This window comes from Onychomys torridus, chromosome 8 (assembly GCF_903995425.1).
Source record: "Onychomys torridus chromosome 8, mOncTor1.1, whole genome shotgun sequence".
In the NCBI taxonomy this organism is placed as follows: Eukaryota; Metazoa; Chordata; class Mammalia; order Rodentia; family Cricetidae; genus Onychomys; species Onychomys torridus.
In genome coordinates this window covers 6,350,788-6,472,683 of record NC_050450.1, presented here as the reverse complement: position 1 = coordinate 6,472,683, position 121,896 = coordinate 6,350,788, and the positions used below count along the sequence as shown (strand labels likewise).

Here is a 121,896-nt window from a genome sequence, read left to right as displayed (position 1 = left end):
ATGTATCTCCTATCACAATGAAGAAAAAAGTTTGGACTTTTGACAGGTTATTCTCTAGAAAGTAAATTCACACTTCCTTACACTAGCAGAGATCATTTTTACTCTTATTTATTTATTTAGAGATGGCTGGTGTCAAATACACTCCAAAGTTAAGGGATAGCCTTAACTTCTGACCTTCTTGCCTACTCCCTGCCTAGTTGCTGGGATTACAGGTGTTTTACCATGCCCAGTTAGGTTATATGCTGCACAAGTACGTCAGGCAAGCACTATACCTTGGCTTCATCCCCAGCCCCATGTCCAACAATTTAAAGATGTTGTTAAACCTGAGAATCTTCTAGGAGAAAAGACCAAATCCACGATTGTCCAATTAAAGCAGTCTATATTTTGGGGTGCACCAGGGACTGGCCATCCTCCTGTCTCACCCTAAATTGAGATTTGAGAGAGCAGCCCTTTTATGGGAAAGATAAGGTGTTCACCAGGGTGAGAAAATTAATTGTTACACGTTTTGTTTTGTTTTGTTTTCCGAGACAGGGTTTCTCTGTGTTGTTTTGGTGCAGAGATCCGCCTGCCTCTGCCTCCTGAGTGCTGGGATTAAAGGCATGTGCCACCAACGCCAGGCTGCTGTTACACATTATTAGAAAGCAACAAAGAAAAGGAGGAGGGAACAAGGGTAATGAGGTTCACACGTGAATAGAGTTTCAATGGGAGTGAAGGGGGTTGCAGACAGTTTACATAAGAAACAGGAATTTATTCTACAAATAGAAACTTTAACTTTCAAGGACTTAACACATGACAAACAGGAATTTATGCTCCCTCTGCCCCCTTGGTTTTTCAAGACAAGGTTTCTCTGTGTAGCCCTGGCTGTCCTGGAACAGCCTGTAGACCAGGCTGGTCTTGAACTCAGCCTGCTTCTGCCTCCCAGAGCAGTGATGGTGCACACCTTTAATCTTGTCACTCAGGAGGCAGAGGCAGGCAGATCTCTGTGCATTTGAGGCCAGCCAGCCTAGTTCCAGGACAGCTAAAGCTGTTACAGAGAAACTGTCTCAAAAAATTATTAGGGGAGAGAGAGAGAGAAACCTGAACTTGCAAGGACTTAACATAAGACAAAGAGGAACTGATAACTGTCTAACTACAAACAGAACCCTTAACCTGCAAGGTATATTTCTGTTTTGGTCTCCCATTAACTTGTAAGGTATATTGTTCCTGGTTTGGTCTCACGATGTCTAATCGACGGAATACACAGCACCGTGCGGAATACACAGCACCGTGAGACCAGAGGTGGGTAGCTGCGGGGTAAACGTGATAAAGTCCTGGTATTCCAAATCCCGACTCTATAAATGAAACTTTAAGCACTACCTCTGTGGTTTTCTGCATGAACGTGAAAGTAAGATTTATTGTGGTGCATACGGGGCAGTGTGAGAGAATTATTTTAATGTCTGACTAAATCTAGCTCATCTAAACGCAGGAACAAGTTCCAGGAGGCACACTTAATGGAAAAACACCTCACCATCCTCGGGCTGTGACTGCGATGCTCCCAACCAGACGAAAGTGTGCGGGCCGCGCTAGTGCGCATGCGGTGCACCATTCCCTGGAGCGGCCGCTCTAGGCATTGGGGAGGTCGCCTGGGGCTGAGTCTGCGGCCTCTCCTCTATGGTCTAGGGACGGCGCATGGTCCGCCGGCCGACCGGGGTTATTTCCGGAAGCGAAGCCGGCTTCTTTCCCTCTGTTTCCGCCGGGCTCGGAGTGGGTCCCGGGACTAGTGGCGAGGTGAGCACGGTGGGGATGGTAACGGGGCAGCAAGTCGCTTGGCTTCAGATGGAACGAACCCGCTCCTCGGGCTGCACCGGTAGGGTGAGCCCAGGCTCGCGGGCCTTCCCTCACCCGGGCCTGGGCGCTACAAGCGTCCTTGCCAGCCTGCGGACCACCGCAGGTCTCTAGGCCTTGCCCGCGTCGGGGTCTGGGCCCGGGTCCGAGCCATTCGCTTCCGGGGGTGGCAGTCAGGGGGTCTTGCTTCCACACACCTGCGGCTCGCCACGTCCGCTAAATCCCCGAAGCCTTCCTGCCCCAAGGCAGACGGTTCATAATGAGAATGCAGAAAAGGGAACATCGAACTCCGAAGTCACACTGGGTTGACCTAGAGCTTCGCTCTTCTCATTGCTGTGCTCACGGCTCCGAAATGTTGTAGAAAGGGTGCGTGTGTGTGTGTGTGTGTGTGTGTGTGTGTGTGTGTGTGTGTTTGAAAGAGATGATTTTTGTTTGCTTGTTTGTTTGTTTTTCGAGACAAGGTCTCCCTGTGTGAAATCCTGGCTGTCCTGAAACTTCGCTCTGTAGACCAGGCAGGCCTTGAACTCACAAAGATCCGCCTGCCTCTGCTTCCCGAGTGCTGGGATTAAAGGCAAGTGCCACCACCGCCCGGCCGAGACAATGTATCTAACTGGAGATCTCTAGTTGGGTAAGGGACAAACCCTTAACTTTAGTAGAAAAGAGAAAGTAAGTGAATACTTTATTATGCCGGCAACTGTCGCAGATGGGTCGTCCCAGCGGAAGCCCATTGTTTCGTCCTTGGGGTGGCCCCAACCTCACACCAGAGAGGGCAATACAGAGTTTTCCTGTCTTTAGACACACCCCAGAGCACATATGGACTGCACTTGCCTTAGGCAGTTTTGTTTGTTCTTGTTACTGCTATTTTGTAAACAGCCTGGATGTCCCTGACCCAAGTGCTCGGTATGTGCCTGGGTTTATCTTCCACAAACCTGTGGGGAAATCGTACTCCTGGGCTGTTTAGACCCCTCCCCCTCTTTTTTTCCCCCTCTAGCGTTCAGATGTATGCTAACAATACTAGCCACCATTCAGTAAAATTCGTTTTATTAATATCAATCAATCATCCAGCAAACTTTTTACTTAGCTGTGGACACAGTTTAGCATCTATTTCCAACAATCCTTTAGCGTTGATACTAGTGTAGACTGATGAATGGGAAATGATGAGGCTCAAGGAGAGCAAAGGTGACCAGGTTGGGAGCCTAGGTTAGCCTCACTCTGTAGACTTACTTTGTTTTTGGGGGTTTTTGTTTGTTTGTTTGTTTTAGGGGGTGGGGTGGCTGTTTTGGGGGTTTGGTTTTTGTTTTTTTGTTTTTTTTTTGAGACAGGATTTCTGTTTGTAGTACTGGTTACCCAGGAACTCAAACCAGGCTGGCCTCGAACTCAGGGAAATCAATCAGAAGCAGGGATTTAAATCCCTTCGGATTGCAGGGATTAAAAGCACATGGCATCATGCCTGGCTTGTTTCTGACATAGGGTCTTTGTAGCCCAGGCTGGCCAAAAATAACTTTTGGACTTTGATTTTCCTGGCTTTCTGAATCCGGTAACAGGAAATACTGAAGGGAAAATGAAACTCTAAATTGACACTGGTGTTAGAATTTCCCTCTTTTGATTCCCAATCTCATGATTTAGAAATCTGGACTTATGCAAAAGGCAGTTTTCCCTGAGTGCTGAGATTATGAGTGTGTACCACCATGCCCAGTTTATACACAGCTAATGTTAGAACCTAGTAAATAAGCAGTCTGCCAAGTAGTCCAGGAGATTAGGTGATGCAGAGAAGCCTTACACAGCTGCATAGAGACAGGGCCTGTTAACTTGGAGTGGATTAATCATCAGAGACATTTGGATCTTGTTAGTGGATACTTAACAGATGGGAGTGTGTAATGATCCATGTAAGATAGTTATAGCCATGTTGATTAAGTCAATTAAAAGTTTTAAGTCCTTTTTAAATGATGGGCTTGTGCCTCTGAAAAATGTCTTGGTGCCAAAAAACCACAAAGACTGTAATTTGCATCAAAGGCCAGAGTAACCTTAAATGTTCATTCCTGGCAGAGCATAGTAGTTATTTTAGACATAACCTCAAATGTGTTACCAAGGCACTAGGGAAAGGGAATAGAGGGCTGAGAACAAACAAAACACAGTCAAGACAGGATAGTGTACCTTAGTCATTTCAGGAGTATATGAAAAATAAAGCACTCAAGGAGCAGAAGTTTGTAAGTGGGACTATATTGTGCTCTGTGAACAGAAGCTTAATAATAGAAATAACATTGTCATGTGTGCTAGGAACTATTCTGAGTTGTCTTGTAATATAGCCCCTTGAGGCTGTATTGTTATTAGCTCCATTTTACAGGTAAAGTAAAGAAAGGTAAATGATTTGCCTGAGATCATGAAGCTAATAGTTGAGCTAAGATTTAACTTACTCATCCTGTATCTAGCATTCATGCTGTAAGTGAAAATGTTAGTTTGATAGCCCGACTTGGTGGTTTAACAAGCCAAGGCCTGGTGGCACAGACTTTAATTCCAGCTACTTGGTAGACTGAGGCAGTAAGATTGCAAGTTCAAAGCCTTAGGTTATTTTTTTTAAGATTTATTTATTTACTATGTATACAGTGAGTGTTCAGCCTGCAGACCAGAAGAGGGCACCAGATCTCTCATTGTAGATGGTTGTGAGCCAGCATGTGGTTGCTGGGAATTGAACTCAGGACCTCTGGAAGAATAGCCAGTGCTCTTAACCTCTGAGCCATCTCTGCAGCCCCCTCCAAGCCTTAGTTATGTGGATTAGGGCTGAAGGCCACTGCCTCTGTAGTTGAGTGTCTGTTTAGAGTCTACAAAATTCTAGTTCCAGGTTCTAGCACCAGAAAAGTTAGTTTACTGTCTGGCCATGCAGATTCTTAAGTGAATATCTCCCATCTGTTGTTTTAATTTAAAAAAAAAAAAAAAATTTATTTATTTATTTATTATGTATACAGAAGAGGGCGCCAGATCTCATTACAGATGGTTGTGAGCCACCATGTGGTTGCTGGGAATTGAACTCAGGACCTTTGGAAGAACAGTTGGTGCTGTTAACCACTGAGCCATCTCTCCAGCCCCTTAATTTTTTTTGTAGCAGGGAATGTTTTGTTTTGAGACAGTTTCATGTATCACGGGCTTGGCTTGAACTAAGGATGATCTTGAATACCTGGTTCTCCTGCCTCCAACACTCATCTGCTGGCATTATAGGCTTGTGTCATCAGATCCAGGTTACTGGGGAAGGGATTTGAGCAAAGGAGGAGTTTGATGGAAATTTTGCTCTAAGAAGATAATTCAATCATTGAAAAAGAGAGCTTCACAGAAAGAATAGGAAGTGGTATTTAAGTTTCACTTCAGCCATATGTAGTCTAAGACATATTTTTTAAGTTAACTCTTGTGGTGGAAAATATAGTGTATATTACTCAGATACATAGGTCCAGATAGGAAAATATAGTGTATATTACTCAGATACATAGGTCCAGATCCATGGATTGCATATCTACAAATTCAACAGCAGGAAAGGTAAAGAATTTTTAAGTTAACTCTTGTGGTGGAAAATATAGTGTATATAGCATGTACAATGATCCTGAGTTCAGTCCCTGGCCCTGCCAGAAAAATCCAGAAAGTTCCAAATAACAAAATTTGAACTTGCCACATGCTAAGCACAACACTGAATCCAGAGGAATGAAGGTCTATGAAGGCATGTACGCCCTGAGATAGCTTCCTGCCATTTCACGGATCCTCAGTCTCTGCAGCACTATGGCATTGTTTCCCTGGCATTTTGCTCTTGTGTACTCAGGCCTACTGTGGTTGCTTGTGTAAGAGATGACTAAGAGAAACAGGCATTGGTGCTGCATGCCTTTAATTCCAGTGCTCAGGAAGCAGAGGCAGGTGAATCTACAGAGCAAGTTCCAGTACAGCAAAGGCCACAGAAAAACACCATCTTGAAAAGAACAACAAAAAAAGAAAAAAGAACTAAGGGGGCTGGAGAGATGGCTCAGCGGTTAAGGGCAATGGCTGCTCTTCCAGAGGTCCTGAATTCAATTCCCAGCAACCACATGGTGGCTCACAACCATCTGTAGTGAGATCTGGTCCCCTCTTCTGACCTTTAGGTAAACATGCAGACAGAACACTATATACATAATAAATAAATATTAAAAAAAAAAAGAACTAAGGGATATAGAATACATAGGCCACATATAAACACTGTCCTTGCCCAAAAGGATTTGCAACTCAGATTCTGGTACCTCTGGGAAGTCCTGGAGCAGATAACAAAGAAGGACTATGTACTGCTTTTTTCTCAGACATCTAGTTCAAGTTCATCAAGTTTCCCATGGGATTCTGATGAAGGTATTAAGAACTACATTGATAAAGAGTTAGATACCTGTTGCTTCAATTTTCATCTGCAAATATCTAGAGCCCCATTTTATAGCTGTTCTATGATATAATAGGCTTGACTGTGGCTGCATTCTGGAATTCAGGGAGCCCAGGATTTGGAGAGAAAAAAAAAAAAAAAAAAACTGGCTGGAATATTATGTGCAAAGTATAGGAATGAAGTCAGCAAGTGCATTTTACTCTTTTTTTGGTTTTTTGAGACAGGGTTTCCCTGTGTAGCTTTGTGCCTTTCCTGGAACTCACTTGGTAGCCCAGGCTGGCCTTGCACTCACAGAGATCCGCCTGGCTCTGCCTCCCAAGTGCTGGGATTACAGGCGTGCACCACCACCACCACCCAGCTGCATTTTACTCTTTAAGAGGTAGATGAGACTTATAAGAAGGCTGTTGTATGGGGGAGCAGATTGCAGAACCAGGACTCCTGCAATTCTGCCCTTGCCAGGGTTAAGAGTGAAGATGGAATGGGTTTGGCATAAAAGAAAGAGCAAAGTCTTGAGTCATAGGTTTGTTGTGGGTTTTTTTGGTTTGGGGTTTGTTTGTGTTTTTTTCAAGACAGAATTTCTCTGTATAACACCTCTGGCAGTCCTAGAACTTAGTTTGTAGACCAGGCTGGCCTTGAACTCACAGAGATCCTCTGGCCTCCATCTCCTGAGTGCTGGAATTAAAGATGTGTACCACTACGCCCAGCTAAATGTTGTTGCTATAACCAGCATATTATTAGGCACTTTGGGAGACTGCTGGTGGAAAACAGGCCTATTTCTGATAGAGATCTCAGTAACCTGGGGAGAGTTGGGTTTACAGATTGATTTGACTTTATTTAAGTATTATTATAGACAGGTGCCTTTTGGCACCTTTTTAAAATTTTTATACATCTATATGGTGTGCACTGACATTTCAGAGGTTGTAAGAAGCCTATTGTTCCCACAAGAAATAATGCAAGGCAGTTTATACTTGACTTTTACTCACCAGCACATACCAACCAGACCTCTAACTACTCCTGTGGCAGCCTGCATGTCAGCATCCTGGAACCTCGAGCCATCAATTCACACTGAAGCCCATATCTTCTAGAGTCCAGCCTATCTAGGGTGCAGGTAAATTTTGAGGCCTGTGTCTCAGTGCCCATCAAAGGACAGTTAGGACTGCTTTGGTGAACTTGTGACCAGCCCAACCATCCATGCTTCACATCCCTGTTATACTTGGTCACCGTCCAAGATCACTGTACAGAAGAGATGAGATATGGTCTAACAGACCATATAACAAACTACTTCCTCAGAATGCTCACAGTGATGAATCTGGCCTTAGGAGAACGGGAGATGGTCTTTCTGCAAGCCAACAGTGTGAGTGCAGGGACATGAAAGATGATTTTAAAAGAAAATGTTCCTCCTCTTCCCATTATTCAAGACAGTGGTCTCCCCATAAAGGGGCTTCCTCTTGTTTTTTCAGAAAATCAAGTGTAGGTCAAAAAGGCTCCCCACACAGCAGATCTAGATCCAGTGAAGGGCACTCTCGAAAAGGAAGCGAACAGTATTCTTCCCATTGGTCACAGCTTAGGACTTCCATGCATGCAAATGCCTCCTACAGATGGCACCGAGAAGAAAAGCCGGAAGGAGGTCAAAAGAGACCTGGCCAGTCTTTGAAAATATCAAGAGACACACACCCGTTAAGTTCTTCAGCAGTTACTTCATCAGAAATTTTAGACAAACTCAACCACTCCAATGAAAATGGACTTCCTGAAGCTACCAGCAGGCAGGCTGTAGAAAATCCAAAGATGGCAGATGAAAGTGACTTACCTGAAATTTCTGAGTTTGAAGTTGGATTCATAGAACTTATGGATCAGCCACAGGAACCTGAGTCAAACAGAACAGAAGGCACAGAACTAGTCAGTGACCAACTAACTGACCGCCTTAAAGCAATAGCATCAAAAACCAAGGAAATTGAGCAAGCATACCACCAAGACTGTGAAACCTTTGGGATGGTGGTGGAAATGCTGGTTGAAAAAGATCCTTCCTTAGAGAAGTCCATTCAATTTGCATTTAGGCAGAATTTACATGAGATAAGTGAGCGGTGTGTGGAAGAGCTCAGGCAGTTCGTTGCAGAGTACGATGCCTCCTAAGAATTGGAGTTCTAGCAGAAAAGTGTCCTTGATTGTTATTCCAGAATTGCATAAATATTTCAAATATGGAATTTTTGTGATGAGAAATACTTCAGTGTCAAGTAAAATCTAAAATGGTCAGCTTAAAATAATCTATTTAGAACTCTATTCCACTTACAGAGTCTCCTAATGCATGTACATGCCATTGTTCGTGGGTGTTTTAGCCTCCTGAGAGCAGCTTTCTGCTCTTACTCACGTTCTGTAGTCTTCCGAAGACAAGCATGTGTGGCCCAAGTATACTTTATAGTTAGAGATTGAACTTCATAGTAAATGATAGCATGTAAAAATGTTAGCATTTTGTGATTTTTATTGGCCTTTTCTTAGGCTATGTTACTTGTATTAAAATTATCCTACATTAAAGTATATTATTTTAATAAACTGGTACTTTGGTATCATGAGAAAATAAAAAGTATAGGAATGGGCTGAATCATCCAAGGACATGTAAGCTTGTAATATGAGTTGAATTGATGTATGTATCTGTGTCGTACTAGGAATTAAACTCAGAATTTTGGCCTTCTAGGCACTGAGCTATAATTCCAGGATCAAAGTGGATATTTTAAACCAACTATTAGGGCATGTGTTACTTGGTAACCCCTGTAAGCTTTTTGGTTTGGGTTTTTGTTGTTGTTGGTTTGGTTTTTTGTTTTTTGGTTTTTTTCAAGATAGGGTTTCATTGTGTACTTGCCTTGACTGTTTCGGCACTCATTCTGTAGACCAGGCTAACCTCAATCTCAGAGATTCCCCCTGCCTCTGCCTTTCAAATGCTGGGATTAAAGGTGTGGCATCACCACCATGCTAGGCTTTTTGTTTTGTTTTGTTTGTTTTCTCAATAGCTTTCTGAATTGTTGAACAACTGCTAGGTGTAGTGCAGAATAGGTCCTCAGATGTCTGCCACACAGACAGCAGAGGGCAGGCTCCACCTGACTGACGCCTTTCTTAGACTGCCCTTGTTTTACCCAACACAACTTGAGGCAATCCAAATTCAGGCAACGAGTTAACATCTAAAAGAACTTGCTATCTTTAGCCTACTGACCTTCGACCTTCTCCAGAAAGTCTTTTTGGAATTGGAAAAATAGAAGGTTTTAGACAGAGACTAGAAATGCTTCTGCCTTTTATTGGAAGAGCCAATTTTTCTGTCTACAGGAATTCCACTAACATTCTCTTCACTAACATTCTGTTCTTACTGCCATTCTTGACCTTTGTCTCACTTAACAGGCACATTAATTTTTATTTGGTAGTCTTGAGAGATGGGTGGACACTGAAGTATTGTGCCACTATTTATGGTGGTATCCTCGACCAGGCCTGCCTCCTGCTTAGACATCATATGCTCACCTAAACGTCTAACAGAGTTCGTTCCAGATACTGTCAAATCCTGGTTTGTTTTTCTCATCCATACAATTGTAGCACTGTGGTGTGGACTAGATGATAAAGGAGTGAATCAGTCCTTTGAGCTGATACTTTAATTAAATACTTCATTGAGATGGTATGATGGCAGTCTTTAAATTGACCCATGATTTTTCCCCCCTTAGGTTAAAATTCAAACTAATAGCAGACCGTGATTTATAACTGAGTTCTGCCCATTACAAATTGGCTTCCATTTTCTCAGCTGTAAAAGTGGAAATGATATGTTCCTTTTCCTATTTGACTAAATGGTGTACTTTTTAGATTATAAGGACTCAACGAGCACCAGCCATTCTCTTTATTTTCTGTTACTAGATGAGAAGAAACAGTCTAATCAGAGGCTCACAAAAGCCAAAATGGCTGCTGCTTTTTTTTTTTTTTTTTTTTTGGTTTTTCAAGACAGGGTTTCTCTGTAGACCAGGCTGGCCTCAAACCAGGCTGGCCTCAAACACAAAGATACAGCTACCTCTGCCTCCTGAGTTCTGGCATTAAAGGCACTAAAGGTGTGTGCTACCACCATCTAGCCTTTTTTTTTTTTTTTTTTTTTTTTTTTAAGATTTTTATTATATGTGTCTGAGTGGATGGCTGTGTACCACATGTATGCAGAGGCTAGAGGAGGACACTAGATCCCCTGGAGCTGGAGTTAGAGATGCTTGTGAGCTGCCATGTGAGTGCTGGGATCTGGAATAACAGCCATTGCTGTAACCACTGAGTCATCTCTAGTTACCTCTTCAGCCCCAGAGGTGGGTTTGTTTTTTTGTTTTTTGTTTTTTTTTTCTCACATAACTTGCAAAGAGGTGGTTGAGATATTTTCTAGGCAGAATCTGAAATAGACCCTAAAAATATTATTCCTCAAATTAGGAAATCTCAAATTAGGTACAGTCATAATAACTGATATTTGGTTGTTGGTGGTGGTGGTGGCGGTGGTGGTGGCGGTGGTGGTGTGTGCGCACGCACGCACGCACGCGCTGGTGTATGGAGATCAGAGGTCAGCCTCAGGTGCCATTCTTTAAGGGGTTTTTTTTGGTTTTGGTTTTTCGAGACAGTTTCTTTGTAGCTTTGGAGCCTGTCCTGGATCTCACTTTGTAGACCAGGCTGGCCTTAAACTCACAGAGATCTGCCTGCCTCTGCCTCCTGAGTGCTGGAGTAAAGGCGTGTGGCACTTGCCTGGCTGCCATTCATTCTTTAAGTTTTATCAATCTTCACTTGGCCTGGAACTAATTGATTAGTTTGTGGAATCTAACCAGCAAGTTTTAGGATTCCCTTGTCTCTGCCTCCCCAGCTTTGGAATTTTAAATAGGCTCCACTTTTTTATTTTATTTTAAATGAATTCTAGATATCAAACTTAGGTTCTCAGGCTTATGCAGCAAGCATTTAGCAACTGAACTATTTCCTTGGCCCCTTCTTTCTTTGTTTTGTTGCTGCTGCTGTATTGTTATTTGTTTCTTACTCTTTTTTTGGTGGGCATGCCACCCAGCTCAAATAAATCATACACAGAGGCTTATTACTTAGGAATGCCCAGCCTTTGCTTGGCTTAGTTTCTTGCCAGCTTTTCTTCACTTGTTTCATCTACCTTTTGCCCCTGGGCTTTTCCCTTTTTTTTTTTTTTTTTTTTTTTCTTACTTTTGTGTCTTACTCTTACTCTATGGCTTGCTATGTAGCCGGTGTCCTCCTCTGGTTCCTAGATCTTAGCCCTCTCCTCCCGGTTTTCTCCTATATATCCTCTCTGCCTGCCAGCCCCGCCTATCCTTTCTCCTGCCTTGCTATTGGCCAGTTCTTTATTAGACCCTCAAGTGTTTTACACAGCCACAGTAACACAGCTCCACAGAGTTAAACAAATGCAACATAAACAAAAGTAACATACCTTAAAATAATATTCTACCACAGTTATTGGAGGTATTTGGGGCATGGAGATTGAAATAGTCTTACTATGTAATTCTGTCTGAGTTAGAACTCATTATGCTGGCCTCAAATTTGGATATACTTCCCTTGGCCTCCTTAGTGCTAGGATTAAAGGCATAAACCACCAGGCTTGGCATAAGCATTCCTAAACCTAGATTAAATGGTTTCTTACTTGATGAACTCATTAAAATTTATTGCACTAGGGGTTGGGGATTTAGCTCAGTGGTAGAGCGCTTGCCTAGCAAGCACAAGGTCCTGGGTTCGGTCCTCAGCTCTAAATTGGTCATGGTGGCAGGGCCTGTAATCCACGCTTGGAAGGCTGAGATAAGAGGGTTGCTGTCACTCCAAGGTCAGCTCGGGCTATAGAGTGAGACCCTGTCTCAAAGAGCTTGTTCTCTGTGCCTCCTGTATGATATGAAGCAAAGTACTTTAATCTTCAATATAATCCTTACATGATGTTCTCCCTCACTGTTCATGGACCCTGAAGCAATGGAATCAAATGACCATAAATTGAATTTGTGCCACCTCCTCTGCCAGTTTTACCACCATCTCCTTGCCTTCATACCCATACCCTGAAGGCACAGCCACAAGATGAAGTAACCACCAACCGTGATGGTCTCAGAACTGGCAACAAGATGGCAGGTGGAAGGCCTCTGAAACAGCAAATAGTGGACAAAGCCTCAGATGCTTGAGGAAAGGGAGCTTCGGTCAGTGAGCATACACATGCAAACACCCACTGAAGTACTGAGGATAGCTCCAGTTTGTTTTGGGAAGGTGGGGGCAGGCTTAAATGATCTCAGTCTGTAGAGAAGGCTGGCCTGGAAAGAGCACCAGTCCTCTTGCCTCAGCCTCCCAGGACTAGTGTTGCAGATGTGAGCCACCAAAGTCCAGTTTTCAGGGGCCTGCAAGATAGCTCAGCTGGTAAAATTGCTTGGCCAGCAGGCCTGGCAACCTGTGCCAGAAACCATGTAAATTGGAAAGAAAGAACCAGCTCCACAAAGTTGTTTTCTGTCTAGCTTTTTAAAGAATTAAAAGGGTATTGGGGTGAGGCCAGAGGAGGAGATGAGCCCCTGATCTAGAGATAAAATGAGAGCTCTGCTAATGACCACAAATCAAGAAGGGGAGATGGGTGGGTGGTTGGAGAGGTATTAATTCCACTGGGTGAGGATAAGATTGCTACCATAATTTTGAGCCAGATTTGAAGGAAGTTTTAATTAAATACTGGCTAGGATGATGAACTCTGGCCAGCACCATTCTGGTGTTCCCAAAAAATGGTAATGAATCTCAGTTTGTAAAGGCTTACACATAATCAAGCACACCCAATGTAATTGAGTTAAACAAACTTGTTTAGAGGAGTGAAAATGTCTTCCTCTTTATCTTAAATAGCCTCTAGCATATCAGAAAGTATCTCTCCTCTGGCAAGTGGGTTCACTGGTTAGAGGCTTTTTGTTTTATGGGTCTCTTAGGCACAGTAATTAAACCTAAAACAAAACTTTGGCTCTCATAATACTGCTAACTGACTAAGAGGTAATGACTTTCCCACATGGGCAGCTGACAAAGCAAACAGATACTAGCAGTGCCACAGCCCTGAGGTGGTAAGTGGCCCTCCAAATAAGTAGGTGAGGACCAGACCAAACAATTTTAAGAGGAATAACAGATTCATTCATCTCAAGTTCTTGGTCATTGGGGGATTGTGTGTATCCTAGCATCCCTTTCTTTCACAGATTTTCAGATAACTATACTTCACCAGTTAACTATGGCTTGAAAATGTAGGAAAAAATTATGCTGAGATAGGCGTTGTGGTGTATACCTCTTATAATAGCAGCAGCCAGATTTGGTGAGTTCAGGCTTAGCCTGGGTTACAGAAAGAGACCTGTCACAATACAAAAAATGTTGACAGATCCTTTGGAAGGGCCCAACTCATCAGCAGCTACTCTTAAACCCTTTTGTGGTTCCTGTCCTCAGGTTATCCCAAGTGTTTCACACAGGATATACAAAACACACTTCTGTAGCTGTCCACTCCAAAGCGAAATGGAAGCTGGAACCAGAAAGATGTGTGAAAGACTTAGCTTGATTGCAAACCAAGGTGGAAAAACTTAATAACAGAGCCCCCAAAGTTGACTATTTCAAGGCCAGTTAGCTTAGAAGCAACTTAGAAAGCACACAGCTTTCAACTCTCAAGGCATCACATTAAGGGCAGAAGCTGAGAACTCCAGGGACCGAATAGAAGGAATTCACTCACCTGCCCTAGGCAACTGATGGGAGTAGACTGTTGTCCAGCTTCACATCTAGTTGTTTTTGTTTTTGTTTTTGTTTTTTGTTTTTCAAGACTGGGCTTCTTTATGAAGCCTTGGCTGTCCTAGAACTAGCTCTATAAACCAGGGTGGTCTCGAACTCACAGAGTTCCACCTGCCTCTACTTCTCGAGGACTAAATGCATGCCATACTACCACTGCCCAGCACTTTTTTTTTAAAAAAAAAAAAAAGTAAGCCAAAAATATAGATTTGTGTGTGTGTGTAAGTAACCAGGTTCATTTTAGTCTTGTCAAATTGACTCTGTATGAGACAGGGAATTATGTAGCTCAGGATGGTCGTGAACTTAATGTGTCTTAAGAATGACCTTGAGCTGGCAGTGGTAGCACACGCCTGTCATCAGAGGCAGGTAGATCTCTGAGTTCAAGGCCAGCCTTGTCTACAGAGCTAGTCCAGGACAGGCTCCAAAGCTACAGAGAAACCCTGTTTTGTAAAACAAACAAACGAAAAAGAATGACCTTGAGCCGGGCCTTTAACCAGAGGCAGGTGGATCTATGAGTTCTAGGCTAGCCTGGTCTACATAGTGAACTCCAAGACAACCATGTCTCAAGCAAATAGAAACAGTTGCAGCTGCATACTGTCTTACAAAAAGTAAGATCCTGTCTTACAAAAAGTAAGAGCCAGAGAAAAAGGACAGCCTAAGAAAGCCTGCCTGCTGCAGACAAGATGTTGCTTCAGCAGGTTGATGGCTATTGACAAAGACTGGTGTAGGACAGGGAATGGATACCACTTGACAACAATGCTTTGTCATTGTGAGGACCTCCTGGTCCATTCTAACCAACCCCCAAAGTAGGAGAGTGTAACGTGTGAGGAGCAGCTGCCACGCACACATTCACAGTGTGGAATTCAGACCTGGCTTCCAGTTGAGGACCTTGCTGTTCATTTGGAAACGCCAGCTTTTTGGAACGGTTTAATAATTGTGTGGGCTCCCAGAGTTTTGCTGTACCCTGCACTCCTAGGGACCAGCCTGTCATGAACTGTTTCAGTTGCTGGTCAGTATTTTCTGACACTCAGGTGTACATTCTCATTAGTTTAGAACTGGGTGATTAAAATACAGGTTAAACTAGGTGTCGTTTAATCTGTATCCTGTGAACAGGAGGATACTGAAGGTGTAAGTGGAGAGATTTCCCCGTGTCCTACCCCCGCCTCGTGTCCCTCAAGTCTTCATGGCCTTTGAGATGAAAAGACAGGTGGAGGAGGAGGTAGCCAAGCTGCCATTTGTCTGTGTGTGGGGGGGGGGGGGGGGGAGAAGGGAGTTCCGAGGCAGGGTTTCTCTGTGAAACAGACCTTGATGAACTCAGAGATCTGCCTGCCTCTGCCTCCCAAGTGCTGTGTGCACCACCACCGCCCCGCCCAAGCTGCCGTCTAAGGAGGCTTAATTGAGAAGCAGCTCACAGCCAGTGATGCCTGCTCTCTAGCTGGCCACATTTGCAGAACACAGCTGTAAACAGTCTCAGGTGTACAGGGTGTGTTCACCAAAGCCATAACATCTAAACTTGTAACTTGAATGTCACTAGATTTTATCAATTTTCCTCTACAAGCACTGCTTCCTTGCCCATGGAAGTAACCCCAGTTTATACAGATAGGAGAGCCGAGAAGAGCCTGAACTGAGGGACACATTATATGTACTCTTTCTGGTAGTTGTCTGGCAAGGTCTTACTATGTGGCCTAGGTTGTCTTTGAACTTATGATTCTCTTGCCTTTTCTTCTGGGTGCTGAATTGCAGATATGCGCACTGTACCCAGCTACTTTAAAGATTTTGAATTTAAATTAAAATGAACCTAACAGAACTTCAAAATAGCCAGGCATGGTGGTGCATAACTGTAACCCTGGCACTGAGGAGGCTGAGGCAATTGGATATCTGCCAGTTTGGGGCCAGCCTGAGCTACATAACAAACCCTAGACTCAAAAGACAAAATAAAAATAATCAGTTCCGGGGTTGGGGATTTAGCTCAATGGTAGAGCGCTTAAGGCCCTGGGTTCGGTCCTCAGCTCTGGCAAAAAAAAAACAAAAAACAAAAAAAAAAAACCCTACACTGTTTTCAGACAGGGCATTTCTGGCTAACCTGGAACTCAGTTACCTGGCTGTTTCCACCTCTTGAGCATAGCCTCCCGGCATGTGCTGCCACACCTGGCCCCTGAAGCTTGTTTTCTAGAATGAATTTTACAAGACAGTTACTGAGCCTAGCTTTATGTAATATGATTTATCAAATATAACTTTTTATCTTGTGGTTTCTGTGCTCTCATGAGAAAAACCTTAAGAGTTTTAGTGGGCAAGCCAGTTTTGTTTGCTTATTTTTGGTTTTTCAAAACAGGGCTTCTCTGTGTAGCCCTGGTCAGCCTGGAACTCACTCTGTAGAGCAGGCTGGCCTGAAACTCACAGAGACCCGCCTGCCTCTGCCTCCTGAATGCTGGGATTAAAGGCGTGAGCCACCATCATCCAGCCAGTTTTTAATTTAAGTTTTTAAGTTATTTTATTTTATTTCATGTGCATTGATGTTTTGCATACATGAATGTCTGTGTGAGGGTATCAAGTCCCCTGGAACTGGAGTTACAGATAGCTGTGAGCTGTCAGGTGGATGCTGGAAATTGAACCCAGGTTCTCTGGAAGAGAAGTCAGTGCACCCAACCACTGGGCCATCTCTCCAGGCCCTTTAATTTAATTTTTATTATGTTTATTATATGAGGAAAAAGGAATGCCCTGTGCCACAGATTGTGAGTAGAGGTCAGAGGACAACTTAGGGGAATTGGTTCTTTCTCACAGATCAAACTCAAGTTGTCAGGCTTGGCAGCAATCACCTTTAGCCACTGAGCCATTTTGCTGGCCCAGCAAACTAGTAGGCTATTTTTTAGAAATTAATTTCAGTATGCATTAATTTCTTTGCAAATGGCTCTGAAGTCTGTGCTCAGCCTCCTTCTCATTGCCAGTTACAATCTGTCTCCAGTTGCTGCTACATACAGATTATCTTGGGAGTCTTGTCATTACCATAAAGCTAACTTTTCTAAATTTCAATCATTTTTTCCTAAGACTGCCTTAGTCTTTGCTAACACCGTCTTAGTCAGTGTTCTATTGCTCTGGAGAGACACCATGACCATGGCAACTTTTATGAAAGAAAGCATTTAATTTGGGGCTTGCTTACAGTTTCAGAGGTTTAGTCCATTATCACCAAGATGGGGAACATGGTAGCATGCAGGCAGGTACTGTTGCAGTAGTTGAGAACTACATCCTGATGAGTGGGCGGAGAGAGCCTGTTACTGTCATGGGTTTTTGAAACCTTGAAACTGACCTTGAGTGACACACTTCTTCCAACAAGGCCACACCTCCTTCTATTCCTATCAAATAGTGCCACTCCCTGGTGACTAAGCATTCAAATTATGGGCCTATAGGGGCCTGCCTTTATCTATCTATCTATCTATCTATCTGTCTGTCTGTCTGTCTATCTGTCTATCTATCTATCTATCTGTCTGTCTATCTGTCTATCTATCTATCTATCTGTCTATTTTCTGAGAGTTTCTTAGGCAGCCCTGGCTCTCCTGGACCACGCTGGCCTCAAACTCAGAGATTTACCTGTCCCTGCCCCTGCCCCTGCCCCAGAGTGCTAGGATTAAAGATGTGTGCCACCACTGCCCAACATGGGCCACTCTTATTCAGCCCACCACAGGCACCTCTTTGGAATGTGCATGTTGGGGCAGCACCCCTCCCTGCCATGTGCATATAATGAAGTAAGTGTTGAGTGGTCTGTCCTAATGCTCTCTACCCCCACCCCCCAAGACTATATAGCTTTACACTGTATAGCCCTAGCTGGCCAAGAACTCACAGATAATCTGCCTGCCTCTGCCTGCCATGTGCTGGAATTCAAGGTGACCACCTAATTTTTTTGACACAGGTACTTACCTGGAAATCAGTTCAGCTAGACTGTGAGCCCCAGGATCTCCTTGTCTTTGGTTCCCTGATGGTGGGATTACAAACTTACATACCACTGTACCCAAATTTCCATGCATGTTAAGGCTTCAAACTCAGGTGTTCATGCTTACATGGCAAACACTTTAATGATCAAGCCATCTCCCTTTCCCCTTAATTTTTAATTTCTTTTTTTAAAGATGTATTTATGTATTTTATGTATGAGTGCTCTACCTGCATGTGCCCTCCAGAAGAGGGCATTGGATCCCACTATAGATGGTTGTGAGCCACCATGTTGGTGCTAGGAATTGAACTCAGGACATCTGGAAGAGCAGCTAGTGCTCTTAACCACTGAGCCATCTCTCCAGCCCTTAATTTATTTTCTTAACATTATATATTTTCTTCATTGCCCCACAGGGCTAATCCCTAGTCCCTGCATTTTGTTTTCTGCCTCCTTAGACCCAGGCATTAATACCTTGTGTGGTGGTTTGAATGGTAAATGTCCCCCAGAGTCTTGGACATTTGAATTGGTCCCCAGTTAGTAGAGACAGCTGTTTGAGTAGGCTTAAGAGGTGTGACTTTGCTATAGAAAGTGTATCACATAGGGGTAGACTTGGAGTCTTTGAGCATCATTTCTAGTTAGCTCTGTGCTTTGTGCTTGTGGTTTAAGATGTGAGCTCTCAGCATCCTGGTCCCGCCATGCCTGCTGCTTATTGTCATGCTTCCCTGCCATGATGGACTCTTATCCCTTTGGAAGTGTAAGCCAAAAAAAAACCCCTTCTGTAAGCTACCTTGGTTATGGTGTTTTAACAGAGCAACAGTATCAAGACATCTTTATAACTTGTCCATAATTATTCTCTCAGTCTCGCCCATCCCTCATTCACAGAGAGATTTGTCATCTAGAACTCAGTTTCACTGACCTCATTGTACCTGAAACCTTTTTGTGCTCTCTCACAGGAGACACCATATCAGATCACAGCCCTGTCACTTGCTGATTTGACAAAAACACAAAACAGTGCCTGAGGTAGGCCTAGCTCTCACTTAGAAGGCCTTTATTCTCCTGGCTCTAACTCTGATGTGATGGTCATTATCTAAGGACCTGGCTTTAGGAGATGCTCAGTGAGTAGTGGTGTGCTGGGCTGAGAATGTAGCTCAATGCCTAGTATGGACAAGGCCCAGGATCCTCAGGAGTGCAAAACCAAAACAAAAATGCTTATGTTGTACTTACATGCTAGGCTTTGTACTTGACACCGCACTTGCATTAACATTTGATTCTGCCAATGTCACAATGAAGTAAACATTATCTCTGAGCCTGTCACCCTGAGGAGGCTGAGCTGCACACTGGGTCCTGTGTTTTGTTTGTTTGTTTGTTTTTGTTTTTCAAGACGGTTTCTCTGTGTAGCTTTGTGCCTTTCCTGGAACTCACTCTGTAGCCCAGGCTGGCCTCGAACTCACAGAGATCTGCCTGGCTCTGCTGGGATTAAAGGCGTGTACCACCACCGCCTGGCTGCACTTGTGTCTTTAAAGGAATTGTGCCGAATGGAGTCAAAGACTGGCAGCAGAAACAGTGAGCACCAGCAAGGCCATGGGAGGCTGGCAGCACTACAGAAGCCGCATGCACTGATTGTGTGACTGCACTGTGCATTTGCACCATCATGTAAGTCTTACAAGATGTAAGACTTCTTGCTTAGCTACTGAACTGAGCATGTGCTGTCATATAGCTGGAGTGGCAGAATCCTAACAGCAACCAACCCTGTTTACAGAAGTGAAAATACTGAGCTTGTTATCTTACATGAACAACAGCCCTCAGCATTCCAGGAAGTTATCTGTCCTTGGGCAAGTGGAGCTTACAGGTTAGGGGCATTTTTGTTTTGTAGATCTCTTAAGCATAGTAGAGTAATTCAATTTTAGCCCTTACAGCTGGTCTCATACTGGAGTCAGTTCTCCTGCGTCTGCCTCCTTGGTGCTGGAATTACAGGTATGAGCTACCATGGTCAGTTTTCATTTGTTGTATCATGGTCTCCATATGCTTTCAGGCTAATTCAGATTAACTCCCATGACCCTCCTCAACTCCTGAACAGGCACATACTGCTTGTTAACGTGGTGTCTCCAAATGTAATGCATAAGCCCTTGTCTTTGTGACCAGTGTGGGCAGCAACAGCAAGACTGAGAAACTTACCAAAACACCAGAGATAGTGTGTGTCCTTTGCCTCCCTCCTCCTTTGGGGAGTGGAGTGCTGTTGCTTTTGTTTGAGACGGTCATACTCCATAGGCTAGGCTGACCTGGGATTCACTCTGTAGCTGGGACTTTACTTGGCTCACAGTACTACCTCTGCCTCCTGAGCACTGAGATCACAGCCATGAGCTCTACACTGGGCTCTGAATGAACATTTCTTCAGCCTTGCTTCCCACCATACCTCCTGGAGCCTTTCCTTCCCCCTGGTCCTTTGGTTTCTGCTCTTTCTACCTTTCATAGTTGAGGCAGAGCTGGAAGAGCCTCCATAATGTACCCACAGTCTATGCTAAGGAGCGAGGCATTTTCAAGTCTTAACTCCAAGGCTTTGCCACTGTACTGTTGTCCGTTGTTGAAAGGACCCTGAAGGTAGAGATGGCATCGTGTGTTCACTGACTAGCCTGCACCAAGCACTGGTTTTGGAAGCCCCTGGGGTTTCTCGGAATAAACCCAGCATAAGGTGGGAAGTTCAGGAATTCAAGGTCATTCTTAGCTACATAGCAAGTTTGAGGCCAGTTTGGGCTACCAGAGACCTCTGCCATTAAGAAAAAAAAAAATCCCATGTCCCAGATAGAATGAGTCTTTGAACTGGGAGTGGTAACACAAACCTTAATCTTAGCACTTGGGAATCAGGATGGGCTCTGAGTTACACAGATTTACTCTGAGTTCCAGGACAGCCAGTGTACCCAGCAGGACCCTGTCTCAAAAGAAAAAGAATCTTTAGTATGTTCCCGTGGTACCAGGCTGACCCAGTCCAGAAAGCACAGCCTGCATGTTGAGGTTGTTTTGGGAAAGGAAAGGGTGATGGGGGAGCTGGCCTGGCACAGGGTACAGGAGAGCAAGAACATGCTAACTTTCTTGGAGTACTCCAGGAAAGCCCTTAAGAAGTAACACTTAATCAGGAAAAGGCAAATGTCCATAGACAATGGAATTGTTCTCTTTTTTGAAACAGGGTATCTTGAATTCTGTATTTAGCTGAGGAAGATCCTGAACTGTTGATCCTTCTGCCTCCACTTCTCAAGTGCTAAGATTATAGGTATGAACCACTATGTTCAGTCTTCAAAATGTGGTGTATAGGGTGCATATCTGTTGCTGGTGGTTTTTTGTTTTGTTTTGGGGGTTTTTGTTTGTTTTGTTTTGTTTTGTTTTGTTTTGTTTTGTTTTGTTTTTCAAGACAGGGTTTCTCTGTAGCTTTGGAGTCTATCCTGGATCTCACTCTGTAGACCAGGCTGTCCTCAACGTCACAGAGAGATCCACCTGCCTCTGCCTCCCGAGTGCTGGGATTAAAGGTGTGCGCCACCACTGTCTGGCTACCGATGGTTTATAGAATATAAAATCATATTAATTAAATTTGTCACATTAAAAATCAGAACTCTAGGGTTGTGGATATAGCTCAGTGGTTAAAAAAAACAAAAAAACACCTCACTAGAATGCCTTAGGCCCTGAGCTTTAACCCCAGCACCACACAAAACAGATTTCATTGAATAAAGCTTAGAACTCTAGGGCTGGAGATGCAGCTCAGTTGGTAGAGTTTCTGTCTAGCACGTATGAAGCCCTGGGTTTAGTCCCTAGTATCACAGAAACCAGGTGTGGGGTGCATGCCTCTCTCTTAGCATCTTAGCTTGAAGCAGGAGGAGTTTTGAAGCCAGCCTGGACTGTATGACTCGCTTCCCATCCACACACCCCCACCCCCACCCCCACCCCCACTCCCACCCCCACCCCCGGGCGGGGGCTTTAATAGAATGGCAGCATCTTACACGGCTAATATTCATCCTGTTTTATTGCTTTCTTCTTTAGATTTTATGATGCATTATAGCAGTGTCCTGATTCTGAAAGTTTCTATGTGTATGGATCCCATAATTTACTGAGAGATGGAGGAGCCTCAGAAAAATGACCTGAACATGACAGGGCTGGAGGAAGATAGTCCCATCAAAAGCACCGGCCCTCAGATTTCTGTTAGTGAATTTTCCTGCCATTGCTGTTACGACACCCTGGTTAACCCCACCACCTTGAACTGTGGCCATAGCTTCTGCCGACACTGCCTAGCTTTATGGTGGATGTCTTCAAAGAAGACAGAGTGTCCAGAATGCAGAGAAAAATGGGAAGGTTTCCCCAAAGTCAACATTCTCCTCAGGTAATATTGGGTGATTGGCAGCATGAATGTGCTATATGGTTTCTCTGTGGGAACTGCAGTTTGAAAAGGAGCAGGCTCAGGGCAGATCATTCTAGGAGCTTGGAACCAAAAAACAAGACTGCTTTTCTCAGAAATGGCTGTCATCTGCCCTTCTGTTTTATTTATTTATTTTTTAGGCAAGGTCCCCCTATGTCATGCTGGCTAGCATGGAAGCTGCTGTTCGATCAGGCTGGCCTAAACTGAGAGACCTCTGCCTCCTGAGTTCCACTCCCATCACCCTTCCCTGTTATCCCCCTGAACCGTCTTGCTTTTCACTTTTTTGTGAGTCTCCCTCAGCTCTAGCTGCTTCAAACTCACACTGGTCCTCTTGCCTCAGCCTACTGAGTGCGGGGATTACAGGCACAGGGTAACATGCCCAGCTGATTGTTTTATTCTACAGGAAGGAACAAATCAATTTCTGGTTATGACCATTGATTGTAATCCCCTGTTCTGGAACACATATTACTGATTTATAATATAACTATACAATCAGAAGTAACTGCTAATTGTCATAATCTGTAAATAAAATTTATGATAGTCATCACTTGATGGAGTTTCTCTCACAGCCAGCAACAAGGCCTTTCAGATGGCCAGTCCTTCCCTGAGTTCCAGTCATTGTTTGGGTTGGGTTGGGTTTCTTTTCTTTTTCTTTTTTTAAGATTTATCTATTTATGTATATGACTGCTGTATTGACTTTATGCCAGAAGAGGGCATCAGGTCCCACTATAGATGGCTGTGAGCCACCATGTGGGTGCTGGGAATTGAACTCAGGAACCTCTAGAAGAGCTATCTCTCCAGCCTCTTCTTTTTGTTTTTAGGCTTATTTATGTGTATGATGTTTTACCTGGATGTTTTTATGTATATCTTATGTGTGTTTGCTGCCCGAGAAAGGCAAAGGAAGGTGTCGAATCCCCTGGAATTGGAGTTATGATCATGTAGGTTTTAGGAATCAAACCCAGATTTCTGTAAGAACAACAGCACTTAACACAGAACCTTCTCTTCAGTTCCTCCTAGTTCTTATTTGTTGGTTGGGGGGGGATGAGGGAACAGGCTGTTGTTTTTTTATGGTGTGTGTGTGTGTGTGTGTGTGTGTGTGTGTGTGGAGCTTTTTGTTTGTTCATTCGATTATTCTTTGAGACAGATTTCACTATTGTCTGGGACTCGCAGAGACCTGCCTGCTTCTGCGGGGATTAAAGGCGTGTGCCCCATGCCCATCGACTGTTCCCGCTGTCGCTTTAGCCTAGCCTTTCTCAGATCGGTAGAGACCATTAACCCAGCATTGGTCATAACTGTTGGCTTGGCTTTGCCTAAAGATTAATCTTACCTGGAAAGAGGGCTCCCTGATTTTATGTAATTGAAAATGAAAAGAGCCCTCTGGGGGCCAGTAAGATGACTCCATGGGTAAAAGACACTTAACTGCCAGTCCTGACAACTCAAGTTTAATCTCTTGGATCCACATGGTGGAAATTGTCTTCCAACCTCCAGCATGTGCCATGGAGAGAAAAATGGGAAGGTTTCCCTAAAGTCAACACATTTATAAACATACACAAAAGAAATAAATGTAATAAAAATATTTTTAGAAAGAGTCCTAAATTCCCTCATACCTAGTTTGGCTCTCAGAGCTCCTACAGCAGACCAGCCTGGTAAGTCAGCACTTTCCTCATCAGAGAAGCTTCTTATAGCACACAGATGCTGCTACTGAAGTCCAAAACTGCTGGACTTAGCAGAGAATCAATGACTGTGGCACTCAGCTCCAACTGGTTGTAACCCAACCCTACACCTAAGGCTCAGGGAAAATCATGGAAAGATTGGAGGGCCAGGATACTTGGTGTGAGTTAGTGTCTTTGAGACATGACAAAGGAGCTACAGCCGTGAAATCCGAAAATTTTCTGCCTAAGCCAGATCTGAATAAACATACCACCACTTGACAGTTGACATGCCAGTGTGGTTGGGAAAATTTCTCAAGTCTTACCCCCTAGATCAAGAGCTAATGACAATCAGTGGCTGCTGAGAGGAAGGAATCAGTGTTCTCCAGGGGCAAACTCACTGATAAGCCATCCTATTCCCAATGGTCAGCCTTCAACACATGTATACTTGAGCAACACTAAATGGACTCAGTGGATTTTATATATAAAACATTAATAAAGAAGTCATTAATTTTTTATCTTTTTGTTGTTGTTGTTGTTTTTGTTTTAAGACAGGGTTCCTCTGTGTAACAACCTTGGCTGTTTTGGAACTCGTTTTGTAGTCCAGGCTAGCTTTGAACTCACAGAGATCTGCCTGCCTCTGACTCATGAGCGCTGGGATTAAAGGCATGTGCCACCACCTCCCTGGCAGAAGTCATTAATTTTTAAGGGGAGGAATTGGAGAAGAGGGAAAGGTGCAAATGGTGTAAATTCAGCATTCATATATGAAATTCTCAAAAAATTTTTAATTAAAAAGAAACTAGATTTTCTTCTGTCAAAAAATAACTATATAGAATACTGTTTCCAACTGACTTCATTTTCCATTTCTGTAAACGTTTTGTTTTTGTTTTTGTTGTTTTGTTTTGTTTCAAGATGGGGTTTCTCGGTGGATCCTGTCCTGGAACTCACTCTGTAGCCCAGGCTAGCCTCAAAACCATGGTAACCAGCCCTACTTGGCCTCTTGAGTGCTGGGGCTGCAAGTGTTAACAGCCCTGGCTAGATTATTGTTTATATTATTTTACTAAGATTCAAAATTAGTAATCAAGCTAAAGATCTCCCTCACCTCAGAATCCTTTCCTTTTTCTGCAGAGTAATTTCAGTTATGACTTAGTTGTAATTTCATTCAGACTTATAAAACTTTTTTTTCAAAACAGAGTTTCTCTGTCTAACAGTCCTAGCTGTCCTGGAACTCACTTTGTACACTAGGCTGGCCTCAAACTCACAGAGATCCACCTATTTGTGACTCCTGAGTATGGGGATTAAAGGCATGTGCCACCACCACCCATGCCAGATTTTTAACACTTTTGAAGAGGCTAAGAGAAAGAACTCAGGAGCTGAGATCACTGACTGCTTCTGCAGAGGACTTGGGTTCAGTTCCCAGCTCTAGGGATGGTGCCCATATATCTACTCAGGCACACACCTGCACATGAAATAAGTAAATTTGTAAAACAAAACAATCCTTTGTAGAGCATGCTGGTACAGGAAGGGGGATTCAGGAGTTTAGTCATCCTCCGCTATATGGAGAATTCAAGGCCAGCCTGGGCTACATGAGACCCTATTTCAAAAAATAAAAAAATAAAGACAAATACTTTTTAATATATGTGCTGACAGAAAAATGCTAGTATTTCCCACATTAGTGGTATATTATCGGCATGGCACTGCAATATACTGTTGTCATCCAGCATTATGTGTGTCCTAGATTATCTAACTTGACATGGAGTAGCCCAGTAGGTAGGTACATTTATAAAAATATATAGTATTCCACTATAAGAATTCAGTATTGTTGGCCAGGCGGTGGTGGCACACACCTTTAATCTCAGTACTTGGGAGGCAGAGCCAGGCCGATCTCTGTGAGTTCAAGGTCAGCCTGGTCCATAGAGCTAGTTCCAGGACAGGCTCCAAAGCTACACAGAGAGAAACCCTGTCTCAGTGGGGGGAAAAAAAAAAAAGCAGTACTTGCCACTCACGAATGATGATCAGAGTTTGATGATGGAACTCCTGAAAGCTGTTATCTAACTACCACAAATGCATGGCCACACTCAAACACACATGGAACACATGTGTGCACATAATCATTATAAGTAATTTTTTTGAGTCAGTCTCACTGTGTCACCAAGCTATCCTGTAACTGTCTATGTAGACTAGGCTAGCCTAGAACTCAGTTCTGCCCCTGGAGTGATGGGATTAAAGGTATGTACACCACACCTGGCAATACGAGTGTGGCAAATTTCAGGGGCAGGGCTGTAGCTCAATGTTAGAGCATGTTGCTACCATATATGAGGCCTTAGGTTCAAACCCTAGTACTTCCAGAAAAAACAAATCTGATGTAAATATTTCATTTCACTGTTTTCTTAATGGTGGACACATAAGTTGTTCTTATGTTTTTGCTTTTATCATGAAGCAGAACTCTTTGCTGCTCTCCTAGGCACCTATGTGGATTATGAAATGTTTGTATTAATGGATGTGGTCTCTGAATGCTATGTTTTGTCAAATATCTGTCCTATGATTTCTCTCTTCTCCACAGGGATGCTATTGAAAAGTTATTTCCTGATGCCATTAGAATGCGAATTGAAGACATTCAACAGAATAATGACATAGTCCAAAGTCTTGCAGCCTTTCAAAAATATGGGAATGATCAAAGCCCCTTAACTCCCAGCACAGGGCGAGTGAATCAGCAGAGAGGAGGGGGATTCTTCTCCGGCGTGCTCACAACTTTAACTGGTGTAGCAGTAAGTTTGGCTGTTGAATCTGCACCCTGTGCCACCCACAGATCGCCCAGAAGGCAGTTCTTCTAACATCACTTGAAACAGTTGATGGTGTGACCATGTGTAACTCATTAAAATTATATTGTATGTTGGTAACAGAGACCATGACAGTAGTTGTTTCCTTGGTCAATGTTAGCTCTGTCCTGTTCAATCCTCCTGACCTGTGCAGTGAGTGGCATCATGATGAACCCCATTTTAGAATGGAGGAAAGGGGCAGAACAAGACTGAGAAACACTTTTTTTTTTCTTTTAAAGATTTATTCATTTATTATGTATACAGTGTTCTGCTGCACATATCCCTGCAGGCCAGAAGAGGGCACCAGATCTCATTACAGATGGTTGTGAGCCACCATGTGGTTGCTGGGAATTGAACTCAGGATCTTTGGAAGAGCAGGCGGTGCTCTTAACCTCTGAGCCATCTCTCCAGCCCGATGCTAGACTCTTAAGAGCACTCACAGCATGGCCAATGCAAAGACTTCTTCAACTCTTAAAGTTTTCCCCATAGAAAAGGCATGTGAGTTGGAGGGGTCAGGGATGCAGCTGTTCCTCAGCTGTCTGCTGTGTACCCTTTCCAGCTCTCTCTGCCAGCCATGAGCAGACAGAAATGAGTCTAAAGACATTGTGTCCTCACTTCGCTATGGCAGAGGTTCCCTGCTTTCCTGTATTCTCAGATTCAGCCCTTTCCATGCCCTGCCCAACACTTACATCCTCAGAAACTGACCTTTCCACTTCTGACAGCTGGTCTCCTTTCAGGTCATCCTGCTTGTGTATCACTGGCGCAGCAGAGATTCTGAGCATGGCCTCCTGGTGCACAAGGCTGTGGTCAAATGGACAGCAGAAGAAGTTGTCCTCTGGTTAGAACAGCTGGGCCCTTGGGCTTCTCTGTACAGAGAAAGGTTCTTATCTGAAAGAGTAAATGGAAGGTGAGGAAAAAAAATCTTCCACACCAGGCCAGGCATAGTGTTGCATACCTAAAATCCCAGAGGTAGTTGGGATCTCTGTGAGTTTGAGGCCAGCCTGGTCTACCTAATAAGTTCTAGTCTAGCCAGGGCTACATAAAGAAACCCCGTCAAAAACAAAACCAAACCCTCTGGCATAAAGCCATGTTTGTAAATGACTTTATTGAGATACAGTCTACCTGCCACAAATCCTTGTAGAAGTGTAGAAACGTGTTGTTGGATTTTTTTTTTTTTTTAACTCTTTGGGGTCCTGCCACCCAGCTCCCAAATCACATGGCGTCTTATTCTTTCTTATGAATGCTGGGCCTAAGTTTGGCTTGTTTCTAGCCTGCTTTTCTTAAATTATCCCATCTGCTTTTTGTCTCTAGGCTTTTATCTTTCTCTATACCTTTCTTTACTCTTACTCTGTGGCTGGCTGTGTAGCTGGGTGGCTGTGTAGCTGGGTGGCTGGCCCCTGGGGTCCTCCTCCTCCTCCTTTTGCTCCTAGATCTCTCTTCCTATTTATCCTCTCTTCCTGCCAGCCCCACCTATCCTTTCTCCTGCTTTCCTATTGGCTGTTCAACTCTTTATTAGATCAATCAGGTATTTTAGACAGGCAAAGTAACACAGCTTCACAGAGTTAAATGCAATATGAAAGACTGCAGCACACCTTTGCATCATTAAACAAATGTTCCACAGCATAAACAAATGTAACACATCTTAATATTCCACGATAAACATGGGTTTGTAATGTCTTCACAGATATGTACAGTCTATCTTTAGAACAATTTCCTGACTCCCAAAAGAAAACTCTTCCCTTTCCTGGTCTATCCTCAGTCCCTTCTCCCTCAGCAGATACCATTTATCTTTATCCAGAAATGTATTTGTCTATGGTTTTTGCATATTAATGTAATCATACAATATGTAACCCTTTTGTGTTCAGCTTTTCACTTGGCATAATTTCAGGGTTCACACATGAGAAAAAGCATGCATCTGTGCTTTATTCTGTGTCTGGCAAACTCCCTTGTATGGATAGGCCAGATTGTGAGTTCTTCACTTGATGAGCATTTGAGTTGATTCCATTTGTTGCTGTTCTAAAGAGTCTGCTGCTAAGATCATTCATGCACAAAGTTTTGTGTATTCTGGGAACTCTCTTGGAGAAGAATGGCTGCATCACAGGGTCAATCTGTTTACTTTTCAGACATGTTGTTGAACTGTTTTCCATAGGGGCTGACATTTTTAATTTTTGTGTTACTCCTCATTATGAAAGTAACATTACTTTAAAAACATAATGTAAGACATTATGACCTCAAAAGTGCAATGTGTTTATGTTGCTGCTCTTCACAGAATATTGCTGTTAATATCATAATAGACATAACTGAGCATGGTGGTACATAGTTGTCATCCCAGCACTTGGAAGATGGAGGTAGGAGGGTCAGAGATCAAGGTCAACCAGATCTATACATCATACCCTATATCAAAAAAAAAAAAATCTTACTAGATATCTTTCCAATTCTGAATGTGTTTCCTTGGTGGGGTGTCCTGCTGGGGATCACATAGGGCTTTGAACATGCCAGCTCCTCTCTCTGCCATTGAAACCCTCCCCAGCTGTAGCTGTTTTATGTTTATACAGGAAGGAACTGCCTTTTAAATTCTTTACTATTGAACTTTATCCAATCATCGAGAATGGTTTAACACTGAGTCATTTTAGAAATAGATATTTGGGGTTTTGTTTGTTTTCTTTTTACATTTTGTTTTGTTTTCTCATTTTGTTTACTTTTTTAGATAGTGACTTTTAAATTTATTTATTTTTATGTGTATGTGGTTTTTACCTCCATTTTTGTCTATGCACCATGGTTATGCCTGGCACCTTTAGAGGCCAGAAGATGGTCTTCAGATCCCCTTACATATAGTCATTAGCCACCATATCAGTGCTGGGAATTGAACCTAGGTACTCTGGAAGAGCAGCCAGGGCTCTTAACTGCTCAGCCATCTCGCTAGCCCCTAGATAATTGTTTATTGATAAGGAAAATAAGTAAGGGGTTTGTTTATAACTTTCATTAAGTTGAATTAGTATCCCAATACACTGTTTTGTTTATTTTTGAGATTGAGATCTCAGTATGTTGCCCAGGTTGGCATCAGACTTAACCATTCTGTTGTGTCAGCCTTCCAAGTCACTAGTATTACAGATATGCATTATTGAACCCAGCTAGAACAACCACTCTTAATGTAATAAGTTGGATTTCCTTCTGGTTTTCTCCTACACATACTCTTTTAAAAATAAAATAATATATGACAACAGGAATCTGTAATTGACAGATTGGAGGCTTAAGAACAAACACTCTGATGTGCCTAGGCAAGTCACTTTATATCTGAAGCCAGCTTCTGATTCACAAAATGGGCATGATGCTACTCTCTGCAGAGTTAAATAAATAATGACAATAGTGTGTGAAAATATTTTCTACTGGTAATTGGCTGGTAGTAAGCAAACTGTTCTTGGCAGTCATCAGCACTGCTGCCTGCATTTAACATTCTGCCTTTCCAAGCAAGCCTGCATATTTGCACAGTAAGGCAGAACTCAGTGTTTAAGGTCTGCATCTCGTGTATAATCTCAGAAGTCGTCTTTACCCCTCCCCCTCCAGGTTGCTTTTAACTTTGACAGAGGAAGAATTTTCCAGGGCACCATACACCATAGAAAACAGTAGCCACCGAAGAGTCATCCTCATGGAGCTGGAGAGGGTGAGAACTCTGGGTGTGAAGCCACCCCAGAATCTCTGGGAGTACAAGGTAAACTCTCATTCGTTTTTTTTTTTAATTGGAAAAAAAAAAAAGTAGAAAACCACTAGCAATTATCTTCTTGCTCATTATATAACTTAAGAAAGAAAGCATTGTGGACCACAAGTCCCACCCCTCCAGAGGCACCATGTTCCTGCGGTGGGGGCTACACAATCATCTCAGGCCTTTGCCCACAGGATGCAGTGTTTCACAGGCAAGATGCAAGAAGCATGCATAGTCTTCTGTAAATAGCTGCTTCTCCCTGGGACTCCAGTTCATTCTCTTTCTCTTTAATCTTTCACTGGACATGTATGTGACAATTTATGGATTTTCCTGTTGGTGGACAATAGCAACTTTTCTGTTTTCACTATCACTAACAGTGCTGCTTTGGACATTCTCATCATTTTTCAGCTCATATACACAGGTGATTATTACAGTATATGTAGAGGAGTGGAATTATTAAGTCACAAGTAATACACAGCTTCATCTTACTATATTTGATAACTTGATTTCAAATGACTGTCATTTGATTCTCCTTCATAGACAGAATGTAATGTATACTGTACTGGAATATTCAAACATGCATATTGAAAAAGACATTGTGAAGAAAGATAAAACCATATAATGCTTAAACATACAGTGGGAAATGCTTGTAGTTCAAGAGATAAAAATGGATCAAGTGGCTTTTATCCATTCTTAATATAACATGAAAGAGCCCACTCCAGTTTGTAGCTCCTGAATTGAGCCTTTTTAGTAGACAGTTTGTTACATCCCAATGTAAACTGCACTGGCTTTGAGAGTGGGGTGTTGTTTTGTTTCTTAGACACAGTCTGTCTTTGTAGTCCAAATTGACCTAGAATTCCTGCCTCAGACTCCTCAGCGCTAGGATTACAGACATGCACTACCAAGTCTGATGGGAAAAAAATACATTTAATGTAATTGGTCATAGCAGCACATTAAAAAAACCTAAGGGAGCCGGGTGGTGGTACATGCCTTCAATCCCAGAGAGGGAGACAGACACTGGTGGATCTCTGAATTGAGACCATCCTAATCTGCAGAGGGAGCTCCAGGATAGCCAGAGAAAACCTGTATCAAAAAACCAAAACCAGGCCGGGCGGTGGTGGTGCACGCCTTTAATCCCAGCACTCAGGAGGCAGAGGCAGGTGGATCTTTGTGAGTTTGAGGCCAGCCTGGTCTACCAAGCGAGATCCAGGGAAGGTGCAAAGCTACACAGAGAAACCCTGTCTCGAAAAAACCAAAACCAGCCAAACAAACAAAAAACAATCTAAGGGTCTGGGGAGATGGCTCAATGGATAACATGCTTTCTGTACATGAGCTGAGTTTTGATTCCCAGCATCCATGGAGAAGCAAGGCATGGTGGCCTATGTGTATAACCCTAGTTCTAATGGTCACCACTGTTGACCTATGACCTCTGCACACAGGGGAGAACACCTTCACAAATGTGAGCACATAAACCACACATACACACACACACACACACACACACACACACACACACACAGACAGAGAGAGAGAGAGAGGGAAATTTGTGCCCGTCATTAGCAAAATTAAATAACAGACAGACATACAAACATCCACTGAAAAGGAGAAGGTGACTGTGTGTTAAATAAGGAGATCACAGGGATAGCTTAGTGGTAGATCTTAGCATGCCTGCACAAAGAGCCTTTGTTCAATACCCAGCACATGGATGGATGATTGGTTGGCTGGTTGGTTGCTCTATCAAGAGATAGGCAAACAGATAGAAATCTTTTTTTAAGGCAGAATCTCACTATTGTCTAGACATGTCTAGACATGCCTGGAACTTGCCATCCTCCTGCCTCAGGCTCCCAGTTGCTAGGATTACATGCCTTCATCCCCATGCTTGACTCTGGTTTGTGAGATAGGGTCTCACCGTTGTAGCCCTGGCTGTTCTAGAACTCACTCTGTAGACCAGGCTGGCTTCAAACTCACAGAGATCTGCCCGTCTCTGCCTCCCAAGTGCTGGGATTGAAGGTGTACGCCACTATGCCCAGCATTGTGCTTGACTCCTAAAATTAACCTTTTTTAAAATTTATCCCGGTGGTGGTGGTGCACGCCTTTAATCTCAGCACTCAGAAGGCAGAGCCAAGCAGATCTCTGACTTTGAGGCCAGCCTGGGCTACATAGTGAGTTCCAGGAAAGCCGCAAATCTACACAGAGAAACCCTGTCTTCAAAAACAAAACAACAACAACAACAAAATAATACTAAATTTTTTAAATTTATCCTGATTTTTAAAGAATGGATATGGAGTTCCTCACTTGGAAACTTGTAGTTTGTTGTTGTTTTGGGTTTGGGTTTTTGTTTGTGATGATCCCAGGGTGGAGTCAGCATCAATGAAGGTGATGGTGGTCTTGAACAGTCCTCCTCCCTCCACTCTACAAGTGCTGGGATGATAGGGTTCAACACCCTGCCAAACTCGTGATGTGTCTTACAATATTGTTACATTTTTTATTATGCTTTTTAATTTCTGGGTATGTGTGCATACGTGTAGCTACCATGGCACATGTGTGGAAGTCAGGAAAATGTACAAATATTGGAAGTCTTTCCTTCTACCATGTGGGTCTTTGGGATCAAACTCATGCTGTCAGGTTTGGCAGCAGGTTCCTTTATGCACTAAGCTGTCTTGCCTAGCATAATATGTTTTTCCTGGAATGTGCTTGGGTATATGGCCTGCTTACATCTCTGAATACCACATGTGTGCCAAGTGCCCTCAGAGGTCAGAAGAAGGCATTGAATCTCCTGAAACTGGGATTAAAGGCAAGTACTATCACACCTAGCTAACCTCTTGGGTTTTGAAATGCTCTTTTTCTATGTGGCTTATCCTTGAACTTGTTCTGATACCAAGGCTGGCCTCAGATTCTTAGGCTTCCTGCTAAGATTAGAGATATTTGTAACCATGCCCAGCAAGAGTAGAGCTTTTTACAGTATATCTCAACAAATGGGCTCTATATTACACAAAAGATTGGCAGCAAAAATCATGGGACATTGAAGGAGTGCAGGTGGTCCTCTGTCTTGTCCTCTGCAGGCTGTCAACCCAGGCAGGTCCTTGTTCTTGTTGTACGCCCTCAAGAGCTCCCCACGGCTTGGCTTGCTGTACCTGTACCTGTTTGACTACACAGATTCCTTCCTACCCTTCATCCATACCATCTGCCCTCTGCAGGAAGACAGCTCTGGGGAGGACATCCTTACCAAGCTTCTGGTAGGTCTACAGAGTTCCTGGAAAAGGTAATTCTGCCATACCTCAGTGTCGTACCACCAGCCTTTGTGTGAATTTTGCAGGGAGAGTTACCTGAAGAAGAAAAGAAAGACTGGCCCTCTCCTGGAAGCCAGCTTTGTTTTCTGCACTACCCAACCAGAGTGGTGGCCCTTTTAGTCTTGAATTTTTTTTTTTTTTGTAAAAAGCATTGCTTCTGTTGCAAAAGAAGTTATTGTAGGTTCAGAACATCCTAAGAGATTAAATGTATGGGCTTTCAAATTTGGCAGGACCCCTAAAAGGTAGTAATTAGCCTACTACAAAGTAGGGTTTGGATCCTCCCTGAAGGCCTCACAATAATAAGCCATGGTCCAGCGTTGGCCAATTGTTTCTTCCATGTCATGTGTCATCCTCCAACTCCTGTGGGACCCATTTTACTGGGATGGCTTCTCTGGTTCTACCTGGTCATTTAGAGTAATGTCCTTTGCTCTGCTACTGTTGGATTAATTATTATAGTCTGTCTTTCTCAAAAAGTGTCATGCATATAGAAATTATGATCTGTAACCCACACCCATAAACGCTAAAGCAGAATTTTCACATCTCCAAAGACCCCTTTAGACACTGCAGTCAAGTGCCTGCCTACTGATTTTTGTCTCACATGCCTGTAAGAGTGTGTGCACAAACCCCTGACTGTTTGTCAAGCTCACTTTTTGTCAGCTAATACCGAATTTAAAGTGTAAGTACACACTATCAAGAAATCATTTTCATGCTGGTGGGGGGGGACGACATGGGACACAGAGGCAGGTAGATCTCTGTGAGTTCGAGGCCAGCCCGGGCTACAGAGTGAGTTCCAGGAAAGGCTTCAAAGCTTCACAGAGAAACCCTGTCTCATAAAACAAACAAACAAAAATAATTTTCTTTCTTTTTTTGTTTTTTTGAGGCAGGGTTTCTGTGTAGCCCTGGCTGTCTTGGAACTCACTCTGTAGACCAGGCTGGCCTCAAACTCACAGAGATCCACCTGCTTCTGTCTCTGGAGTGCTGGGATGAAGGGCCTTTGCCACCCATGTTCGGTTCCATACTTGGCTTTTATGTAGTACAGAAGATCCAAACACCGGCCCTCGTGCTTAACCATTAAGACATTTTCTAGCCCCATCCTTATCTATTTTAAGATGAATTATTACAAGGGAGATTGATAGATTAATATTCTATTTTAAGCCGTCCACGTGCTTTTAATCCTAGAACTCTGGACTGAGGCAGGAAAAAATGTGAATTCAAGGCCATTTAGAGCTATATAAAAAGATGCTGTCTGGAAAAAAATATATAGATTGTTAAAGGGGTATGTATGTATGTGCATACAATGTCAACATCACTTGTGTAAGTCAGTCCTGTGATTGAGACTGTGTGTGTGATTCTTTAAGGACCTGAGGGAGCCCACATGGAAGCAGTGGAGAGAATTCCTTGTCAAGTACTCCTTTCTCCCGTACCAGCTAATTGCAGAGTTTGCCTGGGACTGGCTAGAGGTCCACTACTGGACATCACGCTTCCTTATCGTCAATGCCATGCTGCTCTCTGTTCTGGAGTTGTTCTCTTTTTGGAAGATCTGGTCGAGAAGTGAGCTGAAGTAAGTGCCTTTCTGTGGTTGATGGTTGGAGCAGCAAGGGGCAGTAAAGAAATACCAGTGAGGAAGTTCCCCTTTAAAATATTTTTCAGACTTGGAGTGGGGGGTGATTCGGTGCTGGAGAGATGGAGAATTGCTCAGCAATTCAGAGCAAATGCTGCTCTTGTGGAGGACTGAAATTCAATCCCCATCACCCGCATCAGGTGACCTACAATAGCTTATAACTCCAGCCCCAGGGATCTGACATCCTCTTCTGGCCTCTGAGGGCACTGCATTCATGTGCAGAAACCCATGCATGGACACATACATATACACATAATTAAAATAAATAAATAAAATTAAGTCTTAGAAAAAAATTCTGCCGGAGGGTTGGGGATTTAGCTCAGTGGTAGAGCACTTGCCTAGCAAGTACAAGGCCCTGGGTTCAACAACAACAACAAAAAAAACTCTGCCGGGCTGGAGAGATGGCCCAGCAGTTAAGAGCACTGGCTGCTCTTCCAGAGGTCCTGAGTTCAGTTCCCAGCAACCACATGGTGGCTCACAACCATCTGTAATGAGATCTGGTGCCCTCTTCTGCCCTGCAAGCAAACACGCAGCCAGAACACTGTATACATGATTGATAGATAGATAGATAGATAGATAGATAGATAGATAGATAGATAGGTAGGTAGATAAACATTTAAAAAAATTCTGCCTGGACTCCTCAAGCTCTGGTTGACAAATACTCCTTAAGCAGCAAATAAGAAAGTTACTGTGGGGCCTAGAGAGATGGCTCTGCATTTAAGAGCACTAGCTGTACTTCCAGAGGTTCTAAGTTCAATTCCCAGCAACCACATGGTGGCTCACAACCATCCATAATGAGATCTGGCACACATGTATACAGAACACTGTATACATAATAGATGGATGGATGGGTGGGTGGATGGATGCATGGATGAGAGAGAGAAAGGAAGGAAGGAGAGAAAGGAAAGAAAGATGGATGCTGTGTCCAGGAGGCAGACTGCATGGTGTGTGGTGGTTTGGTTTTGTTAGAGTTGAGGTCTAAGTTAGGTTTCTATTGCCGTGATAGAACACCATGACTAAATCAACCTGGAGAAATCCAGCATGGTGGCACATGCCTTTAATCCCAGCCCTTGGGAAATAGAGGCACAGATCTTTGAGACCTTGGTCTACATAGTGAGTTCCAGGCTAGACAGAGCTACAAAGCAGGATCCTGTCTTAGAATAAAGAAATAAATACATAAAAAAAAAACCTAAAAACTAAACCAAACAAAACCAATGAACACAAAGAGCCAGGCACAATAGTGCATCCTTATAGTCCCAGCTACTCAGGACCCTGAGGCAGGAGATAACCGGGTTGAGGCAATAGTAAGATCCTGTGCTGACTAGTTTTTTGTCAACTTAGTATAAGCTAGAGATGAACTTCAATTGAGAAAATGTCTTTAAGATTGTAGGGGGCTGGAGAGATGGCTCAGGGGTTAAGAGCACTGACTGTTCTTCCCAAGGCAGCTCACAACTATGTGTAACTCTAAGATCTGACACCCTCACACATATATTCAGGCAAAACACCAACGCACATAAAATTAATATTGATGAGCCAGGTGGCGGCAGTGGTGGCGGTGGTGGCCAGCACTCGGGAGGCAGAGGCAGGCGGATCTCTGTGAGTTCGAGGCCACCCTGGGCTACAGAGTGAGTTCCAGAAAAGGCACAAAGCTACACGACAAAACCCTGTCTCAAAAAACCAAAAAAAAATTAGTACTGGTGAGGTAGAGGTGTTTCTCCAGATGTGGGAACAGATGAGATGACAGGGCAGACACCCTCAATGCCCCAACATGTCCACGCCTGCCCCCCACCACTGTTCTTTTTTTTTTTTTTTTTTTTCAGGACAGTGCCCCAGAGGATGTGGAGCCATTTTTGGAAAGTGTCTACACAGGGACTATTTGTGGCCATGTTTTGGCCACTTATTCCCCAGTTTGTCTGCAACTGTTTGTTTTACTGGGCTCTCTACTTCAACCCAATTATTAACATTGATCTGGTGGTCAAGGAGGTCCGGCGTCTGGAAACCCAAGTGTTATAACCAGCAGCAAAGCCCAGGAGAGCCCATGAGTCTCCCTGACATCAAAGCTGTGAATTCAGAGGGGCAAGGAGCTCATTTCTACCCCTGGTAAAGCAAGGTGCTGCTTCTGTGTCAAGGCTTCAACCAGGTCCCCTCCTCTTCTGTTTCTTGGACCTTGGCATCTGACTGCTACCCAGCTCAGGTGGGACTCTTTGACTAATACTCAGCCACTCTTCTTAATGTAGACTTCGGAGGCTCAGGATATTGTGAACAACTGGATGGAAGGTCGTGGACACAATTCAGAAGACCTCCATAGGCTCCAGCCTGTGGTAGTACACGCCTTTAATCCTAGCACTGGGAGACAACGGCAGAAGGATCTCTGAGTTGAAGGCCAGCCTAGTCTACAGAGTGATTTCCAAGACAGCCAGGGCTACAGAGAAACCCTTTCTCAAAACAAAAATAAATAAATAAAATAATAAAAAAAGGCCATCATGGTCTACTAGCCTTAACCTCATGGACTGACAGGCCCCCTAAACCAGGCTTGTTGGGGCCAGTCCTGTCCTGTGGGTCAAGTTTAGGAAAACAAGGATATAGAGTTTGGTCATAGGCATAGATAGTTACATATACAAAAGACAGAGGAAAACCCAGAATTCAAACACAGTTTCTTATTGAGTAGTGAGTAGGTTTCAGAGTAAACCCAGCGAAAGCTTCTGGCTGAGAGAGAATGATAGCTAGCTGTCTTTTTCCTGTTTTGATCATCAGAAATTCAACTCTCCTTTCTGTGAGCAGGGAGCTGAGTTGGATCCCCATCCGGCTGAGCCTAGTCTGGTGACTGAGAGCACTGTGTGGGGTTTTGTTTTGAAAATTTAGTCTGCAGGATGAATCCAGTATAGTCTATTCAAGAAAACATTTTGTAAGCTGCTGTCACACCATATAATACATACTCTTTATTGTCCTGTTCTGAAGTATAGTATCGGGCATAATTATACCAAGTGCTGCAATCATAAATATGGAATGAGCTGAAGGGTGACCTTTATTTCTGGCCAGTGTGGACATAGCAGGTGTAGAGTGTGAACTTGTCAGCTTTGGCCTTGTGGAAAGAAGCTTAAATCCAAAGAGAGAGAGAGAAAGAGAGAGAGAGTGTGTATGTGTGTGTGTGTAAAAGATTTCACTTAAACTTTGCATTTGAAAGTTTGGGAAATTACTTGAAATATAAATTAAAGATTTTTATACAAATAAAACCTCTATAGAGAAATCTGATTGCTGAGGAAATACAAGGAAAATCATGCATTGCTTGATGTGCTATGACCTAGTCACGTTGAGTGGGGTGTTGAGCCAAGATGCTGCTTAGCGATCTCTCCAGTGAAGAAAAAATGTCCTTTCTCAGTTTTCTCATGGAGCCCCAGTGCCACCTGATTTTGTCTACATGAGACAGTGACTCTGTGGTTCAGGCACACTGTAGTATTTGTGCATTCCTGGAGACAATCCTGGAGAGCCCTTCCTGCTTTTCTTCCCCGTGAGGAAGTAGGGGTGACTGACAACAGTTATTGCACTGGTAGTGTCTGTGCTAGGTTCAGTAGTGCCCAGGTTAGACCATAAGTAGCCAGCCTCCCAATATCCCATTCCCACCTGTGGCCTTCCACACTGACCCCATGTTACACCAATACCATATCTCAAAGATGAGTAATGCCCAGATCTACTCTGGGGAAATAACAGTAAGTCCATGAAGTTCAGAGTTTTTAAGGATGTTGTCTTTTTAATTTTTTTGTTTTAAAGTATACAGGCTGATTTATTTCAACAGTCCCTCTTTTCTTTTCTTTTCTTTTTTTTTTTTGGTTTTTCGAGACAGGGTTTTTCTGTGTAGCCTTGCGCCTTTCCTGGATATCGCTCTGTAGACCAGGCTGGCTTCGAACTCACAGAGATCCACCTGCCTCTGCCTCCCGAGTGCTGGGATTAAAGGCATGCACCACCACTGCCCGGCCAACAGTCCCTCTTTCAATTCCAGGTCTCTTTGCAGCTGTGTTAGTATTTAAGCGTTGCTAGGAACACGTCCCGAAACATAAGACCACAGAGGAGTTTTATTAAAGAGGATAGAGGTGACAGGCCTGTGTGAAACACACGTGGTGGAGGGGGGGGGGGGGACGGGACCACGGACTCATGCAAGATGACACCAGCTTTTTAAAGGTTGGGCAGCGCATGCGTACAGGAACTCCTGTGGGTACTCCACGCATGTGCATAGATTACATGGCTGCGCGCACATGTGCACGTGCTTTACGCAACCACGTAAAGCCACAGAGTCCCGGTCCCACGAGATGTCTGACCCGGAGATGGCTATTCTGAACCGGAAGTAGGCGGTCCGCCAGGCAAGCCCAACCGTGTGGACATGTAATTATCTATCAAGCTGTCCTTTTCTTTTCTTTTCTTCCCTCCCCTCTCCTCCCCTCCCCTCCTCTCCTCTTCCCTTCCCTTCCCTTCCCTTCCCTTCCCTTCCCTTCTTCCTTTCCCTTCACTTCCCTGGTCATTCGCCTCAGCAGAATGCCAAATGCCATTTATTGAAGGAGGGAGGAGGTCTTAAATACAGGTTTACAGCACAATGGGAGAACCCCCGGAGGGTAGAAATTCACTACCAATGTTTTACAATCTTGCATCTAAACTGTTAACGCCCAATATGCAGGATACAAAGACAAGGAGCTTCCTTTAAGCATTCAGGAGGGTGGAACCCTGCAGGAAATTAGCATAGGGAAGACATCAAGGTCAAGGTCAGCAAGCAAGATAACAGCTACCCAAAATGGTGACCAGGGCCCTACAGGTCCCATCTTTTACTAAAAAATGAGCTTCTGACTTAGGTTGCATGGGACATCAGCAGGTCAGCTTACTCATCATGGAGACACCTGTCCAGGCCACACAGGTGTTCTGTCTTAAGTTGGTGAGCGCCCCCCCCAGGCATTACCTGTCTCTGAATACTCATCATACAGGCTCAATCATGTGTGATGCAGAGTTAACTGTTGCCAAAGATCTCAAAGTGGCGCTGGGCTTGCAATCTGTGTGTTTGACACAGAAAAGACCAACAGAAGTCTTAACCCACCCATAGCCAGTAGGCTAAAGGGAACTGAGTCATTCCTTTCCTTAATGAGTTTTATTGCAAACTGGAGTACTGATAAGATGGTATCCCTAGAGCCAATGGAACATGAGTTTGTAAATTTATAACTTTCAAAGCCTATCGAAATGTATATAACTATAGATTTAAATTTGTCATGCCCAATAGAATAAAAGATTAATTAACTGTGGTAGCTACTTTTGCTGCTGGGTCTCCACTGTGCTAACTGTAGTAACCAGTTATGAAATGGCAATCCCAGGAACAGTAGTAGCGGTGGTCGTCACTGTTATAACAGCAACAACGGCAGCAGTGATGTCAAATTCTCTTCTGGAGCATGTGGGCATCCACTGGCATGGACACAACTCCAGGAACACGAACCACCGAAGCCCATTTTTCTTTTTCTTTTTTTTTTTTTTTTTTTCCTCTAGCTAACGATCGAACCCAGGGCCTTGCGCTTGCTACGCTGAGCACTCTACCACTGAGCTAAATCCCCAACTGACCCATTTTTCTTGATCCTAGCACGACTTAAGCTGGCAGCTCTGCAAAAGAACAACTAAGAACCATAAAGAAAAAACAGGGAGCTCACAAGGAGCAGAACTAATGGTCTCACAATGGCTGCATTCAGGCTCACAAATTTTAAGGTATCTTCAAAGGGGGCTAAATGAATTTCAGGAGGCCAAAAAATGTTGCACAGAGCCACTCCTGAGAAGTAGTTACTACTCCAGCTTGAATAGGATTGTGAAAATGAAAATGCTTAGCTGGCATGCTACTGTTAACAAATGGAGGTCAGTGATCTTAAGTGTTATCTTTAATCTCCAAGGTGTCTGGGTGACACATTCTCAAACATACTTGAAAAAGCAGTTACCATACATTACCTTCTGGAGAATCCAACCATATGACTGCAGTTCCTAGGCTTACGTTAATGCTTGCCAAAGCTGGCCATATTGGGCTCTCAATCCCCATTGGCATTAGAAGGGGAGAGTTTTTCCACAAGGGCCCATAGATCTCTGCTGTGTTGGGCTTCAGCTGCAGCCACAGGGCACACACAGCGCTCAGAAACCCAATGAGGAATTAATTTCATTTTCCTGAGGAAAGACATGAACAGAACTCTGGGCCCACACCAACACCAGATCAGGTCCCCTCCAAGTGTCAGTAGAAAGATCCTTCCATCGCTCCAGAGGGTGATTTGCAACAGGAGTCCTCTGGTGCTTATCCAGCAGAATCCACTGATAAAAAATTTTAAATATATAAAACAAGGGAAAGAATAGAATGTGGAGAGGAATGATGAGCCCCTAGTTTCCCCTTTTTGCTTTAGCAAAATATGTTTGTTTGTTTTTTAATAGTTCAAATTTTTCTTTTTAAAATTTTTTTAGGTTATTTATTTAATTTTCTATTATCAGCTTGATACAGTATAAATTCTTAATAGTGTAGTGTTTCATTGAGGGTTGCTCAGTAATTGAGTAAAACCAAATCTTATAAGCTACAATCATCCAAGGGTCCCCCATTGCCATATATATATAGCCTCCATGGTTGCAGTCTGATTATTCTTTGCTGTATATCTAGAATCCACTTATGAGTGAGTACATACCATGTTTGTCCTTCTGGGTTTGGGTTACCTCACTCAGGATGACTTTTTCTAGTTCCATCCATTTGCCTGCAAATTTCTTGCTGTCATTGTTTTTCTGTGCTGAGTAGTACTCCATTGTGTATATGTACCACACTTTCTTAATCCATTCTTCAGTTGACGGGCATCTAGGTTGTTTCCAGATTCTGGCTATTACAAATAGTGCTGCTATGAACATAGTTGAGCTTGTATCTTTGTGGTATGATTGAGCATTCCTTGGGTATATGCCCAAGAGTGGTATGGCTGGGTCTTGTAGTTCGATTCCCAGTTTTTTGAGAAACCACCATACTGACTTCCACAGTGGTTGTACAAGTTTGCATTCCCACCAACAGTAGAGGAGTGTTCCCTTTACTCCACATCCTCTCCAACATTGGCTTGTCATTAGTGTTTTTGATCATAGCCATTCTGACAGGTGTAAGGTGGTATCTCAGAGTCGTTTTGATTTGCATTTCTCTGATGATTAAGGATGTTGAGCATTTCTTTAAATGTCTTTCAGCCATTTGTGATTCTTCTTTTGAGAATTCTCTGTTTAGCTCTTTAACCCATTTTTTAATTGGATTGTTCGGTATTTTGACGTCTAGTTTCTTGAGTTCTTTATATACTTTGGAGATCAGTCCTCTGTCAGATGTGGGGTTGGTGAAGATCTTTTCCCATTCTGTAGGCTGTCTTTTTGGCTTAATGTCTTTTGCCTTACAAAAGCTTCTCAGTTGAAGAGGTCCCATTTATTAATTGTGCTCAGTGTCTGTGCTGTTGGTGTTATATTTAGGAAGTGACCTCCTGTGTCAATGAGTTCAAGACTACTTCCTACTTTCTCTTCTATTAAGTTTAGTGTAACTGAGGTCTTTGATCCACTTGGACTTGAGTTTTGTGCATGGTGACAGATATGGATCTATTTGTAGTCTTTTACATGTTGACATCCAGTTATGCCAGCACCATTTGTTGAAGATACTTTCTTTTTTCCATTGTATTGTTTTGGCTTCTTTGTCAAAAATCAGGTGTTCATAAGTGTGTGGATTAATGTCAGGGTCTTCAATTCGTTTCCATTGGACCGTATGTTGGTTTTTATACCAGTATCAGGCTGTTTTTATTACTATAGCTCTATAGTAGAGCTTGAGGTCAGGGATGGTGATGCTTCCAGAGGTTGCTTTATCATACAGGATTCTTTTAGCTATCTGGGTCTTTTGTTTTTCCATATGAAGTTGAGTATTGTTCTTTCCAAGTCTGTGAAGAATTATGTTGGGATTTTGATGGGGATTGCATTGAATCTGTAGATTGCTTTTAGTAAGATTGCCATTTTTACTATGTTAATTCTACCTATCCACGAGCATGGGAAAATCCTTCCATTTTCTGATATCTCCTTCAATTTCTTTCTTTAGAGATTTAAAGCTCTTATCAAAAAGGTCCTTCACTTGTTTAATTAGTGTTATCCCAAGGTATTTTATATTATTTGTGGCTGTTGTAAAGGGTGATGTTTTTCTGACTTCTTTCTCAGCCCTTTTATCATTTCTGTATAGGAGGGCTACTGACTTTTTTGAGTTAATCTTGTATCCTACCACTTTACTGAAGGAGTTTATCAGCTGTAGGAGTTCCCTGGTAGAATTTTTGGGGTCACTTATGTATACTATCATATTGTCTGCAAATAGTGTAAGTTTGACTTCTTCCTTTCCAGTTTGTATCCCTGTGATCTCCTTTTATTGTCTCATTACTCTAGCTAGAACTTCAAGTACTATATTGAATAAGTATGGGGAGAGTGGACAGCCTTGTCTTGTTCCTGATTTTAGTGGAATTGCTTTGCATTTCTCTCCATTTAATTTGATGGTGGCTGTTGGCTTGCTGTAATTGCCTTTATTATGTTTAGGTATGTTCCTTGTATTCCTGATCTCTCCAAGACCTTTATCATGAAGGGGTGTTGAATTTTGTCAAAGGCTTTTTCAGCATCTAATGAGATGATCATGTGTTTTTTTTCTTTCAATTTGATTATATGGTGTATTACATTGACAGACTTTCATATGTTGAACCATCCTTGCATCCCTGGGATGATACCTATTTGGTCATGATGGGTATTTTTTTGATGTGTTCTTGGATTTGGTTTGCTAACATTTTGTTGAGTATTTTTGCATCAGTGTTCATGAGGGAGATTGGTCTGTAATTCTCTTTTGTTGCATCTTTGTTTGGCTTAGGAATCAGGGTAATTGTAGCCTCATAAAAAGAGTTTGGTAATGTTCCTTCTGTTTCAAATTGTGTGGAACAATTTGAAGAGTATTGGAATTAGTTCTTTTTTGAAAGTCTGGTAGAATTCTGCACTGAAACCATCTGGTCCTGGGCTTATTTTGGTTGGGAGACTTTTGATGACTGTTTCTATTTCTTTAGGGGTTATTGGTCTATTTAAATGCTTTATCTGTTCCTGATTTAACTTTGGTATGTGGTATCTATCCAGAAAATCGTCCATTTCTTCCAGATTTTCCAATTTGTGGAGTACAGATTTTTGAAGTATGACCTGATGATTCTCTGGATTTCCTCATTGTCTGTTGTTATGTCTCCCTTTTCATTTCTGATTTTGTTAATTTGGGTGCTCTCTCTTTGCCTTTTGGTTAATTTGGCTTCCATTAGAGTGGGCATACTCACAGCCAGGACCACAAGCTTGCTCAAATCCCCGAGTCTTCCTACCCTTCCAGGGAGGCTTTGGGACATCAAAAGGGAGGTGTCCATGTGAAACATTCAGACCTCTCCAAATCTGAGCTTTATATAACCCAGGCTGGCTTCAAACTAGTTTCATAGCCCAAGATGATTTTAAGCTTCTGATCTTTGGATCTCTAGAATTACAGGTGCATGAAACCACACCCAGTTTTATGTGGTGTTAGTGATGGAATGAACTCTACGCTTTGTGCATGAAAGGCAAGCCCTCTGCTAACTTAGTGACATCCTCTAGCCCAAAGGAAGATTTCTTCATACAGATCTGAAGAAACAGTTGACAAATAGGAGATACCTCTGGGATTCAAAAGAGATGGAACCCTGGGCTTTATTCGTGGTAAGGCAAGTGCCCTGCCACTGAGTCACATCCTCAGCCTAATACTGCTTTTTAAGAGGCATTAAGTTTATGACAGAAAAGACTGGAAATAATAGGGCATAGTGTCAACTACATCTTCTAAAACTAGAAAAGCACAGTTCACATACACACACAACACACATATATGAAGGAGACTTATTAGAATGATTTACAGATTGTTGGATTACAGCTGATCCAACAATGGCTGGCTGTGAATGAAAAGTCCAAGAATCCAGTGGTGGTTCAGTCCAGTTTGGTGAGCTGGGTTTCTCAGCTGCTCTTCAGTATACACTGGAATCACGAAGAAATAGGCTCTATTGCTACTGAAGGACTAGATTGCTAGCAAGGCACGGGCAGGCAGGCAAAGAAAGGAGTTCTTTCTTCCTCATCTTCATATAGGCTTCTTGCAGAAGGTGTGGCCCAGATTAAAGGTGTGTCTTCCCACCTCAGGATCCTCAAAGGATTCCACCTTTGAGGTGTCTTTCTACTTCCAAGATCTGCATTAGAAGTGAATCTACCTACTTCAAATTATAGGTGTGTCCAGCATTTTTGGATTTTAGTTAAGTCCAGGAGACAACCAAGAATAGCCATCACAAATCTACTCCTTGTTAACTTGACACATAATCATATGTCCTTAGGTCATGATTAATTAACAAATAAAAACAGCCAGGTCGTAACACCTAAACATAATATAACTATTCCACATACAGTTAACAAATGCATTATATATTTAGCCAGTCATAATTATGCCTATCATAATATAACTATCACTTTTACCACTGCACACACATTAAATGTAGAGTAGTATCCCTTGAGGGACATTCTTTTAGTATCTGGAACTTAAATATGATAACCATTGATATTCCCTTAATTGATGTTATATCACATGATAAAGAAATTGAGGGGAAAAAACAAGTATCTATACAAATGCACTTGGTTTTGTTTTGTTTTATTTTTGTTTTTCAAGACAGGGTTTCTCTGTTTAGCTTTGTGCCTTTTCTGAATCTCACTCTGTAGACCAGGCTGGCCTCAAACTCAGAGAGATCCGCCTGGCTTTGCTTCCCAAGTGCTGGGATTAAAGGAATGTGCCACCACTGCCCAGCATGCAGTTTATTTATTTATTTTTATTATTTTATTTTACTTGGTTTTTCGAGACAGGATTTCTCTGTGTAGTTTTGGTGCCTGTCCTGGAACTCACTCTGTAGACCAGGCTGGCCTCGAACTCAGAGAGATCCGCCTGGCTCTGCCTCCCAAGTGCTGGGATTAAAGGTGTGCGCCACCACTGCCTGACTCAAAAGTTTTATATACAGAATCACCACCAATTTCATTGCTGCTCACAGCTGAAAATCAGGAAAATAAGATGCATTTTTCTTCTTAAGTTTGTAATACAGTGCACAGCATGGGCTTTTAGTACTCTCCATGCTCCCAGGAAAGGCTTCGGTAACTGGAGAGGCTCTGGGAGCTGTAGGTGTTGGCCACTTGAAAGGTCTATTTCAGATACTTGGAAGATTCTTTCTTATACTTCTGTTGTTCTAGAACCACATCTGGTACCAAAATCTGTATTAGTCAGAGTTCTCTAGAGTAAAAGAACTCTGTTTATAGAAAGGAGATTTATTACAGGCTGTGGTCCAGATAATCTGACAATGACTGCCTATGTATGGAAGATCCAAGAATCCAGTAGTTGCTCAGTCTATAAGGCTGGATGTCTCAGCTGATCTTCAGTATACACTGGAATTCCAAAGAAGTAGGCTCTAAAGCCAGTGACAGAATGGACTTGTGATCTAGAGTGAGGATAAGCAGGCAGAGAGAGCAAAGGCTTTCTTCTTGTATTGCAAAACTTGGGAATGCTTTGTCTTTAAAAAGATTTTATTGGAGGTGGGGGGGGCAACACGCTTGTGCGTGCATGTGCATGTGAGGGCAGGTACCTACAGAGGCCAGATGTGTCAAGATTCTTTGGAGCCAGAGTTAAAACAGTTGAGCTAGACAATATGCATGCTGGGAACCAAACTCAGGTTCTCTAGAAGATCAGAAAATACTGTTAACCACTGCCACTGAGCCATTCTTCTGGCCTGTGATTTCACTTTTTAATGCTTTATATATTGCTCTACATTTTCTTTTCTTTTGATTTTTTTTCTTGAGATGTTGGAAATCAAACTCAGAACCTCAGGCATACTACACAAATGCTTTAACACACAGTTGTACCACTAGCCCAGGACATAGTTGTCTTTTTCTTTTAGAAACAGAGTCTTCTGTCCTACCCAAGCTAGTGTCAACTCCTGGGCTCAGGCGACCTTTCAACCTCAACCTCCCAGCAGAATACTGCAGGCATGTGCTACCACACCCAACTTTCAGGAAGTAAATTTTACCCAAGACGGAGAAAGGTAGAGAATGTTTTTATTATAGTAACAGTTCTTAGGTGTATCATGCGGCAATCTTATTACCACAGCCAAGCCTACAAACAGGAGTTCATCCCCAGTTGACCCCCAGCCATCAACAGCAGGTTAGAAGATAGCACACTGTTTCATAAAGGCTGAGCTTCAAAACTGATAGCAGCACAGCACAGCAGTGGCTGTTTAAGACAGACCCAGGATTCAGCTTTCAACAAACTAGCCACTCCACAGGCCAACAGCCCAAGTTCCTGAATGGAGGGAGAAAGCAAACACAAGGCTTTATCACCTGGCTCCCACTACCTCCTGCAGAAATTGAATGGGGTTGTTCATTACTGAAAGCAAACTCATTTCCGTGGGCAAATGAACATTTCAAGACCAGCCTATCAGTGGCACTTGGGTGAGTCCTTTTCACATAAAACTGAGGGGTAGAAGAGGTATTTCAGGTGGTACTCTGTTCCTGCAAGGCAGTATGCAAGCTCCTCGTCACATTTGCACAGGAGTTCTTGGCATTTGTTCTCTGCAGGTCCTGGAAGAAGTAGGGAAACAGGTTAGAGCAGAGACTTAGAGACACTGAGAATAAATGCCAGGTAAATCAGTAAAGCCAGAAACAGAACAGGTTATAATTTGCATTTAGGTGACACTTGACAGCTTTCTAGTCAGCCCCCCATGGACAAGACCACTCCAGGAAGCAGCAGTGACAGCCAGCTTTCACAAGAAAGGGACTTGGCTTGTCAGAGGAACAAGCTTCTGGCTTCTCTTCTGTGTCAATATTACCCTGTTCACTTAGGAATCCACTCAGATAAGACTGGATGCCTGGCAACTATCAGGCCTAGATTTGGAATTCCTGCTCTTAGCTCTGTGACCTTGTCTAACTTCTTCTTCTTCTTATTATTATTATTATTATTATTATTATTATTATTATTATATTTGTGTTTCAATTTCACACATCAGCCATGGGCTCCCCTGTCCTCCCCCACTCACCCCCACCCTCCCTCCATCCCCTCCCCTCCATTCCCATCTCCTCCAGGGCCAAGACTCCCCTGGGGATTCAGTTCAACCTGGTGGATTCAGTACAGGCAGGTCCAGTCCCCTCCTCCTTCCAGGCTGAGCAAAGTGTCCCTGTATAAGCCCAAGGTTCCAAACAGCCAGGTCATGCACCAAGGACAGGTCCAGGTCCCACTGCCTGGGTGCCTCCCAAACAGTTCAAGCTATTCAATTTTCTCACTTATCCAGAGGGCCTGATCCAGCTGGGGGCTCCACAGCCTTTGGTTCAAAATTCAAGTGCTTTCTTTCAATTGGCTATTTGTCCCTGTGCTTTTTCCAATCTTGGTCCCAACAATTCACACTCTTACAGTCCCTCCTCTTTCTCGACAATTGGACACCTGGAGCTCCACCTGGGGCCTGGCTGAGGATCTCTGCATCCACTTCCATCAGTTATTGGATGAGAGTTCCAGCACGACTGTTAGGGTGTTTGGCCATCTGATCACCAGACTAGGTCAGTTTGGACATTCTTCAGTTGAAGGGCATCTAGGTTGTTTCAGGTTCTGGCTATTACAAACAATGCTGATATGAACATAGCTGAGCAAATGCCCTTGACCTTGTCTAACTTTTATGTCAAACAGGAGCACTGCTGAGGGTATAGCTCATTGGTAGAGTACTTGCCTAGCTTAACTGAAGCCCTGGGTTCTGTTCCTGCCACCACCAAAATAAGTAGAAAGTACATAAATAGAACAAAATCATTCTCCAATTTGTAAGGCTGTTACACATCCAGGGTGAGATACACTGTTATACAGTGCCATCCCTGAGCTGGCAGCATGGCTGCTTAGCATGCAACACCTAGGCTCTATCTCTAGCACCAGAACTGGCATGGGGCGGTAGTCATGTAGTCCCAGCACTTAAGTGGTGGAGGCAGAAGGATCCTTGACTACCTAGCAAATTTGAAGCCAGCTTCATGAGACCCTGACTCAAAAATTAAAAATTAGGTGGGCAGTAGTGGTATGCACCTTTAATCCCAGTACAAGGGGGGCAGAGGCAGGCAGATCTCTGAGTTTGAGGCCAGCCTGGTCTACAGAGAAAGTCCCAGGACAGCCAGAGCTACACAGAGAAACCCTATATGAAAACCAAAATTAATAAATAAAAGTTAGGACTGGAGAGATGGCTCAGCAATTGAGAGCACTTGCTGCTCTTCTGAAGGACCCAGGTAAGTTCCAGCACCCATGTTAGGTGGCTCACAACTTTCTGTAACTCCAACTGCAAGAGATCTGGCCACCTCAGGCACATAAACCCATGTGGCATACTGGCAAACATTCACATAGGCAAACACACATATACATAAAAGTAATAAATATTTTAAAATAAAATGAAGTACCCAGTAGAGACTTGGCACTGGATGTATACTCAAGTTTTATTGGCTCCCAACTATGCTTTCTGTCATCTTTCTCCAAGTCCTTTTTAGGACTAGGACCATAGCTCAGTGGTTGAACATTTGCTTAGCACGCAAGAGACCCTGGGTTTGATTCCCAGGACCACAAAAAGAGAAAGAGGGTGAAGGAAGGAACTATGTAGCCCTGACCTGATGTGGAATAATCCCTTTGTATGCTAAAGATTTGTCACTCAAATTGGTTTAATAAAAAGCTGATTGGCCAGTAGCCAGGCAGGAAGTATAAGGCAGTATGACCAAACTAAGGATGAATGGGAGAAGGGAGGAGTCAGGAATTGCCGGCAGATGCAGAGGGAGCAAGAGATGAACATTCCATGCTAATAAAGGTACCTCAATGTGGCAGAGCATAAATAAGGAACATAGGTTAACTTAGCATGTAAGAGCTAGTTAGTAATTAGCCTGAGCCATTGGTTAAACATTTATAATTCATATAAGCCTCTGTGTGTATATTTGGGCCTGGGAGGTCAGGACAGGAAATGTCTATTTACACTGACTGACTTCAAACTCACTATGTAGCTGAGGCTGACCTCAAATTCAAAGCAGTCATTCTGCCTCAGCCTCCCAAGTACTGGGATTACAAGCACGTACCACCATGCCCCACTTCATGTGCATTTAGTTACACACATAACAAGGCACGGTGGAGCACACCTGTAATTCCAGCCTGTGGAAGATAGGACAGGGTCGTCAGTTCTGTAAGCAGCCCTGAGGGTAGTTTGTGAAGCTGCAAGGAAGGGGCAGTAGAGACTAAAGGTTGTTGGAGATGCCAGGACCATGGACTGTCCACAGAGGAAAGCTGTAGACAAGCAGGGATCAGGGAAGAGAGGCCAGATGGGTTGTAAACAACACAGTCCTGGGAAGGAGCTGCCAAGCTTGTTGGAGCTCAAACCAGGACACCATGTATCCCCAGGGCTGGACAAGAAACTACAGAAGCCAGGTGGTGGTAGCACAGGCCTTTAATCCCATCACTCAGGAGGCAGAGCCAGGTGGATCTCTGTGAGTTCGAGGCCAGCCTGGTCTATAGAGTGAGATCCAGGACAGGAACCTCAAAACTAGGCAGAGAAACCCTGTCTCAAGAAAAAAAAATCTACAGAAGTTTGTGTTTTATATAGTGTCTTTAATTCCAGCACTTGGGAGGTAGAGGCAGGTCTTATCTTAAGTGAAAGTCATTTCACTTAAGATGAACATTCTTAACTGCTGAGAGTTTGAAAGCATCATGGTCTACAGAGCAAGTTTTAAGACTGACTTGAAAAAAGGAGGGTGGGGTAGTTTATTAATTTGGGGACTGAGGATGTAGTTCAGCAGTACTCACCTAGCATGCATGAGGCACTGGGCTCAACCCAGCGCTGCAGCTGCAAAAGAATTAATTATTAATGGCTAGTTTATGTCAATGTGATGCAAGTTAGAGTCACTGGAGAAGAGGGAGCTCAGTTGAGAAGATTCCTCCATAAGACTGGGCTGTAGGCAAGCCTGTAGGGCATTTTCTTAATTAGTGATTGATGAGGGAGCACTCAGCCCATTGTAGGTGGTGCCATTCCTGGGCTGGAGGTCCTGGGTTCTATAAGAAAGCAGGCTGACCAACCCAGTAAGCAGCACCCTCCATGGCCTCTGCTTCAGCTCCTGCCTCCAGGTTCCTGCCCTGTTTTAGTGCCTGTCTGGCTTCCTTCAGTGATGAATAGTGATGTGGAAATGTAAGCTAAATAAACCCTTTCCTCCCCAAGTTGCTTTTGTCACAATATTTCATCATAGCAACAGTAATAACTTTAATTAAGACAGTTAGCTTGGAGCTGGAGAGATGACTCAGCGGTTAAGAGCACTGGCTGTTCTTCCATCAGACCTGGGTTCAACTCCCAGCACCAACATGGCAGCTCATGACTGTCTGTCCAGGGGATCAGACACCCTCACATAGACATAAATGCAGGCAAAACACCAATGCATATGAAAAAAAGACAGCTTATTAACTAGGTATTAAGTAACTGATTAAACAAATTACTTAAATTGAGTACATTCACATTGTTAGCATTTATTTAATTCTACATTTCCATCACCCCAAAATAAACTTTATACACCTTAAACAGTCACTCCTCATTTCCCCATCTCTGATCCTCTGAGTAATTACTCATCTCTTCTGTCTGTAGAGATTTATTGTTTCATACAAATGGAATTCCTGTCACTCTGCTTCATGTTCTGAGGTTTACTATGTCTATGTTACAGGAGGTATGGCCCTTCTCCTGCTTTGTTTTTCAAATAGGGGCTGGAGAGATGGCTCAGAGGTTAAGAGCACTTGTTCTTACAGAGGACTTGGGTTTGATTCCCAAAACCCACTGGCTCATAACAGTCTCTAACTCAGTTTCAGTATCTGAAGCCCTATTCTGACCTCTCTGGGCACTGGGCACAGCAATACATGCAGGCAAAACACCTATACATATAAAAATAAAATAAAATAAAAATTTTAAGCATTTGGGGGCTAGCAAGAAGGCCCTAAGGGTAGAGGTGCTTGCCGCCAAGCCTGGCAACCTGAGCTTGATCCTTAGGATCCACATAGTGGAAAAGGAGAACTGATTCCTTCAAGCTATTTTCCAACAGCACACGCTATGGCGTGTGCATTCATCCACACAGGAAAGAGAGGAAGGGAGAGTCAATGTTGAGAGATAAACTAGATCCCTGTACTATTTCCAGTGCTGATACAAACCCAACAACTGGTTTTTCGAAGTTTATCATTTTAAAAATTGTTTTATTATATTTTTAATTTATTTTTTTGTGTTTGTGCATGTGTGTGACAGAGAGATTATGGACAACTTAAAGCAATCAGTTCTTTCCTCTTACCATGTGGGTCCTGGTGATTAACTCAGGTTGTCGGGCTTGGAGGATAGCACATTCAACCACTAAGACATCTTGCCAGCCCACAGCTATGTTTTATCATTCCCATTTTACTGACTAGAAAAGTGAGGCTCAGAGGGATTATTTAGCCAAGATCACAGACCTGGGAAGGAGTCACCCAGGATTCCAACCTAGGAAAAGTCTTCTCCTTGGGCAAGAAAGGCTTTCTAAAGTAAGACAAGTTCATTGCTCTGTGGCCTGAGCCACCAGAGGGTCCTCACTATTAAAGAATGAAGTCAAGAGTCAGGCCACTTGTGCACATTTGTATTCCTAGCAATCTAGAGAATGAGGCAGAAGTTTGGAAAGTTAAAGGCCAGTCAACCTGCACTAAGGTATGAAATGATTATCTCAAAAGTAAATAATATATAAAGAAAAGGAAAACTAGCTCCCGTGGGTTAGACATAAAGCCTGAGCCAGGCGGTGGTGGCCCCACCTTTAATCCCAGCACTTCGGAGGCAGAGGCTGGGGATCTCTGTGAGTTCAAGGTCAGCCTGGTTTGCTGAGTGAGTTCCAGGGCAGCCAAGAGACTGCACACAGAAGAACCCTGTCTGAAAACCAAAAAATAAAATAAAAATAAAAATAAATTAATTAATTAAAGCCTACTAGTAAATATTATTATAGGCTGCATTTTTTAAAATGTTTGTCAGGCCCATAAATGGAAAACAGGCCAAACTTGTAATTAAATAAACAGCTATGTTCAGAATATCTCTAAGCAGAATAACAGAATATTTTTGTTGCAAATACGTAACAGACACCTTGGGTCTTTCTGTGTGGCTCAGGGAACTAGCTCTGAAGACAAGAAGACTCCAGCAGTAAACGTTCTGTGGACACTATTCCCACACAGTGTAACTGAGGGGACATGCAAACAGGAAGGGAGGCTAGGAAAGCTATAAGATCTGTTTCCCCACAAAGTCTTACTTCATATCTTTGCCCATGCTAGTAGTTCAGGGATGAGTCACTTTTACCCTGGGTCTGTTTCTCCAACAAAAAATGAACAGGATATAGTTCAATTGGAGTACACTGCTTGCCTTGAGCGTACAAAGCATGTAAAAAGGGATGTAACATTTCCACAGTGATTCAACTTTACTCTTTAAAACAGTTATTTTAGGCCCAAAGAGATGGTTCAGTGGTTAAGAGCACTGGCTCTTCTTCCAGAAGTCCTGAGTTCAATTCCCAGCAACCACATGGTGGCTCACAACCATCTGTAATGAGATCTGATGCCCTCTTCTGGTGTGCAGGCATACATGCAGGCAGAACACTCATAAATAATACATTTATTTATTTTGGTTTTGAAGGGATCATTTTCTTTTTGTTTGTTTGTTTTTTTGAGACAGGGTTTCTCTGTGTAGCTTTGCGCCTTTCCTGGAACTCACTCTGTGGCCCAGGCTGGCCTCGAACTTACAGATCCATCTGCCTCTGCCTCCTGAGTGCTGGGATTAAGGGTGTGTACCACCACCGCCTGGCAGGATCATTTTTTTTGGTGGGAATGGGGGTGGTGGATACACCATAGCACACTCTGGTTTTTCATACTGCTACTATGTATGTGGAACTCATGGATCAAGCTTGGCAGTAAGCACCTGTATTTACCCACTGAGCCCTCTGGCCCACCCCAACTTTACACTACCAGCTCCACCTTCCTTCTAGGCAGACAGGGCCAAGAGCAGTAAGTATTGAAGCCACCCTCCCATGGTGCTCAGGTTCCTTTCTGCCTCCAGAACAGTCTCTAGAAGCTGGGATTTTAGTGTAGACTCAGAAGGAGGGACAGGAAGAGGAAAAACAACACACACACACACACACACACACACACACACACACACACACACACACAGACACACACACACAGACACACACAGACACACACACAGACACACACACACACAGACACACACACACACAGACACACACACACACACACACACACACACACACACACACACACACACTTCTGAACTCCTTCACCTCTGCAACACTCAGCTTTCCAGGGAAGGAAACTGCTGCTCAAATAGGTTATCAACAACTCAATGCAACAGATACAGCCATCACCCATCTAGGGTCCAGTGATCAAAACAAAGGTGCTGATGTTATCCAAGAGAGGAAAGAATGCCTCTTTAGGAAACAGTGCTGAGACAGTTATATCACAATATGCCACAGAATGAAGTTATACCTATCCTACTGTTTGTATGAAAGTTAACTCAAAGTGGATCATTGCCATCAATCTCAAACTATTAGAAGAAAACAGACAGGTAAACCTTTGCTATACTGCGTTTCTCAATGCATTTTTAAAGCATCACATACATGGGCAACAATAACCAAATAGCTGACTAGGATGTCAGCAAAATGAAAAACATTTGTATCAAGGATGTCCTCATGAAAAGGAAGACAACCCACAGAACAGAAGCCACAGCCACAAGAAAGATGCACAACAGCAAAAAGACAATTCTATTGAAAGTTGTATGTAAGAGGGCGCAGCAAAGAAACGCTGAAATGAGCCAGCCGGCGGCGGCACACACCTTTAATCCCAGCACTCAGGAGGCAGAGGCAGGGGGATCTCTGTGAGTTCAAGGCCAGCCTGGGCTACAGAGAGAGTTCCAGGAAAGGCGCAAAGCTACACAGAGAAACCCTGTCTCGAAAAACCAAAAAAAGAAAGAAAGAAAGAAAGAAAGAAACAAAGAAACAAAGAAAGAAAGAAAGAAAGAAAGAAATTGCTGAAATGGTTGCTCCTTTAGGGGGAAGGTTTTTGTGGATAAGAGAAAGAAAATATTCAGAGGCATCTGGAATAAGAGTCCAGAGCAAAGACAAAACAAAACTGGACATGGCCAGAGATATCTGCCAGGGAGGTGAGAGAGTGGGGGAGAATATGGAGTCAGCAAAAGAGAGAAGAGAGAGAAGGAGATGGTGGGGTATAAGGGGGTGAGTAGCTGCCGGGAGAGAGACCTGAAAGCTGGAGCCGGCCTGGGAGTTTAGGGTAGAAGTCATGAAGGATCAGCATCCTAGGCGGGGCTCTGAAGTATGTAATGGGTACTTGTGAATAGGGATTGTAGGAGATTGGAAGCCAGCATGGGCTTTGATAATGCTGATAACTGCCGTGAGTGTATGTCAATGGAGGCAAGGGAAGTGACTACTTTTGGTGGACAGAAAAACGTGTCCCACAAGTTCCTGAGGAATGCTGGCTTTTATCTTGCCACCAGAAATCCTCCTATGGTTCAGCTTAAGGTGGGTGGGCCAAACCTGTTATTTCTGGACACACAAACTGTCTGAGACCTGTGTAAAGTCCTTAAATAAGCATGTCTCCAAATGATACAAAAACAGGCAAGAAGCACATGAAAACATAGTGTTGATGATTTATTAGAAAAAAGCAAATGAAGCTGGGCAGCGGTGGCGCATGCCTTAAATCCCAGCACTCGGGAGGCAGAGGCAGGCGGATCTCTGTGAGTTCAAGGCCAGCCTGGGCTACAGAGTGAGTTCCAGGACTGCCAGGGCTACACAGAGAAACCCTAGCTGTTTGGAGAAACAAAGAACAATACAAAACTAACAAACAAAAAGCCAAACCAACCAACTAACCAAAAATTAACGAAGAATAAGAAGGAAGAAAAGAGAGAGGAAAGCGAAGGAGAAGCACAAGTGTTGGCAAGACTGAACAAAACTAGATCTTTACTCTATTTACTTTGAACTGGTGTGTGTGCACAGAGGAGGTCAGAGGACTTGCTACACTCAATCCTCTCTTTCCACCATGTGCATCCTGGGAATCAGACTCAGGTCTTTAGGCTTGGCAGCGAGTGCCTTTGCATGTTAGGCCATCTTGCCCTCTTGCTCTTCATTTTAAAATGGTGGAAGAGAGCAAGGCATGGGGGTACATGACAGGGTTTGGAGGGAGGAAAGGGAAGGAAGGCATGATGAAATTAGAAGCTCAATAATTAAAAATAAAATGTCTTTTTAAATGATTATTTTTTCCAGTTTGGCCATGGAACCCAGGGCCTTAACATTCTAGGTAAGTGATCTACCAATGAGCTACTACATCCCCAGCCCAGCTGAAGCAATGAAATTTGGGGCTGGACAGATGACTCAGTGGTTCAGAGTACCTCCTGTTCTTCCTGAGGACTTAAGTTTGCCTCCTAGACCCACCAGGGAAAGCCAGAGCAAGCACTCCTAGGGTGCATATGCCCATACAGACACACTCATAATTAAATAGTCACCATAACTATAATTATTTAAAGCAATGGAATTTGTGTTGTGTTTATTCTCATTTAAAAGAAAAAGGCAATTGGGCAGCCAAGGCTACACAGAGAAACCCTGTCTCAAAAAAACAAAAGAAAAAAAGGAAAAGGAGAGGATTAGGGCCATGTGGCTCAGTAGAGAGCACTTGTTCAGCCTAATCCCTGGTACTACCAAAAAGAAAAAGAGAAAGAATAGGGGGAAGCCCAGTGCCTGCTTTGAGCCCCACTGCCCCAACTCTACCATTACCCACAGTCTGTGATTCGAAAGAAAACTGTAAATGGAAGGGCACCACTAGAACCCACAGCTGGACAAGTGCCCCACCCTGAGCTACATTCCCAATTACCCAGTGCCTTAAGGTGAACATCTCCCTTCTCCCTCGGTGGAGCACACTTGTAATCCTAAGAGTTGGCAGGCTGAAGCAGGAGAAAGGAGAAAGAAAGAACCTCCTGGGCCATGGGGATTTAGGTCAGTAGTAGAGCACCAGCCAAGGAAGCCATGGGTTCTGTCCTCAGCACAGGGAAGAGAAGGATAATTACATAGTCTCACCAGCTCTATAGTTCACATTTTTAATTGAAGTTTCTGTTTGTTTGTTTGTTTTTTGTTGTTATTGTTGTTGCAGACAGGCTCTCAAATGTATGGTTCTATGTCATCCTTTCTTCATGTTGGAGCATAGTCTGCAGTTTGGACACATGAGCATGTTTACCCAGTCCCCTCTTGATGGACTTTTCAGTGGTTTACACCTGGTGTCGCTTCTCTTGTTCTTTTTGTCCAGACACTGGAGAAATATGTATGTGTGTTCCAAGGGCTTGGTGTGAAAGGTCACTTCTTAGGTAACAATATCATGTGGTCGATGAAGAGCTGGAAGCTATGGTACCTTACTACGATGGCACAGAAGCCATTTGGATCTTGCAGGATGCCAGGGGACACTTGGGGAAGTCAGAGTGCATGGTGTGGGGCACTCACCACACTGGATGCGGTTGTCATTGCATTTCCACGGGTAGCGGTCTATCTTGGGGCTGCAGCCAGCCTCCTGAGCTCGAGAGTAGCAGCAGTCATGATGGTGGCAGCACCTGGGGTGCAGCATGGGCAGAAAGAGCAATAGTTGCCTCAGAGAGTGAACTCTCCAGGTCCCCCATCTGACCAGGGCTGGGCTAATGTCCTCTGATGGACATGCTGTCTCTCATAGTACCAATCCTGGATTGGCTGACCAGCCTTACTCCCTGACCTTACCTGGCCTGCCTTGCCTGCCTCCTTGTAACTCTGAGCTTCCCTTCCTTCCACAGTCCAGGTTGTGCCTTCTGCCTGGACAACTCAATGGCCCCCAGCACCAGATTCCACCCAGAAGTGATCATGCCTTCTTCTCTCTCCTCAGGCTAGGAATATCTCTTGTCCCACCCTGTTATAAAACCTCCCTCCTTCCAGGAAGGTTGATCTTGAATTCTCACTATAAACCTCATACCGTTTGGAACTCTGGAACCCTATCATCTCCTTTCCTCACAGTGACCTCCAGGGCTAGCTAGCCTGCCATATAGTAGAACTTCAGTAAACATTTATTGTTGGACGGTTCCCTGAGAGACACCCACACTTGCCCTCACACCTTGCAACACTCAGCTGAGGCTTTAAGCAGTCAGCTCCAACCTTGCCCTTAGAAAGCTTCCAGTCTGTGGAGGGAGGCAGATCAGCTACATGATGGTGACCAGTGCTAAGGGATATGGAATAGCCAGAGGGGCCCTAAGAGTCCAGAGGTGGTGGCAGCCTTAGCTAAGCTTCAGGGGAGGCTTCTTGGGGGTAGGAATTGCAGAGACACTTCTGAAGATGGTGTGGGAACCAGACAGCCAGAGTGTAGGAATGCATAGCTGTCATCAGATGCACCCAAGGTTCAGGGCAAGCCAACATGTTTCTTTCTCCAGCTAGGGAGGAGGTAGCCACATTCTACACTGATCACTTACTTAATTAGCTTTGTGGCAATGGCTAGTGTCTGGGTCTCTGGGAGCCCTGGGGACTTTATTATCAAGTGGGAATGAGCATCATGCTTCTTCCTGAGCAGAGCCATGATGGGTGTCACAGAAAGATCTTGGCTCTCAGCTTTCACGGGGCAGGCTTTTCACAGGGTATTCTTTGTGCTCTGTGCTGGCCCAGATAAGCAATTTGATGGTTCTGTAGCTTGGTTTCCTTATCTGTGAAGTGGGACTGTTAAGGTTTCTCAGAGAACCATGGCTGTACAATAAATAGTCTATCTAGATAGCTTTATGTTATTACGAGGTGATGTCATCAGCCCACAGCCAGGGTAAACGATAGCTGTTACCAAGATGTCTCCTCACTGACACCAGAACCCAGGAACCCCTCTATATGCAGGGTAATGCTAGGTTCTGGGATCTTCCTAGTTCAAACCTGACTTCAGTTTGGAGTTTTTCCTCATAGGCCTTGGCTGTCCTAGGAGTTGGGGGATCTTGTACTCTGGGTCCCAGTGTATACTCACCAGTCAATGGCATCACGTGGTTCTCCATGGCCACCCAGGCCACAATAACAGCCATAGTTCATGTAGGCCATGGGTGATCGAGGACCAACACAATCCAAGGTTCCTGCCAATTCCAGGAGCCCACGCTTGTACACATGTGACCTCCTCGTTGCTGAGGGGTAAACAAAGGTCATAGGTGCAAGGTCAGAGCTTCCCTATCCCTAGTGAAGGGCACAAGTCTGACAAGGATCTAGATGTTTCAACTTGTCTGGGTTTCATCCCAAATTATAGTTTCTCTGGGCTTTGATTTCCTCATTTGCATCATGCAGGATAAAGTGGCATCAACTCACAGAATAAAGTTAGACAGGGTATTCATGGTACTCTGCACATTACAAACTCAATTACAACCCAGACCTTCAAGGCAATGTGAATAGAAAACTGAGTTGCAGAGCACAGCACAGGAGAGAGCACAGCACTGGACTTTCGCACAAGCTGATCTCTTACCCTATTTGCCCTGGCTCTCACTGCTCTGCCCCTTCAGATGCAGTCAGACTATACGCTATGCATTCAATATTTATCATGCTGATTTTAGGTGCTTGCTTGTCATAAGAGATAAGCTGAAGAACATCCTTGCACAAAGGAGGCTCTCTGGGGGTCCTGAGTCTCTGAGCCTCTCTGCTCTCCTCTAAGACTCTGGCTTAGGACCCTATATATCAACTTTTATTTTCACCTCAAGGTCAGCTTTCTCCCTTAGCCTGAGTCCAGCCATTTCTCTGGGTCCTGGTACACCTCTAGTAGCACTCAATAGGTGTGACAGTAACCCTGCATTTGAAAGGTAAAAAAGGGACCAGCTGGAGAAGGTGCCCTCCATACACCCCCAGCTCACGGCAGTGGAGTTAAGGCTCCAACTCACACACTGGTGCTTCTTCGCCTGTGTGTGGTAACAGCAAGGAAGGGGGACTACAGGATGACAGGCCTGAGGGACACTGGCAAGAGAGCAGGACCAAACTCCCAAGTCTGTTTGCTGAGTGTCTGTGTCCACCGCACCCTCCCCTACCCCCACTCCAGGATGGAAGACAGTGGAGGTGCAGCCTGGCCCTGGGCTGCCATGACTCTCATCTGTCACTTAGAGCATGTTTCCATCATAATGACTTATTTAAGGGCTCCACACTAAAGTTAAATCCAATCATGTTTTCTCTCAAGTACCACACTAGAGGCTGGGAGGAGGTTCTTAAGGTGTCTCAGATAAGAAGAAAACTGAATTTAGAGAAACTGGGACCCTACTCAGGTGGTAGAGTGCTTGCCTGGCATACACTGGGTTCCATCCCTAGCATTGTATAAAGAGGACATGGTAGACTATACCTGTAATCTCCAGCACTTCAAGGTGGAGGCAGGAAGATCAGAAGTGAAGGTCCTTGGCTAGACAGAAGTCTGAGGCCAGCCTAGGCTACACTTTCCTTTCTGGATGATAGCCTACCCTCTTCCAATAGTCCCCACACTTGCCTTGAACCTTCCATGGCTCTCATGGATTCAGGGTAAAGCTCCCAGTTTCACTGTACTCCACATCCCAGTAGAGATCCAAAGCTTGACCCTCAAGCCTTCCTACCTCTCCAGAACCCAGCCATCCCTCCAGTGAGGCCCATCATACTGCTGTCCCCGCCTTCTCTTCAGCCAGGTCACCGGAAAGCCTCACTCTACAGATGGCCCTGCTGTGACTGTTCATGGGAGTGTTCTTCTTGCTTAGATGCTCTTCCAGAACAGATCTCTGACTCACATAGCTCTGGATATCCTGACACACAGAAAGCCTTCTAGGAAAGGTCTGCTGGACTCAGGAGCCACCAAGCCCAGGTCAGACACTCCCAACACTGTCCCCTGAAGCCATCTGCCCAGCTCCCCCTACCCCACCCCTAACCACTCTGCTGTCACAGAGGCTGGAACAGCCCATGAAGAGCCCAGATGAGGGACAGACAGCACTGGGTTTGGAACCAAACCAAACACTCCCTTTGTGCTAACATAGGTGGGGCAGGTCAGGCTGGGGTCTGTTTGCTCTGTCTATGTGGGCAGCCTCCACTGGCAGTGCCAGGACCCATGGGGCATTGTACAGGCCTAAGGCTCAATTCTGGTATACACCCAGTGAGAGTCGTCCTAGGCATCCCTGAGCTGTGATCCAGCTGGTGCTGTTGGAGCAGCTGTGGTATCTGTGATGTTGATCTGCAAGATTTTCTCCTGGAGCAGAAACTTCACACCTGCACCTCAGTGCTCAGGTAAGGCCAGGGCTGGCTCTGTGCCTGTATGTCTTACTGTACCCCAGGACTAGGGAGTCACCAAGAGAAGTCTCTCTAAAGAGGGTTTCCTCACCCATCCACAGGAGCCTAATTCCTATCCCTGATCCTCCGACCCACAGGGTCCTGCCTGGAAGTCTTACCTCAGACCTCAAAGACAAAACAAATGATTGCCAATTCAGAGGGCTCAGGACCAGGGGCTGGGAGCTAGAGGCTGCTGGAGAGAACTGTAGTAACTATGGGGATTATGGAGGGAGGACTCTGATACCCCTCACCCCCTGAGTTCCTGAATGGAATGCCTGAGTGGAGGGGCCTGGAAGGAATCAGAGACAGGGCTCCTGAGTGTCTGGGAAGGTAGGCGTGCAGGCATCTGAAGAAAGTACCGGGGATTTTAAGGCTTCTAGGTGCTTTAAGGGTCTGTTGAGTTGGGGGTGGTGAGAAAAAATGAGGAGGTATGGAATCTGACTCGGGCTGGAGGAAGCCAGTCTTCACCCACTCTCCCTGGTCACTCACCCTCACTGAGTCTGGGTCCAGGTCCTAGCAGCAACAGTAGCAGCAGCAGCAGCATTATTGGCCTGCACAGAGGTAGTGCACAGGCTTAGGAGGGTGGCAGGTGTGGGACTGACCAGAAGGGCTAGTCTATGCTCAGCAATCCTGCCGACCCTCACCTCCAATCCCGCCCCCACCTCACCTTCTTTCCGTGGGGCGGAGTCAAACAGGAGTGGTCACCTGGAGTCTTGGGGAGTGTCTGTCCCTGACTTCTGCAGATTGGTCTCCAAAAGGGATCCAGACACAAAATGGAGTGCTACGGCTAAAGGGGGTTAGGCCCAGGGATGCCTCCATGGAGTAAAGAGATGCCATGTTGATGTTGAAGAGCACGGGAATGCTAATTTACCTTAGCATTTTACAACTCCTGCAGCTGTACTCCTGTGGGGCAGTGGCAATTGACTCTATAGTCTCCTCATGATACCACCACAAAGTGAGAAACTGAGGTAGTCAAAGTTTGCCCAAAGTCATGCAGCCATTTCTGGTAAAAGATAGGGCTGGAGCCCTCGGTGGTGAACTGTGAAGCTGGCACAGAGAGATGTGGGGAATTCTGAACCAACCTGGACCTTACAATGTGGTCTTGGAGAGGAGGTAGGGAGTGGAGAGGAAGGAAAGAGAAAAAGGACAGGCATGGAGGGGCAGAAGGCCATGCCAGCATCACACTGAACTACCTGTTCCATGAAGGTCTACCCCAGGCTTCTCATTTGTTGGATGGTTTCCTTCTGAGGAAGTGGACTCAACAGATGCTCTCAAAAGAAATGATCATTGGATGTATTGCTTCTGCCCCTGATGCACATTCAGGCCCCATTTTTTTTTTCTTCCTGGAACTCACTTTGTAGACCAGACAGGCCACCAATTTTTGTTGTTTGGGCTTCTTATCTGATCTTAGTGGAACCTTGGGAAACACTCATACCTTATGAACAAATTTTAGTAAAGTGAGAATTATTGCCAGCAATAAATAAATAAAAAGTAAATGACAAGGGGAAATTGGGTCTCCCTGGTTTTGAAGGTTCATCACACATGTTTCTGTTGTTGTTTGGTTGATTGGTTTTTTTTGGGGGGGTTGTTTTGTTTTTCGAGATAGGGTTTCTTTGTGTAGCTTTGCGCCTTTCCTGGAACTCACTCTGTAGCCCAGGTGGGCCTCAAACTCACAGAGATCTGCCTGGCTCTGCCTCCCAAGTGCTGGGATTAAAGGGGTGCACCACTACCACCCAGCACAACACAGGTTTCAGCCTAGGCCTTCAACCAATTCACTGTCACAGAAAGATACTGAGGATTTATGAACTGAGAAGCCAAAGGGCTGGTGGGATGGCTCCGTGGGTACCATACAAGTCTGGAGACCTAAGCCTGAGCCCTAGAACCCATGTAAAGATGGGAGGAGAGAACTGACTCTACAGAGTTGTCCTCTGACCTCTATAGTTGTACTGTGCCCTACCATGCATCTTGCTCATACATACACACTATAATAATAAATCTAAAAATGTTACATATTAAAAGTAGGGGAACCATGACTAGAACTCATTATACATAGTACCCAACCTCTCTTTGCCCCTGCTATGATAATTCGAAGGGGACAGTGCTGTGTGATGTTCTGTATGTCAAATGTGTTGCTCTGATTGGTTAATAAATAAAACATTGATTGGCAAGTAGCCAGGCAGGAAGTATAGGTGGGACAAGCAGAGAAGAGAATTCTGGGAAATGGAAGGTTGAGGCAGGGAGATACTGCCAGCTGCCGCCATGACAAGGAAGTTGTAAGGTAAGTCACAAGTCACGTGGCAAAGTATAGATTAATAGAAATGGCTTAATTTAAGATAGAAGAAGTAGATAACAAGAACCCTGCCACGGCCATACAGTTTGTAAGCAATATAAGTCTCTGTGTTTACTTGGTTGGGTCTGAGTGGCTGCGGGACTGGAGGGTGAGAAAGATTTGTCCTGACCATTGGGGCCAGGCAGGACCAGAAAAACTCCAGCTACAGAACAGGCTTCATCCCTTATCTACCCACTGGAGTGTGAAAGTTGGGCCACAGTCTGGTCTCATGCTTCTTGTGTGGCCATCACTGATCTGCCTGGCCCTTGGTCACTATTCAGTAAAAGCTTTATCATATAGTACAGATGGGATTTCAGATGCTCCAAGTCTTTGAATCACAGAAAATGTAAGTAACAACCTCCGTGTACAGCACCATTAGGAAAGGATAGGAGCTCCTGTGACCTCAACACTCATACCCACCTTCTCCAGGAGGGCATTGTTTTGAAACTGAAGTCCTACCTGAAAGATACTAGAAGTCTGGAAGAACCAGAAGTTCAGAGCAGGGACAGGGCTCCTGCCCAGCTAATGTAAAGTACCCCAAGAATCATCATTCAGGGTGCTGCTCGCTTGGAGCCTCTCCTGTGGGAGTTCTTTCTCACTTTTCCTTAATTTCGCTCTATGGAAAAGACATTGAGCTCTTGAAAGGCTAGGGTAGCAGGCCTGTTTTGAGTTTGAGGCCAGACTAGATTATATAGTGAGTTCAAAACCAGCCTGAGCTACTGAGTAAAAGCTTGTCCTGAAAACTGAGAGCCAGCAAGATGGCTCAGAGAGTAAGGGCATTTGCTGCCAAGCCTTAGGACCAGAATTTGATTCTAGGAACCATATGCTTGAAGCAGAGAACTACCTTCCTCCATGTCCCCCAACTCCTCAGCTAAATAAATGTTAGAAGAAGAAGAATCAAGCCAGGTGGCATAGGTCTGCAAGGCCTAGCTGCTTGGGAGGCTGAGGCAGGAGGATGATAAGTTCATTGTCAGCCCAGGCTACAGAGTGAGCTCAAAGACAGCCTGAGCAACTGACATCCTTTCCCAACCCAAGGGTAAGAGAGAGAGAGAGAGAGAGAGAGAGAGAGAGAGAGAGAGAGAGAGAGATGCCGCTCTGTGGATGTTCTTACTCGTGTGTTTGAGGCTATTCAACACCAAGGAAAGAAAAGAAACGTCGTTCAATTTCTCCATTGCTCATTCACTGAATCTGCAGTATGGACTGACCACCATGTCCTGAAGGGCAGGTCCTGTACTGGGGTACAGCAGGGGACCGAGTGCAGTTGTGTGCCCAGGTAGTGTTAGCAGACTGAGGGGACAGGCGTCAAGACGTGAGGGTAGTGGAGATGCAAGTAAGGCCACTACGGAGGAGCAAAGGATATCCAGGGTATCCAGGATGTGGACCTCTGGGTCTCAGACTGGGTGCCCTATTATTTCCCAAAAGCAGATCCTGGGTCCAGGATGCTGGAAAGGTGGATTATTTGTAAAGTGTATTCAGGGAGGGGCACAAAGGAAAGCAGGATGCAAGAACAAGTCCTGAGACTAAACACAAACAGGTCTTCAAGGGTTCATCTAGAAACCTTTTCCTAAGCACCCATTCAGAGGACAAATAGAGAAACGTTTACTTCAGAATCCTGCCTCTCTTTGTTTGAGGGCTGCCTGGTGGGGAGGCCAGAGAGGGAAGCAGATGAATCTAGTCAGAACCGAGGCTGAGTTAGAGAAGACAGAGCTCATCAACCAACTTCTCACCCCTTAGGGCTCAAAGAAAACTCTCCAAGCCAGGTATCTGAGATGAACTTTCCAGATAGGCTGGAATGTGGTGAGACTAGGAAGCAAAGACATGTAAGGACAGGAGGCTTAGCTAGGCATAGGGCCTGGCACGGGTGGGAATTCCTAGACTACAGGCCTCCCTCTGGTGGACAATCTAGGCATAAAGATTCCTACCAGGAAATATTTGATTCGAAGGGGGCAATGGGAAAAACTTGTTTTTTGATTATAAAGATTGTGAAGCTGGAGATGTAGCTCAATAGTAGAGAGCTATAGCATTGGAAAAAGAAAAAAGGTGTGCATGCATATGAGAAGGGGGGAGAGGGAGTTTATAGCTGTAGAATGGCTAGATATTGACAGGGAAGGAACTATTGATTGAAAACACAAGGAAAACAGCTGGACAGGACAGCATGTGCCTGTAGTCCCGTAGGCCGAGCCTGAAGAACACAAGTTCAGGTTTTGGCTACATAATATTGAGTTAAGAGGCTAGCCTGGAATACATGAGTAAAAACATTTTTTTTTTCTGATGTTTGGGTAGCCTGCATGTCTTATCATTGACAGTATTGGTAATTTCATCAAACAGGCTGGGACTTGGGTCATTTGATCAATGAAATGTGGTGAAAGAAGCCCAGGTCACTTTTTAGCAGAACCTTTAGAGCCAGCAAGTGTCCAGGTATATTATTCCTTCTGCCACAGAAGGCTAAGCCTCTAGCCTGTTGTGGAAATGAAGAATTTCTTGTGGAAAGAAGTCTTTTTGTTTGCTTGCTTATTTTTTCAACACAGGGTTTCTCTGTGTAGTCCTGGCTGTCCTGGAACTTGCTCTGTAGACAAGGTTGGCCTTGAACTCACAGAGATCCACCTGCTTCTGCTTCCCAAGTGCTGGGATTAAAGGCATATACCACCACTGGCTGGAGAAAAGAAATCTTTTTAAAATAAAAATTATATGTTTGTATTTGTGTGTCTATGTAGGGCATGTGTATGTGAGTGCAGGTGCCTTTGGAGGCCAGAAGAGATTGTTGGATCCCCTGGAGTGGGAGTTTCAGGTGATGGTCAACCTCCCACCTGGCTCTGGGACCTAACTCTGGTGCTCCACAAGATCAGCAATCCCTCTTGCCTGTTGAGTCATCTCTGTAGCCTAAGAAATGAGTATTTGTAGTAGGAAAGCTTTGAGAATTGGGCTTGCAGTCAGGCAGTGGTGGCACACACTTTAAGTCACCACTTGGAAGGCAGAGGCAGGTGTATCTCAGTGAATACCAGGACAGCCAAGGCTACACAGAGAAACCCTGTCTCAAAAAACAAACAAAAAATAAAAATACAAAAGATAATTGGGCTTGCTTGTCACTGCATCAGAACTCCATCTTTTCTTACTAATGCACAGAAGAACTAAAACTAACAGAAGAACAATGTATAGAGTCTACTTACTATGACCTTCCTGAAATCTTCAGAGAGGAGGCTCAGCGTGAAGTGTTTTCTAAGACAGATCCTGGTTCATATTCCAACTACAACCTGGGAAATTTTGGGTAATTCATTCCCTTCCATGTGGTTTGGTCATCACAAGTGTCAAATGAAATACTAAGTCGAGCTATAACTTTTGTAAAGCTCATGGGCTGAGAATATAGTCTAGTGGTAGATCACTGTCTATCATGCACAAGACCCTGGGTTTTGAACGCCTGTGTGGCCTGGATGGGTAAGGTGACCTGCTGACGTCCCACGCAGTCAGAAGCTCATTTTTCAGTAAAGGAGGCGGGGACCCTGTAGGTCCTTGGCCTCCATTTTGGGTAACTGTGGCATTGCTTGCAGACCTTGACCTTGATATCCTCCCTATGCTAATTCCCTGCCAGATTCCACCCTCCTGAATGCTTAAGGGAAGCTCCTTGTCTGTGTATCTAGCATAATGGGCATTAACAGCTTAGAAGTAAGATTGTAAAACATCAGAAGTGGGGTTGGGGATTTAACTCAATGGTAGAGTTCGATCCTCAGCTCAAAAACAAAACAAAACAAAAACATCTGAAGTGAACTTCTTCCCTCCCGGGTTCTCCCATTGTGTTGTAAGTCTGTATTTAAGACCTCCTCCCTCCTTCAATAAATGGCATTCGGCATTCAAAAGAAGAAGGAGGAGGAGGAGGAGAAGGAGGAGGAGGAAACCCACAGAGACAGCTGACCGGTGCTAGTTGGAGCTCACTGACTCTGGACTGACAGCTCGGGAACCTGCATGGGACTGAACTAGGCCCGCTGAATGTGGGTGACAGTTGTGTGGCTTGATCTGTTTGTGGGGTCCGTGGCAGCAGGTCCAGGACTTATCCCAGGCGCATGAACTGACTTTTTGGAGCCCATTCCCTGTGGTGGGATACCTTGCTCAGCCTTGATACAATGGGGAGGGGCTAGGCTCTCCTTCAACTTGGTGTGCCAGACTTTGTTGACTACCATGGGAGACCTTACCTACTCTGAGGAGTGGATGGGGGCAGAGTGGGAGGGAGGTGAGGAGGTGGGAGAAGGGGAGGGAGGGGGAACTGGGGTAGGTATGTAAAATGAAAAAAATGTTAATAAATAAATTTAAAAAAAAAAAAGACCCTGGGTTTTATTCCCAGCATAAAAAAAAATGACAAAAAGGAACTTTTGGTGCAGGGACACTGTGTAGTTGAGAGCAGACTCTCAGTACCTTTGAGTTACAGTTGCAGCTGTCCTGGTTCTGTGGGCTGTGGTTATTCGACCTGTAAGAAGACGCCTAGCAAACTAAAGAGACAACCATTATTTTGGCTCACAGTTTCCCAGGGTTCTGAGCTCTGTTGATTATGGGCCTGTGCCAGGCAGAGTCATCAAGTTGGGAGGGTGTGGAAGTGGAAACAGCTGTTCATGTCATAGCAGCAAGATACAGGAAGCAGCAATCCAGGGCTGAGAACCATACCGTCTGGGATATACTTTGTAAGATGAATTGCTAAACTGTCTAATAAATAAAAAAAACCAGAGCCAGATATTGGGGTGAAAGCTGAGAGATAAGAGGAATAGAAGAAGCCAGACCCACAAGTTCTTACCACTAGGAAATCCTCAGCCCAAGAGAGCGAATTCCTGTATACCCACGTCTATATACCTTTCCGTGCCCTGCCATCTTACTTTTACTCTCTGCCCAGCTATATCACTTCCTGTCTGTCTGGACAGACCTCCAGACTTCTACAGTTAACTAGTACTGGGATTAAAAGCAGGTGCCACCATGCCTGGCTCTGGTCCCAGTGTGGCCTTGAACTCACAGAGATGCAGATGAATCTCTGTCTCCTGAATGCTAGATTAAAGCTACCACTGCCTGATCATTATGTTTAATATAATGGCTGGCTTTTCCTCTGATCTCCAGGCAAGCTTTATTGTTATTTTACTTATTAGAGCACAAATAAAATATCTTTACGATACTTCCTCAACTAGGTCCTAACAACTGAAGTTTCTAGAATGTTCTAAAACAGCCTGAGGGGAAAGTTTTATACTCAAGCCAGAGCAGGTATTTACTAACGTGATGCTGGTTGATAGTACATAGGGAGACCAGGGCCTTTGGGTCCTATTCACCTTGGATTAGATTGTCAGCTCTGGCAGTTTCTGGCTTGGGGGCCCTGGAGTAGCACAGTGCCTGGTGCCTGGTTTGGATAAAAGTGCAGTGGAGCTTGGACAGTGGAGTCAAGCTGAGGCTGCCTTCCTCCACAGCAGCACAGCCTCTCTCCTAGAAGCTGGTCCCTCCTTGCCAAGGACTGGTTGCCCTCTTTGCCTACTCCACAGAGACCCACTACTCTTCTTTCCTTCTCTCTCCACTCCCCTTTTCCTTTGTTATGGAGTTTGTGACCCCTGGAAAAAGACCATATACTCAATCAAATTATAATCAAAAGATTTATTGATTAGCTGTCAGCAGGACAGTCTGAGCCAAACTTGAGATTGCCATGGAGGAGGGATATGGGGAAGGACTTCTAAAGGGTAAAACCACATGAAAACCTTCAACACCTATGCAAGTGGGTTAAAACTGTTCTGTTCTGCTAAGTTAAGTGGTTAAGGCAACTCAAAACAATCTGTGGGTATCTTTGTAAGCAAGTTACAGAAGCAAAAAAAAAAAAAAAAAAGCAGTCATATAACAAGTAGTCACAGCTGTAAATTTTTAGGTGGGGGCCACTGAGTCAGGGTTACTAAGAACTTGTTTTCCAGGGACTGGAGTCAGAGATTAACAGCTGGTGGGTGCCAAGATGGATGCCTAGCATCAGATGGAGCCTCTCTAGCCTTAACACTGTGGTCTTCCTCTATGACTACTTTCTTCTCCTGTCTCTCTCTGCACTGCCTCTGTTCTGTCTTGTTTCTCCATGTTCCTCCCGACTCCTCTAGTTCCTTCTCTCCTCTCATTCAGTCTGCTTCCATCCTGCTCTTGTTCTCCATCTCCCCTCTGTCCAGCTCCCTGCACCTACACCCTTTCTGGTTTTTTCTGTTTTCATCTCTGTGTAATCTTTATCCTTTTCTATCTCACCAGCTGTTCCCCATGTCTGCTCCTACCCTTCATATCAGTTCTTACTCGTTCACCCACTCTACTCTTTGTCCTTCCTACAGACACACACACACATGCTGTGGGATGTTCTGTATATCAAATGTGTTGCTCTGATTGGTTAATAAATAAAACACTGATTGGTCAGTAGCCAGGCAGGAAGTATAGACAGGACAAGCAGAGAAGAGAATTGGGGGAAGTGGAAGGCTGAGGAGGAGAGACACTGCCAGCTGCAGCTGCAGCCATGACAAGGAAGATGTAAGCCACAAGCCACGTGGCAAAGTTTAGATTTATAGAAATGGGTTAATTTAAGATAGAAGAAGTAGATAACAAGAAGCCTGCCATGGCCATACAGTTTTTAAGTAATATAAGAGTCTGTGTGTTTATTTATTTACTTTTAAAGATTTATTTATTTATTATGTATACAGCATCTATGACTGCAGGCCAGAAGAGGGCACCAGATCTCATTACAGATGGTTGGGAGCCACCATGTGGTTTCTGGGAATTGAACTCAGGACCTTTGGAAGAGCAGTCAGTACTCTTAACCACTGAGCCATCTCTCCAGCCCTGTGTGTTTATTTTAAAGTGAGCTATGGGACTGCTGGGGCTTGGCAGGACCTGGAGAGAAGCTCTCCAGCTACACAATACACACACACACACACACACACACACACACACACACACACACACCTATGCCTTTCTTTCTCTACTCTCTTTTCACCACATCTATCACCCCCTCCTGGGCCCATCTTCCCCTTCCCACAAACACTGTTTGGAGGACCTAGTCTTTTGTGCCTTTGGTTCTGTTCCACAGCTGGCCAAGATCACAGCCTCCCTCTGTCCTGGATTGGCTTAGGGCACAGAGTAGATGGGGATCCAGTTCCCAGAGGCTGTTTCTGTGTCCCCTTACTGCCCCCACTGCAGCCCATTCTGTAGATAGACAGGGCTCTACCCCAGACTTTTTGTTGAGCTGGCATCCTCCACCACCTAGCAGGAGAGGTTGCTGGTGTAGGATGTATTAGTGAACAAGGTGAACAAGTGGAGATGGAGCTGGGTGTGCCTCTTCATTCCTTCCAGCAGGACCTTCCTTCTCACAGATTTTAACCATACTGATCCCTCAGTTAAAAAGACTAAGACATGGGGTGCATGCAGAAAACTGTCCCCAGCTTTCCCAGCACCTCTCAGCTTGCTGGGACATGGTGCTTCTGGGGAGTGGCTAACACAGTAAGGAGAGGTCACTGCAGGACATCCTCATTGGTCTCTTGTGGTCACTGCTGGCTGCTGCTCATCCACTTCTCACCACCAGGAATGGTCTACTTAATGGGCTGTCTTTTCATCAGACACTCCTTTTTCTGGAAGGCCCAGGTACTCAGTGTATGTTTAGTGACCATACGAACAGAGCCACCACCCAGATCTAAATACAGGATATTTTCAACACCCTGCTTGCTCCCTTGGGCCCTTTTCAGTTAATATGTCTGTCTTAGTTACTGTTCTATTGCTATAAAGAGACACCATAACCAAGACAACTCTTATAAAAGCACTTAATCAAGGCCTTTCTTACAGTTTCAGAGGGTTAGTCCATGATCACCATGGTGGGAAGCAGACAGGCATGGTGCTGGAGCAGTAGCTAAGAGTTTTACATCCTGATTTGCTCTCAGAAAGAGACATTGGGCCTGGCATGCTTTTGAAACCTCAAAGCACATTCCCACTGACACACCTTTTCCAACAAGCCCACATCTTCCACTCCTTCCCAAACAGTTCCACTGGCTATGACCCAAGAATTCAAACATATGAGTCTATGGGGCCTTCTCACTCACAGCACCACAGCCATACAGAGGAGAACATGCTTCTGTTACCACCCCCAGGGTTTCTGTGTGATTGTGACTTCTGTGTGTATTAAATTACATCACATGCTTTCCAAAGTGTGTCAGATGATCTTCTAGGAAGCACAGTCAAGACAACATGAGTACAGAATTGTGTTGGGGTAGCACTGTGATGGGCAAAAGAAACATGAGTCAGGCCTGGGAAGGACAAATTTCACACTATGACATGGGTACCACTCACTGTTATCTCTGAGGGTCCTCTTTACCTGTCAAAATGACTGGTAGAAGGCAACAAGGGTTTGGTTTATTTTGATCGGATTGTGTTTCCATGGGCACATTTTGTCTTCTGAGACATTCATTCTTTGTTTTTTCAGGGTTTCTCTGTATAACAGCTCTGGCTATCCTGGAACTCACTCTGTAGACCAGACTGGCCTCGTCTGAGGCTAGAGATCTGACTGCCTTTGTCTCCCTGAGTTGCTGGGATTAAAAGTGTGCACCACTGCTCAGTGAGATGTTCTTTAACCCCTGATGAATGTTCATGAGTATCTGCACCCTACTTCCTTTCTACATATATTGAAATCAACTTTCCTTCAGATCCCAGGTCCAGATATTTGAATGGAATCATAACTATCCTTTCTTTATCTGGTAGGGATGACATTATTTTTTTTTTTTTTTAGCTTTTTTAGCTTTTTTTTTTTCTTTTAGGTGTGGCTTTTAATACATCAGTCTTTCAAAATGGGTATCACAAATCTTTTGGCCAAAGCTATCTTTTATTATTTAAGGTGTGGACTTGTTGGAGGAAGCATGTCACTAGGGGTGAGCTTTGAGGTTTCAGAAGCTCAAACCAGGCCTAGTAGCTCACTGTCTCTTCCTGTTACCCACTTAAGTATTTTCCTTTATAAGAGTTACCATGGTTGTGGTGTCTCTTCACAGCAATAAATAAATAAAACTAAGACATATCTATAACCTTAGTTTAATATACTTTAATGGAGCTGGGCAGTGGTCATATATGGTGCTATATATAGTTAACAATTTTCTCAGTCTTACTTTAACTGTTGATAGAATCATTTGAATTTCTTGCTAACAGAACACAGGAAAAACTTCTGATGTATTCACATCAAACTTAAATATTTCCTTACCTCCACAAACCAGGGTGCATTAACACCAATAGGTTAAACATGATTTCTGCAAACGTAATTCAACCTTAATTCACTCATAACTCCTCCTTTTCTTTATAATTTTTTAAACAAAATCTCAAACATGGTTAGAAAAAACCCAAAGTTATACAGTTCCTACAAACCCATATTAAAAAGCAATATTCTCAATCTAACCATTAACACTGAAAGCTTAGCAAAACATTCAAAAGCTTTTCCTTCCTCTCTCTCTCTCTCTCTTTCTTTCTTTTATTTACTTATTTATTATGTATACAGCATCTATGACTGCCGGCCAGAAGAGGGCGCCAGATCTCATTACAGATGGTTGTGAGCCACCATGTCGTTGCTGGGAATTGAACTCAGGACCTCTGGAAGAGCAGCCAGTGCTCTTAACCTCTGAGCCATCTCTCCAGCCCCAAAAAGCAGTTTCTTAATCAAACCCTTCACACTTTAAAGTATATTATCAATTTGCATTTCTCACTAACAAAACATAACATTAATTCACTCAAAATATTTTTTAAATTAAATAGACTAAGGAATATTAATTCTCCCTTTTCTTTATAATTTTTTAAGCAAAGTCTCAAGCCTAGTTAGAAAACCCAAACTTTTCCATTTAAACAGTTTTGCAACACAAAACCAGTTCCAAAAGTAATTCCATTTTTACATAAACAGTTCCATAAAACAATTCATGAGTCACCAGTTAATAAAGCATATATGCATGCATACACAAAACTTCATCTTGACTCTAGGTAGAAACAATAAATTTCTTCATTTAAACAGTTCCATTTTTAACCCAATTCCAGAAAACAGTTCCTAGGTCATTACTATAAGTAAACTCAAAATTGTCCCGTCGCAATGAAATCATTATTATTCATTTCATTTCTTAAGTCCCAAAATTCAAATGATAAATTCTGGTACTAGCCTTCCAAGAAATCTATAGCCAAAAGCTCTTTGTAGTTTTACCTCATTATTTTAAGTTCAAAAAGTTCAAACAAGTAAATTCTGGTATCAGGCTTTCACTTCCAAATATGAAGAGATGTTTTACAACCAAAACTTTTTGCAGTTAACAATTTTAGTTCAAACAAACATCTCTGCAACTTTTGTTCTCACAGAGATCTTTTTAGTTATAGTATTCTAAACCACACCATTTTTGATGTTAGCTCAGGTTTTTTTGCGTTGCGTTGATTTTCCACGGATCTCGGCTGCGGATGCCTTGTTGTGCTGGTTCTGGTGTCAGCCATTCTTAGCTTCTTATCGGCTTCTGGAGCTTTTGAAACCATTCAGAATGCCTGCTTTGCAGGCTACTAGGACAATACCTCTGTGTCTCAGGTTCTTTTACCATGTACAATAAGCATAGATTCACACTCAACATTTACACTTTTTCACAAACTCACATATAACATGTGCTTAAGCATAAGCTCACACTCAACATTTACACATTTTTACAAACTCACATATAACGTATTAACATCTACTTATTTATACTCTTTAAGGAAACTATAGAACAACTTTACGCAAATATATTTCTTATTACTTCTTATATACTTATATTCATTCCATCTTATTTCTTATTTAAACTTACATTTACAACTAGCATCTTTACTTCTTACAAGCTTATTACTACATGTCTTTTTTTTTTTTTTAAATGTGGAGCTGAGGATCGAACCCAGGGCCTTGTGCTTGCTAGGCAAGTGCTCTACCACTAAGCTAAATCCCCAACTCCATTACTACATGTATTAAGACTACCTTAGATACTTCTTGCAAGCTTATATTCTTAAAGGAACTCTATAGATCTATTTACAAACTTATGTAGGGATACCATTAGCATATATTTAACTTAGCAAACTCCTAAAGATTTCTTAACACAGATCTAACAAGCAGAATAATTTCTACAAACTCACATATCTTATTTTCATCTTTTTCTACTTCTTACTCTTAATTATTATCACTATCTCTATTAGAAAGATTCTCTTAACTAGACAGGAAGTACGTACATTATTTCTAAAGTTTAGAGTTTAGAGTCAGCTTTGCTATACAACACTGGGATTTAGTGAATGTTGTTGTTATTGAGTTGTGATACTTGTTGCTAGGAGACTAACATTCTCTGGACGTAGCCACACCCCAAAGTAGCCCAGTTCTCTTGGCCCGTCTGAAACCGGCAGAGGTGCATTGTCAGCAGTAAACGGGTTTTTAACTCAAGGCTGTCCCCTTCATCCAAATTCATAATAGCTCCCCTAAGTGCTTCAATTCAGACAAACGTTTCTATTACAGCAGTACTTTTGGTTTGTTCTACTGAAAAACTTCACTTTATCCTGAGGGTGAAATTACCGTATTTAGCGGCTGTAAAGCTCTTTGCAAAATACTGCACAGCTATTAGGTGATATAAAGTATTTTTCTAAAGGAGCTAGTAAAGCCCAAAGCGGCACAGCTCCAAACTCTATTTCCAGTGACAAAACCTCAGAAACACTAATCAGCCACTTTCATTCTGGTTCGTTATAGGAACACCATTGGAGCTGACCCTCCTTAGTTCAACGCTCCTTACCAAACGCTCCTGTAACCACTGAGCTTCATTCTCGTCTTGTGGAAAAAACACAAACATGTCCTCGACCCCATGTTAACACAGGATCGGGACCCTTCCATAATCCCAAGCAGGGATCTTTCCATTTCACTTGAGCAAAGCCGCTTGGATGCCACTGTGCCAAAATCTATCTGCGGCACACTGCTCATGGGCATCCATATTCAAAAAGTTCAAAACAAAAAGAGCATGGTTTAATTAATTATGTGGCGATTGAGAGTAAATTTCTTCCTTTTCTAATTTTATTTTTTGAAGTTGTATTTTAAGACTGCTATGAGCCCTTTCCACAATACCCTGTCCCTGAGGATTATAAGGAATACCTGTTTTATGTATGATTTCTCATTGGGTACAAAATTGTTGAAATGCCTTACTACTATATCCAGAACCATTGTCAGTTTTAATAATTTTTGGTATACACATATATGAAAAGCACTTCAAGCAGTGCATAATTACATGTTTTGTAGCTTCCCCAGGTTGTGCACTAGCCATTAACAATCCTGAATAAGTGTCAATGGTCACATGTACATATTTTAATTTTCCAAATTCTACAATATGAGTATCATCCATTTGCCATAGATGGTTAGGAAGACCGAGGGCTACCCCTAAGTGAGGGGCAGGAAAATATTTTGGACATACCCCACATCGTTTAACTATTTGACGAGCTGCTTCTTTGGTAAGATTGAATTGCTTTCTTAAGCTTTTACTATTTTGATGATGAAGAGCATGTGACTGTTGAGCCATTTCCACTTGGGATAATGCTACTATCTTTGTTAACTTATCAGCTAAAGGACCAGGCAGATTCGAGTGAGCGCTAATATGGCCCACAAAGCATGGCAGCTTTCTTTTGAGGAATAGCATCTTGAATTTGTTGAAACATTTTGACTTGATTGTTGTTAGTTCCAGTATTTTTTACCAAAACTGTTACTATTCAAAGGAGTCAAAACCATAGATGTTCTTTCATGAAACATATCCTTCATTAGCTTACTCTGAGAAAAAGCATTTTCAGGATTTAGTATTTTCACTTCATTAGCTTTAACTCCTGATATTATTAGCAGCTGTGATATTTAGCATTGATTTCTTATAAGGAACTCAGCTTTTCTGAAGATTTTTTTCCCCATCTATAAACCAGTCATTTTTTTTTAAATGACTGTTTCCTTGTCTGTTAGATTTACAAAGGAATCACTCATTTGCAGGCTGTTTGTTCAAGGCAAAGAACTTTTTTAATTTCCCATACATTTCTTCTCACACAATGTTCAATATATGGACTGTTTTGCCTTGGTTAAGGATTTTAAAATGGCTTTTTTGCTCTTATTGGTAGCTTTTTGTCTGATCCAAGTTCTCAAGAAGTAAGATTAAGCTTTCTAGCTTGCTTTGAGAAGAAATTTCATCCTGAACTGAAAAGTTTTTGGACAGTATCGCCATCTTTAGCTGAAAAACTACATTTCCCAGACAGAATGCATTTCTCTTTATCAGCTCACTGTTAAGAGCTAGCTTATGGACTATTTCCCATAGTTCTACTTGGGTCCGGGAGTCAACCTCCAGTTCTTTACAGGACTTGCTTTAGATGTTTTTGCTTTTGCAACAAGAGGTTTGAACCAAGAGTTTTAAGTTTTCAGTTCTGGGACTTTGAGAGATTTCTATTCTCTCCTCAGCTGGCTTTTACAGGTATCTCTCCTTCATTGGACACTGGCCCGGGATCAGACTGCACCTGCCTCCTTAGTGGGCATTGAGGCTGGCATTCCTGAGAGCAACTTTCCCAGGGGCTTGTGTTTGCCTTAGCCAGTCAGTGGAAAAACCATTTACGACAGAGCTTTCCCATAGCTCCTTCGGAGAGATTTTCTCCCACTGATTTTATTCTCATTTTGCTTGGTTCCTTTCCCCCCAGATGCAGAGTTTCAGATATCTCAGGCTGCTCTGTTTCCTTTACTAGCCTTTGGAGGTAGGGGCTTTCTTCCCCCCATATCTGCCTCACACTCTTAGCAGCTTTCACAGGTCATGCATTTTCTGGGGAGGAATCTCTGTTTCTTCAGAGTCTTTCTCCCAGACAGTTCCCAGTTTGGTCTCAATTTATTCCCTCTACTCCAGAAACAGTTTCCGACACTACAGTGGCGGCTTTCCCTGCTACTGAAGGTAGGGGTTTTTTGTCCATTTGTTTTCGGGGTCTGTGTGGTTTGCGTACAGACTGAAAATCTAACAAGGGAGGTTTTTGCCATCTCTAAACTTGCATTAGGACAGGTGTTTTACCTGGCCCAGTCCCCCAGTGGGACAGAGCTTATGCCAGAGGCAATCACCCCTTAGGGTTACACTCCATCTCATCAGGAGTCAGTTGAAAGAAAGCTTTTCTCAAAGAGATGCTTTCTCTGACAGAAAAGAAAGCTTGACTCCTGGGTAGTTCTGTTTTGCCCTGGCCGGGCTCTTTCCTGACAGCTTCTGACTCAGAAGCACAACTGCTTCAGACAGTTCAGCTGTTTTCCCAGCAAGGTCCTTTCTCTGGCAGGAAAGCTTTTCTCAGTTTTTTGTTTTTTTGTGTTTTGTGTTGGTGTTTTTGTGTTTTTTTGTGTTTTTGTGTTGGTGTTTTTGTGTTGGTGTTTTTGTGTTGGTGTTTTTGTGTTGGTGTTTTTGTGTTGGTGTTTTTGTGTTGGTGTTTTTGTGTTGGTGTTTTGTGTTGGTGTTTTTGTGTTGGTGTTTTTGTGTTGGTGTTTTTGTGTTGGTGTTTTTGTGTTGGTGTTTTTGTGTTGGTGTTTTTGTGTTGGTGTTTTTGTGTTGGTGTTTTTGTGTTGGTGTTTTTGTGTTGGTGTTTTTGTGTTGGTGTTTTTGTGTTGGTGTTTTTGTGTTGGTGTTTTTGTGGTGTTTGTGTTTTTGTTTTTGTTTTGTTTTTTTGCGCAGCTGTGGACCTATCAACCCAGGACTTGTAGGAAAGCGGACAACTGTGCTGTTCCCACTGGCTTTAGCATTGTTTGTTCATTAGCAATCTTCCCCTGGGGCCCGCACCTTCCTGCCTCAGCTCTGTGCTCCAGGAAGTTTGCAACTGCAAGAACCCAAAATGCACTCCAACTCGGAGACGCTGGCTAGTCGCCTCTGGGTTTTTGGTCAGAAGCGAGGATACAATGCTAACAGTCTGTATCACTTCAGGGGATCTTTGCATTAGGACGATTAGGAGCACCTTTTTGTTTGAAATGCTCACTCAGAAACAAAACCCTTGATGCCTCAGCTCGGCTGTAACTGAAAGTCTTGTTTTTGCTTTTCTCAGGTAAGGTTTTCTGCCCTTTGGGCTCTGTAGCTTTTCACCCACTCTCTCCAGCGTTTCCCTCAGGGGACCACTGTCTTTTACTAGCTTGAAGAGACAGAGCTTAGAAGAGGTTTGTAGGAACTTGTCCCTGCCTCCTGCATTGCAGGGAGGATTTTTAAAAGCTTGAAAGAACTTAGAGAGGCTTTGCTGTCTTAAGAGGTTTGTTTTTTCCCTTAGAAATAATCACAGGTGCTCCCCATACTAATATCTTCAGGTAATTCTAATTGTTGTCTTTGAGAGGTTAAAGGCTTTAGTTTTTAAGTTTAAGAGAGAAAGATTAAGGCTTTTTAGAGAGATTCCCCCGCCCCAAGTTTTCAAGAAAAGCTTTTTAGTTTAATGGAAAGAAAAGGCCAACTTTCCCCAAACTTCCCAACTTTAATTTTTGGCTTTTTATACCCGCGTTTTTGCTTCAGGGAGAAATCACTTTCTCCTGCCGCTTGGATTTAGCATTTCAGCTGTCCCCAGGTCAAAAGCTTCCATAGGAAAATGTTTCTTCCCCATAAGCTCAAAGAAGAGCTTTTTACTACCCGTACAGTCCAAAGAAAGATCCCCCCCCCCAGTTTGCGTTCATAGCCCCCAAAGTTAGAAAATTAAAGTTTCTGTCTAGTTGCCTTATTTTTTCTACACAATCTTACACTTCTAAGTTTTTCCTACACTATATTACTATGCTATACCTTATACTTATTTTCACAGAAATTGAGAACAGAATAGAAGATAGAAAATTTTGACAGAAGAGAATTTTGCACTGCAGCATCGGACATCCTTCCAGTCCGTTTTCCTTTTCTCCCGAGGATAAAACCCCTGCCCTCAATAATATACATACATATATGTTCCATAACACTGGCATGTCACTTTCCACTGGCAGGGCTGACTCACACTTTCGCCAAAAACTCTGTAATAAAACTATTGTTTTCCTTTTCTTTTGTCCCGATTACTTGTCTTAGTCCCTGTTCATTTCTCTTTAGTCCCTTCTTTCTTTCTTCCTCACTCCCTTTTTTTTCTTTTCCCCTTTTTTTTCTTTAGTCCCTGTTCATGGTGCCATTCTGTGGGGCGTTTACCCACCAACCCCACAGCTCCCCAGAGTTTTCTTGAGTGTGAGCAGCAGGAAATATTAGATAGAAGGATTTATAGTGCGGAGATAAACAGATAGAAAATACAGGATAACCGCGGGAGGGCCTGGAACCTATTCCAACAGGCCCTGACTGTCTCTGCCCCAGGGCATTTATAGAGACGCCAAGGGATGGAACAAAAGACCTCCTCCCCCAGCACAGCCAAGTGCAGACCGTTTCAGACACCTGCACTCAGGCCCGTGGTCCTAATCATCCTCTATGGGGACCTGCTGGGTAAAGCCACAAGGAACCTGAAAACGGGCTCCCACACAATGCTAATGTGGACAGGGAAAGATGAGGTCGTAACCACACCTAGACAAAGAACTGCAGGCCATTAAGGAATACTGAGAATAGTCTTCCACAGAGATGAGCACACTAGTTGTTTATCCAATACCAAATGGTTAGCCCTGAAAACATACATAAAAGTAATATTATACAGATTAAGCAAGTTATACATATACATTTATGCATGTAACAACAATTAATGGAAAAAGAGGCCACAGATTTGAAAGAGAGAAAGGAGGAGTATATAGGAAGGTTGGTAGGGAGCAAAGGAAAGGGGGAAATTGTGTAATTAAAACTTCAAAAATTAAAAAAAAAAATTTTAAGTACCATTATTCTGACCTCTACTATAATAAATTAAATTTTTTTTTAAATGCCTGCATATGGTGATGGGCTGCAGAGTGGGGTCTCCACTTTGGATGAGTTCTTACTGGGTAAGCCATTTAGCATGAATTTCTACCATGCAAATAAAGGCAGTTCTGTAGTACTGGGTGATTCACTACACCATTCTGCTAGTCCAGTGTCCCACTACCACTTAAGTAGAACACAGTGTGGACTGGGGACCTGTTCCTCTGAGGTCATTTAATCATGGCCTTCTCTCCTTACTGCACAGAATCATTGGCACACACAGTGATGATCACACTTGGGAGGGTCAGATGGGGAAAACAGCAAGTAGGCATGGGAGGGATCTCTCCTGGCCAGCTTTTCATACCAGTACTCACAAGGGGAAACATCCTTTGGTGGAATATTTGTCCATAATATTCTTTTTCCTAGGAAATAATTCTGCCAGCTCTACCATGCCCTGTACTTCCACTACCCCACCCCTCCCCACCCCTGCCACATTTGGCTCAGCTGCAAGCTGACCTCTACTTCCTGGAGTCCCTCCTGCCCCTCCTCCTTTTTCTTCTCTTCATCTTCTTGCTTGAAGGCTGAACCTAAGATCACATGCATGGTAGGCATGTACTCTACCAATCAGGGGCTAGGCCCCCACCCCATTTTTTGTTTTGTTTGTTTTTTTGAAACAGATGCTCTCTACATAGCCCCGGCTGTTCTGGAACTATGTAGATCAGGCTGGCCTGAAACTCAGAGGCCTGCTTCTGCCTCCTGAGTGCTGGGATTAAAAGTATTGGGTAATGAAGGGCAAGGTTTGAGGGAAAGAGAGCTTAGGGGAGCAGGAGATCCCAGCTGGATCAAGAACAGAAAGGGAGAACAAGGAATAACAGACCATGATAAATGATGACCACATGAGAACAGGAAGAAACAAAGTGCTAGAGAGGTCCCCAGAAATCCACAATGATAGATACCTCCACTGTAGACTGCTGGCAATGGTCGAGAGAAAGCCCAAACTGACCTAGTCTGGTGATTGGATGGCCAAACACCCTAACTGTCATGCTAGAACTCTCATCCAATAACTGATGGAAGTGGATGCAGAGATCCTCGGCCAGGCCCCAGCTGGAGCTCCAGGAGTCCAAGTGTGGAAAAAGAGGAGGGTAAGAGTAAGAGTGTGAATTGTTGAGACCAAGATTGGAAAAGCACAGGGACAAATAACCAAACTAATGGAAACACATGAACTATGAACCATTAGCTGTGGAGCCCCCAGATAGATCAGGCCCTCTAGATAAGTGAAACATTTGAATAGCTTGAACTGTTTGGGAGGCACCCAGGCAGTGGGACTGGGACCTGTCCTTAGTGCATGAGCTAGCTGTTTGGAACCTTAGGCTTACACAGGGACACTTTGCTCAGCCTGGAAGGAGGGGACTGGACCTGCCTGGACTGAATCTACCAGGTTGAGCTGAATCCCCAGGGGATCCTTTGCCTTGGAGGAGATGGGAGTGGGGGGAGGGGCTGGAGGGAAGGTGGGAGTGGGAGTGGGAGGGAGGAGGACAGGGGAACCCATGGCTGATATGTAAAATTAAATTAAATTAAAAATAAATAAATAAATAAATAGAAGTATGCGCCACAATGCCTATCTCCCTATTCCATTTTTCCAAGTCAACAACTTTTTGAAAAATCAGTTACATGCTTCATAGAAAAAGGGGTATGGGTTGGGTTTTGTTATTGTTGTTTTTTGGTTTTGTTTGTTGATCCAGGTTTTCTTACATCAGTACTTACATGTTGTTACGGGGATGCCCACATCAGGTGCAGCAGCTGCACTTGTGAGAAGCTCTTTTCAGAGGGAGCCCTCAGTGAACTCCCACAGCTCATGCAACAGCAGGATTAACAGCTCATCTTGCAGGAGATGCATCTACATCATCTACACCTTTGGTACTTGCTGGAGCAGGATCCATTGGTGGCACAGGAACAACTAAGGTCCAGCTGAAGTCAGAAGGCAGACACATGTAGACATGCTAAGAAGAGACATGGTCCCTCCCCCTTGTGTGTGTGTGTGTGTGTATTTGTGTGTGTACAGGTACATATGTGTATAGAGGCCAGAGGATAATTTGTATTTTTTTTTTTTTGAGGCAGGATATTTCACTAGCCAGAAGCTTATCGAGTTGGCGAGGCTGGCTGGCTAGCAAGTCCCAGGGATCTACCTGTCCCCAGTAGTGGAATTACAAGTGTGTGCCACCATGATGGTTTTTTACAAAGCTGGGGGTTGAACTCAGGTCCTCACATTTGCACAGCAAACATTTTATCAATTGATCTATCTCCCAGCTATTTTTAAAATAAGATTTATTGTTATTTTTATTTATGTGTATCTTTGTCAATGTATGTAACATATGAAGCAGTACTCTCAGAAGCCACAAGAGAGTGTCTTCACTATTGAGCCATTTCTCCAGCCCTTGTGTTTATTGTTTTTAAGACTGGGTTTCATATAGCTCTATTTTCAAATACCTTTTTTTAAAACAACAACAACAACAACAACAAAACCCTCTTGATCCTTGTACCTCATCTCCTAAATGCTGGGATTACAGGTGTGTTCCCATGCCCAACTAGACCACAACTCCATACAGGGTCACTGCGGTGGTTTGAATAGGAATGGCCCCACAGACTCAAGTGTTTGGATACTTGACATTCATTGGGAGTGACACTATTAGGTGTGGCTTTGTCAGGCACTGATGGAGCAGACTTTGAGGTCTCCTCTGCTCAAGTTACGACCAGTATTGCACAGAGTCTCCTGCTGCCTGTGGATTAAGATGTAGAATTTTCAGATCCTTCAGCACCATGTTTGCCTGTATGCTGCACAAGTTTCCCATCATGATGACAATGGACAAAACCTCTAAAACTGTAAGCCAGCTCCATTTAAATGTCTTTATAAGAGTTTCTGTGGTCATGGTGTCTCTTCACAGCAATAGAAACCCTAACTAAAACAGTCACAAAATTGAATGTGGGGATAACAAAAAAATAGGCAACAGTAAAACACACAACAACCAAAACTTAATTCAAAATCAAGCACAAAGAATCCAGGACATCTCTGGAAGCATCGCTTATGTTGAACCACACTTCTCTGCAGTTTTTCATTATAACTCAGGACAAGTGCAGTTTGCACTGTGCATGCTGTTATCCTAGCACCACCATCCAAGGCTGCCTACAACACCTTAGCTCAGACATGAGCTATGAAATGTATGCTATGAAATGTAGTGTCTCTACTGTATGCACCAGTGTTTGCTCTTATAGAAACATAATGGTTTAATTACTGAAAACAAAGACTTTTAATATTTTCCTACTATCTTTCCTCAGCATAGAAGTTCCAAATCAGTAAGTCTGTTACAATGTTTACCACCCCCTCAAACCCCTCCCCCTGCCCCCCCACACACACACACGGTGTTACTATGTATCCTTCACTGGCCTTGAACTCTCTATGTTGTTAAGGCTGGCCTCAGACTCAGCAGACTCTGCCTGCTTCTGCCTTCCCTGTGTTGGGATTAAACACCATGCCTGGGTAGAATGTTTACTTTTTTTTTTTTTTTTAACTTTTAAAACTGTTGTATGAGCCTGTGGAATGGCTCAACAGCTGCTTGCTGCTAAGCCTGACAACCATGTGATCCTCTGGACTCACATGGTAGAAGTACAAGTTGTCTTCTGACCATAGCTGAGCCCTGGTATACACATTCCCCCTCCCAAACAAACAAATAAATGTAATGTGATTTAAAAAAAAACAAAAAAAAAACCCAACCTTTTGAGTTGCTTACTTCAGTTTCATTTTTTTTAAATGTTAAATTTTGTCTCGGCATTATAACAGAATTTCCAAAATGCCCCTAAATATATTTCTGCCATTTTGTAATACATATTTCTGCACATCGGTATTCTCAGCATTAATGATTATAAATCAAAATATCGATAAACTCTAAAAATGTTGAAGATTCTCTATGTCCTGCAGTATCAAATATTTAGCCAAGAATTACTTCTTTATGTAAAAATAAAAATGTGAATCCATCTTATTATCATGCCAATTTGCTTTTGTCTAATGAATAGTAAAATTATATGTATATCAAAGAATTATTTAAACTAGCAGGGCATGATGGCTATTCCCATAATCCCAGCACTTTGGAAGTAGAGGCAGGAGGAACAGGGTCATCCTCAGCTACATAGAGAATTCAAGGCCAGCCTGGGCTACGAGACCATCTCAAAAATAAAATATCAACAACAAAAGACTTATTTTAAAATAAATTTATGATTACCAGCGTTTGATTTGTATATCTATTTTATATATCTATATACCTACAGTCACATGAAATTTTCTCACACATAAAGGGTCCCAAATGGAAACAGTTTAAGAGGTCCTGGTAGAAAGCGATTGTTAGTGCTTTCCATTACAGGCATCATCTAACGCTGTATGGGCACCTGTTCTGTCATTTATAGAAGGGAGGTGAAAGAGCTTGCCCCAGGTAAGAAACTTAAACCTAAGCCTGCCTAATTCCAGGAATGACTATATCAAGGCTAAACTGGTTAATGTCAAAGGACCTGAGAAAAAGGGTGACTCCAATTCAAGGTGGCCTATGGTGCTGCACCCTTCACCATCAGGCAGTTCATTCTGGTTGCCAACCTTAAGCACTCCTGCAGCCAAAGGGGAGACAAAGGGGAGATACTGTTTTTTCATGTGGAGGTCAGGTCTCTTTCCACCATGTGGAAAGAATTAGCTTGTCAGGCTTAATGTTGATCAAGGCTTTAACTACTGAACCATCGTGCCCACCTGTGTGTTACTCATATTTATAAGTTTAAAACTAAAATTTTAAATTACAAAATAAAATCCTGCAACCCTTTATTTGAAAAAATGTCAACCCTAAACACAGGCATGAACAATGAACACCTATACTCTCATTTCATCTATAGTCTACAATTATTAACATTTTGCCACATTAATTTTTCTAATTATCTTTTTTCTCTTTATTAATTTACACTCATGATATTCATTAATTACACTCAAGATATTAATTACATTTGTGGTATTCATTGATTACATTTTCAGTATTCATTCAATAATTATATTTATATTCATTAATTACATTGATTGTATTTATTATATTCATATTATGTCCTGACACTTTTTTCATTCTTTGACAATTTTATACATGTATATCTTGAACATATCTATCTCCAACTTCCCACCCTCACGTCCTTTTTTACTTTCATTCACTCATTCATTCATTCATTCATTTTGAGACAGTCTCACAGTAGTCCTGGCTGGCCTGGAATTCTCAAATTAGAACAGGCTGAGTTTGAACTCACAGAGATCCGCCTGCCTCTGCCTCCCAAGTGCTGGGATTAAAAGCCTGCATCACCACCGCCCAGCTATTAAGACCAGGACTGTTATATATAGAGAAACCTTGTCTCAGAACACACACACACACACACACACACACACACACACACACACACACACATTTTTAACAACTTACTGAGTTCAATTAGTAGTGCCTGTATGCTCAGGCACGGGTACAGTGATGACATCCCTGTACCTTTCTAATTATCTATCTTCACTTTCGAAAGTATTTAAGAGTAGTTTTGTTTTTTTTCCAAGTGTGGTGGCGTGTGCCTATAAGTCTAAGTAAATGTGGCCTGACCTACAAGCCTAAATCTATTTTAAAATGTACTAGGATGTTTGAAAATCCATCTTTAGCAAAACACAAAATAAAACAAGTGCCCCAGCCCTCAACACGATTTTCTTTCTTTCAGGCTATCTTCTTCCGCTACCCGGACCCCTATAGCAGACGGGAGAAACCGGAGCGATGGCGGTCTACCAGGTCCTTGGGTAAGTCTATCAACAGTCGCCAGGTAAGAGGGAAGTCAGAGCTCACACCGCACTCTAATTAGCCGCTTCTCAGGTGAAGGAAAACAGGACTGCACCCTACGCCAGATTCATTCCTGCTGGTGCAGGGAAGTTACAAGAAAAGTCTTCGTGGATGCTCTCCCAAAAGCTCTCACCCACCCTCGAGAAGATTCTCGCCTCGGGTACGGTTAGTTTCGCTGCTGTAAATTTTACCTCACATAATGCCAAAGGGTCAGACCCTGGGACAGATGGCCTGCGAGGGGCGAGCACCGCACAGCCGCGGGTTCAGCGGATCCTAGTACGCACGCGCAGCTGCTGGGCAGGCTCCCGTTTCCTCTCTGGTGGGGCAAAGCGCCCCCTAGCGTCCCGCCCCGCCCCGCCCCTTGCGTTGCCATGGAGACCCAGCGGCCAAAGCCCGCCGGTGGCAGCGTCCTGGGCCTGGCCGCGTCTTGCGGGTTTTGCGTGGACGATGTTGAGCCACACAGAGCTTCCGCGGAAGAGCGTGGACTTGACGGAGATACGGTCCGGGGGCCTGGGCCGCTGCAGGCGCTTCTTTTGGCTGGGCGTCGCCTTCGACGCGGTGGGTGTAGCAGTGCTGTTCACTGGCGTGTTCGCGAACCTGCTGTTCTACGACATGCTGCTCTATCTGGGTTCCATCATTATCTTCGTCAGCCTCCTGTGGTGGATCTTCTGGTACACTGGCAACATCGAGGCGCTCCCGGAAGACCCCTCAAGGAGCACTTCGCCTCGCGCGGGCGAGGTCGGGATGCACCGCAGCGGCAGCCTTCGCTTTTCGCTGGCCCTCAGGAGTGTCTCCAACACTTTCCGGCGGATCCACAGGCGGCGGCGGCGGCCGCGGCTCCTCCCGAGGGTCCTCCAAACGATCCAAAGCCTCAGCTCGACCGACCCAGGCCAGCTGGAAGGGAAATGCGATGCCGGGAGCAAAGATGGCAGAACTTCGTTACGTCTGGCAAAGCCTGTGTCCGTTCTGAACCAGCTACAGCTTTGCTCAGTCCAGGCCTCTAGGAGCCTGCCTTTAGTCCCGTTGCCTGCTCCTCTCTCGATTTGTACTTCTAGGAGCCAGCCTGTCTTTTCAGTGACCTCACAGGGCTACTCTTCTGGCAGCCACTCCCAGATGACTCTGTCCTCTGACAGTCGTGCGCCTGTGGATCTTGACCCCCAGAGGCGCTCTAAGATCAGTGTGGCTTCTCAGATCTACCCTCTGCAACGGGCAGACAGTCAGAGCCACCTCCTGGTGCCTGTACCCTCTGACAGTTTCCCTATGGTGCCCACGATCTCTCAGAGCCAAATTCAGGACTCTGTGTCCTCTGACAGTCGTGCGCCTGTGGATCTTGACCCCCAGAGGCGCTCTAAGATCAGTGTGGCTTCTCGGATCTACCCTGTGCAACGGGCAGACAGTCAGAGCCACCTCCTGGTGCCTGTACCCTCTGACAGTTTCCCTATGGTGCCCACGATCTCTCAGAGCCAAATCCAGGACCCTGTGTCCTCTGACAGTCGTGTGCCTGTGAATCTTGACCCTCAGAGGAGCTCTAAGATCAGTGTGACTTCTCAGATCTACCCTCTGCAACGGGCAGACAGTCAGAGCCACCTCCTGGTGCCTGTACCCTCTGACAGTTTCCCTGTGATGCCCATGATCTCTCAGAGCCAAATCCAAGGCTCTCTAGCCCAAGAAAGCCAGCTCCAGAATTTTCCACCTGCCTCTCAAACTCAACCTGAGACGGTTAAAGCTACCAAGAGCCATAATTTGGCCACGGAGGTCCCTGTAGTAACACCTGGGATTGCCCAGACTTCTCAAAGTTGTTCTCCAGGTGTCCAGGAGGTTCCTAAGAACTCAAGTGCTAAAGCTTTGGAGACTCTTCCAGCAACCAGCCATAAAATAGCTCTGGACCAGCCTGACCCCTCAGTGCCTGTCTCTGAGGTCGCACATACAGACAGGCAGTGTGACCCCACTGACAACCTTCCAGCCTCCAGGGGAGTGAGGGAAAGTCACTCTTTCTAATAGGAATCAGACCCTTGCATGTCTACTAAGGTCTTTGCCAAGTAAGTGCCTTGGAGGAGAAATGACCAACATTCCCCTTTTTATTGTCAGCATACCATGGCTTTCTCACTCCTTTAATGGGAACAAAGTGGCCTGGGACTTCAGGGATTAGCCACTTTGAGAGTTGGTAGGCTTTTGAAACTAGTTCTCTGAGTCATGAAGACTAAGGCTTTGAATGCTTTATCAGACAATGAAGTCTGTTCTTTTGTTTAAGGTTAGAGGAGGGAGCCAGTGGAATATTGTTCTTTTTTGGGGGGGGCGGGGGTTGTTTTCGAGACAGGGTTTCTCTGTGTAGCTTTGCATCTTTCCTGGAACTTGCTTTGGAGACCAGGCTGGCCTCGAACTCACAGAGATCCGCCTGCCTCTGCCTCTCGAGTGCTGGGATTAAAGGAGTGAGCCACCACCTCCTGGCCTAGGAATATTGTTCTTTTAGGAAGCTCTGAGTTCTGGAAGGTTGGAAGATTTGGACTCTGCAAGGTTTCTCCTGGAAGAAGACAACTTCAGTTTGTACAAGGACATGGCATTAAATGACACTGAATCTTAGGTGGGAGTTATTCTTATTTGATACGTTTGATTTCTGTCAAAGACAGTACTCTTTAATATCCCTCTAAAGCTTCAGTAGGCAAAACTGTACCCAGCTAGGATTTCATAGTATTCATATTCATACACATTTTCAGTGAGTTACTTCTACTTAGTGCCAAGTAATATTAATTTCCTGCTTACAACAGTGGTAGTTGCTATTTAAATACATTATCTAAATAAAACACTTTGCACAATGTAAAGGTAACTTTGAATGTATAAGAAAAGTTGGGTAATTCTGAAGTGAAGACGTTGGACTTGAGTTAGCTAGTTTACTCTCCCTCGGCCTCTGTCCTCCCCACTTCTCTTTCTCAGTTTGAATTTTGTTGGTGCTGTCCTGGAACTCACTCTGTAGACCAGGCTGCCCTTGAACTCATAGAGATCTGCCTGCCTTTGCCTCACAACTGCTGGGATTAAAGGTGTGGGCCATCCACCACCAGGCTTATTTTGTAAATCTTTATGGGCATTTTGGCTGCTTTAGTTTTATACAGTTTGAACTCCTGAATTCTATAAAATAGCGTGCAAGGCTACACAGAGAAACCCTGTCTCGAAAAAACCAATATATGTATCTCCAATGACTTATGTTCCTTTCTATTAAAAGATAGAAAAGCTGGGCATGGTAGCACATGCCTGTAATCCTAGCATTTGGAATGCAGAGGCAGGAGGATTGCTGAAGCCATTCAAAGCCAACTAGGATAACATAGCAAGACCTGTCTCAAAAAAAAAATTGGGGGGCGTGGACTGTGGTGGAGTGACTCAATGATGGTGCCTACCTAGAGATTGAATCTCCTATGTATTATATTACCCAAAAAATAATAAAAAGAGATGGGGTTGGGAATGAATCTCAGATTGCTTGACATCAGTTGTTTGTTTGTTTGTTTGTTTGTTTGTTTGTTTTGTGTGTGTGTGTGTGTAACTATGTATGAACAAAACAATTTTAAAAAGAAAAGACTGGGCTGGGTGTGGTGGTGCACATCTTTAATCTCAGTACTCACAAGGGAAAGGCAGGCATAGTCTTTGAAAACTGGAGGCCAGCCTGGTCTACAACAAAAGTTCTAGGCCAACCAGGACTGTCTCAAAAAAAGAGAACAGGATTTAATGCTATTTCAAAAAGCCATTTCCTGCCCCCTTTATTCTTTGAAGTGATTCATATAATTGAAATAATTATCTAGGTAGGTCTTAAAGACTTAGACACTAGGGGTACCAGGAATAAGGTAAAAATGAAGGTACAGGGATGCAGATCTTGCCAACACAAAGTTTTGTAGACTTTGTTCTCTGAATCAAAACAATAGGAGGATGACTGAAGGTCAGCAGAGGAAAAAGGAAGTCTTTATCAGGCCAGTGGGAGTATTATCTTTTTGACAGGAGAAATCACTCCATGCCCTTCAGATAATTAATTCATTGGCCAAACATTTGTATGCTTTTTTGGGGGGGGAGGGTTGAGCTGAGGGTCAAACCCAGGGCCTTGTGCTTGCTAGGCAAGTGCTCTACCACTGAGCTAAATCCCCAACCCTTTTTTGATTTTTTTGAGACAGGGTTTTTCTGTATAACATTCCTGGCTGTCCTGGAACTCGCTCTGTAGCCCAGGCTGGCCTCAAACTCACAGAGATCTGCCTGGTTCTACCACCACCACCTGGCTAACATTTGTATTCTTTCTAGCAAGTGCCAGACATTGCATTAAGTATTGAAGAGCCAGTGCTATATTCAGAAGCCCTACTTTGCAAGCACTTACCATCTACCAGGAGGCATAGACACTGAAATAACCACAGCAGTGTAATATGGTGCTTTAAGAATACCAGTGAGGGTTGGGCAAGGGGTGTTTGAATTGGATCCAAAAGTAGATTTTCACTGGGTGAAGGCATGAGTAAGAACATTCCACATGAAGGGAAAGTATCCTCAAAAGAGTATAGAAGAGGGCCTGGAGACATGGCTCAGCAGTTAGGAGGGCTTGCTTTTCTTCCAGAGGACCTGAGTTTAGTTCAGGCACCTATATTGGGTAGCTCCCAACTGTCTATAACTCCATCTCCAGAGGATCTGATGCTCTCTTCTGGCCTCTGTGGGCACAAGCACAGGATATGGCATATACACAAACACGCATACTTATAAATAAGATTCTTTTAAAAAAAATCTGTCTTGTTTTGGTTTTTGTCGGGTTAGTAGCAACACCTTTAAAATCCTAGCACTCAGGAGACAGAGGCAGGTGGATCTCTGAGTTTAAGGCTAGCTTGGTCTATAGATGGAGTTCTAACATAGCCAGTGCTACACAGAGAAACCCAGTGTCAAAAACAAAATCTGATGAGTTTGTTGTTTTGTTGTTGTTTTTGTTGTTATTTTTCAAGACAGGGTTTCTCTGTGTAGTCCTGGCAGTCCTGGAACTAGCTCTGTAGACCAAGCTGGCCTCAAACTCACAAGTCCCCTGCCTCTGCTGTGATTAAAGGTACAAGCCACCATGCCCTGTGAAAAATAAACAAATAAATAATAAAAATAAATCTTAAGCAGGATTAGTGCATAGAACATTGTTTTTTCTTGCATTTTTATTTTTTCACCTTTTAAACAAACATTTATAATCTTTATTTTACAGATATAGGTATGTAAATACAACATCGAGTTCAGTGGTCCTTCAAACTTAAATGGTTTTTTTGGGTTTTGTTTTGTTTTTTTTTAACATAAAAACAGGTTAGAATTCCAAAGTCCAGAGTTATTTGAAACTGGAAAATATTTTCTCTGTAGAAAATAGTAAAAATGATAACATTTCCCAATGAGCCCATTTAATAGCTGAATTAAACATAAAAATATTAATTAGATTCTGGGATACAGAAGAAACCTATCTTCATCTGTTCAGAGAACTATGTTTTACTTAAGTTGTGTAAGTGAGATTCCTATTCATCTTCCTCTTCACTGTTTGATTTATGCAGACATTTTTCTGTAGGCTAATCTATAAAAAGATTTTAGCCTCCCCTCCTGAAAGTACAGCCAGAATATCCTTTCATCAGCTTGATATGGTACAAATTTTTATCCTAATAGTGAAATGTTTCACTAAAGCATGCCCAGTGATTGGGCAAAACCAAAACTTATTACAAGCCACTTTCATCATCATCCTAGGGTCCTCCCAGCTTGGTAGCCTCCCTGGATCTGTGGGTTGCAGTCTGATTGTCCTTTGCTTTATATCTAGTATCCACTTATGAGTGAGTACATACCATGTTTGTCCTTCTGGGTTTGGGTTACCTCACTCAGGATGATATTTTCTAGTTCCATTCATTTGCCTGCAATTTCACGATGTCATTGTTTTTCTGTGCTGAGTAGTACTCCATTGTGTATATTACCACATTTTCTTAATCCATTCTTCAGTTGACGGGCATCTAGGTTGTTCTGGCTATTATGAATAATGCTGCTATGAACATAGTTGAGCGTGTATCTTTGTGGTATTATTGAGCATTCCTTGGGTATATGCCCAAGAGTGGTATGACTGGGTCTTGAGATAGAACAATTCCTAATTTTCTGAGAAACTGCCATACTGATTTCCACAGTGGTTATACAAGTTTGCATTCCCCTCAACAGTGAAGTAGTGTTCCCCTTGCTCTGCATCCTCTCCAACATAAATTGTCATTAGTGTTTTTGATCATAGCCATTCTGACAGGTGTAAGGTGGTATCTCAGAGTTGTTTTGATTTGCATTTCTCTGATGATTAAGGTTGCTGAGCATTTCTTTAAATGTCTTTCAGCCATTTGTGGTTCTTCTTGTGAAAATTCTGTGTTTAGCTCTGTAGCCCATTTTTTAATTTTTGTTTTTTGAGACAGGTTTTCTTGTGTAACAACTCTGACTGTTCTGGAACTCATTCTGTATACCTGGCTGGCCTGGGATTAAAGGAATATACCACCACTGCCCATCTAGTGCACACAACTTTAATCAAAGGCAGGCAGATCTTTGTGTTTGAAGTCAGCCTATTCTATATATCAAATTCCACAACAGCTAGGGCTACATGGAGAGACCATGTCTCAAAAAAAAAAAAAAAAAAAAAAAAAAAAAGTAGAAGAAGAAAGAAAGGAAGGAAGGAAAGAGAGACACAGAAGGGCATGGATTTAGTAGCTAAGACAGTATAATGCATATATGCATACATATAAACAATGCTGGGCTTAGACCTCAGCACTGTATAAACCAGGCAGGGCTCTGCACACCTGTAATTCCAGGACATTGGAGATAAAGACAGGGAGATCAGAATTTGAAGCTCATCCTCTGCTACATAGTGAGTTTGAGGATAGCATGGGCTACATGAGACCCTATCTAAAAAAAAACAAAAGCCAATAAAATTAAGTGGCTGGCAAGATGAGTTGGTGGGTAAAGGTGTTTCCTGCACAGCTTGATGACCTGAGTTCAGTCCCCAAGACTCACATGGTGGAAGGCAAGAACCCACTCCCACAGGTGATAATCCTCTGACCTTATACTTGTACCTTTCTCTTTCCTCACATAGATAAAAATATGTAATGATTTTTTTTAACTAAGTTTCACTAGCCAGTGGTGGTGTCATGCACCTTTAATCCTGGCACTTGGGAGGCAGAGACTGGTGAGTTTCAATGAGTTCAAGGCCAATGTGATCAACAGAGCTCCAGGACAGCCAGGGCTACACAGAGAAACTTTGTCTCAAAAAGCAACAACAACAAAATGAAGGTTCACTTTATTAGGGGGTTGTGTTTTAAAAAGGTGCCAGGTTGAGGGGGTATAAATTTAAAAAATTTAAAGGAACAGATGTAGCTGAAGTGTTCCTGTGTCCCACCTGGCCCACGGTCAGGACAAATTTCTTTCACCTGCCAGTCCCACACCCAGCAGACCCAAGTAAACACACAGAGGCTTATATTATTTACGAACTGTATGGCCATTAGCTCAAGCTTATTATTTACTAACTCTTACACTTAAATTAACCCATAATTCTTATTTATGTTTAGCCACGTGGCTTGGTACTTTTTCTCAGTTCTGCCTTCACATCTTGCTTCCTCTGTGTCTGGCTGGTGACTCCTGACTCAGCCTTCCTGTTCCCAGAATTCTCCTCCTCTGCTTGTCCCACCTATACTTCCTGCCTGGCTACTGGTCAATCAGCATTTTATTTATCAACCAATCAGAGCAACATATTCACAGCATACAAACTGATAATACCCATCAAACAGAGATGTAATATTAGTTCATGGCTTGTTTAGGGCTCTCTGGGAGGAATAACCTGATAGTCACAGGTCCTTGGGACTTAGAGAGTGAAAAGAGAAAAGAATGTGGTGTGTATAAAATGAAAATGAGAATAAATGAGGACTCTTTCATGGATGGGAAAACTCTGACGGCCTTTTACTTTGCTTTTGTTTTTCTTTAAGGCAGTGTCTTGCTATGTAGCCCAGAGTACACTTGAACTCAAAATCCCCCTGCTTCCAGATCTTTGTAAGTTCAAGGCCAGCCTGGTCAATATAGCAAGTTCCAGGCTAGCCAGGACTATAGAGTGACACCCTGTCTCAAAAAAAAAAAATTATTGTACCTCAACCTTCTGAGTGCTGAGATTACAGCCATTGCCACCTTGCCCGGTTTCTGCCTGCTACTTTTTAAATTTTTCATCTTTTTTTTAAGCCTTATTTTTTTTTATTATGTATAGGTATGCCTGAATGTGAGTTGTGCATGGGAATGCAGCTGCCAGCATAAGCCAGAGGCACCAAATCTTCTAGAACTGGAGTTAACAGACAGCTGTGAGCCATCTGGTACAGGTGCCAGGAACTGAATCTGAGTCCCCTGGAAGAGAAGCAAGTGATCTTAACCACTATGCCATCTCTCTAGAACTTTTTTTTTTTTTTTAAGAATCTCATGTAGCTCATGCTGGCCCAGATATTTGAACTTCTGATTTTTTGGCCTCTGCCTGCCTCAGTGCTAGGGTTCTGAATATCACTACACTATGTTTGTGAAGTGCTGGGGAATGGAACCCAGGGCTTTCTGCATGCTAGATGAGCAGTCTACTGAGATCCATGCCCAGAACACCACATCTAGTTTCTTTACAGAATTTTTATCAGGGTTGAGTTTGTAGTCTGCAAATAATTGAGATAAATTGTTAAGGTTCTCTTCATTAAATTATAAGCCCAAAGTAAACCTCATTAAATTATAAGCCAGAAGTAGACCTCTTAAATATTAGCAACAAGCCAGGCAGGCAGACAGATCTGTAAGTTTGAGGCCAGCCTGGTCTACAGAGTGAGTTCCAGGACAGCTAGGATTGTTTCACAGAGAAACCCTGTCTAGGAAAAAAACCAAAACCAAAACCAAAACAACCAAAACCAAAACCAAAACCAAAACAAAAACAAAAACAAAAACAAAAACAAAAAAAGAAAGAAATGTGTAGCAACAAATATAGTTTCCATGACTGTTCATCTTGCAAAATAGTTCCAGGTGTTTAATTTCTGTACAGAACCTTTTTGGTGGTTACAGAGATGACATCATGTCATCATGTGGAACTACTGTTTACTATAATAGCCCATTTATGCATGTTGATAGCAAGATAAGTACCTATCTAAAACAGGAATACATGTGTTTTTTCCCCATAAAGGTCAAGGTAGTAGATATTTTAGACTTTATGGGCCAAAAGACAAAAATCAAAGAAGTGAATTGCCTGGTGTGGTGATGCATGCCTTTAATCCCATCACTTTGGAAATAGAACTCTATAAATTTGCTGCCATCCTGGTTTGTGTATCCAGTTCCTGGACAGCCAGGGCTACAATAGTGAGACTGTCTTTAAACAATGCTGTGAGTCAACTTGTATAACCAAGGAGAAAACCCCTGCCCTGATCTGCCTGTTAGCCTGGAATGGGCTCTATGGCTCCTTTGGCTCCAGTTACATCATCTGGAGTCATTCAGCTAACCAAGAACAAATGGCATAGGGGAGAAGGGACATTGTGGGGCAGATCTATAGCCAACACCACCCTTTTCACTCTGCCCCGGGACACCCAGATGTGGCCCACTATTCTCTCAGAATACACAGCCTTCTCCCTTTGATTTGCTGGTCCAAGATAAGGCAATTTGCTAACCTCCTGACTCCCAGATGGAGAATCTACCTTTCAGGACCTGGTATCTGCCAGCAACAGAGCCCACATTGTATGGCAATGCCTAGGTTCCTGGGAAGGCCGGTAGTCAGAAAGGCCGGCCCAGGAATGTGTATTTGAGAATGACTCCCTAGCTTGGTTTTTGAAGCTCACCTTGAGACCCTGTGGTAGCATAAAACCAGGATAAGGAGGGTGCCTACCAATACCCAGTGTATAGAGTGGAGATGCAGTGAAGGGTCCTAACAATGGGCAGGATAGCTTGTGTGGCACGGAACTCTCTGACCCGCAGTGTCAGTAGTGTGAGCCTAAAAAGCTCGAATCTGTATTACTGAAACTTCAGATTGGAGCATGGGGCTCTCTGCTGTAATCAGTCTGGCACTTGGAAGGGTAAGTGAGAGAATTGAGAGTTGCAGACTATCCTGGCCTATAAAGAGAGACAGTGTCTCAAAAAGCAAATATAAAATTTTAAATTGCTGTTTTTATAAGCTTTTATTTATTTTTATTTGTTATTTATACTTTCTGAGTGGTCTAAAACTTACGCCCCTCCTGCAGCTCCTCCTGAGTGCTGGCATTATAGGTATGTGTTACAATGCCTGGCATTCAGGAGCTTTTCAAAAAGATGGTCTTGGGTAAGCAAGAGTATTCAGTGGTGGCAACACTTAGCACCAAGACGGACCTAGTTCTATCCCCAGTACCCACAAGTGTAGAGAGCCAACTCCTGAAAGTTGTTCTCTGACCACTATATATATATATATACATGTATATATATACACACCCTGGCACGTGCATCCCCCGATAGATAGATAGATAGATAGATACATAGATACATAGATACATAGATACATAGATAGATACATAGATAGATAAATGCTGGGCAGTGGTGGCACACGACTTTAATCACAGCAGAGGCAGGAGGATCTCTGAGTTTGAGGCCAGCCTGGTCTACAGAGTGAGTTCCAGGAAAGGCACAAAGCTACTTAGAGAAACTCTGTCTCAAGAAACCAAAAAAATAAAATTAAATAAATAAATAAATAAACAAACAAATAAATGATTAGGACATAAGTTGGTAAATAACTTAGATCCTTGGGTGACTTCTTATGATCCTTACCCAATAGACCATGAGAATCTTGTTTAACTATGTTTCATCTATCTTAGAACCTTAGCTTGTATCATTTTTGAATAAGCATACATGAATTTATTAATAAAAATAGCTATTGGGTGTTTATAACACAATAGGAGTGACTCAAGGGCATTCATCAGACACTGTTGTTGTCTCCACTTAAAGGATGGATTTGACACTGAGAGATTAAGTAAGTTTTCCAAAGTTATACAAGTAGAAGAGCTGGCATTGATGGACCATATGTTATATGGGATATATGACAAACTTCTCTTTCATATTAAAGTTATTATTCAAGTAGGTGATCCACACTGTAATCTCAGCACCCTGGAGGTAGAGGTAAGAGGATCAGAAGTTCAAGGTCATCTCAAGCACAAAGGGAGTTTGAGGCCAGCCAGAGCCACATGAGACCCTGCCAATATTATTAAGGAGCATTTTTGACACAATTTTTATTTTTATTTTTATTTTTATATTTTTTAGTTTTTAGAGGTTTATTAGGAGGGAAAAGGGGGGGGGGGAAGAAAGCCAGGCCTGGAGAGAGGGAGAGATGGTGGGAGGGAGCGGAGCAGAGAACAGAGAGGTTTTTATTGTTGTTGTTGTTGTTTTGTCCCCCCCCCACCTCCCCCCAGCTGAGGATCGAACCCAGGGCCTTGGGCTTGCTAGGCAAGCGATCTACCACTGAGCTAAATGCCCAACCCTTGACACAAATATTAAATGTAATTTCAGTTGTAATACGGCAGGTCACTTCATGGATTACTTCTCTATTTAGACCTTTGATTTCATCGAGAAAGTGAGAATTGGCATTGTCTCTTTTTTTGTTTTATTCTAGATTATCATATAACTATCATCTCAAATAAAATTGCCTTTTTCTTTCTAGAACGTAACAGTGTTTCTACATACTTCACTGCCAACTTGGTAAAAGCACAAGTTCTTACCTTGTTTGAGAAACTTCTCTCTGGAGTCCTGACCTATTCCAGATCAACAGACTGCCTATACCGTGTCCTGTGAGACTGCCTATAATAGTTGCCTCAGTGCTGAAGACAGTGTTCCAGCCTCCAATGCTATTTATTAACAGGACTATAAGCCATAATAAACTTTGTTATTCCAATGAAACTTTATTTAAAATAAATTGAGTTTTTAAAAATAGACTTGTCTTGGGGTTGGGCATTTAGCCTAGCAAGCACAAGGGCCTGGGTTTGATCCTCAGCTCAAAAAAAAAAAAAAAAAATAGACTTGTCTTGTGCAAACATTCCAGAAACCTGAATGGAAAATAATGTCCCATGTAACATGTGTGTAAGTAAAATCCACATACAAATAGACATTAAAAAGTAAAAAAACACTGTATAGCCAGGGGTGGTGGTACAGGCCTCTGATCCCAGCACTTAGGAGGCAGAGGCAAGCAGATCTCTCTCTCTCTGTGAATTTGAATCCAGCCTGATCTACATAGTGAGTCCCAGGGCAGCCAGGGATATGTAGAGAAACCCTGTCTCGAACAAATAAACAAAAAATACAATTTTGGGGCTCCTGGAGAGAAGACTCAGAAATAAAGAGAACTGGCTGCTCTTCCAGAGGACCTGTGTTTGTTTCTAGCACCCACATGACAGCTAACAACCATTGCAATTCCAGTTCCAAGGATATCAAACACCACCTTCTGGCCTCTCTGGGCACTGCATGCAGGTGGTGCACAGATATACCTGTAGACAAAACACTCATGTGGATTTAAAAAAAAGATAATCTTAAAAAACCCATGCCCGGTCGGGCGGGCAGTGGTGGCGCATGCCTTTAATCCCAGAACTCTGAGGCTGAGGCAGGTGGATCTCTGTGAGTTCGAGGCCAGCCTGGGCTACCGAGTGAGTTCCAGGACAGGCTCCAAAGCTACACAGAGAAACCCTGTCTCGAAAAAACAACAACAAAAACCCCACACCTGAAAAATAGACTTTGTATTTCAGGATTGTGATCTTATTATGAAAGATATCAGAAAGGGTTAACACGTTTAGTGTGTTATATAGCAACTTAGGTATATGCTATACAACTTCCATTTTCCACTAATCCCAGCACTTGAGAGGGTGGAAAGTTCATGGCCATCCTTAGGTCAGAGTTCAAGGTAGCCAGCCTAGGGTACTTGAGACAATATCTCAAAAAGCCAGAAACAGGGCTCAGTGTTAAAGGCTTCTTACCACCAAGCATGACAACCTGTCTTAATCCTGGGACTCACACGGTGGAAAGAGAGAACCAACTCTTGAAAGTTCTCTTCTGACTTCACACACTGTCTGTGGCACACACACACACACACACACACCTCCTTGTTGGGGAATATTATTTTAAGGTATGTTATGTTACTTTTGTTTATGTTGCATTTGTGAAACTGTGAAGCTGTGTTACTGTGCCTGTCTAACACCTGATGGTCTAATAAAGAATGGAACAGCCAATAGCAAGGCAGAGAGAAGAGAGAAAAGAAGAAATCTGGGAGGAGATCCAGGAGCCAGAGAACAAGGAGGACTCAGAGCCCAGCTACCCAGCTACCCAATAAGCCACAGAGTAAGAAACAAAGGTATACAGGAATAGAAAAGGAAAAGCTCAGAGGCTAAAGATAGATGGGATAATTTGAGGTAAGGAAATTTGGCAAGAAACAAGCCAAACTAAGGTTGGGCATTCATAAGTAAAAATAAGCCTCCGTGTGTGATTTATTTGTGAGCTGAGTGGTGGGGCCCCCAAAAGAGCAAAAACAATAAGCATCCACAAACACAAATAAATGTAATTTTGGGCCAGGAAAGATGGCTCAGTGATTTAAGAGCATTGAATGCTCTTACAGAGGACCTAGGTTTGATTCCCCATACCTACATAGCAGCTCACAATGTATATAACTCCAGTCCCAGTGGATCTGACATCCTCTTTTGGCCTCCAAGAACATCAAGTATTCATACATATATGCAGGCAAAACACCAATACAATAAAAACATAAAATGTCTTAAATGTAGTTTTTATTATTTTTATTTTTTTCGAAACAGGGTCTCTCTATTTAGTTCTGGCTGTCCTGGATTTGCTGTGTAGACCAGGCTGGCCTCGAACTCACAGATCCTTCTGTCTCCCAAGTACTAGGCATGCCACCATCCCAGGCTGAAATGCAATTTTTAAAACGTCCCAAATGAAAAGGTAGCAGCCAGGTGTGATGGCTCATAACTCAAATCCCAGCCCTGGAAGGCAGAGGCAGGTGACTCACCTGAAGTTCAGCACGCCCGGAGCTAAAGCGTGAGACCTGTTCAAACACAATGAAACAAACCGTATTCTCAGTGATAAGGACTCAAAATAAGCAAAATGTTAAAAATGAACAATTTGTGATTTATTTTCTTCTACAGAATATCTGCCATGGTTGGAATCTCTCCCAAAGTCGTTTGTTGAAAGTCAGTTACCAAAATAAAGCAGCAGGAAGGTGGCTTTCTTTCTTTCTTTCTTCCTTCCTTCCTTCCTTCCTTCCTTCCTTCCTCCCTTCCTCCCTCCCTCCCTTCCTTCCTTCCTTCCTTCCTTTCTTTCTTTCTTTTTTCCTTTGTGGGGCATGGTTTCAAGACAGGGTGTCACCATGCAATTCTAACTGTCCTGGAACTTTCTCTGTAAACCTCCAACTCAGAAATCTGTCTACCTCTGCCTCCAGTTCTGGGATTAAAGGTGTGTGCCACCGCACCAGGCTGAAAGCTGCTTTCTAACAGGACAGGGCCAAGAGGAATCCCTTGCAGAGCTTCTGAGTTGGGTTCAGAGCCTCAGGGATTCAATTTGCAGCCTTGCACAAGGGTTAGGGGTTAGGTTCCTCTTTAGGCCTTTGTTTCTTCTTGAGTTTCTTCACACCATTTTTTGGGAATGAGGATTGAACCTAGGCAGAAGTACTGTCATGCTACAATCCCAGCCCACATCTTTTATCTCTCCCATGTGAGGACGTACTCTGTAACTCAGCAACAAGGGAATATCTTGGAAACCACCACTGGGATCTCACCAGGCATGAAACTTACTAGTGCCTTGATCTTGGCCCTCTTAGTCTCCAAACTTTGATGAATAAATATTGTTTTCAAATTATCCAATCTCATGTATTTTGTTACAGTAGCATAAATGGACTAAGCCACGTTCCATTTTCTTACTATCTTCTAACTTCCACTGACTATACCTATAATTAAGTATCCTTGTCTACACAGTGAGTTGGGGCCAGCCTGGGTACATGAGACTTTGTACTAGTTACTATTTTGTTGCTGTAATAAAACATCATGAACAAGGAAACTTACAGAAGAAGTTTATTTTGGCTTACAAGTTTAGAGGGTTAGAGTACATGATATAGCAGGAACATGGGAGATCACATCTTCAACCATAAACGTGAAGCAGAGATTAAATTGAAAGAGGGGCAAGGTTATGAGTTCTCAAAGCCATTCCCCAGTGACATACTTCCTCTAAGCGAGGCTGAACCTCCTGTAACCTCCCCAAAGAGTGCCATTGATTGGAGACCTAGTGTCAATACCTGAACCTCATAAACAGAGGAGATGGCTCATCAGGTAGAGGCCTGTAAGTCAAGCCTGACTTCTTGCATAAGTTGTCTTCTCATATGCATACAATAAATAAATCAAAAAAATTTTAATGCAGTTTTGTGAAATGATAGATTCCAGATATATGTTTAAGTGATCCACCTGCTATAGTCCCCTGAGTAGCTGGACTACAGACCTGTGGGACACACCCAACTCTCCAGCCAATATTAACTGGGTTATAGGAGGGTACTGGACCAACGTTTAATGAGAAGTTTTTTTGTGTTTTTTTTTTTTTAATGTGTATGTGTGTTTACTTATATGTATGCCTGTCTACCACTTGTGTGCCTGGTGCCTTTTAGAGGTCAGAAGAGGACATCAGATCCTGGGATCTGGAGTTACAGTGGGTTATCTGCTGCTGTGTGGGTGCTGAAAATTGAACCAGGATCTCATGGAAGAGTATCCAGAACTCTTAACTGCTGACCCATTTCTCCAGCCCCAGTTTTTAAAAGGAATTTGTTATTATGTATTTGTCTTTGTGTGGGTATGTGCATGAGTGCTGTGCCTGTGGAGCCCTGTGGCATTGGATGTCCTGGAGCTGGACTTGCAGGTAGTTGTGAGCCACCTGAAGTGGGTGCTGGGAACTGAACTTTGATCTTCTTCCTGCACGAGCCATATGTGCTTCCTTCCTTCCTTTTTTGTTTTTTGTTTTTTGTTTATTTTGTGTGTATGAGTGGTTTGCCTGCATGCATGTCTGTGTACCACATGCATGCTTGGTGCCTGAGGGAAGTGGTGAGTCTTCAGGTGAGTGCTGGGAATTGAACCTGGGTCTTTTGAAAGAAAAGCAAGTTCTCTTAACCACAGAGCCAACTCTCCAGCCCTGCCATATGTGTTCTTAACTGCTCTGCCATCTCTTCATCCAAAATATTTGATTGATTGATTGATTGATTGATTTTCGTTAATTTGTTTTAGTGTTTTGCCTGAATATGTACCATGTGAGTGAAGTACTAGTTGTGGCCAAAAGAGGGAGTAGGAGCATCCTGGAACTGGAGTTACAGGCAGCTGTGACCCACCATGCTCTTCCTCTGAAAGAGCCACCAGGACTCTGAGCAGCTGAGCCATCTCTCCATCCTTGAGTTTGTTGTTGTTGTTGTTTTGTTTTGTTTTTCTTTTTTTCTTTTTGTCTTTGGGTGAGTATGTGCGTGTGTGCATGTGTAATGTGTACCTTATAATATACTTGAATCTTTAGAACGATTTGCTGCTTAGACTGTTGGCATTGGTTTCTGCTACTTGTGAGCCAAGAGGCTTAGCCAACTGAAGCACTCCAGGGAAAATTGTAAAATTCACCTCTGGGGAAGATTGCTCTTTTGAAAGATAAATTTAATGTGTCTTCTGGGTGTATGAAGTAGAGAAAACTTCACTCTGAAGAACTGCAGAACAACTATTAACAACTGTAATAAACAAGATGTAAAAAGGAGGCTGTGCCCTCACAGGTACCTTACCAATGTGCTATGGGATGTCTTTCTGGATGCTATGAATTTATGTTGCTCTCATTGGTTGATAAATAAAGCTTTTTGGCCAATGGTGAGGCATAATAAGGTTAGACAGTACATTCAAACTAAAAACAGAGATGAAGGGCTGAGTCAGAGCAGACGCTGTGAGCCATCCAAGAAGCAAGATGTGAAAGAACTGATAAGCCATGAGCCACATAGTGATACATAGATTAATAGAAATTGGTTAATTTAAATGTAAGAGCTAGCTAATAATAAGCCTGAGCCACCAGCCAAACTAAACCCAAGTTTAGTAGCCTAGGGTTTTTTTTTTGGTTTGATTATGTGAGACAGGCTATCCTGGAACTCAATATGTAGCCTGGGTTGGCATTGGACTCTGATTAGTCTTCCTGCCTTAGCTTTCCAAGTGCTGGGCTCATAGTCTAAGCTACCATGCCTGACATGGGAACATAGCCCAGTTGTTGGTTTATTTGAAGGCAGAGTCTCACTCCAGAGCTACATGGCAATTTCAAAACAAAACAAAACAAAAACAAACAAAAGACAGAGGCTCAGTATGCAAGCCCTTGGCTGGTCTGGAACTTACTGTAGCTGGAAGTTTTCCTGGTCTCGTCCAGCACCAAGGTCCCACACCACTTATAAAATTCCTGTGTCCCACCTGGTCCTGCAGCTGCTCATACCCAAGTAAACACACAGAGGTTTATATCAATTACAAATCGCATGGCCTATGGCTCAAGCTTCTCACTAGCTAGCTCTTATATCTTAAATTAACCCATTTCTATTAATCTATAAGTTGCCACATGGCTGTGGCTTACCAGTCTGCTGACATGTTGTTCCTTCAGTGGTATCTGGTGTCTACTTTTTTCTCTCCTTTCTCTTTTTCTCTGTCTGTTTGGATTTTCTACCTGCCTCTAAGATGCCTTGCTATAGGCCAATGGCTTTATTTATCAACCAATCAGAGCAACGTATTTTCACAGCATACAAAAGACATTTCCCCCATCAACTTACTACCAGGCTGGCTATGAACTCATAGTGATCTACCTGGCTCTGCCTCCCAAGTGCTGGTACTAAAGGTATGCATTCCCCACCACAGCCTGCTTGTTAACATAGTCTTAACTGTGCCTTGGGAAAATAACCAAATATACTGGGCTTAAGGAGAGTATATTGCTCAGTGTGTAGATTTGCACAGACTCTTGGGAAGATTTTTAAAAATATATGGTGTGTGTGTGTATGAGTGTATGTATGTCTTGTGAACCATGTACATTCCCCAAACTAGAGTTATAGACTTTTGTGAGCTGATGGGGGGTGCTGGGAATTGAATCTACATCCTCTCCAAGAGTAGCCAGTACTCTAAACTCCTGAAACATCTCTCCCTGGAAAATTTTTTTAATGTATTCAAATAATGGGATACAATATGGCAGAGAAACTATAATTTTATATTATATGATATGAATTGTAGAAATACATGTTGAAAGTAAGTAGCCATGTAATGAAGCATGCAGATAAGTTTTACAAAATTCAAAGGCATGTACAAACAATTACATTGTTGGCTGGGGTGTATCTTAGTGGCAGTGACTCAAACCTCAGGACCAAAAAAAAAATTTCTAACTCCAGTGGAGCATTGTAGTGTACAACAGCACTTGGGGTGGAGGCAGAGGGACCAGGAGTTCAGAGCCAGCCTAGTTTGCAGAAGAGCCTGAGCCAGAAGACTCCACTTGCTATTGCCTCAAACAAAACTCAGGATTAATCAGGAGGATTCTGAACTGGGGTTATATAGTGATGCTGTCTCAAACCCCTTCCCCGAAGCACAGTGTTTAGGAAAAAAGAGCTATTTACATAAAGAAAATGGAAGAGCTGAGGATGTAGCTTAGTGGTAAAGAGCTTGCCTTGCATGGGGAAGACCCTGAGTTCAATTCCCAGTACTCAGAACAAAACAAACCACAAAACCTTAAAATGACCTTTAAAAATCAAGAAAATGAGTACCTTTGCAGGAAAGCAAGAACAAAGATGTGAGCATTGCAGCTCAGATGGAAAGTATTCGGGAGCCAGGGAATACCACAAGTCACCGCACAACAAACTTCACACAAGAGATTTATTGGGAGGGAAAAAATCCAGGAGGGTGGCTGCCTCTGCTTAGGCGAGAAACAGCAGGAAACTGAACAGGATACAAGACTTACACAGAGTTTTGTGGGGAGGGTGATAATATTAAAAGGTCAATTATTGAATCTACTTTTTAAAAGAAACTACTTGTTTTAAATAGGATAAGTAATGAAAATTTTTATCTGAATTTGTCAAATGATAATGGACTGGACATTGTTAATATATATAAAATGGAGTTTTTTGCCTGAATCTGTCTGATAATGGACTAGACATTGTTAATGTAATTCTTGACTGTATATATTGTATATACTTATTGGATATAGTTCTTCTTGTATTAGTTATAAGATTTTTTAAAAAAAATTTAGACAAAAAAAGGGGAGAAACACTTTTAATCCCAGGAAGTAATGGTAGAAAGCAGAAAGGTATACAACGAGTGAAAACCAGGAACAAGCCTGATTAAGCTTTTAGCAATGAGGAAGCTTCTTCTTCTTTTTTTTTTTTAGCTGAGGATCGAATCCAGGGCCTTGCGCTTGCTAGGCGAGTGCTCTACCACTGAGCTAAATCCCCAACCAAGACTGGAAGCTTCTTTAAAGGCTCACTTCCTGGGATTAAAGGCATGAGTCACCATGCCTGCCTATTTCCAGTGTGGCCTTGAACTCACGGAGATCCATGCCTCCAGAAGGCTAGGATTAAAGGCGTGTGCCACCATTTCCTAGCCTCTGTATCTAGTGGCTGTTCTGTCCTCTGACCCCAGATAAGTTTATTAGGGTGCAATATTTTGGGGAATACAATATCACCACAGAAGGGGGTGGAATTTTTCAGAAAGGAGCTTTCCAGGATGAGGATTTGTGGGATTCATGTCCAGAGATTGAGTTTTTTACTCTGCAGGGTGGGAGGTTCTTAAGGGAAAGGTATCCTGGCTGTCAGAAGCCAGGCTATACTTATAGCTGTGAAGGGAAAAGTATCCTGGAACACCCATGAGGTGATGTTTTATTTGTATGTTAATACATAAATAAAACAGAGCTTTCCTACATCTCCTTCAGAGAGACAACTCCCTCCCAGACAGCTCCTGGTTTTGTCTCAGCTCATCCCAGTTCAGCACTGCTTTTCTTTTCTTTTCTTTTTTTGGTTTTTTGAGACAGGGTTTCTCTGTGTAGCTTTTATAGCTTTGTGCCTTTCCTGGATCTTGCTCTGTAGACCAGGCTGGCCTTGAACTCACAGAGATCTGCCTGCCTCTGCCTCCCGAGTGCTGGGATTAAAGGCCTGTGCCACCACCACTGCCCAGCTTCAGCACTGCTTTTCTTGAAGCTGTCTGACCATTGCGGGAATCTTAGTATCCAGGAATGCACTCAAACTTAGAGGTGCTGGTTCCCTGGCCCCTTGCTAAGGAGATACAACACTAATGGAGAGGGTTTGTATAACTTAAGGGGGTCTTTGTGCTAGGATGATTATGAGTGATCTTTTCATTATGACAGATGCTCTCCCAGAACCAAAGTCCCTGACGCTGCAGCTCAGCTTTACTGCTTCCTCCTTGCCAGTAGCCCTTCCCCAGGCCCTGTACTGCCTGTTTCAGCTTCACCTTGAGGGAGGCTGTGCCTGCTTCAGCTTTCTGCCTGCACTCTCTTGCCAGGTTCTAACTGCAGAGAACTTCTGGCTGTTGTTTTTACTCTATCTTAGAGAGACAGGACTTAGCAGATAAGATTTGCCTTGTTCCAAGAGGTCTTTTTGTGTTTTCTTAGAGCAAACCACATGTGAATTCCCACACTCTTCTAGGTTAATCTAATGTTGCCCTTATAGAAAGAGAAATCTCTGAGAAGCAAAAATCGAAAAAGCTTTTTAGTTTTTAGAGAGAGATTACTAAGTTTTTTTCCCCCAAGCTTGCTTTTAGTTTGAGAGAAACCGCTCTGTCTTCCCAAAACTTCTATTCTCTAAACATTTTGGCTTCAATGGCCAAGAGGAACCAATTCTGTTGGTAAGGTGTTGTACAAGTGTTCTCAGGCACTGCTGACAGAGCAGAGGGTTTTTGTTTTGTCTGTCTGCATCCACCGCAGGGGAAACCTCTTTACTCTGCTACTTGGACTTAGCATTTTAGCTATCCCCAGGCCAAAAGCTTCCATAGGAATCTTTTTTTCTGCCTGTTAAGCTCCAAGAAGAGCATTTTTCTGCCCATTAAGCTCAAAGAAGATAGATTTTTTCCCAGTTTGCCTGCACAGCCCCACAGTTAGAATACTAAAGACACAGTTCCTCTGTCTTGTCACTTATTTTAAGCTATATTCCTACATTCTACGTTTCTACATTATATTACTACACTCTACCTCCCTTACTTTTCATAGATAGAAATTAAGAGAGAAAGAAAGAAACCTTAATAGAGAAATACATGTACACTGCAGTCTTACCCAGACATCTTTCAGCCACCCATTCTACCTCCTGAGAATAAAAACCTCCGCCTTCACTTTTACTGCAAAAACTGGACCAGCCCACCTGCTTCCTATGTGGCTTTCTCCCCAAGCTATTGTCAAGTCCCTGGTCCCTGTTCAGGTGCCATTTGAGGGAGACCATCTCCCTCTGATTCCTCCAGGGCACTCTTGAGCAGGGAGAAATGATGAATTTGTAGATAGAAGTATATATAGAGAGACAGACAGAAAACACAGGATAGCCTTGGGAGGGCCTGGGTCTGAACCCATCAGCCCCTTTTGTCTCTACTAAAGGGTTTTTAAAGGAATGCCAAGGGGTGGAGCAAAAGACCTCCCCACACCACAGCCAAGTGCAGACTATCTCAGACATCTGGTGACCGTGCACGTGGTCAAGCCATCCCCTAATGTAGCCCTGCTGTGTAAAGCAAGCTCAGATCTCACCAAAAAGCCTTTGTGGGCTCCCACAATGCATGATGTGTTTCCAGGATGCAGGATGGTTCCAGGATGCTGGAAATGGTTCCAGAATGTGGTTGAGACTGGTTAGTGTGATCAGAAATATTGGAAGAATCATCTGGTTTGGGCCTCACAGCCAGAAGTTGTTTTTCCTTGAATAGCTTATGTCATGTGGTCACTTTTGTTAAGATGAGAGTGAGGTCACATGGCAAAGTCTATCCTTTCCAATTCTAGCAAAGATGGCAGTCAGCCACATGGCTATCTACATCCCAGTGAGGGGACAGGGGCTAAGGTGGCAGAAAGCCACATGTTTCCTTTAAGATTACCTCTGTATATATTTTAACTATTAACCCTGGTGTTATGAGTTTTAAATTAACCCTTTTGTTACAACTTTTACAGGGTTTTAATCATACCCAATATGCTTACAAATCTTGAGATACAGAAAGTTTATATAATAGTTCTACAAATCTTGTGATAAGATTTATACCTAAGCAAAATTTTTAGAGAGTTAAACCAAAACCAAAAGAGTATGAGATATGTAGCAATAGTCCCTGTTGGGAAAAGTCTGTCCCTTATTTTGTTTTGCTCTCCTTTCTCTGTCACACAGCAGGTGGCTCGCCTGATATGGGGCAGAGATTTTTGAAGAAACCTTTAAACAAGCATGCTTGGGTCTAGAGGAGGGGGAGCCACACCCTAACTCTAGAGCTAGACTTTAATTCAAGTGGGACAGCATAAAACAACAGTTTAATGCCCTCAAACCTAAAAGACACCCAAGTCCTTGTAAAACTGAATCTAGTAAGCTGAGAACAAAGAAGACTTAGAGATAGGAAAGTTCTGAGCCCTGACTATAGACAACGGATGCTGCAGAAGGGAGCTGAGAGATGCAATAGCCAGTGAAGAGTGTGCGCAGGGTGTGTGTATGCTGCAGTTGGCCTACCCCTTTGCTGTCTCCCCCTTCTGTTAGATCTGGTTCCTAGCTCCCACTTTGCAACAAACTTACAGATTCATCTATAGTAACTTAAACAACAGGATATTTACACAGTGTGTCAGGGAGAGGAGACTAGGCAAAAACAAACAACGCTTGGATCAGAGAAATAGGGAATGGGGAAATCTCTTTACATTTCCCTGATCACTCATTTATTTATAAAGGTCCCAAATAATAAATAAAGGCTACCATTAGGTAGCCCTTTGGATTGATTACCTAAGGGGTATTTGTTAGGGTCTACAAGAAGTCCCATACAAGACTACCAATCATATATGCAATCAACAAGAACATTTAATAAAAAATTCCATCATGCTGGGGTCAAACCATCTGATAAATTAGCAAATGACCATCCCAAGAGAAACTCACATGCTCCTTTTAAACAAGATTGCTTTCCACATGGAGAGGTGTGATTGTCTGGCTCCTGCAGCCTACACTACCCATGTGGACATCTCTCCTGCTTGCACTCCTCCTAGCAGCCTGGAAGACCCGCAGCTTAAGCTCTAGCCTGCTGTATTCGCTATGTGGCTGAGGCTCTTGCAGCCTGCAGACCTACTTGGACAGTCCCTTATCTTCTGCTCTTTACTCTGGAAGTTCCAACCCACACTGAGGTTCGGTAACTGTCACGCCTACAAGGCGGGGCCAAGAGAGGACCCTGAAGACAGGAGATTGGGATGCGCTGGCTCTCTTGGTTCCTGGGCCCTGGACGCTGGAGGTAGACCCAGCAGAGTTCTCCAGAGAACACCGCCAGACTGAGCCACACCTTTCTCAGACCCTGTTACTTATCCCTTCACTTGTGAGTTACCCCACAAAATAAACCTCCCTTTTAACTGCGTGGAGTGGCCTTAACTCCACCAACACCACTGTGCTCTCCGTCACTTTATGCCTGCGGTCCTGCAGCTGGTCTCATTCTCAACTTCCTCTTGGAACTTGTAGGAACAAACTTGCACGGTGTTCTACTTTGCAACTCTCTCTCTCTCTTCCTCTACTCACTCAGATTTTATTACAATAGCATGGCCTCAATACAAATCAATGGCTTTCTGTACCCCAATAATAGGTTTCTCTGATGACACAGTAAGCCAGATCAAGTCAAATTAAAAGTAAAAGACCAGGTTTATTCTGAGCAAAGCAACTCCTTGGTGTGTTTACCAGCCCCCAGAGATCCATGTAGGGGAAGGGCAGGAAAAGAAATTCATGGCCAATTTAAAGTAGGAAGCTTAAGTACCTTGTAGGCGCAGGGTGATGATATGTCCATCACAAGCTGTGTTTGTGTTCAATTATAGCTCTTTAGGTGGGGATTGGGCAGCTGGCAGCTTCAGGGGAGGAGCTGCTGCAACTTCCATGAATGCAAAACTGGACTTTTTGGTGATTTTTCTGAGAGGGCAGGGTTTGAAGAGGCAGGAAAGGCGTTTTCTCAGCTGGAAGTTCCAGCCAAACATCCTGACCTTGGTGGATATATGGGTGCTGGCTCAAATCTGACTACTTCCTGTTAGCATGGGATGACATGGGCTCCTGCTCAGCAGGAGGTATGGCCATCCTGGAAACCTTAGGAGGAAACCGGGAGGAAGCAGAGAAGGCAAGTTGCTAGGAGAAAAAAAAAAAAAGATTATTAACATCAGCCTTATGAATGGGGCTAGCCATGGGAACAGCAAGAATGGAGTGGCTATGTGTGCCCTGGTTATATTGATGAAGTTCTTCAGACAATTTGTGGAGTGACTCAGTATTAGTTTCCACCAGGCCAGATTCTTGACACAGGAGCAGCACTCTTTCCCCAGAAACACGCAGGTGTCTATAAAACAGCTGGAACATATTTACACCTTGGTGTCATAGCAAAGGCTAGGGCTTTGGGTTAAAAGGCATGAACATTTTTCCTATGTCTAGAGAGCCTGGTTTTAGCCCAAAGTCTGTACTTAGAAGACAACCAGAGGAAATTTAAAATCTTGAACTTATGACTGAATAGAAGATAGTTAGTGCTCTATCAGTTTACCATGATAGACCCCAGACTCAGGGTACTATCCTCTCTGGTGGGCGCCCCAGAAACTCAGACTCCAGACCAGTGGATGCAATCAGCAAGAGGATTTTATTGATCATTTAGGCAAACAGGCTCCCTGCACTGGGCAGTGAGAGAAGCCCAGAACTGCAGTTACAAGCATCTTTTAATGGCAAAACCCCACAAAATTAGCATAGCATTCAGGATTGGCTAGTTTGAAGATCAGCCCAGGGTGGGAAAGTACAGCTGTGGGAACTTTCCATGGAGCCTGTTTTTCTTCCCAGACTAGCCACAGGATGTTCTGCTGGAGCTACAGAATGTTGCAAGTTGGGCTGACAATTTGGGGCCTGGTACTGATATTCGTTCCTCTTTCTCATGCTTAACTCTTTTAATGAGTCCATTTATTAATGCTAAAACTTGGAACCTCTGAAATTCCAGTATAATAATAGCATAGAAAGTGGACAGAAATCTGAAACATTGTATATCTTAAATCATTTTTGTGTTCCTTTAGTGGAAGGTTATATCTGGAACCTGTTTATTCTTTACTGTGAAGTCTATGAACAAGGCAAACCTGTCTGTATTTTTAATAAGAAACTTAACTAATGAACTACCAAAGTAGTTTAGCCGTGGAGGATTGGGCAGAGAGCTATCAGTAGCCTAGTCATCAACACCATCAGACCTGGGAAGGATAAAGTTCACCTGGGTAAACACAAGTGAAGCAGCTTCTGAACTGACTACCTAGACAGCTACTCCAGTGTAGACACATTTCTAAATGGTCTTAATAAATAAAAAGCACGGAGCCAGAAATTTGGGTTAAAGCCTGAGAGAAAGATCAAAGGACTAGGACAAACCACAGCTAACCTCACCTCACCAACTCCACAGCTTCCAAAGGGAGTTTCCTCCTCTATGCTCACCTTTATATACCTTTTCTGTTCCTCTCATTGGCTCTCTTAGCCCAGCTCCATCACTTCTTCTTCTTGCCCAGCTCTGTCACTTCCTGTCTGTCTGTACAGACCTCCAGACCTTTATGATTAACTATGTTAGAATCTAAGGCATGTGCCACCACGCTTGGCTCTGTTTCCAGTATGGCCTTGAACTCACATAGATCCAGACAGATCCCTGCCTGCGAGTGATAGGATTAAAGGCATGTGCTAACACTTTGTGACTTTTGCTTAATATAGTGGCTCGATTCTTTCCCTGATCCTTGGGTAAATTTTATTGGGAGACACAGTATATTGGGGGACACAATACATCACCACACTCCCAAGTTCCTCTGTGGTCATTGGGGACAGAGGTCCCAGGGCAGTATCAATCTTCAGCTGCCAGCAAACCTTGTCTAGTTCACAGACTGGAGAGGATCTTGGGAGCTGATGAGGTGAAAGGCAGTTTTTTTCTGCTCCATGGCTGGATTTGCTACATTTAAAGCATGCTCCAGGTGGATGTTCTTCTGTGCCCATCCATCTTCTCTGGAGGAGATGGGGTGCTGCCAGGAGCTGGCATGTCTCTATCATGGAAAGCTTTGTTTTTTCATTAAACATTTAAAATGCCATATTCTCGGATCTCTGAAGCGTTTGGGGATCATTATCTGCCAGGCATATCTAAACTAGACAAATGTTTGTTTTTAGTTACTTGTTTTAGTCTTAACTTTGAGAAGATATATAAGCTAAATCTGAACATATCAAAGAAGTTGATCCTTTATGAGGTGACTTACAGTTAACTTGTATGTCTTATAAGATTAGGGTTTTATAGCTTTATTCCTGTTAAGTTTAGCCTTAAATAACCATTTCTGAACTGAAGTTCTTTTAATATCAAGATGAGACGTTTAACTCATAAACACTACACCATTATTGAATGTAACAATTTTATGTATGTCTTAGTTTACCAAACTAGCTACAGCTTAACAATGTTAGTAAAAGCAAGAAGGTTAGATATACATTCCTAAATTGGTCTTTGTTAGACTCCACTTGTAGAAGGCAAAAACCAAGTTTCATCAATTTAGTGTCTCTAAAATCAATACTAAGGGGATTACTCATATGTTACAAAGTCTGGCTGCCAACAAGATATGTCCCTGTACATGAATGCATGGAGGGGCAGCTAATTCAATACCTCAGTAAACCAGCATTGTTTTGAATCTTACCTTTCAGGGCTGGAGAGATGGCTCAGTGGTTAAGAGCACTGACTATTCTTCCAGAGGTCCCAGGTTCAATTCCCTGCACCCACATGGCAGCTCACACCTGTCTGTAACTCTAGTTCCAGGGCTTTGGACACCTTCACACAGACATACACACAGGCAAAACCACCAATGCACATAAAATAAAAATAAATAAAAAAACCTTACCTTTCATAAACCTTGTTTTTAGGACAAGATAGGAATTATCATACAGAAATCCATCCTAATCCTAAATATCCTGGAGACCTTTCAGATCAATATCAAGGAGGTGTCTCCTTGGTAGACCCACTCCATGTGGTCACCTTTAATCAAGATGGTGAAGTCACATGACATCCCTTTTCTCCAGCCTTAGTCAAAACTGCCCACAAGCCTGTACTAATTTAGATGGTGGCAAACCATGTGTTGTTTCTGAGAACAGTTCCAATTTGGAGTTTAAGCCAACCTTTTGTTACAGATTTTTAACCATACCCAATTCCTTAGCTTTTTAAAAAATTATTATTAATGTAGAACAGCATAAAATAACTTTAATATTATTTCTATCCAAATGACATATAAACCTCTGTCATTACATCAGATTCAGTGGCCAGAAAGCCCAGAGGCAAACTTTGACCCCAGACATCTAGTTGCAATAATAACAGCTGAGCTATTACCAAGACACAAAGAACATGTAAACACAGGCATCCAAGACCAGTCAGAAACAAGCATACAGTGGCCACACACATTTACACACCCAGGTGAGCCTGAAGTAATTGTGTGTGGCTCCCGTGTCCACAAGAATATGTACAGGCACAGATCCATATATCCATACAAAACAGACAGAACTTTTCTTTTCTTTCTTTTTTTTTTTTTAAGATTTATTTATTTATTATGTATATAGAAGTGTGTGTCAGATCTCATTATGGATGGTTGTGAGCCACCATGTGGGTGCTGGGAATTGAACTCAGGACCTCTGGAAGAGCAGTTGGTGTTCTTAACCTCTGAGCTATCTCTCCAGCCCCGACAGAACTTTTCTAACAGTGAGACAAACAAAATTTTCCATGGGAAACAGACTTTGGTACAAATTATATAGATTTTAAACCATGCCATATGAGCAACTTACAAATCTTGAAATAAGAGTTTACAGTATAGAGCAGCATGCAAGAAACCATAGGAATAAAAGATTTTAAGAGTGAGGAATTAGAGCCTTAGAGGCAAGAGACCTTGGAAATGCAGCAGGGTAAGTTTAGGTACACATTTAAGGACCCTTTGTCTGTGGCAGTAGTAGTTAATGATTTGTGACCAACCAAAGGGGGAACTTAACTTTGCTGCTGGTGGATGGGGTGCTGAGTGATTGGTGAGCCAAAGGGTGAGTCTGTTGCAGATGGCCTGGAGATAAGCGATAGGGTCCCAGTGAAGCTTAGACCCTGAGGGGAAAAGCAGGCACTAGGAGAGCCTATCTGAGTCATGACACCAAATGTAAGCATTACAGCTTGGATGGAAAGGTATCCTGGCAGCTGGGAGCCAAGGAATACCACAAAGTCATACTACACAACAAACCTCACACAAGATATTTATTGGGAGGGAAAATATCAGGAGGGTGGCTGCCTCTGCTTGGGTGAGAAACAGCAGCACACTGAACAGGATAGATATAGTTTCTTGGGAAGGGAGTAGAACTTTCCAGGGTAGAGATTGGTGGGATTTTATGTCCAGAGATTGGGCTTTTTGCTCTGCAGGGTTGGGGGCAGGGTCCAGCAGTTAAGGCAGTTAGAGTATTCTGTGGGTCGAACCTGGCAGAGGTCCTCGGGAGAGGGGCCTGGCCACTCATGTGGCTCCAGGGGCTTACAAAAGTGAACCCTGGGAGTCAACAGTGCAGCTCAGAGTTGTTTCTTAAATTAGGTGGTATAGTCATAGGTGTTTTATTTATTTATTTATTTATTTATTTGTTTGTTTGTTTGTTTGTTTATTGTGTATGTTCAACTTAAAATTCATGGGGTTATGGTTGAATTGGCAGTTACTTGACAGTTCATGTCCTTCATGCATCACTCCCACGCACTGTGTGCATCACACTTGGCTTTTCTTTGGGATAGAGGGGAATAGGTTTCTGCAAAAACAGCTATCCTGAAGTGTTGATTGAGCTTATGTGCAATTATTTTCCCTGCTCTGGAGACTGGGTGATTTCTCTCCAACATTCCCCAGAAACTCTAAAACAGTATCAGATAGAAAATCAATTCAAGCCCGCAGAATGCTATTTGGATTTATGATGTTGCAAAGCAGAGCTGTGCTTTTTAGTTATCAAGATGCTAAAGACAATCTTGTCTTAATTTCTACCCAGCTCCCAAAAGTTTCATTTTTCTTTCTTACTGATAGTGGAGTGTAATCTTTCCTCTCCCTCAGTCATAAAGCTTTAGTTTCTGCTGTTTTTTGAAGAAAAACTCTTCCTTTGAGGCTGGAGAGATGGCTTAGCAGTTAAGAGCACCTCTTTTTTTCTCCCCAGGAAATTGCATTACATTGTTAAATGAATGATATAAGTACAATATCCTGAACAAGATTAAAAAGATATGTATGGCATTTTCTAACAATATCAAGCTCAATATATGTAATTTGTATACAATATAAAACAATCCAATCCAATGTCAAGTATTTAAAACTAGTAATTGTCTTTTTCTTTTTAACAAGAACCTTAAATCTAATCTCCTTTGCTTAGCCCTTTTCCTAACCCTTAACAACAACTTGTAACCAACCCTCCTAAACAATGAAATTATTCCAGACCCCAAACCCATTAAAAGACCAAAAAAAAAAAAAAAAAACCACCCGCCCCATACCACCTCTTTGGGAATGTGGGCATTGTATTCTTAAAATTGGTTCTTGCTGGATATGGGCGAAGGTATCTTTATTTTGAAAAGAAAATTTTGGGTTAATTGTCAAATTCTAGGAAAGGAAGATATATCCTTTGTTGTCCAGTCTGTGTATAATGCCAAAATTCAGGGTTTATCTCAAGTCCTTATTCAAGAAGTCTTTGAAACTGGATCATCTCAAGCTAGCCCTCTCAAAATTGCTCTGAGTACTTTGTAGTCCAAAGCTGATCTGTAGGTGATGTTTGTCAGTTTAGTGATATCATTACTGTCCACGTGGAATTGTTGTTGTTGTGGGGCCCCATCTTCTTCCTGGAGACTTCAGTTGATGTTGGGCCTGGCCGTGATTTCCTGCAGAAAACTGTTAAGAGACCTGAACACAAAGACATGTATAGGCAGCTAACTGAAGCCTTTTTTTTCTAGAATTAGTTAGTACTCTATATGATCATTAATATCTTAACAAAGTTTTATATATATATATATATAAATAAATAAAAATCTTGTAAATTTTGATCTAAAATTCATACTTTAAGAAAAGTTCAAAGAATCAGAATAGAATCAAAATATTGAGATTAGTTGTAATAGAATACTCCCTTAATTAATTTGTTTTTTCTCCTGTCCCATATCAGTAGATGGCTCTTTCTTCTGGCATGATACAGGGAGTTTTCATTTTCCTTTAAACAACATGTTTGATTTTAAGAAGGAGAGAGCCATTCTCCAACTCCAAAGCCAGCTTTAAATTTTAATTGAACTGGGACTACAAGAAGACCAATAGTGTTAAATTTCTTTAGAGAAGAGCAGAAACAAACATTTAGGAAGACTTATGAAATTTTGTAGATGATATACCAACAGGCCATTTTACTCTTTTTCTTGGGACAGATGATTTGTTCTTTTTCTTCATTTGTCTCATTTTTCCAGTGTTCTTCAGATTCCTTAGCCTTCATTATCCTAAAAGACAAAAACAAAAACCTTTTCCCAAGACTAATTTTGGGGAGGTTCCCTTTTGGCAAGTTATATCTGATTAAATGAAAAGGCATGTGATAATGGTGTAAGTTAGTTTAAATTGGATGGTCATGCTGGTTGATGAACCTCCTCTAATTAACCTCCTCTAATTAAGAGGTCTCTCTTGTTCAAATCTAACCTTTATCAGTTTTGATGGTACCCACAGCTTATCTTCCCCTGCAGAAACAAAAGCAAAACCTCGTCCCCAACGTAACACATATTCTGGTTTCCATTCTTCAGCCATTTGTGATTCTTCTTTTGAGAATTCTCTGTTTAGCTCTTTAGCCCATTTTTCAATTGGATTGTTCAGTATTTTGATGTCTAGTTTCTTGAGTTCTTTATATACAGTGGAGATCAGTCCTCTGTCAGATGTGGGGTTGGTAAAGATCTTTCCCCATTCTGTAGGCTGTCTTTTTGTCTTATTGACTGTCTTTTACCCTGCAAAAGCTTCTCAGTTTCAAGAGGTTCCATTTATTAATTGTTGTGCTCAGTGTCTGTGCTGTTGGTGATATATTTAGGAAGTGATCTCCGGTGCCAGTGTGTTCAAGAGTACTTCCTACTTTCTAAGAGCACCTCTTATAGAGGACCTGGGTTTGGTTCCCAGCATTCACACCAGGTAGCTCACTAGTTCCAGTAAATCTCTCTGGGGCATCTGCATGAACATGGTATGTACATATAGACAAGTAGGCACACATAGAAATATGTCTTTCTAAAAAGAAAAAAAAATGGGCTGGGCCTAAGGTATGGTGACACACACACACACACACACACACACACACACACACACACCTTCAACTTCAGCATTTGGGAGGCAGAGGCAAGCAGATTCTGTGCAAGGCTACCTAGAGAGACCCTGTCTCAAAAACAACCAAAACAACAACAACAACAACAACAACCAAAAAAACAAAACAAGACCCTAAACCAAACCAATAGTCAGAAAAAAAGAAAAAGAAGAAAAAAAAACCTAGGACTTTAGCGAAGGTTAAATGGATCCTGCTGCCAGTTGGTGGTGTCCTTTGATCCCAGCACTTGGGAGGCAGAGGCAGGTAGATCTCTGAGTTCAAGGCCAGCCGTGTCTACAGAGTGAGTTCCAGGACTGGCTCCAAAGCTACATGGAGAAACCTTGTCTAGGGGGGAAAAAAAAAAAGGTCTGCTGGGGATCAAACAACTCTTTAAAACTTTAAAAATTTATGTGTTTGGATGTTTTGCATACATATATGTTTGTACACTATGTGCCTGCTGTGCTCAGAGTTATAAGATCCCCTGGGACTGAGGACTGACAGTTGTGAGCCATCACTCGGGTGCCCGGTCCTCATTTTTTTTTTTTTTTTCCTTCGAGTCAGGGTCTCTCTCTGTAGCCCTGGCTGTCCTGGAACTTTCTCTGTAGTCCAAGCTAGTCTCAAACTCAATGCCTGCCTCTGCCGGTGCTGGGATTAAAGGCATGCATCACCACGACTAGCTCTCGAACCTGGGTCCTCTTAGCCATGGAGACTCCCCTCCAGCCCTCTTCTGTTTTTTTCACAGCAGCCTACAGGCTTCTGCGTGCCGTGTATTTCCCAGAGAGTAAGATTATCGTATTTGTCTAAAATGACATACAGATCATATGTTCATTAAATCTCTCCATAGTGAATATTTAATTTCTTCTATTTGATTTTAGCGTCCTGTGGGTGCTTGGGTGCTCACGGAGGTCCTGCCGGCGAGTCCCAGTGATCCTTCTGTCTCCATCTCTCCAGTACCGGCATGACTAACATCACACTGGGTAACCCAGGTCCTAGCACTTCATCGTCTAATTTTGAATTCCTGATCCTCCTGCCTCCACTTCCAGAGGCCAGGGTGACAGGCGCACGCCACCATGGCAGGATTCTTTCTGACGGTTTTGAGAACCCAGCCACCGACTTGTCCCGCCTAGCTGCACTTGCCTATTCTTAGGCACGCTTCACAGGGCCGATCGGATTGGCCTTCTACTGTGATAGCCATCTTCTCCTCACGTGGGCCGCGATTGGCTGGAGGCTGCCTCTCCACCGCGACTTCCGGGGCGGGCCAGCGGCCGTGGCTTCCGGCGGCAGGCGCCGCGCTTGCGCTGTTCCGGCCGGATGGCGGCTCCGCTGCTCGACACGAGCCTGCCGGGGGATGTGGCGGCTGCGGCCTCTGCCACGCTGGGCATGTCGCGCACTGGGTAAGATCTGAGCGGCCTCCGCCTGCGAGTCTGGGGCTCGAACCGGCTGAGAGCGCTCTGGCCGTGCTGAGGACTGTGAGGTCGGGGCGTGCCCACTCCTCGCAGGAGCCTTGCCTTCCGTTGTGCTACATTAGCCAGTCTTGTCTGTTCCATTGTCTTCCACTCACTCTTGGGACGCCCTTTGGGACTTCAGGCTTGTCCTCTGGGTCTTCTTCCCTCTTTGGCCTAGATGTGGATGGCATTCCCTGGGTTTTGGATTTCCGCGTGAATGCTATCAATTGTAGCAAATTGAATTATAAGGTTGTTTCTGCAGAAGTGAGCAGTAGACCCAGTTGAACTGTGTCTTACATAGCAGTCTTTTTCTTGTCCAACATTTAAAAATCCGTATAAAACATTTGGGGTTTGACCTTTAGATTTTGTATGATTCTCTGTTTAAGTGAAGCAAAACTTTGTAAAGCACTTAGCATAATATTGACAATTATTTATGAAATGTGGACTTATTGTGTTAAGACACTGGGGACAGTAGCTTAACCAGAGACTAACGTTCTCGTACTCATCGAGCTGGAGGGGGACAGCAATAAATAAGATCATTTCAGGTATCTGCTATGGAGAACTACAACACTCCTCAGGTCGGGTGGAGAAAGCCTCTGATATTTGAGTTTCAATCTTGTATATATGTGGGAAGAGTGTTTCTAACAGAGTGAGTAACAGGTATAAACCAGCTTGATAAGTTTGAGGAAGAAAGGACATTGTGCTTTTAACAAGTGCTTGTACCCTGAGATCAGAAAGTTAGGCCAGAACACGTTTAAATGAGATCTTACAGGATTAATGAAGGAATTTGGAGTCTCTCATTTCTTTTCCTTCCCTTTCTCTTAAAAAATAAAAAATAAATTTTGAGTTAAAATCTCACTATGTAGCCTAGGTTGGCTCAGAACTCCTGGATTCTGCCTCAGCCTCCCAAGTGCTGTCTTTTGAGCATGTGCTATTTCTCTGTGAGGAGTTTGAGCTTGGATTCTTATTCTAAGTGCCAGGAGAGGACAGTTTTGCTGAGAGAAGAATGGATTGGTAGGAGTAAGATTAGAAACAGGGATGCCATTTAATAAACTTTAGCCTCATCACATAAAATGATGTTGGTTTAGTAATGTTCACTGTTATTCTCTGTCATGAATTTAACTGGTACTCATGGTTCTTCAGGCTGTCGGATATGCTTGCATTAGACAGTGATTTCTTCAATTCTCCCCCAAGAAAAACTGTTCGGTTTGGTGGAACTGTGGCAGAAGTCTTACTGAAATACAAAAAGGTATGAGAAGATACTGTGTGGGGCGGACTTTGGTTAGTCAGAATACAATAGGTTTTACACTGAAGAATAGATTATCAAGACCCTGGGTTCCTCCTGAGTGCCTCCCTCCTCCCAAAAAAAAACCCACAAACACAGGGAGCATAGTAAAATGAGCTTCAGCATGTGTGTGTATTTATTTAGGGTTCAGGGGTGGAGATTGGATCTGGGACCTTTCCTCACCAGGAAAACACTTCCCCAGTTGAGCTCCTTCAATAGCCTAAAAATAAATTTTACTCTGGACTTGGTGAGCACTTAGAGGCAGAGGGGTATTTGTGAATTTGAGGCCCTCCAGGGCTACATAGCCTCTGTCTAAAACAGTGGTTCTTCCTAATGCTGTGACCCCTTAATACAGTTCCTCATGCTGTGGTGACCCCCAACCACAAAATTATTTTCTTTGCTACTTCATAACTGTAATTTTGCTACTGTTAAGAATAATAATGTATCTGTTTTCTGAGGATCTTAGGCTGACCCCTGTGAAAAGGTCATTTGGTCCCTGACCAGGCTGTGATCCATAGGTTGAGAGTTGCTGGTCTAAAAAGATGGGGGAATGGAGGGAGGGGAATATTTTTAGATACCATACTGAAATAGAATATTTAGTGATATGCATGATCTTGTAAGTTTAAGAGTAATCAATGATTTTGCTGAGGTTATATGTCTTAGAGTGCTGTATATAGTACATTTTGAAAACTAACAAGTGCTAAAGTTAAAATTAAAATAGAACAATTTTTGTTTGTTTACTTATTTATTTTTTAAAAATTAGTTATTTGTATTTTATGTACATTGGTGT

At 43.2% G+C, this 121,896-nt stretch overlaps 5 protein-coding genes across 8 annotated transcripts in view; 4 read left to right on the top strand and 1 right to left on the bottom strand.

The window, feature by feature from the left end:
- Positions 1-1,638: 1,638 nt before the first annotated feature.
- Bfar (bifunctional apoptosis regulator) lies at positions 1,639-37,739 on the top strand. 3 transcript variants are annotated; one of them, XM_036197593.1, is made up of 9 exons: positions 1,639-1,767; positions 21,073-21,156; positions 21,918-22,254; positions 26,503-26,707; positions 27,496-27,665; positions 30,323-30,467; positions 33,521-33,694; positions 35,107-35,309; positions 37,190-37,739. In XM_036197593.1, the coding sequence occupies exons 3-9, from the start codon at positions 21,992-21,994 to the stop codon at positions 37,380-37,382; spliced, it is 1,353 nt and encodes a 450-aa protein (XP_036053486.1). In that variant the 5' UTR covers positions 1,639-1,767; positions 21,073-21,156; positions 21,918-21,991; the 3' UTR covers positions 37,383-37,739. The 3 variants fall into 3 exon arrangements, with proteins under 3 accessions (XP_036053486.1, XP_036053485.1, XP_036053487.1); XM_036197594.1 differs by lacking the exon at positions 1,639-1,767 and adding an exon at positions 19,389-19,544; XM_036197592.1 differs by lacking the exon at positions 21,073-21,156.
- LOC118589905 (periphilin-1-like) lies at positions 7,136-8,639 on the top strand. The gene has a single exon (XM_036197595.1). It carries the CDS (start codon positions 7,394-7,396, stop codon positions 8,330-8,332), a length of 939 nt encoding a protein of 312 aa, XP_036053488.1. The 5' UTR covers positions 7,136-7,393; the 3' UTR covers positions 8,333-8,639.
- Positions 37,740-47,901: 10,162 nt separating the features above from the next.
- LOC118588282 (group 10 secretory phospholipase A2) lies at positions 47,902-62,373 on the bottom strand. Its single transcript, XM_036194518.1, has 4 exons — positions 62,304-62,373; positions 59,530-59,680; positions 58,014-58,120; positions 47,902-48,044 (listed from the first exon to the last, which is right to left on the bottom strand). The coding sequence occupies exons 1-4, from the start codon at positions 62,356-62,358 to the stop codon at positions 47,902-47,904; spliced, it is 456 nt and encodes a 151-aa protein (XP_036050411.1). The 5' UTR covers positions 62,359-62,373.
- A 24,848-nt stretch (positions 62,374-87,221) lies between these two features.
- LOC118589383 lies at positions 87,222-98,605 on the top strand. The gene is made up of 2 exons (XM_036196635.1): positions 87,222-88,896; positions 98,523-98,605. The coding sequence occupies exon 1, from the start codon at positions 87,305-87,307 to the stop codon at positions 88,853-88,855; it is 1,551 nt and encodes a 516-aa protein (XP_036052528.1). The 5' UTR covers positions 87,222-87,304; the 3' UTR covers positions 88,856-88,896; positions 98,523-98,605.
- Positions 98,606-119,642: 21,037 nt separating this feature from the next.
- The window catches only part of Rrn3 (RRN3 homolog, RNA polymerase I transcription factor), a 25,573-nt gene continuing 23,319 nt past the window's right edge, over positions 119,643-121,896 (top strand). For both annotated transcript variants that reach the window (XM_036197672.1, XM_036197670.1), the window contains exons 1-2: positions 119,643-119,770; positions 120,965-121,070. In XM_036197672.1, the coding sequence (XP_036053565.1) occupies positions 119,688-119,770; positions 120,965-121,070 (189 nt within the window). In that variant the 5' untranslated portion in view covers positions 119,643-119,687. The remainder of the gene's footprint in view (positions 119,771-120,964; positions 121,071-121,896) is intronic.

Bases quoted from the DNA above. Each gene is read 5' to 3' on its own strand.
- LOC118589905 (XM_036197595.1), top strand. From the start codon at position 7,394: ATGCTTCACATCCCTGTTATACTTGGTCACCGTCCAAGATCACTGTAC.
- Bfar (XM_036197592.1), top strand. From the start codon at position 21,992: ATGGAGGAGCCTCAGAAAAATGACCTGAACATGACAGGGCTGGAGGAA. The intron at 27,666-30,322 runs GTGAGGAAAAAA...CTCCCCCTCCAG, and splicing joins TCTGAAAGAGTAAATGGAAG to GTTGCTTTTAACTTTGACAG. The intron at 30,468-33,520 runs GTAAACTCTCAT...TGTCCTCTGCAG, and splicing joins AGAATCTCTGGGAGTACAAG to GCTGTCAACCCAGGCAGGTC.
- LOC118588282 (XM_036194518.1), bottom strand. From the start codon at position 62,358: ATGCTGCTGCTGCTGCTACTGTTGCTGCTAGGACCTGGACCCAGACTC. The intron at 59,681-62,303 runs GTGAGTGACCAG...TTTACCCCTCAG, and splicing joins TGGACCCAGACTCAGTGAGG to CAACGAGGAGGTCACATGTG. The intron at 48,045-58,013 runs GTGAGTGCCCCA...TACTTCTTCCAG, and splicing joins TGACAACCGCATCCAGTGTG to GACCTGCAGAGAACAAATGC.
- LOC118589383 (XM_036196635.1), top strand. From the start codon at position 87,305: ATGTTGAGCCACACAGAGCTTCCGCGGAAGAGCGTGGACTTGACGGAG.